This window comes from Glycine soja, chromosome 2 (assembly GCF_004193775.1).
Source record: "Glycine soja cultivar W05 chromosome 2, ASM419377v2, whole genome shotgun sequence".
NCBI lineage: Eukaryota > Viridiplantae > Streptophyta > Magnoliopsida > Fabales > Fabaceae > Glycine > Glycine soja.
In genome coordinates, this window is record NC_041003.1 from 15,026,225 (window position 1) to 15,134,867 (window position 108,643).

The 108,643-nt window shown below is 32.2% G+C and overlaps 9 protein-coding genes and 1 long non-coding RNA gene across 25 annotated transcripts; 6 read left to right on the forward strand and 4 right to left on the reverse strand.

Moving 5' to 3' along the window:
• The first annotated feature begins 13,606 nt into the window (after nt 1-13,606).
• Nucleotides 13,607-18,651, forward strand: LOC114389891 (type I inositol polyphosphate 5-phosphatase 4-like). Of its 3 annotated transcripts, none has more exons than XM_028350609.1 (13): nt 13,607-14,451; nt 14,558-14,645; nt 14,994-15,062; nt 15,187-15,274; nt 15,395-15,499; nt 15,598-16,216; nt 16,303-16,496; nt 16,632-16,740; nt 16,835-16,940; nt 17,168-17,476; nt 17,902-17,975; nt 18,075-18,155; nt 18,319-18,610. In XM_028350609.1, exons 1-10 carry the CDS (start codon nt 14,422-14,424, stop codon nt 17,302-17,304), a joined length of 1,545 nt encoding a protein of 514 aa, XP_028206410.1. In that variant the 5' UTR covers nt 13,607-14,421; the 3' UTR covers nt 17,305-17,476; nt 17,902-17,975; nt 18,075-18,155; nt 18,319-18,610. The 3 variants fall into 3 exon arrangements, with proteins under 3 accessions (XP_028206410.1, XP_028206404.1, XP_028206408.1); XM_028350603.1 differs by having other exon boundaries at nt 13,622-14,451; nt 16,835-16,983; XM_028350607.1 differs by lacking the exon at nt 18,075-18,155 and having other exon boundaries at nt 13,622-14,451; nt 16,835-16,983; nt 18,319-18,651.
• A 14,042-nt stretch (nt 18,652-32,693) lies between these two features.
• On the reverse strand, nt 32,694-36,577 carry LOC114389908 (sucrose-binding protein-like). The gene is made up of 6 exons (XM_028350615.1): nt 36,016-36,577; nt 35,522-35,697; nt 34,845-34,925; nt 34,466-34,735; nt 33,610-33,898; nt 32,694-33,080 (listed from the first exon to the last, which is right to left on the reverse strand). The coding sequence occupies exons 1-6, from the start codon at nt 36,560-36,562 to the stop codon at nt 32,923-32,925; spliced, it is 1,521 nt and encodes a 506-aa protein (XP_028206416.1). The 5' UTR covers nt 36,563-36,577; the 3' UTR covers nt 32,694-32,922.
• A 15-nt stretch (nt 36,578-36,592) lies between these two features.
• Nucleotides 36,593-41,725, reverse strand: LOC114389915 (50S ribosomal protein L24-like). 8 transcript variants are annotated; one of them, XM_028350625.1, is made up of 9 exons: nt 41,452-41,725; nt 41,325-41,353; nt 40,617-40,686; nt 40,041-40,118; nt 39,851-39,946; nt 39,555-39,658; nt 39,317-39,453; nt 38,146-38,253; nt 36,593-36,726 (listed from the first exon to the last, which is right to left on the reverse strand). In XM_028350625.1, the coding sequence occupies exons 1-8, from the start codon at nt 41,473-41,475 to the stop codon at nt 38,171-38,173; spliced, it is 621 nt and encodes a 206-aa protein (XP_028206426.1). In that variant the 5' UTR covers nt 41,476-41,725; the 3' UTR covers nt 36,593-36,726; nt 38,146-38,170. The 8 variants fall into 8 exon arrangements, with proteins under 8 accessions (XP_028206426.1, XP_028206422.1, XP_028206427.1 ...); XM_028350621.1 differs by lacking the exon at nt 36,593-36,726 and having other exon boundaries at nt 37,760-38,253; nt 41,452-41,717; XM_028350626.1 differs by lacking the exons at nt 36,593-36,726; nt 41,325-41,353 and having other exon boundaries at nt 37,760-38,253; nt 40,617-40,685; nt 41,452-41,711.
• A 1,747-nt stretch (nt 41,726-43,472) lies between these two features.
• Nucleotides 43,473-44,546, forward strand: LOC114371182. Its single transcript, XR_003658028.1, has 2 exons — nt 43,473-43,608; nt 44,278-44,546. It is a non-coding gene; the product is annotated as an uncharacterized LOC114371182 (long non-coding RNA).
• A 6,522-nt stretch (nt 44,547-51,068) lies between these two features.
• Nucleotides 51,069-55,015, forward strand: LOC114389952 (F-box/kelch-repeat protein SKIP30-like). 7 transcript variants are annotated; one of them, XM_028350675.1, is made up of 4 exons: nt 51,069-51,279; nt 51,409-51,485; nt 52,520-52,605; nt 53,671-55,015. In XM_028350675.1, exon 4 carries the CDS (start codon nt 53,733-53,735, stop codon nt 54,765-54,767), a length of 1,035 nt encoding a protein of 344 aa, XP_028206476.1. In that variant the 5' UTR covers nt 51,069-51,279; nt 51,409-51,485; nt 52,520-52,605; nt 53,671-53,732; the 3' UTR covers nt 54,768-55,015. The 7 variants fall into 7 exon arrangements, with proteins under 7 accessions (XP_028206476.1, XP_028206480.1, XP_028206461.1 ...); XM_028350656.1 differs by having other exon boundaries at nt 51,070-51,279; nt 52,520-52,629; XM_028350679.1 differs by lacking the exon at nt 52,520-52,605.
• Nucleotides 55,016-59,734: 4,719 nt separating this feature from the next.
• Nucleotides 59,735-61,538, forward strand: LOC114389995 (FCS-Like Zinc finger 8-like). Its single transcript, XM_028350690.1, has 3 exons — nt 59,735-60,113; nt 60,241-60,949; nt 61,053-61,538. The coding sequence occupies exons 2-3, from the start codon at nt 60,246-60,248 to the stop codon at nt 61,138-61,140; spliced, it is 792 nt and encodes a 263-aa protein (XP_028206491.1). The 5' UTR covers nt 59,735-60,113; nt 60,241-60,245; the 3' UTR covers nt 61,141-61,538.
• A 3,290-nt stretch (nt 61,539-64,828) lies between these two features.
• Nucleotides 64,829-67,375, reverse strand: LOC114390004. Its single transcript, XM_028350698.1, has 3 exons — nt 67,156-67,375; nt 65,247-67,011; nt 64,829-65,151 (listed from the first exon to the last, which is right to left on the reverse strand). Exon 2 carries the CDS (start codon nt 66,814-66,816, stop codon nt 66,220-66,222), a length of 597 nt encoding a protein of 198 aa, XP_028206499.1. The 5' UTR covers nt 66,817-67,011; nt 67,156-67,375; the 3' UTR covers nt 64,829-65,151; nt 65,247-66,219.
• An 11,135-nt stretch (nt 67,376-78,510) lies between these two features.
• LOC114373086 lies at nt 78,511-78,930 on the forward strand. The gene has a single exon (XM_028330632.1). The coding sequence runs from the start codon at nt 78,511-78,513 to the stop codon at nt 78,928-78,930; it is 420 nt and encodes a 139-aa protein (XP_028186433.1).
• Nucleotides 78,931-96,967: 18,037 nt separating this feature from the next.
• LOC114390012 (transcription repressor OFP16-like) lies at nt 96,968-97,794 on the forward strand. Its single transcript, XM_028350705.1, has one exon. The coding sequence runs from the start codon at nt 97,064-97,066 to the stop codon at nt 97,676-97,678; it is 615 nt and encodes a 204-aa protein (XP_028206506.1). The 5' UTR covers nt 96,968-97,063; the 3' UTR covers nt 97,679-97,794.
• Nucleotides 97,795-100,014: 2,220 nt separating this feature from the next.
• LOC114390018 lies at nt 100,015-108,340 on the reverse strand. Its single transcript, XM_028350709.1, has 10 exons — nt 108,143-108,340; nt 108,015-108,055; nt 106,114-107,917; nt 105,434-105,575; nt 105,228-105,310; nt 104,753-104,988; nt 102,785-102,871; nt 101,841-101,940; nt 101,480-101,693; nt 100,015-101,253 (listed from the first exon to the last, which is right to left on the reverse strand). The coding sequence occupies exons 3-10, from the start codon at nt 107,896-107,898 to the stop codon at nt 100,358-100,360; spliced, it is 3,543 nt and encodes a 1,180-aa protein (XP_028206510.1). The 5' UTR covers nt 107,899-107,917; nt 108,015-108,055; nt 108,143-108,340; the 3' UTR covers nt 100,015-100,357.
• Nucleotides 108,341-108,643: the final 303 nt, after the last annotated feature.

Genomic DNA, 108,643 nt, shown 5'->3' on the forward strand with positions numbered 1-108,643 from the left:
CATGAAGGTAGTGAGTAATTTGTAAAGGTAGTTACAGAAATAAAATAATAACTTATAAATATAATTATACGAAATGAGTTTAAAATGTGTTACCAAAATATCATATTTCTTTTACCTATGACTAAGGGACAGAGACACTTGGTGTTTCTCTAACTTTTAATCAATAAAGAAAACAATTAAAAGAAACAAAAGTTAAATACACTTAATAAAAGAAGTGATTGAATAAAAAAAAAAATAACAAGATAGAAGTAGTAGGAAGTTATGCTAGATTAAAAGAAAAATTTGAAAATTTAACAAATGATTTAAAGGTAAAATTGTTCAATAAAATGTAGATCAAATGAGAATATTTCCTTTGTTATTAGGATAGATAAATTATAGATTATTATTATTATTATTATTATTTTAAAAAAATTAAAATATAATCATCAAATTTATATAAAAATCACTTTTTTTTAATACACATGACTTTTTAAGGTTGTGATAGATATATTAAAAAATATAATTAATTTATTAAATTTTAAAGAAAACATCAATTAATTTCTTAAAATATTGTTTATCTCTCTGATTAATGACTCATTTATTATTCTACATATACTATTCTCACTAGGTATTAATTAGGAATAATCTTAAAAAAATATTTAATATAATATTAATTTTGTAAAATAATTTATATTTTTTTAAAAAATTCTCTCTAAAATATTATATAATCTAGAAAAGAGAAAGTAACAAAGAAGCACAATACTATGGCAACAAGCACGGGTGGGTTAGTGGGTACGGATAGAACTCACCAGCTACCCGCTCCGCCAGATAATGTGCGCCCCATGTCCACCCATTACCGAACAATCACCGGTTAAGTAGATCCACAAATATTTTAGATATCTGCAAGTATTCGTTAATATTTTAAAAAATAAAAAATACTTAAAAAATATTTTAAAAACACTTTCATTATAGTTTTTTATTCTAATATTTTATTTTTAAAAATTAATTTTAATGTTTACAACAAAAAAATACTCAAATATTCTGCAGAATTGAAAATATCTATGGATAATTCTTAAAATAAAAAATGAATAAATAAAAAAAATTATTTTGTGAGCTTCAAACAAATTTATCTAAAAATTAATCTCTAAATTATAAATTAAAATAAAACTACACGAAAATGTAAGTCCACATAAAATTATACTCTAAAATATAAGTACAAATTAAAAAAAAATATAAAAAATATTTAAGTATTTTAAATATTAACGAGTAATGTGTACATTTGAGTTTGGACACCATGATACATGTCCCTGTCCGTTAATAAACGAATAGTAAAAAATATTTGTACTCGTTATTCATAGGTACCTGCTAAAAACTCCATTTATTATTGGTTACAGATTTTATTCATAGATATTCATGAGTGTGAATTTTTTTGTCATTCCTATATAGAGTACAAGATAAAAATATTTGCGTTTAAGTTTGAAATAATGTTTTTTTATTCATGTTTTAAATAATTTTTAAGTAAAAAAATCATGTTGTCTCATGATAAAAATAAATTAATATTGGTTTAATTTAAATATAATATCAAATTCAATTCAATCTAATCAAATATAGTTTGAATTGAATTGCTTGATTCAATTCTATATTTTGATTTTTAAATATATAATTAGTATCAAATAAATCTATAATTATGCAATGATTATAATAAAGATAATTTAACTTTTAAATTTGTGGCCTAATTCATCGGAAATTATTAAATAATTTGAGACTATCACATAATTATGACCCGAACCAATTTTACATATACTTATATTTTTCTTTTATTTACGAAAACATTAATAACATTCAACCATGTGTTATGTAAAAATTACTCCTAACAATTTATCCTTATTCAAGGTGCTTGAACAACATCAAATATTTAGCAATGCAGTTGGTGTGTACTGTGTACATTTGCTTTTGATATCTCCTTACGGCCACTGTCCCTGTTATTTTTACCCAACTTATATAGTATATCATATGAAAAAGATCAGCACGTCTATTTTTGTGTAGGTCCTATACACGTTGGCTTCGTCTTCAACTCTACCACAAGACAAAGGCATTGATTTCCATGTTCTTTCAAAGAGCTCTTCTTTCAATGCATGTGGTAATTCAGCTAGTCCCTTTCTCCGCTTCCTTCATTTATATGCAACTGATTATGGAGGAAATCAAGAGAATCACTTCTCTTATAATTATCTAATAAGGAAAAAATAATTTTGTTCTAAAATAATTATTATTTTTATTTTTTAATTGAGCATTAATTATTTTTTCTATTTATATTTCTTATAATATTAATAATAAATAACAAAGTTTATAAATGAATTAATGATTATATAATTTTTTTTATAAATTTTTTTATTATCTATTTGTCTCTTTTTCATGATGTGTGAGAAATATTTACTTGTCCACTTCATTAGGATTTGTCTTTGAGTGATCTCCCATTCTCCATAGAGTCTAATCTATCTTTGTCACCTCTTTTACTCTCTCTTGAATCATATATAAACAAAAAAAAATAATGTTGTATGTTGAACTTAAATATAAATAAATTTAGCTAATTTTGTTTTATTTAATGTTATTATTTCTAAAATACTTTTATTTAATTGTAATTGTATTTTTAATATTTCTTTTTTATTTATGATAACAAATTCCAACTAAAAATATTGTAGAAATAACATTATTTTTCGCTTGAGATCAATAAAATTAAATAATACCAACTAATTTTTTTAATTAGAGTGAAATTAATTATTTTTACAGGGATGGAGGGATTGCATGTTATGGTTTGCTCTTGTATATGAGTAGAGGGAGGGATTGCATGTTATGGTTTGCCTTTTGTCTTTTTAATGCTTATTAGAACACAATTAAAGGAAGCAAAAAGCTACTGGAAATACTTATGAATTTTCACTTTCTCCCTCACGGTTGCTTTTGATATTACTTCCTTGTTTCTGGTTTGTCAGTCTTCATCAATGTTTCTGGATGAAGACTCGTACGGTACATGCCTATATGGCCCTATGGTCCCAAAGTTTGTTCATATGAAGGCCTAGATTTGAAGAAGTAAAATAGAATCTTCAGGTTGGTAAGATTGACATTCACAAAACAATTAAGTGGGATTCTAGATATTAGTTACTAAAATTATCAGGAAGCTGTAAATTTTTAGGCTAGAGATGAAAAAGAATAAATTAAGGTTTTAATGTTTAGGACTTAGAGGCATGGGTATAGGTTAAAGCTAAGAGAATGCTGAAGCCAGAGAGCACTTCTATTCTATGGATGTGAACAGAAATACCTGAGAAGATTTACTTCAACTGTTCTTGGGTCAAACTGAGAGAAGGGGAAAGGATAGAATGTAGGAGAAAACTTGCCTGCAACTTTCAAACACTGGAAATTCTCATTATTTCAATTTGAATTCTTATATGGTTGTATAGCCCGTCTCAATCTTGGATAGTAGGAGGGTTATGTAAGGCAAATGACAACTATGTAAAATTTTGTTGAATCTTTCGCAATATTAATCAATTGATATATGGGAAAAATGAACTCTATAAAATTGCCTTTGGTTTCTAAAGAGTCCAAAGAAGATAAGACAGTGAAACTTACCCTACATGCTCATACCATACCAGTTGAATCAAGCTGTCTAAGAGTATGATGAGCTACCAAAGACTATTATTATTCTATTGTGATATGCTTCCTACTTGATCAGACAAAAGTAATGAACAAGTGATCATTTGCTCGCATAGTACAATACCATAATCTCCCTCTACAGATGGATTGGATACTTGCTGCATACCACCGTCTTAAAGCAGTGGCCATCCACATTGAACAAGCTAGCTCAAAATATGAACCTGCCTCTACTTTGAAATTAAATGTTTAGGTGAGTGTTTACTAAGTTGATTTTGAAGTGAAGTGCTTTATATTTGGATGATTATGTTCTAAAAGCAAATTATTAGTGAAATTCAATCTAAATTTTTTATTTGATGCAAAAACTACTTAAAATTGCTTTAATTCAAAATAGTTGGACTTAGAATCAATTCCTCAATGTGGGACCAAACATGAAAACATTTACTTATAGTCTCGTTAACTGATATTTTAACACTATTTGGATGATTCAACTGAAATTCAAACTTATTTTTTCAATATATGGTACTATGTTGTTATATTTCCCATTTTCCCAACTTGTCGCAGTGTGACAAAGAGGACCATGGTTGGATGATTCTTACATGATTTTGTTTTCCTTACTGTAGTGAGAAGAGATATGTTGTAGTTAGTAGACAATGAATGTAATTTTTTTCTGAACATAATATCCTAAATGTTTAAGTTACACTTTCCATTTACACATAATATCCTGTGTTTTAGGCCAGGAAGGTGGGTTTCTATCATCCAGCCACATTGTATGCTCTAGGGAATTCATCTTGTTCTGCTTTGTAAAATTTAATCGGTTGCTTATAAGTACACCTTCCATTATATTCAGAGCCAGAGGAATTTTCTATCTTAAGTTTGTATTAAGAACGATTTACATAGAAGATTGTACTTTTGAGTCTTTCTATGCTTTATGAATATCCTTGGCCAGCCATCCAAGCATACTATATTTCTGATGATTATGATATTGCATTTTACATTCATAACATCTAGTTCATTTCTTCTTTCACTCACTTCAGACAATTTTTATTTGACAAATCAAACTGCTTTAGCCTTCCTTTTTGTACTAGTACCTAGTATTGATTTCTGATCGCATGTTTCTTTGGGACAATCGTGTTCCTTGTGCCAGTTATTTCTCACTGATTTTCGTCCCTCCAGTTTTTGTTCTTACAAGTCACACCCATGTGACTGCATGTGGATAATATTTCTAGAGAATGAAATTGGTCCTGCAATAAAAATACGTGATATTTGTCCCTCAACTAATGTTTGGTTAGCAATACTTTTGACAGGACCTGTTATACTCTAGCTCAAGCTCAAATACGTTCATTTACTCTTCATTTTGTAAGATTGTGAGGTTTCTTGAGTCCAGCCAAACATGACTGAGTATTGTTTTTACAAGTGTTAGTTATTGGCTGCTCTTTATTCTTATGATATTTTGTGCTGATGTTCATCAATACATGCATGCTGCAATTTATAGTATAGATGAATACAAAATATTATTTCTTCCCTCTGATGTAGAGAAGTGAACTAATGCATCTATGCATTGATGTTCCTACATATTGTTAGTTGGTATTTCCTATAATTTTGGTGGCTGTAAGTCGTTATTAAGATTATTCACAAAATTTCTTGAAATGTCCTGCAGCAGTTATGTTGTCCATCGTCCATGAAAGAGATGTGTAATTCAAAATAACATGTTGGTACATAATGCCTTTAATAACCAATCTGCCTCATAACTTTGATTGAGACAAGCAATATGTTGAGTTGTGGAAAAATTCTTGTCAATTCTGGACCAGTCATTATTGCGGTTATTTTCACATATTTAAGTTAGGAGTTCCACCGTATCAAATTGCTACCAAAATAAATTCTTAGTGAACAAATTGAATGTGTGTACTGTAATATCTCGAAAATGTAAAGATAGAATACCAATGAGTATTGTTGGGTCCAAAAACAGTGACAGCGGGGGTGGAAAGAGAAGGACACCCTGAAGCTGATTTTTTTCAAATTGAGTCTTTGTGAGGAACGAAAATTCTAATAACTCAATATCTTCAAGAGCATGACTTGTATGCAATAGAAACTGCTAGCTTTAATTTTTTTTTTTTTTAATTTATGTTGTTGACCGGAGAATGTTGCCAGATACCAAATTCTTATGTTCTGTATGGACAATTTGAGTGGCTGAGACAGATATTAAAAGCACGAAAGTAACTAAAAAGGAACTAAAAACAATACAAAGAATGTTGTAACGATTTAAATATAAATATTGATATTATTTAGATAACCATCAGTTTGAGAGAACAGTATGTTCCTGAGTAAAAAGTGTGCTTTCTTGTGTATATTGAGTGCCAGGATGAAGCCGAACAAAGACAAATGCACCTAGTTGTGACACTTCAACTTAACTTCTAAGCAATCTAAATTTAAAGATTTTTACAATTAGAAATTAACTAACTAACTAGAAGACTTACTACTGTGCAAAGGTACGAGAGAGAATCATATACACAATCTTACATTTGCCAGATTTGAATTTATAATCAATCGGTCACTAAGATTTGAATTTATTGTGTCAAGAGTCATCCTCAACAATATTATCACATATGACAACCTATGATTAGATGATCCTGTAAAAGAATCTTTTTATTTTAAGTGTATTTAAATTAAACTCATTTTTTATGGGGAATGGGAGGATTGAAGTACTTTTAGCTAGAGTTTCACTTGCCAAATCAGGCCGTAATTGACAAAAATCCCATACATGCCAGTTGTAGTCCCTGATTTCAGCAGATAATTTATACCTTAATTCTTGAAGGGTGGAGCCAGTTTTGTGAAATGTTAAGATATATGGGAAAACAATCATGTGATATAAACAATTGCCAGATTTTGCCTTTAAGAAGGGGCTGCTTCCGTTGTGGGTTTGAAGTGGCAAGAGGGTACAAAAGTTGAAATGGCCCATTGGCCTAATTAATGTTTAAAAAAAAAACGATGATAAATAAAAGCTCTGAAAATGATATATGAGAGACAGTGACAAGATCTTTTGCCTGGTTGCTAGTTGAATGAAATGAGTGAAGGGACTCAACTCTCAACCATAGCTATAGAGAAGTTTGCGTGAAAATCTTCTCATTTTTTTCTACCCCAACGTGAAAAGTTTCACATCAATATCAACCTATCCCTTTTGTTCCCCCACCAATAAATAGAGTCAAGTCAACTAAATTATTTGTTCCTTTCTGGACAATGTTTTCACACAAAACCGTAAGAAATTTCTGTAACTTGTGTAGGTAACAACCCCAATGATCCATCTGTTCTTAATTTTAGCTTAAAAAAGCAAATGATCATTTCATTGCTCCTATCTTGTACTGGTTTTCTTCTTGGCTTGCTTCACTGCTGCTATGTTTTGTCACTTGGATGGATGTTGGCCTCATGTCATATCCTTTCATTTTCAATATTTTCTTTCTGCTTCCAACACCATCAACTATCCTCTTTTTCCTCCGACAACAAATTTAAAATAGTGATTAAAAAAGTGAGTGTTTATTGGTGGTTGCGGATTTAGAAATTTCTTTTACTGGAAGCAAAAACAAATTCAAACTTTTAGATTATACATAATCATGATAAATAAATTCAAAACACCTATATTTTTAGAGATTATAATTATTCTTTATACATTTTCATATTTTTAAAATGTTGTATGATTTTTCATTATAACTACTATAAAAAAATTAGAAAGATACAATAATAAAATTAACATTCTCTCTCTTATCTCTTCTAATTTTTTATGATTATGAGAACAATATTAACTTTTTTTATGGGGGAAAAAATAAAAATTATTAAATATATTCATGTAAAAACAAAAATCTTGTATTCCCTTGAATGTAGATTCAGTTGCCTGTGTTTATTAATCATAATTTTCGGAAAAAATACTAACAACGGCCTTATAGACACTGATTAAAAATTAAAAGTAAAATATTTTTATTGAAAAATGTAACATTATAATTACCAATAAAACTTTAGCATAATTTTGATGAAATTTTTTATTTATTGATTTATTAACCAATCTTTTTGAATTAAAAATAGTACTAGCAAGGAGTTTGAAAAAGAAAAAACAAAGGTCCCACGTAAGATATGAATTAAGACTTAAGGCTTGGTTTTCTCTAGGTTTGTTCTCCACGGCATGCATGTATTACGTTCCCAAAAATTGACAAATGATGAGTGGGATCCTATGTGTGCTAAAATACAGTGTCCTATGATATGATTATAACTGAACATTTGTTGTCCTCTTTCTATTATTAACATATATCGACGAGGCTTGAGACACAAGGGAATTGTTTTGTGGTCGTTCAAGGGATGCCCTCCATGATTGACCATATTGTCCAATAAAAGAAAAAGTATGAGGGGGTGATGGCTTCTAAAACTTATATTGTACTTTCTTCTTTGTTTTCAAATAAATAAATATGCATTTAATTATCCTATGAATCCAAATCTTATGAGTAATTATTATTTGTATTCGTATTTTGAAGTGTAGAGAACTACGTATATAGATAAGTGCTGTTTGGAAATTTAAAGCCTGGATGTCTACATCAGTAAGTACACATGTACGATGGGCACAGAGGCGTATCATTCATTTGCCAGATTATGAAGAAAATGACAAGGGGATAAAAATTCCCATTTAAAATATTTCAACCAAATAAGAGAAAGAAAAACTAAAAAAACTAAAAACAAATGGCCAATGGACACCTTCAAATCAAACGGTTAGGAAGACAGTGTGGGAGATAAGGGAATGGTGGCTTAATAAGGGATGTTTCAAATCTGAAAAAGCAAAAGAAACAGAAAGAAACCCCATATTACACCCTAGAGTAGAAGATACTTTGGCCAAAGTACAATTAAAGATGCAATGCATCCTTTGACTGCCTCGTTAACCTATCTACCATTTTCTTGTCTAACTCGAGATAAAATTTGATGGAAAACACCCAAAAAGGTCACCGAGTTTCTGACTAGCTAATGACAATTTTATGAAATTCATGTTGAGTTCTTATTTTTACATTCATTTTATAGAGACAAAAGGATGATGTTGATAATTATTGTCTCACATTGCTATTTGTGGCACGCGTTAATGATCTGAAAGAATTAAACTTTTTTTCTTAATAAAATGTAAAAGTTGTTCAATAATTAAAAAGAAAATGTGACACTTATGAGAATGTAATGTCTCATAGAAGGAATGTCTGACAAACTAATACTAGTATACTATGAAAATATATAAATGATTTGGTGTTGATTCATTTTACCTAATTTTTATTTTAATGGATAACTTAATAGCTGTGTTGTGAGAACCACATGGCAATACATGCGGTTTGAGGACAGTCTAAATTGGTTGGAACATGTCTTTAAAAAACACTTAACTGGTTAAATTGGTTGGAACATTTATTTGTACAGCTATTACTATTGATTTGAAAATGGGTTCTTTCAACATTAGTTATAAACATTTATGGATGATTAAAAAAGAAGAATTAAATATTAAAGGATAAGATTTATTGACACCAAGTGCATGTAAGTCAAAACAAAAAGGCGTACACCAAATTAAAATCGTTAATATAGGCTTATCCTATAGTTTATATATATATATATATATATATATATATATATAATATTTTAAAATACTCATAAAATACATGAAAATATTTTTATTTAATATAATTAATTATATATGTTAAATTTTATTTATTTATTAGCCCCTTTTATGTTTTCTGCATCGTCCTTGTCTAGATTGTTGCGATGGAAATGGAATCTCTCATAAAGCCCATCAATAGTCTAATTAAGAAAATTGAATAAAAAGGGAGAAGGAAAAAGACCTAATTAGGAATCGTACAGTTTCTCAAAAAGAGAGAGAGAGAGAGAGAGAGAGAGAGAGAGAGAGAGAGAAGGAATCGTACAGATTTCATGGTTGAATCCAAGTATAGTCTCCCTGATGGATGGCAGATTCCATTTTTCTTTTTTACAATATTATCAACTCTTAAGGCAGCGACAAACTTTCACGGTTCATTTTAGAATATCCAAATTGATGTGTAAATGAGACCCCGTTTAGATTGGCATCTAGGAATGAGACCCCATTTGTCTTTAATTTTGATCTGCTGTTGGACTCTCTTGTGAGTGTATGAAGAGGGGGAAAACCAAATCATAGAAATCTTGCACCTTTCATATTCAATTTGTCGTTTTTGGTCAACAAGTGCAAATTATTAAGAGCTTTAAACCCAAATGAAACGTTTTCCCCTGCCTTGGAACATAGCATCTGGCGAATGATTCTTAATTAAACAACTGAATTAAGCAAACTCAAAATTGAGGGATTTGTATCACAGACTATTAATATATATTTTCTGGTTTGCTTTAAAAAATATATATATATATTTTCTGTTATGATAATTTAACAAGAGATAATATTGCTTGAGATAGATAGAAATTCATTTCAAAGACAAAAATTTTCTTCTAAATATTTAATAAAACTGTATGGGCAATACTTAAATTTGATAAATTTGATGCTACTAACTAAATTGTAGCAATCTCATTTCAATTAATTTAGGTTTGACTATTAATATTTGACACTATGAACACTCATCTAAATTTCCACGTTGCTTCTCATTCTCCCCTCTATTTTGTTCCCTATGCAGACCACTAAAACACAATACTATGGTTGGCTTGTTTTGCGACAGCCACTGGACAAGTCTTGATAACCTATGAATAATTGGAGGGCTAAGATTTAGGTTTATACGACAAATAGTGGAAGATTGACCTAAAATTTGCTGAGCTTTTTTTGCCGTAACCTCTGTTAGTTTAATAATTTGTTCCTTCCTACTTCTTGAAATATTAGTTTAACTAACAAAGATTATTATAATGACATTTTTTAGTAGATGAGGTACTCGTATAAAAAGGTAAGTTCTTGATCAAACTCATGAAATGTACGTAAATTGTGTAAACTAAACCATTGGAGCAGGCCAAGTAGTGGGGGTTTGAATATTTATGCATGAAATCCGAAGTTTGAAGTTTGAGATATTTAATATAAAACCTATAGAGAAATATTTGATCACTCCTTAGAATACCAAATCCGATAAGTTACCTGTTACCCCAGCAATTTGAACATAGTTGATTGCTAAAAGCATAGACCATTGAAAAATGAGAATCTTAAGCTGAAGAATTGGAGACACGATCTCCCATATGTGCCATTTTACTAAGATTAGACCATGAAGATAGCACTTAAGTTAAGTGCTTAATTCATTAAAGTATAGCTTCATTTCACAATACCCAATGAGATCGCGTGGGCTAAGAAGGGAGATGAAATAGGTTTAGGAACACCCCTAGTGGTCTAACGAGATCCTATATTTATGCGAAAGCGTCACACAAAGCAAACTTATAATACATTTCATCAACGCAATCCATGTGCAAATGAAAAGTACTCCTTGTTTTGGTAAAGATTTCTTTTTGTAAAGGCATGTTTGGTTTAAAACTTCATTTTGGTCCTCAGCCATTTGTTTAGTCGTGATCTATGTACCCTGAAGGCCTGAACACCGTAAGCATACGCAAGAGACAAGCAACGCTTTGATACTTTTGCCTCAATGTGGTTTGAGGGGACAAATTTATGTATCATACCGTTAATAAGTGTTTAAAGGATATTAATATATTTTATTAAATATTAAAACATTTAATAATTTATTTGTACTTTCTTAATTAATGTGCTTGCAGCATATACATTTGTCATAATTTATTATAGTTTGATAATATTTATTTATTTTATTTGTACAGTATAAGTAATTTTATTATATATTTATTCAAATGAAACTTGTTCACAAAATTATTAAATAAATATGTTTTAAAACATATTCTTTCTAAAAATATTTTTCTCTAACTATTAAATAACGCACCAAAATTGGCAAAACTCAAAATTCAGTAGCACACTGGAATTTATTATCCACTAGGATCGACTTACTAGAGGATTTTAAATAGTATAATAAGAACTTAAATTAATTTAATCCTTATTGTCGTCATTGTAAAAAAAATATTATTATTGTTAACATATCGCATGTAATCTAAAAACATATTCAAAGTAATATTGAAAGACTTAACAATTTTCTCCATTAACTAGTAATTGAAATTGAGTCAAATCTAACTTCATTTCAAATAGTTCTACTAAAAAGCAATTGCAACTAGATTATATATATGTTAATGTCTAAATTATTTGTTGGATCTCTTTTCATATAACAGTATTGTTTCTCTCTAGTGATGTAGGCCGTGAAGGTAAAAGTAAATATAAGCAAAAAGTCCTCTCTCCTGTGAAGTAAAGTGGTAGAACAAAAAAATATTTTCAATATTATTATATATGACACGAAAGACATGTTGAAGTTGCCAATAAAGACTTACTTAAAATCACAAACAATTTTATCCATTTAGAATTATTCAACCAATTAATTAACTCCTAAACATCATGAAATTTCCTTAAGGAGAAATATTCATCAAAAGAGATTTTAGTAACATCATGGGAATGAAACCCATATTCATAGCAAGAATAAAAATTAACTCTGAATCCTACTATATCACCTGTGTCAACGTAAAAAAAAAAAAACCCTAAAATTCGGAAGTTATGACTCTCGCATTTATAGAGCTATGATGTGAATTAACGAACTACAATTAAGTTATGCAAATTGATCTCCATGAACCTCTTTAATTGTGCCTGAAATGCAGACAAGAGAGCTAACATATTCTAGAATTTTGACATGATCAATGTAAAGGGAAGCAGGCGTTTGATTTTGGAAGTGTTCAAATCACAAACTAAGTGAACAGATTGGCTCATACGCTGAGATGAGAGTGAGCCCTTGAACCAATCTAGAATAGTTTCAAAAATAAAATAAAAAAATCTTGTAATAAATTTATCAAAGACATTGATTTGTATGTTGTACAACATCAAAAACCAAACTGCAAATTGGGACCTTGTAATCAGGAGTACTTCTCCTGTTTTCTTTCAATCACCAAACATTCCATCCAAGATTCCAACCTTGCAAGAATACGAAGGCTTATAATATATTTTAGGTAGAGAGAAACAATAGTAGTATTTTATTAAATAATAAATTTAAGTTTAAGAAAATGAAATTCACATAAAATTTATTTAATAATAAAAAGATATACTGTAGTATCAAATAGCATATCAATGACATTATCTATTATTTTATCCAAAGAGGTAGAGTAAGCCTTTCTTTTTCATATTGGGTGACCAGCTAAATCACACTCCTAGTAGGCTTTTTTAAGCTTAAAAAATTATAAACAACGTTAAGATTTCATATGCACGTAAAAACATGTATTATTGAAAAGATTTCAATCTTAAAATTTTAGATTAACTTATAGTGTGAATTTCACTTATATAATTTGTTTATGATTCATTAGTTAAATATCTTTAACATTTATTACTCTTATTTATAAGAAATTTGATTTCAGAGTTAATAATTTGACTAGTGATCGGCTCAAATGAGTAAAATAAAGACAGGAAATCTATAAATATTAAGATCTCTTGTATTGAAAATTTACCTCACAAGTGAGTTTGTCCATGAAAGCCCTATAACATGTCTTACATGTGTTGGAGCAATATAAGATATTGGAGCATTTTGGTGGCCATGATTAGGCGGACCTAGACAACCACTCTAAGGGTCAACAATATATTTGTCAAAATAGGAAAATTAAATCCAAAAGGATCTAACTTTCAAGTTCGACAATGACTAAGTATGCATAGACACAGTCACAGTCAAAAGGAATATTTGTGCAATGCAAATGATTCCAACAAACAATAAACAAAACAAGAGAAATTTAACAGAAAACAAAGCACCCCTCAACATATCCCCTCTTTAACTTTTCTCCCTTTAACCGCTTTTCTCTACTGGAAGACCAAATGTGAGGAAGTGATGTGATACTATTACTAGTAACACTGCCGGTGCTTGGCATAATAAGATCAAACCTAACTCTTTATTCACCCTGCATAGGGCTTTAAGTTAGTAGAGTGAATATGCACGTTTTTAGTTTATTTTAGATAGAGAATGTGTGTGTGTCCAATATAACCATTGCTTCTCTCTAGTGTCTCCAAGTTCCTAAGCTTGGGTTGGCCTTGGATTTGGGGTAAAAGGCCTTGAGAGAGAGCGAAGCTTGCTTCACTTTATTCCCCCTTCAAATTCGATACTTTGCTCTGTACCCATAACGAGGTTTGGTTTGGTTTTGCAAGAGAGAACCTCTCTCTTTCTCTCTCATTCCTCTCTCTTTCTTTCAAACCAGCACATTGTGTTCTCTCTCTCTCTCTCTCTCTCTTTTTTTTTTCTTTTTCTCTTGTGCTTCATAATCTCTTATAGTTCTTACAACGTATCAGGTGGTTGTCCCATCTGCGCTTTCTTTCTTTCCTTGGGTTTTCATCCTCTCCAAAACACGACCATGTGAGAGAGTGTTTTTTGATTTGTACCTCATTGCCTAAAATGGTGACAAACTGGGATTTCCTCTGTTCCCTCAACGTTACCTAAGAAACAGAGGAGTGCCCTGTGCCCCCGCTCACACACACACACTTTGTTGTGCTTTGAACTTTGATCAATCAACACGTTGTGTCTTTTTCTTCCCTTATAATAAACAGAACCAAAAATTAAACTGAAACCCATGTTCTTAGGGTCCTGAGCCTTTTCATCTTGGTTTATTATTATATTATACTTGAGCTTCTCTTCAACAAGGAAAGGCTATTATTGGATTGCTTTCTGTTGTTAACTCAGAAGGCTTTATGAAGTTGTCCCAACAATGGGAGATGAGAACTCGAAGAAAAGCAAGGTTTGAAAGAATGTTGCCACCTAGCTCTACTTCAGATTCATTTGCATCTGTGTTCTGCTTCTGCCATTGCTTACTCTGTCTCTGTTGTTGTTCTTTCTCTCTGAAGCTTTCATGGCCCAAAACGTTGGTCATGAAGTGGTTCAATATTAAGAGCAAAAATGAGGACTTTCAGGCAGATGATGTCCTCTACGCAGGTGATTGGTCAATTTTCTCATGATTTTAATGTAATTAAGTATGAGGATTGGTTTTGTTTGAATGAGATTTCTCTTGCCTCATAAATTTTCTGTGTTCTGAATAATAAACAAACTTCCATTCTTCTTCTGGAACTTGTGTTGTCTTCGTGTAACAGTTTCTGTTTGAACGAGTCTGCAACACAAAACCAAAGATCTGAACTCTTCAGCTCGTTTTCCTACTTCCCTGGTTTCCACCTTTTGTTATAATTTTTTTTTCTGGTTTTTGTGTGTTTGATTCATTCTGTGGTTTGATAAAATTAACAGTGCAAAGAGTGTGACTTTATTAACTCTATGGTTTTTCTTTTTCAGGTGTCAATGAAGAGTGGAGGAACAACTGTTCACAGAGGGATGAAGACGCTATCAAGAGAACCAAAACAGGTTCAGTACCCATACCATTCCTAAACCCCACCAACAATTTCAGAAATCTTCTTTTTACTTTTTTTCCACCTTGTTTTCATCTCCTACCATGTCTCTGGGAGAGATAATTTATACTTTAATGCAGAGAGAGCAAAGAAGAGACACTCAGATAGAATGCGGCGAGGTAAAATTGACCGTGATGCAGCTCAGGTTACAGATGTGCATAACTATAGGTATGCTTCATGTTACTGTACATTGTTGTGCTTAATTATTGGTGCCCCGTGTCCATATTATTTTAGTCACATTCAGAATAATTGTTATTCTATTGAGTTATTCTTTTCTCCTGCATACAGAATCTTTGCTGCCACTTGGAATGTAGCTGGAAAATCTCCTCCAAGTTATTTGAGTCTGGAAGATTGGCTTCACTCTTCTGCTCCTGCTGATATCTATGTTCTTGGGTAAATTTCTCAACTGTTTTTTGTTTTTTTATAGTGTATTCTCTCCTTTCACCATGTACAGTTCAAGTCTGAACTAGTTTGACTTTTCTTGCACTCAGGTTTCAAGAAATTGTACCTCTCAATGCGGGTAATATTTTGGGCACAGAAGACAATGGCCCTGCCAGAAAGTGGCTAGCTCTTATTAGGAAGACCCTGAATAGTCTTCCTGGAACAAGCGGGGAATGCCACACTACTTCACCGCTTCCTGACCCTATTGTAGAGTTAGATGCTGATTTTGAGGGATCAATGAGGCAGAAGACGACCTCTTTCTTACATCGCCGATCGTTCCAATCCTTGAGTCATAGTATGAGAATGGACAATGAGATGTCACTACCCCAAGCATGCCTTGATCGTCGTCTCAGTGTCTGTGATAGAATGATGTTTGGTCACAGGACAAGTGATTATGACCCCAGTTATAGATGGGCTTCCTCGGACGATGAAAACGGCCCTAGCGACTCCCCAGTCGTAACACATTATTCACCAATGACATATAGATGTTGTTTCTCTATGGAGGATAGAGATAGACAGACAGGGAAGTCAAGATACTGTTTGGTTGCTAGTAAGCAAATGGTTGGGATATTTCTAACAGTTTGGGTGAAAAGTGATATAAGAGATGATGTTCTCAATATGAAAGTGTCTTGTGTTGGCAGAGGATTAATGGGATATCTTGGAAACAAGGTAAGTTTGAATTTGATATGTTTTCTTTATGAGAAGAGTTTATTGTGAACCTGAAGACTGCATTCTCATTCTCTAGAGTTTTCCAGGGTTCAATATCAATTAGCATGTCTTTGCACCAAACAAGCTTTTGCTTCATCTGTAGTCATTTGACTTCTGGACAAAAGGAAGGTGATGAGCTAAGGAGAAATTCAGATGTAATGGAGATTCTCAGAAAGACAAGGTTTCCCCGGGTTCAAGGCATGGGTGATGAGAGTTCTCCTCAGACAATTCTGGATCATGAGTAAGCCCTTCATCTCTTTTCCTTGAATCTTTGCTATGCATCTGATGCTTAGAGATCGTGAAACTAAATAAAAGGCTGCCCCTAGTCTTAACTTTTACCCTGGCAATACCTAAACTTGTGGTTTAATTGGTGTAGTCGAATAATTTGGCTGGGGGATTTAAATTATCGGATAGCCCTTTCTTACCGTGCAGCAAAGGCTCTTGTTGAGATGCATAATTGGAAGGTTCTGTTGGAGAATGACCAGGCATGATACTTTCCTTACAACTTGTTAGAGTGTAGCTTCTTTTCTTAAATTATATATAATATCATCCTAACCATTTGATAGCTTCTTCTTTCAGCTACATATAGAGCGGAGACAAGGTCGGGTCTTTGAAGGATGGAATGAAGGGAAAATATATTTCCCTCCCACATACAAGTATTCAAACAATTCAGATAGATATGCAGGTGATGAGAGACAGTCAAAACAAAAGAGAAGAACTCCAGCATGGTATTCTTATTTTATGCTAATAATCACATGTGTCAATGAATACATATAGTGGCAAATGTAAATGGAAAAGAGAGGAGACAAATGACTAATGCCGTTATCAAAAGAAATGTCCTGCACTCCTGCATTATTTGGAAATACCATGTCATTGTTTATGTGAATCTAATCCAAATCTTTGTTCATGAAGGTGTGATCGTATCTTGTGGTATGGAAGAGGCCTCCGCCAATTATCATATGTTCGTGGGGAGTCAAGATTCTCGGATCATAGACCAGTTTATAGCATGTTTCTGGCAGAAGTTGAGTCTATTAGCCGTAACCGAATAAAGAAATGCTCTAGTTGCTCCAGTTCAAGGATTGAAGTAGAAGAGTTGTTGCCTCATTCACACGGTTACAGTTACACTGATCTGAGTTTCTTCTGATGAATGCTATGATACATATTCCGTCTGATCAACCTGACTAATTGAGGAAACTGAAGTAGCAAAGTATACCATACAAGGTAATTTCTGTCTTGCTTGAATGTCATTCAGATTTTACAAAAGAATCAAACTCTACTTTGCCACTAAGTATGCTATGCTTCCTACAATTTAAAAATTCAGTGAAGACATGCTACAATTTCTCCACATACTCCTCTTTAAATACAAAAACATTTTCCTAGAAGCATGTTTTATGTAATTGATATTACTGGCTAAAGCATTGGGGATCCATTTCATGGAAAAAGCACTTAGATTGTCTGTTCTTGGCTACATTCATTCCAAATTTTTTGGCACTCAGTTTGCATAAGTTCATGGAATATTTGGTTTCATAGAATTCTTGACAGCAATGCATTTGACCGTGCCTTTCTTCCTAATAAAGTTTTTGGTTGAGATCTCTTGAATGCCTTATTCTTATCCTTGGCTTGGTCCCCCACTATTGTTATTGTAGGTGGGCAATGCTCTGGGGAATTCTAGCCCCAATGGTGATGTAAACATTCTGTTACCCTCACAGTCCCAATTAAGGTTGTTCTTTTCCCTTCTCTACTTATCTCAGCTTCTCTGTAATTATTTTTATTTTATTTTATTTTTCCCTAAACCTACCCCATACCTCATCTGTTGCAGCTGCAGAGTTTGATTTTGCCTACAACCACAGAAACTGAATAATCTTTTTGGCAGACTAATTAATCACTCTCTGGTTCAAATGTAAATACCATCTCAATTCTGATTTTCAAATGACGAAAAGTAATTTTTATTTATAGTTTACTCGTGTTCCAACTCAGCTAGGCTGGGAATAACTAAAAGTGAATGTGTCACAACGTAGAAATAAGCCATGTAATTTTCTTATTCATTCTCTGGTGTGTTGCAGAAAACATAAAAAGAATTACCGCTGTGAAGGAGGGTACTCATTGCTTGTGTTAGAAAAAGATATGTGCAAGTTCTGACGTATATGAAGCTTCTTTTCTCGTGGCAGCTAATGATTTCACCGAGGACCATTAAAGCTAATGAGTAAATTTTTATTATGGCTTTGTTTTCAACATGTTGTAGTGTTTTCTTTTTCTGATTATTAAGATCAAAGTTGCAACCAAAAGGAAAGAAGGAAATGCGCACAACATACATTGCTTTATTGGCTTTTTATCAGAAAGTCATTATTTTTGTAACCAATTCCAAATTATGACCCTTTTATTTTTTTTTTCTTTTACTTTCATTCCGATTTGGGAATGATTCTTTGGGCAACATCAACACCTTTTTCGTCAATGTTTACTGTATAATAATGAATCGGTGAATTTGGCCCATGCTTAATCAGGATCGGCTTAAGTTCCAAGCAAGAGTTTTAGGTCCCAAAAAAAAGGTTCCAAATTTTTTTTAGTACTAATATACCTAAAAAAAAAATTATTGTAAAATTATATTTGAAAATAAATTTTAATTAAAATATTATAAGTAACTATTAATTTTTTTATTGATACCATAAATAACAATTAATGAATAATAATTCTTTACTAGTATCATAGTTTTGTTTAGAAAAAAAAATTTAATAGTTAATAACTAAAGAAATTCAAAAGATTTAATAGCTAATAGTTAACAATAATAATTTTAATAAATTATTTTATATATAAATAAAAAATATCATTTTTAAATTTATTTTATGCTTAATAAATCTTGTCATCGCACTCCTTTTTGACATTGCCATGTTGTAGAATATTTCATGTGAGTATTTTGAAAAGTAGTTCTAATAAAGAGTGACATAAACTGTTATAGCGATTCAATAGAAAGAAAAGGACGTGCCAAAGTGCTTTGCTCATCCACCTATGTTGATCCTTTCAGATAATTTATTTTCGGACCTATAATAATGGTTCTCATTTAAGTTTGTAAAATCTGTATGCACCATCAAGGATGCAACTTCTCCATTAATTAGAGGAACCCATCCATATCAAAATAAACTGTTAATTTATATTTTTATTTGTTTATTTTAAAATTAAAAATGTTAGTTACTTTATTAATTATGTTTTTATACTGTATTTTATCAAGAAATACATTAGAATAAGTAAAATCAAAGAGTAACTAACTAATGTGAGTTAATTCACAAGAAAAAAAAACTAATACTAGTACTATATTTTAAAAATACTTGTACATAATTAATAGTACTGTAGTATATTCTTATAAAGTTTTTTTTTTTTTTTATCAAACATCTGATATGACAAAGATAGATCGGGCAATTATATCAAATGCAGTCCAGATAGGGACTGCAAAGATACTGTGGTTATCATGGTTCTAACTTTCACTTTTTTACTACAACCTAAATGGAACAGAAAAACCAAAAAACAATGGAAGTGTTGAAGACTCGGAACTTGGAATTTGGAAAAGTAATAGGAAAGCAACAACTAAGAACAATTTGCTAACAAAAATGGAGTCTTAATGGTTTTAGTTACACACACACAAACTAGGTTTTCTGTGCCAACCCCACTTGGCTTTCAAAAATCTCTCTTCTAATCTACACGCTCTGTTGCCGAGAGTGAATCACAACTCCACTAACTATCCCACGTGTCATCCTCAGGATCAAAGCGTGGTGTAAACGGATTCCTGTCTTCCGTGGGATTTCTCACCACGAGTCGTACGGTCCAAACTAGAACCTGGTACTTATAAGAATTTTTTTGGTTGAGATACTAGTGGTACAGTAAAACAGCAATTTTTATTCATAAGAGCAACAATTAAATAAGTAAAATTAATAAAACTATTAAAAATCATAATGTATGATATTATCAAAGTATTTATACCCCAATTTTAATTATGATTTAATAATTTCTTTATATTTGTATTACCTCAATTATTTTTATTTATTTTAAAAGTATTATTTAATTTAAGAAATAAAACTAAAAACTTTATTTTTATATAAAAATTATTTCAAATTTTTTGACATAATTTTATTATTGTTTTTTTTTCAATTATAATATCTATTCATAATATTTTAAAACTAAAAAATAAATGTATAACAGATAAAAAGAAATAGAAGTATTTTAAAGTGAAATGATAATATACTTAAGTATATTATATTTTTTAAAATTAAGAAGAAGTAATCGATTTTTTTAACTTTGATATAAAGTTTTGAACAATAATTTTAAAAATAGAAAAAAAATACTAAATTAAGATTAAGAAATATATTGAAAAACAGTATGGGTTTTTAATGAAACACGTACGGAAATCTTTTTTTTTCTTTCTCATTTGACTTTGCCGCAGTTACAAAGTAATTTATTTCCATCGATTATCACATATATTAATTTCGATAATAGTCGGTTAAAAACTATCCATAACAGTTTTTTTCATAATTATAATAAGTCATTGATATCTTAGAATGTTATATTAATAAATAAGAGTTAATACTCATAGCTACTAAATAAATAAATAAAATTTATTTACAAATCTTTTTATAAAAATACTTTTGTAATGATAACAAATTAATCAATAGTAATTCAGGGTACACATTTTCTGCTAATGAAATCTAGATAAGAATTCTTTTAACTAAGGGAGACAAGAAAACTTTTAACCTGAAGACATTCTGGCAACGTGCCGCCTGGCACTTGTATATATTTGTTATGAAAAATGGCAATTTGATGAGATTCTTTGATGGTTTTTTCATATCATGTTCCCACTTTTTTTAGGCATCACATTATTTACCAGACTCTCCTCCGGATCGATAAGACGTGCTTCGTGGTTTGAACTTTGAACTATGCTTCTTATGTATTTGAATGTAAATCTAAATCATTTGCTTTTGGCACGTTAATTTTCCAATTGTATTAATGTTGATCACCTTTGGCTTGGCTACACTATTCGTTGCATTGCAAAAACTAGTTATGGACAGAACTGGATGACACGTTGTTTTGGTCATGCAAATTTAAAAAATTAGGCTGTCAAAGGCATCCATTAAATATGTGTTGAAAATTTTCATAAAATTATTTCCTCTATTAATGTAACTGAAGAGAAGACTAGCAAGTTAGGGTTTTGATTCTACCTAATGTAGCAACGGTTTGACTTAAAAAGATAATCTTTAGTAATTGTGATATATATATATAGTCATTGCCAAATACGTTAATAAAAGAAAATATAATGTTGATTGAATGTGTAAGACTTAAGAAGACAAAAAGGAAGAAAAGGTAAGGAATTTGATCTCTCTTACTAACTAAAAAAATTAGCACACTAATAAATAATATTTATGGAGAAAAAATATTCATTAATTTGGTAATCTTTTAAAAGTGAAATAATTTCACTTATTTTTAGACAAAAAATTAATAATGGGAAGAGTAATGGGGTAATAGGGGACACAGATTTCAAGTGGGGACAAGGGGTTGACAGTTGACACACTTGTGTTTCTATTTCGCGAAGCAAACAATATGCTTTTGACGGACAAAAAAAGAACGAGTCTATAGAATACAGATGCCAAAGAAGAGGCCTAAAGGGAAAGGGAACTAGTGCCGGGGCTCTCATTTCCAAAAACTTCAAAGCAAAACACTATCTGACCATTTTTATCTTGCTTTAATTACTTCCTTGTTTTAAGATACTAGTACTACTACTACACTACTATAATACTAGTATCTTTTACAACTATTTAGATTTAATTGCAATTTTACTTCTCCTACATTAATTTATGTGTAGTTATAATCTTTAAAGTCAAGTACTACTTACCGTTTACAGGCACAGCCACAGACAATGCACAAAAAAAGTATCAATTTAAATAGGGTTTACTATATAATTGAGAAATTTGAACCCAAACTAGAATTATAATTGATTATTTATTGTGATTGTGGTGTGTCTGTGAATGAATGAGTTTTGAATAAAAAAACCGATTCTAAAATCTAAATTCGTGGATTTTTTTTTGATACAGTAAATTCGTGGATTTAAACTACAACTTCAAATTATAACTTGTATAGATATAAATCCAAGTATATAGGAAGACAAAGAAGAAGATTCTTGTCCTATTTGTTTTTTAAAGTTGTTATAGGTATATATTTTTATTTGACTCAGATAAGATGGTCTAAAACGAAGAATATATATGGTTTTAACATAGTTTAGTGTAGCACCGAGTTAGTGAATCAAACGGTATAATTAAGATTATTTTAGTTTAATAAGTGATTTCTACCAAAAAAAAAAAAAAAGAATTCAATGTCACATCAATTAATAATAATATGGCTAAAATGCTTTTTAGAAGACAAATAATGCTCGCTTCCCCTTAAATTATTTTTTTTTGTATTATGTAAATCCATTTTTTTTAAAAAGTTTATTATATAAAATAAGGTAAATAAAAGAAAAAAATATTTTATTAGGATACATAAAATTATATTATTTGTAATTTTTTATATTTTTTTTTACTATCTTCACAATAAATATCTTTTTCTTTCAATTTTTTAATAATATTCTAAAAACATTAGCAAGACCTATGAAATAATCATAATGGGTTTTCAAGGATCAAAGATTCAAAGTTCGGTAGCTGTAAATCACGTGAATGGTGTCCTATATTTCTCCCACAATATCAATGTTGGTTCCCATGATGAAGATGGCTTGAAACATAATGCATACGGGCCAACCCGTAAGAGAGTTGCACTTTTCATGTAAGTAATTAAATTGTTCACCTACTTTATCAGCTTCCCCCTTCCTCTGGCCCTACCAAGGCTTGGCCACTATTGGAGAGCACAACCCCACTGGGCTAAATGGTCCTTGATTCTCATGTTGCCTTACTCATGCACCAACTTTTCATTTAATTTCTATAATACAACAAATTTTCAGTTGCTAAAAGTAACTACTATACTTTTTGGTGTTAAAAAGTAATTAATACTATCATATAAAACAGTACTAGTATGCTGGCACACCAGATCGGGGTAAAGAGACTATAGAGAGGATAGGAGTGGAGGAAAATGAGTTAGGACGACTTACGAGCGAGTTAATTATTGCTTATACTAACCATGATAAATTATAACTTATAAGTTGGTGTTAGTTATGCTTGACAATAACGGTTATATAAAGACGAATGCTAGCTATATAGTACAAAAATAATCATACCAACTCAACTACGAATTACGTCGCCTACATAAATTATATTAAAGCTGAACAATTGAAAAACATAAAGGAGTTTTTTCTTTTCTTTTAAATATCGTGAATTAAATCGTTGTCATAATGGATAAATATTGACAAAACACCATGAGTAACATGTCCATAATTAATGAAGTCATATGATATCGATCAGTTCCCAAGTTTCATTACTCAAACTTCATATAAAATAATTAAACAAAAGCGAGTTTATCAACAAATCCGTTTCGAACATTTATTAAAGAATCAAAAAGAAAAACTATAACTTAAAATGAAATACTTAGTACATTAAAAATTTATTTTTTAATCAAGTATCACACTTTTTATTCAATAATTTTTAGTGCTACAATTCATTAACCGCGTACTCTTTATAATTCCTAGCTTGTTAAGAAAATTGAAACATGAATGCTGTAATCAATTCCCTCAATAATTGGCTGGACAATGGATGACGAATCACTGGGATCCTGATCATCCCATCCCCATTCCCATGCTTGCTTGCTTACGCTGTCACTGTGTGTGCCTGAATCTCTGATCCCCAATGTCGTTGACAACCAAGTTTAGCATGTGACGTAATAGAAAATAATGGAATGAACTTATATATGCAGTGGAATTTAATAGTTAAAAGTAAAATACACAAATAAATGGTTCAATTGGCAATACCTGTTAACCTTTTAGAAATTAAGGACTTGTTTTCAATTCCAGCAAAATACATATTGAAAGACAAGGAACTCTATATGTAATTAAATGCACGGAACTATAATTTATGTTGATCAATTGCCAGAATAATGTTCTTATTATTTATCCATTAGTTTCAAGTTTAAATTTTATGACTCGTAATAATTTTATTCAACTTGAACATGTTTATTTTTAGAACACATGTCTATAAAAAGAATCTCAAGACAGAAGACTAATAATCTTAATAGTGTGGTTAAAAAGAAAAACAGAAAATGAAATCTAAGAAAGGCTTGAGTGGGACTGTACATGCAGCCCTTTTACATATGCTTTTCAATTTCAATGGTAAATGTTTAGAACTCACTTTTATTGGTTATACGTAATGCATGCGAGGTTAAGGGTTGTGTGCACTTAAACATGCATTAGTAGGAGTTTGGCCTTTTTGTAGTGGACCACTTAATCATAATTGCCAAATTGACAAGTGCTACCACAAAAGAGAAAGTCTTATCTGCAACTTTGAATTGCATTCGCATTGGACTTGATATTCGATATCGATAGTCGATACCCAATTACCCATATATAGGACAGTGGGGGCACTCATCATGAATCATGAAAGAGCTTATCTATCTTCAGAATCATGACTAAATGCCAAACGTTTGGCTTCCAGGATCATGATTCTATCATTATTTTTAACCATTATGCCACAATTTTCACTCATAATAATATGCTATTGATTTATATACATCATTCGAAATCATGTTCGAATATACATGTGCAAAAGATCTAGACTATATACGTAAAGTGAATAGATCGTCTCTCACGTAAATTATAATATAATGATAATGATAACAATCAGTGTTTTAAATTAATTAAATAACTTTAGAGCAATAATACCTAAATAATTTCTATATATTTAACATAGTATAGGTCCATAGAGTATATGTTTGGTTTTACATTACTTTATAAAAAAAATTTCGTTGAAATCTCAAGTAAATGGTCACATATTTAATCTCATGTTAAGGAATTAATATTAGGTCTAAAATTAACTCTCTTTTTTTTCCTTCTTAATCATAGGTATTTTTAGGGGAGACAATATTATTTAAGTTGAATAAGATCTTCATATATAAACAATAAAATTCTTTCCTCAAAGTATTTTAGTGACAAAATATCTAAAACTCGAATTTAAGATTTCTGATTAAGTTGATAATCTATACTAGTTGATTTAGACGCTTATTGATTGTCTAAAATTAACTTTGAGTTCAAAAAATTAAGTTCAGTTTGATCAGTTTTTAAGTTCTCGAGAAGGGAAATGAGATGCTGATCTCAAAAGTTCTCTGGGGTCTCAAGTGTAAACCTTGGTTAAGTGGTAAAAGATGATGTTTAAATTTTCGAATGTATGTTATGGGTTGGAAGTTTCATAGGGAGAGACAGACACATTTTGCAGAGAGAGAATTCTGATATCTGACAATATTGACGCACGCTTGAAAGTTGCACAAAGGGCTATGATAAAAGTTCATTGGCTTTGGTAGGCGTCAAAACAAAAGCTAGCTAGATCTGATCTGACCAGTACTACTCCACTCCTACCTCACGCCAATGCCATCATCCAATCCAATCCTTGCTCAAACAACCAACAAAAATTAAATTAAAAGCACCACACTCATATATATGCAAAAGAAAGAGAAAAGAAAGCTTCCTTCCTTCTTTTTTCGTCATTTCTCATTTTCTTTCTCATCATCTATTTGCAGATTCTTTCACTAGTTTTCAGCATCAACAATTAAGTTTTTAACACGGGCATTATAGTCTTTGCAAAGCAACGTGCAATGGAATTTCGTTCTTCTCGACCTGTGACTCCTTAATTTCTAGGATTGTACATGTTGTTCACTGGAGCTTAGTAAAAGTGTCTGTCCTGTAGAAGTAGCATCAAAACAGCAAAAATAAAAAACAGATAATAGGTATGAATATGTATATCATCAGCAAGAGAATGACCAAATAACGAGACAGGATACGCAAGCTAGCTAGGTCTAGCTAGCTAGGGATGGACCATAATAAGGCAATAAAATTGTATAGATGTACAGAATGTATTGATATTGGTCGTTACATTATGGTTAAATGTATATGCATGGTGATGTCACGGTTAGGCCCTCACTATATATATCATAATATAAAATATTAATAAATCTCTCTGATTGTTTTTGCTTGTTAAACAAGGTACCATATATAGTGGCAAGAATAAGAACTTAATTAATGGTGTTAAAACGTTCACAGGACAAGAAGCCACACGAGGATTGGGTTGACATATAATTAATTTGGGTAGAGTCAACAAGGAAATGTGAAATTAAATTTCAGTTATTAAACCCTATATGTATGGTCCTACATGAATTCACTTCACCAGTTATATATACTAGCAGTGTTGCAGTGCAGACTGGTAAGTGCAGAGACTGACTCAGTTGAATTGGGTACGTATATGTGTGTGTGTGTGTGTATAGGGAGTGATGATATCATGGTTGGCGTAGGATCACTGTTGATTTTGCCGCTTGCATGATCCATTATTTGCTGCAGCCACGTGCATGGAGCTGAACCTCTCGTGTTTTCCTCCGTGCAGGTTTTTTCTATTCTGAGTTACTGTGTTCAGTAAGTACTGTTACTATCATGGAGCAAAGTCCTTTATTTGCTTGCTTTTGTCCCTAGCTAGCTTCTCTTCTCTTCTTGTTACACACATTAATTCAAAATCACAATGCTTGCGTCAGTTGGATGCTCTGTGAGTTGATTAATTAAGAAATGTAACTCATCGATTATTTCAAATCCGTGAAGGCCGTGAAACTGGGTCTATGATCATTTTGGTTTGGTATTTATAGTTTAGGGATCCATTGATTCCTCCGAATCAACGTCCTTCCTGCCATGCATTCTATTCTACATTGGTTATGTGGATTTGGATTGAACCGTGTCTGTTTGTTACCTAAAATAATATAGTAATAAATTAAAAATATACTATACATAATGACAAACAATAGTATGTTCAATACATGCATTTATTATTTTTTTACAAATTGAAATTAAGTCATGATAGCTAATGTCCTTAGAGCATTAGTTAGTTAAAGAATTAAAAGAAAAAATATTTATTATATATATAAATCATAAGAGAGCATAAAAAAATTATAAACAATGTAATTTTCTATCTCTTATTAAAAATATTTCTAATTTAGTATTTTGAAAAATAAGAAATTATTAATATGTTGAAAACTCGTGTAATATATATGGTGCTAGTAGTAAAAGTGCATTAATTGTAGAGAAATTACTACTATAAGAGAGGGAAAATAAGAAATGAAAAATAAGAGAATGAAAAAAAGAAGACAAAAAGTGCATTTAATAGAAATTATTATAATGTTTTGAAAACTAATTAAGTGAAGGTATCATCATTAATTTAATGCTCAAGTAAAACTAAAAAATAAATAATCTAAATAATTATATCAATATAAATTACTGGTTATTTTTTTATTAAACCCCATATCTATTTATATTTTTAATTAATTAATCTATTTTACATGCATTATATATATAATATTGATGAAGTATATATTTTCGAAATTCTTTAACTAAGTGTCCTGATTGGTTAACCGTTAACAAGACCCAAAGAAAAATAGTCTAAGCGTGCGTAGGTAAGGTATAGGGAACTAGGGAGGGAATGGGTTATAAATTGGAAGTTAATGGTGCGGTGGTTGTGATGGCAAGTGACATTGGTGTGGTAATCTGTGCTTCACTCACGGCAGCGCTACAAAAAAGCATGCAATTGCTTCATGACATCATCATGTGTATAGGCCCTCATCCAAAAAATTCAAAGATTGTCGTAACTTGCCAATTTAAGCACCAAATTATTTTAAGAATGTAACTTAATAATTACCAATGTCGGAGTAATAATTACCTAGGCCGTAATCTAATCGAAGATTGTAGTGTAATTCATGGAATTCAAAATTATTTTAAGTACGTTAATTTTTTTATTTTTTTTTTAGCAATTACGATGGTTTTTGAAGTTTCGGAAGTATGCTCCTTAATTCTAAGTTAATTAAGAAAAAAAATTAATAAAATGAAACCAATCATATTGCCGAAATGAATTACTCATAATATATTACTCTCTGGTAATTAATTTTCTTTATTTGGTAAATTATTACTATTTTAATTAAAAATTAAATTAATAAAATAAGCATGCATGAACAAGCATTATTGTTTTAAGGGGGAAAATTAGTAGTACGGGAGGATTGAAAAAGAATTCTTAATTAACGTAGTATGCTTAAGTGATTGGTAGTGATCTGTCCCATGCCCATCAAAGAAGACAGTACACGATCCGAGCTACGAATGGGTAGGCCCAATAAGGCGAGAAGGGCCACCCAGTCCAATGAGGGAAGACAAACTAACACAAAATACCCATCTAATAAGGACCTATAAGTTTGTATTTTTTAAATGTATTTGAAAAATTCAAACAATTTTTAATTGTTAATTTTTTTTCCTAAAATTAAACAAACATATTTTTGTAGAAGCAAAGATATCATAATGTTTTGATGATGCTAAAGAAACACGCTTCTCAAGTTTGATCCAAAATAAAACTCTAAGAAATTCAAGATAAATGATAAAGTTAGTCTATAGAGTCTTAGAAAGAAGTTTCTAAATTGATGATGCATAAGTTATGACCAAAGGTTTTTTCTCAAAAGCTTTTAAAAGAGATATTTATTCTCTGATAATCAATTACTAGTGACAAAAATGTTTACTGGAATGCTTTAAAATGTTTTTAATATTTTGAAAGCTTGTAATCGATTACACAAGACTTGTAATCGATTACCAAAAGTTTTGAACATTTTAAGACAACCTTTAGAAATTTGAATTTAAATTTCAAAGTCTGTAATCGATTACCAGAATTAAAATTAAAATTTTAGATGTGAAGAGTCAAAAGTCTTCAGAAAACAATTGTGTAATCGATTACACCATTTTGGTAATCGATTACCACTGAGAAATTTTCTAAAATATCTCCGAACAGTTACATCTTTTCAAATGATTTTGAATGACCATTAAAGGCTTATATATAAGTGACTTGGGACATGAATTTTCAGAGAGTTTTTCTGAACTGAAATGTTTTATCCTCTCAAAAATGATTCCTTGGTCTAACACTTGCATATTTAATAAAGAATCTTGATTGATCTTCAATTGTAATATCCTTCTTTTAAAGAGAGAAACTTCTTCTTCTTCTTATTCAAAGGAAATTGTTTAAGAGACCGAGGATCTCTTAAATGGTAAGGATTCCTGAACACAATGGAAGGATTATCCTTGTGTGATTCAGACTTTGTAAAAGGGGTTTTTACAAAGAGAGTGGAAAATCTCAAGTGGGTTGCTTGAGTGAGGACTTGACGTAGGCATGAAAAATGGCTGAACCAGTATAAATTAAGTTTACATTTCTCTCTTCCCTTAACCTTCTTTTATTTATTGTTATTTATCTTTTATTTTAAAAAAGTTTATTTTGAATTGTCTTTTGAGTAATTCATATTAATGGTGCATTGTTAATTCAAAAAAAGAGTGGAATTTTAATTGAGAAATAGTTTTTGTATCTTAATTCAATCCCCTTTTCTTAAGATAACTGAGATCACTTGTCTAACAATTTTGTGTATAATTACATTCAATAATTTTTTTAGTTAATATCTTAAATATATAAATTCCAAACTCTTGAAATTAAAAAAATATGCATAATTTATTTAATAAATTTAAATTTTAGGAAAAAAAGTTAAGGGGTCATTAAATTTGATAAAAAGTTAAGAATATTATTGAATTTTATAATTTTTTTTATAGAAAATAGTGAAAACAATAAAAGTTTTTTTCTATTTCTTAACAACCCTTTCAATAAAAAAATGAAATGAAAATAATATGACATTTTTATAATTAAGAGTAATATAAAAATAAAATAAAATAATTTTAAACCAAAGGACTCATAAGCATGTTATTGCTCTACCACTCATAAAAATTTTTCTCCTATTATCTTTTTGATGATAAAATATTGTCATACTAGAAATAAAATATATTTTTTCTATATCCTCTATATGAGTCAATCTTATTTTAAGTACAATGTTACTGAAAGTCATTTTGCAATAAAAATCTTCCAAGATTTTTCCCAAACAATTGTTGTAATTTTAGTTCTTTAAAATATACATATAAAAATGCATTATTTGTATGGTATAATATAAATAATAGAAACAATATCAACATTTCTCATTGAGTATTGAGAAGCTAAAGTAAATTACTTGACTACATTGCCGTAGTGCGACGAATTAGATTGTAATATCTAAAATACTTAAGTAGTGTAGATAAGTCTATGAATGTTTTTCAGATTAATTGCACGATAATTTTTTTTAATTCTACTATAATTCCATATTTATTTGAAAAACTTCATGATAACATGCATCCTTTATTTATTACATTAACCTTCTTAAATATTTCAAATATCACGTTTCACTGCAAGAAAAGTTTTATAATCTTTAATAAGCTTCATACATGCTCGTACCTTCCCACAATAAGCCAATTTGGGTCTGCCAATGTCCTCACTCTTGAAAAAGGAAAATATAAACCTCAAAGTGATCATGTGATATGATAAAAATTTAAAAATATATAAATTCATAGAGAAAAAAAGGAATGAAAATGAATTGTAAGAAAGTGAAATGTATGAAAATCTGAACTCATTCAAAATCATATAAGAAAATAAACCGTGGAAGAAAACGAGCATCACATTCACATAACATGTTCTGCTCCAACACTAATTATTCTGCTACCGCAGATATAGCAACCAGAGTGGCCATTTTATTACATTTGTATCGATCCATGCATTTACGTACACTCCATCTAGCTAAACATCATATCACTACTAACATGACACAAAATAAGGAAAAAACTCAGAATGTCAGCTTGAAGTTTAATAGATTTCCTCCTTTAATAACATTTAAATATGATTTATTTTTATAATAAAAATATCTTTAAAAATATTTATTTAGTAGTTATTTTTAGCATAAATATTAGGAATTGATACTTTTCTTATTTATGACTTGCAGATATAAAAATGAAGAATTAAAAGTAAAGAAAATCCAAAAAATATCAAAAATATAAATAAGGAAGATTTTTTGGCGTCAGACCCAAGTTCATTCCAACAGCTGTAATTTTTTCAGATTAAAAAGGATGAATGATGAATGAAATTAAAAGTAAGAAAGGAATAAAGACACACCGAGTCTCGGAGCAATCTAATACACACCTAAAGCCTGAGAACTCTCCCTTAGGAAATTCCTTCTTCTCTTTCATCATTCTTTATTTCCTTTTTCCATCTCTTCTCTTCCATCAGTTCGTATATCCCTTTGCTAGTGTAAAACCCCTTATGGTTATGAGAGGCTAAACCCTTAGTTAGGGTTTGACAGGCTTAAAAAGTCAAAAGATGTATTATACACTTCATATTTATCAATGCAAACAGATGTTTTCTTTCCTATTATCCTTTCTTATTTCTAATTTCATGCATCATTCATCCTTGCATTATCTTTGGGGGTTAGGTGCTCGACAAAGGATAATCCCAAAGAAGGTTTTGCATGTATCTATTTCAGGAATTAGTCGCTCGACAGAGAGTAATTTCTAATAAAACTAAAAAGAAGAAATATCTTAATAAAATCATTGTTAGACATAAAATGATTGTATTATGCCCATGCATCAAAGCAAACATATAGAATTATAACTTCATGTATTTTATCTATTGGCTCTTTGCAAAAACATTTGGAAGATAGATAGGTAAAATAGGTGAGACATCAGGTATTTTAATAGATGTGAGTAAGATAAATTCACCTGATAGAGAAAATCATAAATAATATATCTTAGACAAATAAGACATGCTAGGTCCTAACATTTTCATCCCATTGAATTCACTATTTTTTCTTTTGTTATTTAGTAATAATTATTATTTTATACTCTGTTCTTTTAAAATTATCTTTTATACCTATCTTATATTTTTCTCTTATAAATTAAAAATTATCCAACACAAATACAAAACAAAGTTAAAATCGACACTCAAGACTTCCGAGTTTTTGATCAAAAAGCCTTTCTATCTTTCCTCTTGCGGTCTGCTCCATTTTAGAAGAAAAGGAACCAATTAATAAAATGGACAGCGCAATCAAATAAGTAAAAATTTACTTAATATAATGATGCATGATAGCTAGAAGGGTCTATATACTTGAAGCGCAGCTTGCAGCACATTCCAGGAGAATGCTGAGATGACCGATTTTGGGTATCGTCCTCTGGGCCCGAAAAATTCCTACACCACAATTTCCATACATGAATAGATGAGTATATAATTCAATTCAACTATACACCATGCTCCTTTCTGTTTTCTTGAACTACGTTAATCATCTTTTACTTTTTTCATATTTGAAGATTAATAGAAGCGTCCTTGAGAAGTTAAAGGAACTACTAACATTTTAAAAAAAACTCGAGTTAAACTGAATGAAACTCGGATTAGCTCGATTCAACCCTTTCTATTATGCTAGCGCAAGGGATAGCAATACAAGTGGCCATTTTATTCCGTTAGCATCCCTGCATTTACAAACACATAAACTCCATCTGGCCAATTTAAGGAACTACTAACATTACAACAAATACAGAAAATTTAAAGACTCTCAAAGCTAAATACATTCCCCGTTATCAGCCACCTCCACACTGCTTCTCACGCAACAGCGCGACGACCACGCTCCTCGCTCGGCAACTCGAAGGGGAAAAAGAGACTCTCCTTTCTTTCGAAGACTCCGTTCACCATCTCAGAAGGATAGTTAAAGGCCAGCTCCTTAGCTACGTTGTCCAGAGAGCTCACAATGTTGTCCTTCCCTGTTCCACACACAATATATATAATTAGCTTCAACTCGTTATGAACCAAATCAACATGCATGCATGACACATGACAAATAAGAGGGTTAAATTCAGTTCGTAAAATTAACATTTGTTTTTTTTAATCAATATTCTCAATTTTGAATTTTTATTGATTCAGACCTCTTAATTTGTTTAAGTTATAAATTAATTCATATATAAATAGATATAAATTAATTTAGATTGATATATTTTTCTCTCTTTCTTTCACCTTTTCATTTATCTGTATATTTTTATTTAGATATATATTAGAATTTTATATCATTATATATTTTTCTCTCTTTCTTTCACCTTTTCAATTATTTGCATATTTTTATTGCTTTAAAACTAAATAAGAATTTTGTTCTTTTATGCTTCACAATAGTTCAATTGTTATAATATATCTTTTTTAATTTAATTGGTTAAAAAGATACGTGAATTATTCTTTGATCCCTACACGTTAAAAAAAAATGTATGCATGGCATTATTAAGGATTTATGTGTACTCCTACCTGCAAACGTAAACTTCTTGTTGTCTCGAACGTTAACCTCGAAGCAAATTATGAGGAGATTCTCTTTATTGGAAGCTATAGTGACGAAGGGATGACCAGGAGGGACAACAAACACCATTCCAGGCTTCAAGTCCGCACTGATTCTATGGTATGAGGGGCTACTCTTATCATGCTTTGAGTGTGACCTTGATGACATGTGTGGACATGATATTTGAAGATGCCCTCTACCATCCATCACCAGTGCTATCTTCGTTGCATGTGAGTTGTAGTGAATAGTACTCATAGATCTCTATTTAATTAGGATAACATGTAACATCATTATTATTAGTTATCAATTAAGAATTGAGTTCAAATCTATGCAGTAAATTTTAAAGTCACAGATCATGTTATGATGTTTAGAATAAGTTAATTATTATTCAAAAAGACAACCATCTAAAACGATATCTTATTGTAATTATTCTATCTATCAGTCACAAATAATGTTATCATGTTATGAAAAAGTTAATTATTATAAAGTCAAAAAGACTATACCATCCATACAATAAGAAATATCTTATTGGTTGATAATGTAAATGCTACTTAATTACACTATACATGTACTGTTTTCTCTTGAAAAATTACAAAGAATTTAAGTTTTATGTACTAGATGACAACCAATATATAAACCAAACTGAACTGATAAAAAAATGACAACCAAGATAAATTTTCTTTGAAGTTAATAAACATTTTTTTAATCAGTAAATATTAGTTATTAAATTATTAGTATGTTATTAGCGGATGAAATCAAACTCACAATCTTTTCCTTATGACTATCAAGTAAAAAAAATTAAGATAAGCATGTTGGTAATATATATACCTGGGTGATGTTGGTAAAGGTAAGCATGAGATTGAGTCTTTGAAGCCAACTCTTTTCATCATCAGGACCAACTTCAGTTAAACGGCCATATCCGTTGGAGAAAGTGGGACGCTTGCTGAAAATATTGAATTGAGCCTTGGATTCGCCGCCGAATGGCCACCAAGAGCTTTTCTTGGTGGGGGCCAACGCACGCACCCGTTCTCTGCTTATTTTGAAAATACTTCCCTCGTTCTGTTGATTAAAAAGCCTTTCTAACTTTCCTTTTGGGGTCTGTAATTAATTTCCCAAAATAAAAAGAAATCAAATTGACAAAGCCAAATTAATTAGTAGCATTTAATGTTAATGATGCATGATAGCAAGAAATTAAGGGTCTATATACTTGGAGCGCAGCTTGCAGCACATTCCAGCTGAATGCTGAGAGGACCGATTCTGGGTCTCGTCCTCCAGGCCCGAAAAATTCCTACACCACAATTTTCTTCCATCAGTATAAATTTAAATATAATATTCAACTATATACTATCTTCTACTTTGTTTAATTAGTTAACATGTGTGAACTCAATCGTGAGTATTGATTTAGTCAATCTGAATTAAGTTTGTAAATTGTAAAGTTTATATATATATATATACACACATACATACATACATGTATATTCATAAATGTACTGAATTAAGTTTGTAAATTGTAAAGTTGATGTACATGTATGTATGTACAAGATTAACTAAGTCTTTAGTTTTTAAAGATTTTTTAAATTCATTTCTTAGTAAAAAAAAATTGATTGGTCTAGTTTTTTTAATTTTTTCCTATTAAGATTGTTCGTTCTTGAACAAAAGTTTAAGCAGTCTTAAACTTTTTTTTTTTAAATTCGATTTTCATCTAAAAAAATCTGTTAAACAAATGAAAATAAAAGGATTCAAACTTCTCTTCATAAATTAAAAATCAAATTTTTAAAAAATTGTAGACTGAAGTCAAAGTCAAACTTTTGTTCAGAAAAAAATCTTAACGGATAAAAATTTAAAAACTAAAAGCATAACTAGCACTTATGTATATATAATTACCTCAAATTTTCCAGGAGTAGAGACAGGTATATGGAGCATGGCAAGGAGGAGCTTCTCATTCTCATCTCTGTTAACGATGTACAGTGGTGTGCCTGCTGGTATGTGTATCATGTCTCCAGGTTCTAGGGTGATTTTTTCTGTTTCACTTTCCCTCACCAACCCAAGTACGGCTCTCCCTAGTAAATAAATAGTAATACAACTAATAATGAAAGGAGGAAATTTCACAAAATTGTACAGCATGAGCAGTAGATGTGTGAATAACCAACAAATTAATAATAAAAAAGGCATCAATAAATTAATTGATATATTGTCATCTAAGACAAAAACCTATCATAAAGTTTCATTAAAAAAAATAATTATTCTAAAAATCATATAAATATTAATGTATGATTGAATAATGATATAAAATTAGAGTGTAATCACTATTAAACTCGGGTACATAACTGAAACTAACAAAAAAAAATGTATTTTTTGTTTAATTCAAATATACGCACCCTTAATGTTGAACAAGACAACCTCGGAATCAAAGTGGCGTGGGGACACGAACGTGTGTGCTCTAGCTTCTAAGATGGCCAAACGGAAATTCTCAATGCCTTGAAGAAGCTTGGATTTCTCAGTGAACTTCTTGAGAACCCGAATGCTGCCACCTTCTGTTTCGACTCTGGTCGAAAAATCCTTATCTTCTTCAAAAACGTAGGGATTTTCGTCTTCCTCCTCCTCATGCTGCTCTTGATGTTCTTCTTCCTTCTCGCGAGTTTCCTCTTCGACTTGTTTCTCTCGCTCTTGCTTCATACTGTCACATTGTTGCAAGCATGTTCGCTTGTCACTCTCAGTGTATTGCCGTTGCTGTTGGCACTGGTGTTTGCATGTTACGAGCTCGGGATCTTCTTCGACCTCGGTTTCTTTAAGTTTGCCCAAGGCTAGGTTTGAAATCAAGGCTAAAAGAAAGAAAAGGAAGATAGCTAAAGAAAGCTTGGCTCTGGTCGCCATGGTGAGGTCAGTGAGGAACAACAAACTCACTCTTGGTTTGAGATGATCCATTGTGTTTGTTTATATATAAAGAAAAGGGTGGAGTGAGGAATGTGGTGGCAATTGCATGCACAAGGACAAGTGTTAATGTACGTGTCTCTTAAGTAGCAAGTAAAACGGGTAATTGCTGCTAAGTAGAGCTGGGTGTGCGTGCGTATACTCATGTCAATCTACACCTAGATAGAGAAAGTTATAAAAAATATAAATAAAAATATAATAGATGATAATGTGATATATTGTTAAAAAAATGTTTTCTTTAATTTGTAAGGAAAATAAATGGTTCCAATTGGGTCTATTCATTGTGAGTTTCGTATTCTTTATTGTATTAGTCGTCTTCTTTTATTTATTTATTTTTTTTAATATTTCTCTAACTGATTCACCTCATTAAATGTGGAAGAAAAAAAAATCAAATAAGTGCGTACAACCACCATCAGCGGAAGGCCAGCGTGAGGTGAAAGTGAACAATATTTATTTTCACTTTTGAGCGTCATAAAAAGATTGCCAAAGACACCAATCAACGTCATACGTTTTTGCATAAAGAGAAGAAAAAAAAGAAATATAATAGAAAGAGAAACAAATGAGTATAAAATATAAAATATAAAAAGAAATAAGTTTGCATCTCAATCAGAAGACTCAAATTTTAGGTCTGATCATTTTTAAAAGTCATTTAAAAGGTCAAATTATAATGATTGTATAAATTCATATGAAGCAAAATATTTAAAAAATAATGTCACATAATAAAAAAATATTCCTAACCTTGTCGTATTTCTTTAAGCTAAGAATTATCGGAACTATTAAAAAGTCTTAGAGAAATAGTATGCCAGTGGAAAAAAAAAAGGAGTTTTATTATACTAAGTATAAAAAAATTGATAAACCATTTTGCATTTAGGTCGAAATATCATAAGTGGGCCTACATTTTTTCCCCAAATGTGATAACCATTTTTACTTTGTAAGCATATAAGAGCAACAAACAGTGTTCTAGGTCCATCAAACACCAAAACCCACGTTACCCAACAAGTAAGACTTTTGGGTTACGTTATTTATTTACGTATAATATCCCCCTTAAAGAAAATTTGACTATTTTCATGCAACCTGACTTCGTACAGCAAGTTTGTTGGAACTGGATGAAAAGGGTACCAGCGCATGAATATGACATGTGAGAAGACTGATCTTTTGGGGGGGGGAAACTATTTAGCTCAAATCAACACTAATGGACAAACCCAATTAATAAAAATCACTAGAACCATAACAATCAAACGGGTTCCTTTTTCCCTTTTCACTCATTTTAACAATTGAAGTTTATGGAATGAAATGACCATCACTAACTGGAGATAACATCAACTTGAATAGGAAAAAGAATGCTAGTAGTAATGTCTAATTGGTAAAGTTACAAGTTATTCAACTCCTAGGCATGATAACATTAAACAAGGAATGTGTTTGTAACTGTGTGTAAACACTACCCAATCTAGATTTTGCGTCTAACCCATCATAAAGTGGTGTTAGAATGTGGTTCCAAACACGTCTTTAATTGAATCATGGCAAAGGGCAAGGAGATAAATTCACACCAAATTTTTGTTCATCACGATAGCAATTACCTAATCGGAACAAGGCAACGTCTCCTTAAAGTTCAGGCATGCCCCGTCCTGTTTTAGCATTGCAAGTCTTCTCTAGCACAAGATTCATAGGAGTATTTTTAGGACCAACTGCCAAAAATGAATAACAAACAGGATAAAATACTCAGCACGTTTCTGAAAAAAGTTTAAATGTATCTTTGAGAATTAACAAGGCTTGGGTTTCTCAATTCTGTAAAAAGTTTTAATGTATCTCTGTCAATTAAGAAAGCATGGGTTTCACTGAACTACATGGATCCCTACAAGTTTTGCACATCTGCAAGAACTGAAGTAGTTTCCCGCAACACTAAGATGGAAAAATAGCTGTATAGAAGCAAGAGAATGAATTCATGCGAATTACCTATTCCTTTGGACCTGGCTTCTGGCTCTCAATGGAATATTATAGAAGACTTAAATCCATTAATCCAAATAACTTTGATCGACAACTTACAATGTTATATATACACTTACTATACATTACAAATGATGTTTTTAATTTGAGTTTCTGCATATGGAGCGCAAGTCCAACATGCTTTAGTTGATACCAAGGGGGGGAAATCATGTAACAATACACATCCTAGTCCTAGAAGCAAGATTTTTAAGACAATGGAAAGCACTTAATAAATCTTAAACCTTTGATGATTAACATTATTCAACAATTAATCTACCCTCTAAAAAATCTTTCTTTTTAAGGTGTGGTGCTAAGTTGCTATCTCGAATTTTCAATAAGGTCAAGTCAGTTTAAAGAATGTCTCTAAAGTGCAAGGAGACTCTCCTTTCTCAACACCAAGTATAATAACAAGGTTATGGATAACAATGCATGTCAACAGACATGTAGCAAAGAAGATAAGCAGTACATCTTTGAATTAATTGCGAAAAATAAAGTCTCTATCACAATAGTTCGCTTTGTTTGATGAGTCATCTAATTAGGTAGATATACACATGTAATTAGTTAGTGATTCGTTACTCACTCTGGTCTATATCTATATATTATATATTATATAAGCCACATTATTGGCTTGTTTGTTTCACACACCTTTCTCATAATTCAAGTTCATTTTCCGTCTCACTTTTTCTCGATTCTCTATTGGCTCTGGCCATGTTTTGTCAACAACTCATACATGAAAAAGCATAATTAAGCTTGTTAGATACTTACGGACTGCAGGTCTTGGGGTAGTTCTTATCTTTAAAATCTCAGGACGAGGGACTATGGACCCTGAGGTTCCTATTCCTCTGGACACTCTGACTTTAGTACCATCTTCAAGATATTTAACTCCAACCTTGCAAGGCTTGCTGCACAAGTAAAAGTTGGTAACTCTTACTTTCATACATGTTAATGATGTTATCCCGTTTGGAGATGCAATCACCAGTTCAATATCTGAACAATGACATACCCTGTCACTGGGTCAAGAACTTGCACATTGGAGGCATGCAGTGGGGCTTCCACTGTAAAGATGCCCCCTTCATGACCTTGCCCTTGCTTTATATGCTTCTTTACCTATAAAGAGGATGACAAAAGGCATTGGAGTGAGAAACCTATCAGGAAAATTTACACAATCACATGCTCAATGTCACAATTGATTAATATTCTGATGCAAGACACATTGACAGTGGAATTGAAAACATAATCTAAGGAAGATAGGGCATTAGAAAAACAGAAGGACCAAATTGTGATGATAATATCTCTCACCAGGTTTTTACTCTCTACAATGACACGATTTTGAGAGCGAATGACACGCTTTATAATCCCGGTCTCACCCTTATCTTTGCCCCTTGTTATCATAACCTGTTAAAATGTGTGACTGTGAGACTAAAAATTATAAAATAAAGAAAAAAGTGAAATTAATAAAGATATGGTGGGTTTGAATTGGCTGACTCACATTATCTCCTCTGAGAATTTTCCAGTGCCTAATGAGTTTCTCAGCTGCTTTCCAACCCATACAGGATGTTCCTGCACTCTAAAATCACACAAGCTGCTGAATCAAGAACACCCGCAGAAAGCCATGAATATGGGTAATCGGTTTTAAAATAAATTGGAGGTACCAGTCTCTGAAGTTTAGAATTATTAAATTTATATTTTATTCTATGCAACAAACAGATGAATTTTCGACCTAGCCCCATACATCACTTAATTAAATGAAATGATACCGAAAGCACAAACCTAGATGATGACGAAAAAAATGCAGGGTTGAATTGAATAGAGATAGAGGATGAAAATGAGTTTGGTGAGAGCAGGACGTACCTTAGTGTAGCGTGATGGTGGCACGCTGTGAGTGTGAAGAAGCCAAGGAACCTTCAATCCAGGTGTGAAAACGGCCTTCTTACACTTATTAATTATAATTTTTATTATGTACCCAACAATGCAAGGCGTATTTTAATTTTATTTTCATTCGTTCAATACTTTTAAATTTCTTTCTAATTATTAATATTTAACAATTTTAAGTAAATTAAGCTACCTTGTGGGCTTCAAGGAGAAAAGGCAATAGGCGGAGGAGTTTGGTCATTTGATCCAAGTAGAGCTGGGCCTGCAAACAAAATTGTTTCAAAAAATTAAATGCATATCTAGTTTATTTATATAAAAAATATATACATCATTTTACTTATTTTTATAGGATTTAAAATTTTTATTATTTTAAAAAAATCCCAATCACGCACGAAAAACTTCATTAAGTGTTTAATTGTTTGTGGTATTCAACTTAAATTGAATAAAAATAAATAAAAAAATTATAAGGTTGATTTGTGTCAGCTTTCTAAGCTAACAAATTTTAAACTTTGTTCAACCTGACAAAACTTGAACTCTCATTTTCTTAAAACATTATTATCCGTTTTTTCTTAATTATTTTGTAGTGTTATTAACAATTGGTAAAGAGGTTAACCGGATAAATACGCATGTCGCCCAACCAATCTAATTTGATTTTGAGTGTCTATAAATAATTATTTGTAAAAAAAATAATAATACGGAATTTGATGCCTTTATTTAATTTTTTTTTTTTTTAACTCAGCAAACCTAAGACATGCTTTAGCAAATTAGTTTCCTTCACAATCAGGGTGTGTATTGGGTTAAGATTTGAAAAGATTTTTCATCAACTGGGAGAGAAGTAAAATGCTAGGATGATTACGACTACAAAATATGAAAGCAATATTGAAATAAATTAATCAATAGCAGGAGCAGCCGGTAAAGGAGAACCAGAGGCTGCAATTTACAAAAACTCTATTACATTAGATATCCAATTAACTTTTTTGTCAAATGAAATGTGAAAGGTCATCAAAATGGAACACAATTAATTGCACCTTTGCACATTGCAGGCATTTCATCCACGTTGCTTGCTTAGAACTCTGTTAACGAGTATTTGCAATGGAACATTAGCTGATACTAGAAGGCAGGCACAATCCACACTAGAGCTTATCAAAGACAGTAGTGAATCACAGCACGTGGCTGATGGAGTTAAACCATTGTTGATGCTTCCTGTGATGAAGTTGGCACAAGGGGTGATAGTATTGATTATAGAGGTCGTGCAGGGCGTGACCAAAAAATGTAGTGAAGTGAATATTGTAAGGGCTAATATTAATATCAGTGTTATTTTTGAATTAGAGCTGAGGTGTCCCATGAAGATTAATTGTAAGTATTGGCTGCAAGAAGAATGATGAGTTGTCTAATTAGGACGGGGTAGAGGGGTTGATTAGAGATAAGCAGGGAAATAGGTAGATTTGAACATGGGGGAGGAGTTCAACTACCTTAACTAACGCTTCTATTAGAAGAATCTTGTCAATTACCCGGGTTTTAGTTTGGTGTGGTTGGCTAGAACAGAGCTTTCCATATTTTGAAACCAATTTTTTTATGAGTAAAAAAAAAAAGGAAAATTGAGAGATTATCTCAGTAAAAAAGACAGAAACTTGAAAGATTTAGTTATGTGAATTTTTTTTTTTTTTTTTGTGTTGGTCACATTTTACAGATGTTGGATTGCATTTATATGTTAAAAAGAAAAAAAATTGCCCAATAAATACATTAACAGATACTAGCACTTTTACTAGGAAAAATGCCCTAACACTTTAGGAGCTTCTTAGTAGCCTCCTAGTTGATCTTCTGATCAGTTATCGGGAAAGGTTTATTTATAAAAGCAAACAAAATTCTATACTCTTAAGTATATATGCTCAATCCCTAATCATTATATATCTTAGATTAATACTGACTTAAGCGTTAAGTAACTTTCCTTCATCATTTAAGTTAGGAGTCAAGACACTGAAGCATTTCAGTTAGGGATAGTCAACTAGAAGATCAACTAGGTGGCTCATGAGAAGCACATAAAGTTTTAGGACTAATCATAAGAGGAGAATCCAACCCAAAATAGTAGTCTATCAAGTGAAAGAACCATAAGGCTTGAGTATCACATCAAGGATTTCATGTTGGAGGACTGGAAATAACTCTTTTAATAGTTTGAATCTCACTAAAAGCATCAATTTTTAAAATGCTATAACTACAGAGCTACGTGGAATAACAATTACATAAAGCTATAAGGACAAAATAACATGGTTATTGAAAAATATTTTTTTTATTAAATAACAATTAATGAAAACCATGTAAGTGTCATCACATGGCGTTTAGGGAATTAATAATAAAAACTAAACTCAGTCTATTTATAATAAATTAAGCCAATATAATCTTTTAACTACTTAATTTTTTCTCCTTTTAGTTTCAGGCCTCTCTAAGCTCAATCTATCTATCTTAAAGACTCTCTTGAACCATGTCAGAACAACACCCATCACTTTTAAAATAATTATTATAAAAACTAATAATTTCTAATTATACATTAATGCCCGACTAAGTGAAAATTATATTGTCAATTTATTTTAAATGAATTCGTATACTATTTTATCATATTTTGAAAAAGCTTGAAGGAAAAATACGTATTTGGGATTGCAAATGGCATGATGGAATGCAACCACAACATTTTGATTGCCGGACCATAAATTGCAATTCGCATATATCTGCACCAACCTGCTACGCAGTTGTGAATTTGCAACCATAATCACGAAATTAAAACGTAAGAAAATCTAGGCCATTCGATCTCAGTACTTATTAATGACTAAAGTTAAGGAGCTTCCTCTTGGTTCAAAATATTAAAGTTAATTAGGTCCTTACATCTCTTAAGGAGGTGGTACCGTGGTAGAGTCAAACATACTCTAGAATATTACGACACTTTAATTATATAATTATATTAAACAAAACAGCCCATTAGTTAATAATTATCGATAAACACTTCCTTTTTGGAAAAGTTAAGCTTTTACATGTCTTTAATTAGAAAGGGTAGGCAACCTACATGACTTGAATTTAAATAGCTGGCAATGGACCAACAACTCCTTCGACTGCTCCAGTTGGTTCTCCTTCTGGTTCATCAGCTGAATCACCTGAAGGCTCAATTATTCCTTCTGCTTCAGACTTTCCCTCAGGTATACATCACTTTGTACTTAAACTCACAAAAAAAGATGAAGGAGAGAGATTCTAATATAGACTTTGTACATAAGTTTCATGCACTAAACATTTTAAAGTGATTTAAGTCAGTTGGTTAAACATGACGCAATTTTCATCTTGACGAAAAATTATCTACATACTATGATAAAATATGTATCAAAAGCACAAGGGCTATAGCTCAGTTAGGTAGAGCACCTCGTTTACATGAGCGCCAATGTTTTTTTTGAGAGGAGTTCATCTTGTAATCAAAAGAGTTTATCTTATAGTAAAAAATCGATGTCTTATTCTATTTTACGGAACAAAACAAGAGAGCAATAGCCTGACAAAGGGTTTAGCCATAAAATCGAATTCATCATTGATTTGAGATATTGATAAGGTGAATACTCATTTCTCGTCAATGTTATGTATGAGTTGTTGTAAATCCATTGATATCTGTTTTTTTGATTCCATCGGATAAACAAACATTTTAAAGTAATAATATGATCTTTATTGATTCACTTAATTCTAATAGTTGTCTACACAAAATAATCTCTCATCAAATGCATGCCTGATACTAGTCATTGAGACGGTTAGTATATGAATTGCGCGCATAAATATTGCAGAAAATGTTTTAATTAAGTCATTTAACTCGTTTTGGTTAATTGCAGGTGCAGGATCTAAAACTGTGCCATCAATAGACGGTGGTTCATCTGATGGAAACGCTATTAAAGTCCCCTCCCACTTGGTGCTCTATCTTCTTGCCCTTGTGTCTTGTGTCTTAACCTTCACCAAGTTCTGATTATTTTGAGCCAACAGAGATTTGAGTGCTGAATTTTTATGTTTAGTGTTCCTTGCCATAGAAGATATATATTTGACCTCGAATAAATAAAGGAATATTTAATACATGAATTTGATAAGAAGTACTTGTTGGTGCTGATGGACTGCTATTTTGTTAATATGAATGGGCTTAGCTACTTTGTTGTTAACTGTTACTTCCCCATGCAAATAAACTAAACAAGGATCTATACAAAAAAAAAAAAACTAAACAAAGGACATGATTATTAGTTAAATAGGCTAATTAACTATTTATTCTATAAGTTTTTATCAAATAAAGATTTATTCATAGAATTATTTATAAAGTTTATTCAGTTAAATTTTAAAAAATATTTGAATAAATTTTACGAAATTTATTGAAATAGTTTTTTAGAAATTATTAAAAGGTCATAAATTATTTATAATCTCAAACTCTTTTAAACATTCTCAGAATGTATCATGATCGATGAAGGATCTAGGACCAGTCAGAGTAATTTATTTTTAAGAAATAAAAATTAATAATAATTATCATACATGTTAAAATAAATTAAACATGAGATATAGAATGAAACTTAAGGTAAATAAAAACGTAAAAATACCAAAGAGAATCTTCAATAAAAAAAATCAAAACTTTTCATCTTAATTAACTTTTTGATGGATCTCACATATTTATTCCAATAAAAGATCAAATTTTGTGATCTTAAATTATTTTTTATAAGTCTAACAATAGATTAACTTCTAATATTTATTTATACTTTTTGTGAAGAGATATTAAAATATTTTTTTGAAAACATGTACAAATCTTACTTGTTACGGTAGAAGAACAGATTTTCAAAGTGAAAACCAATCCACTTACTTCAATAATAAATTTTAACAAGATTAAATCTTATATAAAAGATCAGATTATAAGAACACTTCTTAGAGATGCTCTAATGAATTGAAAAGAGAAATAAATATATGAAAAAAATAAGTAAATAAATTAAAAGATTAAATTTATTTTTTTTCAAAGTCAATAAATTTTTTATTTATAACTCTAAATGCGATGCAGGTCCAACAATGATCAATAATTAACAATTCATAAAACAAATAATTAAACTAGGTACTAGTGTTTTTGCACAAATTACGATAATATTCAATTATGATAATTTTACTTATTTGTTAGCAAAAATAACAAGAAATTTAAACAACACAATCTAGTAAAAATATATATTAGTAATTGGATAAAAATAATGAAATTCAACCACACCACACTACAACTATCAGTTAAATCATTTCACCAATCCAATTTATTATTTTTCTAAGTGAATGGATTAGATTGAATTTAAATGTAAATGAATTAGATTTTTTTTTTTAATAATGACAGTGCTTTATTAAGAAGAAGGGTCAATAGGCCTAACTGCCTAACATCATCCGATACAATACTAAGCAGTTGGGGGGAGGGGGGATTTCCTCAACCCAATATCTCTCTTTAACAAAAAAAGCTAATTTGGCTAAATTATCAGCAGCCTTATTTGGCAATCTATTTACAAAATTGAAAGAATGCAGATTTATATAATTTATCAACAGAGAACAGTCTTGGAGAACACCTAAAAAGTTGCTTTTATAATGAAAGTGACCGTCGTTCCAACCATCAACAAGTCTCTTGCAATCTGACTCGAACTGGATCCTTCCAAATCCATCTGAATGCAATTGCTTCTGCCACGTGAGGTTTATAAACAGCAAGGAATAAACAAAGAAGCACAAGCTAGAACCTCTCCAGATTGGTCCCCATATATAACACCAAGCCCCGAACCTGTGTTCCTTCTTACTGCAACATCCAAATTAGCCTTGATGCATTCATTGGGTGGTTTAGTCCATTTTGACATACGATTCCTCTCAACTGTAGCAAATCAGAATCAACATCATCCAAGCAAAGGCTTTGAAATTTTGAAATACCAAAGGGTCCAAAGAAACCCACATATCCTAGCCACAAACTCCAAGTCACCCAGGCCCAAGCACTTATCAAACCAGACAACAAATTTAGTATCCTCATCAACATCCATTCTCCCCCGCCCCCCCCCCCAAGCATGGGAGGCAAACCATGCTCTTTTGGACTCTTCACATAGCAGTAAAGAGTGCACCACAGTTTCTGCACATTGCCCACATCTAGGACAGATGGGATCAACATCTAAACCTCTCTTCACCAAGTTTGATTTGATAGGGAGGATATCTTGGCAGCATCTCCAAGCTAAATTTAAGCATTTTGGGATAGTAGGAACTGTCCACAATTTCTTCCAAAGGTTTCCGGGACAAGGAGCTGGATGATGCTTAGGAAGCTTGATTTCTCCTAAGAGCATGAAAATAGCCAGATTTCACAGTATGTTGGCCATCACTGGTGAATTTCCATATCAGACAATTTGTATTACATCTCCTTCTGAGTGGAATAGAAGAAAGAATTTTTTCAGCATTAACTCTGGTACTCAGAACATTTTGGCTGAAAGAGACCTCTGTCTTGTTGAGGTTGATTGATTGTTCGGAAGCAGTCTCAGATTTTTAAGAGACAAGATAAATGGGTAGCTTCTTCAGAAGTAGCCCTAGCAAACATAATGCTATCATCAGCAAAGAATAAGTGAGATATGTACGGGGCCTTTGGACACACTTTAATCCCTTGCAATGCTTGTTGCTCCACTGATTTGGTAATAAGAGCAGAAAAAGCCTCAGGGCAGAGAATATCTCAATCCCCTCAAAAGATGAATATTCACTTCCAAGGGCGCCATTAATCAGCACTAAGGACTCAATAGAAATACATCTCCAAATCAGATTGCACCACCTAGGGAGAAATCCCATAAAAAATAATACTCCCCCCAAGAAATTCCATTACACCCTGTCAAGCTTCAACACCATATAACTTCTCATTCATTCCTGTCTTCTTTGTATTCAAATAGTAAAAAGTCTCAAAAGCCACTAGTACACTATCAGTAATAAGTCTACCAGGAACGAGTACACTTTGATTTATACTCACTATAGAAGGAAGAATTACCTTGAGTCTGTTTGCAATTGTTTTGGTGATGAGCTTGAAGATAACATTGTCTAAATTGGCTTGAGTGAGTAGGCTTCTTTACCTTAGGGACTAGTGCAATGAAAGTCTTATTCAAGGTAGGAGGTGTCCCAAACCCCATTCAGCTAAGTTCTCACTAGTCCTCTTCTAATTATCCATCACTGCATCTCCTGGGACCCAAGAATGTGTAACAATTTCCTTGTAATCCTCTTCTTTTTCCAACCACAACTGTTCAAATCTATAAAGGCAGGGTCTAGATCTTATTCTCCCTACATCTCCCGTGGAAGAGCTGCAATCCACCATAATTGGGTTATGATCAGAAAAAATGCCTAGACATTACACTTTTGTTTTCTGGTCTAATAATTATTATGTCACCCTTTATAGTTCAAAAGCAACTACAGGTTTAAGAGCTCAAAATGTTTTTAATTTACATTTTATTTTAGTGTTTAATGTATAAAAATATTTCTTTATAGTGAGTATTTTTCTGCAATTAAAAGTTTAACTGCAGGAAATTCAGTTTTCCCTAAAAAGAGTGTAATGACTAGTAATAGCAATCACCTGAGCTAGTAATTAATACTAAAATCGATTATTGTCACGCTAGGTTCCAATTCAGGAGAATAGATAATCACGTTCATAAACAGAGCGAGATAATATAATTTTCGCTAGTTCAAGCTTTATAATTGAAATTTGTCGTTAGTATAAAATAAAATACAAAAACTAGGTGCAGAACATTGTTCACATAGTGACAATTTTTACAATGACCTATCAACAATATGATATTATATTTCTATTTTAATTCTTTGCTTATCCTTTTAGCGAAGGAAGTGGACAAATAGAGTGTCTCTTCTGCTTAATGATTGAGTAAGCCTTTTACCGCCGCAATAGAAAATTATACATGTTAAAATTATCACTCTAGAAGACTATAACCAGAATCAGAAGACTATAGGACTCTCTGTATAATACTCGTTTAAAAGTAATAATAGCCTAACGAGTGATAACCTAATAATATGAATAAAATGTTGGTGCTGGTACATGTAGTTTACGCACATTGGTTTCAGCTTCCCGACCAAGATTACAATTGAAAACCTTGAACATCACTGCTACAGTATCAGATTGTTTTCCTACATCAAATTTACTTTTGTCTTGTGTCCAGTGCTAAATTGACACAAGCTATTGCTATGGAAAGTCCAAAATTTGATTTACTTGATCGCCCAGTCAAATAGGCCGAGGCCGACCGAACATATATAAGAAGATTGAATTTTGATCTTGAGTCTAATTGCATTCAATAAATAAGGGTGATATCAAATGTTTTTTTTTTCGTTGTTGAGTTTGAGTTATGGAAGTAATATATGATTTTTTTTTTAAAAAAAATTATCTTATTTAAAAAACTTCATTTGAATTTTTAAAAATAAGTTATTTTCAATTTGTTTTAATAGAATGCCCACGTACAATTTAATTTATTAACACTCTAGCCCTAGTTTAACGAAAATTTATTAAACAAGTATTTGATTATACTATTTCTAAAAAATGTCCTAAGTTTTATCGTTGCAAATAGACTTTTGTAGTAAAGTAAGATCTGCAAAAGTATTAAGATTTTTCCTTTTTGTAAAACGGAATTTGTAAACCATTAAATTTACCTTAAAATTCATATACCATATTTTAAAAGGACATCCAAACATGCTTAGTAATCTCCTCAACACTTGCATATTTATTTTGAATTGAACTTCAATGACCTACATATTTCCTTGAGTCAATATATTCCTGGATCCTCTATCATTTACAAATCTTCAAATCTCGTCAATGTAAGGGTTTTTCAATTCCCATATTAAAGCAGATGGGGTCTAATTCTGGTACTAGTGACCATGTTCTGTCTCCATACCGTTTCTCAATCAAGTTGCACGCCACACTCTGGTTTATCTCTTTGTCTATGTCACACAAAACTCCAAAACCCACATCCTCTTGCTGCCGACACCAGTTAATTTTAATAATTTCTTCAGCAAATCTTTTCTTCCATTACTTGCTTACTTAAACGCCTCCACCCCTCCTTTATTGTGATTGCACCTCCCCAATTGATGTTTGAGCTGACAACATACCCCATTTCCTTCAACAACCAAAACTCATTAACCATATCCTCACTCAAAAAAAAAGGAGTATTCAATTTGCTCCATGTTTCTGTCAATTCATGTATCATCATATAATGATATAGAGCACTAGTTAAAAAAAAAAAGATATAAACGTTTCAATTTTGTCTTAAAACTCAATTTGAAATGAAAGAAAGATGGCATTATTTTCAAAACTTGATTTGCAATATAAAATATATTAAAACCTGAATTTGATCAACTTCTTTTTCTTTAGTATTTGCGACGACTTTGACTTTTACCTTCATCTCACAGCCTAGACTTTTTCGCCTTGTCCTATATTTTACTCTATTGTTATGCATATTTTTTTCAACACCACAATTTCATTCGAGTTGAACCGTGCATTACGAAAGTGTTATTATGGTTTATTTTGGCACTTTGCTTTATCATTTTGAACAATTATTATAAATTTTAATCTGCTACTAATAATGATCAATAGTTTTGATATTTTTTTACTGTTTCAAGACTATTAACCTAATCTTTCCTAAAAAAGAAAAACTATTTACCTAATACATAAATTTGAAACAATGGACACAAAAGCTATACATCTCCGATGCCTCTTCATTAAATTAATTATCTGATAACATCTATTTTTCAATATCCCCATAATTGATTTTTTTAAGTTGGAATATCGCCATAACTGATTGAAACTACATATTGTCTAGAAATTGTTTTTCTGTTTAACTGTTTAAATATGTTGAAAATGCTTCATATTTGCGTTACATGTTACAGCTTAAGAACGACTTCTTCTAGACACTTGATACGAATCTTGAAACTTTTCTTTTCCTCACAAATATTCTTCAAAACAAAATTTCATTATATCAGTAATTAAATTGATTCACCTTGTCCTCTAAATATTTAAGTATCAGTACCCAACAAGCATATATATAGCCAGCTAAGCTTGAATGAACCAGCATTATATAATACTTTTGATTTAATTTTGTCATGGTTTTATTATTCTTTTCTTGTCATCTCCTTTTCCACGTGCCGTTTTCATGCATCAACTAACTTGGATTTTCCTTGAAGTATTGCACAATAATCTCTCAAGCATGGGCAAGGGGAAAACAATATTTATGAGAGAAAAGAAAAGAAAGATTCCATGTTCTAGAGATCAACCAAGAAGGTTTGGGGAAGAAAATGAAAAGAACTAATAATATTCCTAGAAAAAGACCACGCAACTGTACTAAGCGGAAGGGAAGAAGATTAATTGAACCTGAACGCAACATAAGGTTGTCATTACCCTTAAAAAAAATATCAAACAATAAATTTACACCATCGAAAAAAATATATATACAAAATTGATTTGCATAAAAAAAAAACTTAAAAGTGAAACGTTAAAGATGTTTTTATATTATTTTTTTAATTAATAGTATTAACATATCACTATGTACAATAAAAATAACGCGTTCAATTTTTTACTTTTGAGGAACAAATTGAATTTTAATTAAAAGTAGGAAAAATAGTGGGTGTTTTTTTCATGAGCGAAGGTGTAAGTGAGACAGAACAATAACGACAACGTTAACATTGGCTTCTGTTGCAAGTTGTAAGTGGTAACTCTTTCAACTCAGCCGTGCAAGTTTTGTTGGCAGCGCACGAAGGAACCATCTTCTCTTCGTTTTCCTTTTTTTCTCAATCACACCCAAATCCCTTCCTTCCTTCTTCGCTATTGTCTTCTCTTTCAGGTAAACCTCTCTGTCTCTCTTTTAACCAATCTTAGAATAATAATAATAATAAAAGAGAAACAAAATTCTCTGACTCGAATAGTTGCTACTGGATGATGCCTAATTTACACAGTTTTTCGTTTTGCGCAGAGTTGATCGAAATCCATTTTCTTCGGTTATGTTGAATTTCAACAGAGTTTTGATTTAGGACTCGAGAAAATTCTTCGGTTATTTTCCTTTTTTTTTCTCCTTTTTCTTTTTTGTTAAATTGTTTTCCTTGTGCTGAAATGTTAGGGTTGGAATATCAATATAGATTGGAATACGACGGTAGAAGTTAATAGCGAGGTTTTTCATCTTTATTGTCCAAATTCTTCGTAGAATGTGTCTAGCTTTTCCTTTTGTTGCTGTTTTTTAGTGATGACGTTTTCGGGAAATTTCAGTTTTGGATCATAGATTGAAGCTTTCAACTGATGTTCTTCTTCAATCAATTTTCCTTTCTTTTTCCTTAGTGGAATCGTGTCAATTGTTTTTTTTTTTTTTTAGAATTCATGCACAGCAATAGAATTTTCTATTGAGTAATGCTCTATCCTGCTACAAATCCTCCTAATACTTTATAAGAACGTATTTGATAAATAAAAAAGTAAATGTTTTTAATATATGCTGAGTCTCAATGTAGTGATTCATTCTATTCTAGAAAGGCAAAGTATCACATTCTTGTTTGGACTTGATGAGGAAAGCTATGCTGGCTTGATCCATTTACAACTGCAGTGACTTAGATGTCTCTGACGTTGGTATTTCCTTTCATGTTCACTTTCTGTTGTTTCTGTTTGTTGATTTGCAGTTGGAGTTGGATATTTAGTGTTGGAAGTTTTTTGATATATGCTGCTTCCTTGATCTTTTAGAGTCTTTTTATGTAATTTAGAATCATGAAGTTGACCTGTAGGAACTAAGACAAAACTTCAGAAGGTCTTTGTAACTGTTACTAACTGGCCTGGGCATGGGAATGCAACTGGTCTTTAGTTTTGGCTCATCCCAGATCTCAGATATATCAACTGGAAATATCATTCCTTCTGTACTGAAAGGAAAGTTAAAAAAAAAACATAGCATAACATAACATTCCTTGGCTGTTTTATGCATGTTCTGGGAAATAGGTCCTGCAGATTAGCTAAACACATGTATCACTGTCATAAATTCTTTGAAAACTGGAGATAAAACATGATTTTATTGTGTGATAAAGTGTTCTGGGAATTATGTCCTGCAGGTGAGCTAAACACTAGCATAGTAGCATGCATCATCGTCATAAACTCGTTGAAACTGAAGTCAAAACTTGATCTTGTGTGCGATAAGGTGATGGACCTCTTTATTTACAAGGTTGATCTCTTTCATCCTTCTATATAGGTACTCAACATAATATGATGCTGGGTTGCATTATGTGTTTAAGAGAGAGCAAAATGATGTGGTTTTGTCGTTGCAGTGGCAGTTTCCATTCTTAAGTTTTATGTCTTTAATTTATTTGTATGTGAGTGAGCCTGCAAAAAAATTTAGCACTGGGCTGGTTGTTTTGAGTATTTGTAATTTTTGTGAGGAACAATCAAGCTATAAATTTAATTGTTTTCTTAACTTTTCTGAGGGGGGTAAGTTAGAAACAGTGTTCTGTAAGTAGTAGTCTCAATTCTTAGATTGGATGGTGTATGTAGGTAGGTAGATAAAATTCAGACTAATGATTGAAGACTAAGAGCACACCAGACAGTAGACAGTTGCTTAGGGTAAAGGAGTGAAAATGGTATGCTTTAGAGTTCATTTTTTTTTAATAAAAATATTAACTAATAGGCTTCTCTATGGGGGATTTTGAGGGCATAAATGCTCGTGTGTTAGAGTATCTATACTGTCCCCATGACTTTCACATTGAGTTGGATAGATGGACTTCTGACCTGAGATCCTTTGGGTCGGTATGTGGCACTAATTGAGATCTAATGGAGTCCAGTGAAGCGTCAAACCTACTGTGTGGATCTATGGTGTTGCCTTGCATCTGAAACAATTGAATATAATTTTTGCATTTAATTCAATATTTTCTTACTTGCAGTTAGCTCTACAATTTTTGTATCTTTTATCTAGCTTTTAAATACTGAAGTTTCAATGACAAATGGCTATCATGAAGTGAGAAAAGAACATGATAAAACATATTCTCATTTTAGTTTCATTTCATTTGTTTTGGATGACCTCTTTGTGAACTCCCCGTTCATTCAAATATAAAATAAATTGCTTATATTTTGGAAACAACCATTTCTCAGTGAAAACATATCTGTACGTGATGATGGCTTTCAAATTAGTAATGCTTTTCTTATATTGCATTTGTATTTCTCAAGTATTACATTATTAATGTGCATAACTGGGTATATATTGTGACCGCAGGTGCACCTTCCAGTAAAGCAGGAGTAGGATAATTGTTGAACATAGATGAAAAGGTGATTGTTATGTCTGGACTGATTGAAGGACTTCCTGATGCTGTTGCAATCAGGTGCCTTGCATGGGTTCCCTTCTACCTCCATCCAAAGTTAGAGCTTGTCTCTCGTGCTTGGCGAGCAGTTGTCCGTGGCCCTGAACTATTTAAAGCTCGACAGGAGCTTGGTTCGTCAGAGGATTTGTTATGTGTCTGTGCTTTTGAACCAGAGAACTTATGGCAGTTGTATGACCCTCTGCGAGATCTCTGGATTACTCTTCCTGTTCTACCCTCAAGAATCAGGCACCTTTCACATTTTGGTGCTGTCTCCACTGCTGGAAAGTTGTTTGTAATTGGTGGTGGAAGTGATGCTGTTGATCCTTTGACGGGTGACCAAGATGGTTGTTTTGCAACAAATGAAGTCTGGTCGTATGACCCTGTAGTACGGCAATGGTCCCCCCGTGCAGCAATGCTCGTTCCCCGTTCTATGTTTGCATGCTGTGTTATGAATGGAAAAATAGTTGTGGCTGGGGGCTTCACTAGCTGCAGAAAGTCAATATCTCAAGCAGAAATGTATGACCCTGAGAAAGATGTTTGGATTCCAATGCCTGATCTTCATCGCACCCATAATTCAGCCTGTTCAGGAGTGGTGATTGGAGGAAAGGTGCATGTACTGCACAAGGATATGTCAACGGTGCAAGTTTTAGACAATGCAGGTCAGTGGACGGTTGAGGAATATGGGTGGCTCCATGGTCAAATGGCAGTTATCAGGGATGCCCTTTATGTAATAAGCTATGGATTAATCATCAAGCAAGACAAAAAAATGAGGAAGGTTGTAGGTTCAGCTTCCGAGTTTCGAAGGAGAATTGGATTTGCAATGATAGGTTTAGGTGATGAATTATATGTGATTGGAGGTGTCATTGGCCCTGACAGGTGGAATTGGGACATCAAGCCACTGTCTGATGTTGATGTTCTTACACTTGCGAGCGACAGACCGACGTGGCGCCAAGCAGCTCCAATGACACGGTGTGGTGGTACCATTCTTGGTTGTACACTGCTGAGAATTTAGGCTTTCACTTTCATGGCTTATGTGATATGTGTGCTCCTACTAAGGAATGTGAATTCCTTCAACAGGAGACAAAGAATTAGGTTGTTCAATGGCTTCTTTGAGTTGTATGTAAGCCATAATATTTGTCCTTGTTGTTTTGTTGACTATTATGTGGTAATATGATCAGGTAATATTTTCAAGCAAAACAATGAAGTTCATGCACTACTCTAAATAATATTAGTGGATATTACTTTCACTCATTTATATTCTTTACTTGATTCGCGAAGATGTTTAAGTATGCAATACTCTAAACTTATTAAGGGTACAACCTTACCTTAATAGATTTGAGTTGGAAGTGTTGGTTTTTGAAGGAAGAGAATCCATAGCAGTAACTGTCAATCATCCTTGTTGAATAGGGTTATGATGGGTGGGGCGCGAGGAGAGTTGAAAAAGATGCATTAAAGTCCCACGTTGAAGAAATACAAGGTTGGAAAAGGTAGCATCTACAATAAAAGAGAAAATAGGTTGCTGAGTAAGATGGTGACGTCCACGAGATCAATGGCTAATCAACATGGCCAGCGATGTGGATTTACTCTTGGAGTAAAACTCCCATTGTTTCTGAAAGTGTAATGCATCATCATAACAGTTAGTTCTTGGAATTAATAAATAAATTTCTGAAATTGAATTATAAGAACAAAATGTATTTTAAGTGATTAATTACAAATTTACACTTGATATCTATTTATGAATTGAGATTGTATGTACAAATTAAACACAAAATCTATTTTCCTTTTTCAAATAGTACTGTTTGTGTTTAGTTTTAATTTGTATTTCGAACGGTGTGAAAAAATTTTATAGTCTAATAGTATTACATTTAGGATGTCTTTTTTTGGTAATGGAAAAATATTTATTTGAGAGAACTTGTGAAAAGTTTATTTTAATTTATAAAATAACATAAATATTAAAGCTCTTTTATACTTAAATAAAAAAATTATTTATTTTAGTAAGTTAAGATATATAAACATCTCTATGTATCAAAACTTTTATCAGCACTTATTATTTTCACTTTTTTTTGTCGGATCATATTATATATCATAGTAATAATAATAAAAATAATAGTACATGTTACACTTACATTTCTCTCTTTTATCATTCTTTTCTCTCTAGGTATTTAATAAATTTTGGTGTCCACCAAATTTCTCTCAAGATGTAGAACATAAACCCACTTTTATATCTCAAAGATTTCTAATTAGTTTATAAATAATATATAAGTATTTGCATTTATAGTGTATCAAAAATAAATTCTAAGAAATTGATAATAAATAGTATTTAATTAAATTATTTATCCACTTACATTTACAATTTATTTAAATTATACCCAAATAGTATAAAATATTTTATTAAATAAAATTATTTAATGCTAACATAATACAACTACTCCTTTCATATCTATTATTTTGAATACACACTTTTGAGATGGGTATTTTTTTATTTTTTTTTTCTATTTTAAGCTTGAGATGATAGAAGCGTAGAAGAGTCGAAATACGTTACGTCCCATCTCACGACGACGATGAATGAGTGTACGTATTTGGCGCTGGGCTGGACCGGAGCATGAAAGTTGCTGCTAGAGCCACACCCTTCAGATTGGGCCCCACCATTTTCCTCAATTCTCAAATCTCTCTTCTTTTATTTCCATTTATGCCCCACATGTTTTGATTGAGTAGATGGACCACCCACCCCAAAAACACTTTAACCCACTACGTTATGTTTTGTATATGAGTGAGTGTTGTACTAATAAACCAACCTTGGCTTTGATAGAAATCATGACCCTCAAGGAAAGAGGGAAAACTAATGTGCGATTTGTAGCACAATTTTATGAGACATTGTACACGGATGAGTTCTCTTAAACATGTCATGTATTTTGGCATAAAATAAATATTACGGTCAAGAAATCAGATTTATGGTCCCTTCTTTATATAGAAAAGCTAATTAAGTAACTTTCACCACGAACATGATATGATGTGATCATCTCATAAAAAAAATTATTCGGTGGTTTATATGTCAATATTACAATGGTTCCTAATATATATATATATATTCATAGATATTCTATGTGCAAGGCTCACGTATTAAATTATGAAAATGAAATTAAGCAGCTCAAATGGTTCAATATGCTCCATAAAGTGAAGCCTTAACTTCAAATTAAAAGGATTCAATTTCAACTTTCTATGCCAAAAAAGGCTAAACTATGAGCTATAAAAAATGGTGGTAAATCCAGAGCTATGGATTTTAATTTTACTTACCACAACAATTTTAAAATATAATGCTTACACTCAGATATACATTGTGTATTTGATGTACATTTGCTATTAAACTCCAATGCTTGACTTCGGTTTAGTTGTGCTTAAAAACTGTCAAAAATGGGATTAAATTTTGTAGTCGAGAATATTTCACGTGGGATGTTGCACAAATTACGTTATAGAATAAACATGTGAAAATAATTTATTCGACCAAGCCCAGGACCATAGTTTAATAATTGATAGAATACCTCAACTTACAAGTTACAAACTTGCACAAAAGGTGCCTGCATATCGAAGTTAAGCCATAACCACAAATAAAGTGATTTATATATGTACAAAAGGCATAAAAATAAGTTATTTACACAAGTGTACACACCATAGCCATCGTAGTGTACAATGAGAGATAACTACTATTAATTGAAAATCATATTAAGAATATAAAAGTATAAAAAAAAAGTCATACTTTTGATTTATTTTTTTTACATCTTTCTAAAGAGACTAATCATTATGATACACAAAAAAAATATCCTTTTTGCCATTAAAAAATTTGGTTAAATAGCATCTTAGTTCTTTAAAGCGTAGAGTGTTGTCATATTAATTTTTGAAAATAAACCCTTAGAATGTAAAACAAATATTTAAATTTAATTACTTACCGTCACTTATTATTTTAATAGTATATTTACTTAAGTGGGAATTTTTTGAATTTTGAACTAAAATAATTTATATGTTACACTATGTTTTATATTTATAATGAAGAATATAAAATGTAATATAAGATTATTTTTAATCATTGGTAATTTCTTTTAAATACTATTGAAATTTAATTTAAAAATAGAGATGAAGGATAATAGTTTGGAAGAAATAGACAAAACGTATAAAATATATAAGTAAAGATAAAAGAAGGGTATTGCAAATACTCAGACATAAATATTTATTATTTACAGTGATCTTGTGTGACTCAAGTAAAATTAACTCACATGAAAGGGATTGAGGTTATCAGATGGGGTTCATGTTTTTAATAGTCCTTCTGCTTGGATTTAATTAGTTATGTTGGCAGATGTGTCTTTTGTTTCTTTTTTCTGTAGGTTTTAGTTTGGACTTTTAATCCCTTGTATTTAAAAAAAAAAAACATATTTGTCACGTTGTAACACTCTCCTGCACCCCTACAAGGAATTTCATGTTTTTACATAAAATTAGGAAGTAAAAAACATGTTAGTACTTTGATTAAGGTAGGGAAAAATTCCGGTATGTGTGGGTTCTGTAAAATTTGAAAAAATATTAATTTCGCTTTCATATAATTTTTTTTGTATTAATTTGATTTCTGTAAAAATAAAACATATTTTTATTAGTCCTTAGCGTTAACTCTGTTAAACGATTTCTTGGTATGATTAATAGATTTTATTACTTTTTTTCTACTTTCTCAACCTCACTTGGAGACACATAAGAACCCATTGATGTTCCATCTTTCATCTTAATCTCATTAAAAAGTGTGAGAAAATCAATTAGAAAATGACAAAAAATTATAATTTTTTAGATATTATCTGTTAACAATTATTCAAATTATTTTGTGGGGTTTTAAGCACAACAACTTATTTAATTCCCTTATAATCAAATTATACATGTAAGTTTATTAAGTTATATTAGATTATTGTTTAACGGACTTACAATAAAAAAATAATAAAAATAAATTTTATTTTTATAGGACTCAAATTAATAAATTTCAAAATCTGATCTAATTTATCGTAGTCAATTAGTTAATTAGTTAGCACATTGGTTAACTATATTCTTGAACACGAAAAAAAAAATCATTCATTTATCAAATTATCTATTAATGTATGAAAAAAAATTCAAAAAAAAAAGGACAGAAACAAATTCACTTTTATACATGGAGCAATTGATATAGTAGCAAAAGCAAGATGCCTAAGTGGATTACAAAAAAAATTTTGAGGACGTATTTTTTAAATTTTACATGATCTCAAACATATATAAAAAAAAAAAAAAAATCGGAGTGTTATCTACAAGTACTAAAAAGCCCTTAAAAAACGGAGTAAGGATTACATTTTTTTCTTAATTCTTACATTCGAATATCAAAAAGTACGGAGATTTGTGGAAACAACAACAAATAAAGTTACAGTAAAAAATAAAAAACAAATAATCAAATTGTATAGTTCTAACTGATGTCCATTTGTGTAAGTAATCATGACTTTACTTTTTTCTTTAAAAAAATCTCAAAATGCAAATTAATCAAGGTTTTTTAACTTAAAATAATAAGACTCCTAAACTAAAAATTGTATAGTTCTATTTATATATAATAATTATTTTACATTAGTGTAAAATCATCGCCATCTATAATTTTTAGGTGAAAAAAACCATTTGTTTTATAACGAATTTAGAATTATCCGATATTCTTCTTTAGTTTACTATCCGTTTCCTTGTTCGAAACCACACCAGAGTGAGGACAAAACACCTTGGGTCAGTCATCAGTGAATAAAGGATAAGAAAAGACAAAATAAATAATAAAAAAAATTACGATCAGTCCTTTGGTTTAATGGCACAGTTTGCATTTATAGGGAGAGAAAAAAATAGTATCGTATTATTAAAAAGAAAATTTGAAAATGAAAGCAAAACTTTGAAGTAATAAAGTTTGATTTTCATGTACACAACCTCTTTTGCTTTTTCTTCCTTTAAAAGCCACATTCGAGCATCTATCCTTCTCTCTCTTCCAACAAGTCGAAAGCTTCCCTCTTTTTTCTTCTCTTTCTGTTTGTTCTCTCCATAAAATTCCAGAATTTAAACTCTCACACAAAAAATCATAAACACCCCAAAGTAGCAGTACGTGTTGCACTAGTAACATCTTTTTTATGGGAATATATGCTTTTTTTTCCTGTTGAATAAAATTAAACAAGAAGAGGGAGCAGATGCAATTCAGTTACCCTGACAGTTTTCAGATCACCACTTCTTTTTTTGGCTTTGTGTCTCAAATTCTTCACAAACATTCCCAGAACACTAGGATTCTTTTTTTTTTTTTTCTAAAAAGAACCCTGAACTGAACCTCAAGTGCAACAAGGTACATATATTGTGTGTGTGTATATATATATATATATGTTGTTTTTTTGGATATTATAGTCTTCATCAATCAAAGTGGCTTTCTTAGTAACATCAATTTAAATACTTGTTTGTTTTTGTTGGTTAAGGACTTATGCTGCTGAGAAACAGATCAAGAGCTGTGACGAAGCCAAGTTTGATGGGAGATCAGAGTTGCAAAAGAACAATCATCCCTTCTCTATTTTCACCAAAATTCCGAGACTTCACTGTGAAGTGTCTCTCAGCAGGAGCTGAGGCTTTGAGAAGCCCCACATCGATTCTTGAGACCAGAGCCTTATCATCCCCATTTGGGAGTCCTTTGTCACATGACAAGAAGATAGAAGCAGCTATTACCTCCCCAAGAATGCCCTCAGAAAACACACCCTTTTCCTCAAAACGCATTGGCCTTGCTCTTGTTGGTGCACTCAAAGATGAAACTTTTCCTCATAATTCAACTAAACCAAGCAGTGGAACTGTTCTTTTTGGAACTAAGCATAGAGTGAAAATTCCACCTTTGCCACTGCCACCACCTTCATTTGAATCCAAAACATGTGCTTCTGATTGTGCTGCCAAAACCAATGATTCGCAAAATTTTGCAACAGGTCTTATGACTTTGAGTGAGATGGAGCTTTCCGAGGAGTACACGTGTGTGATAGCACATGGACCTAATCCTAGAACAACACACATATTCGAAAATTGTATTGTGGAAAGTTACTGTTCCCTGCCCAATACCCCCAACTCTCCTTCACTCAATTTCCTTAGCTTCTGTCACACTTGCAAGAAGCACCTTGAGCAGACTAAGGACATTTTTATTTACAGGTATAAGCTAGCTCCATTTCCAAAAGTGATAGGTTTAAATGATTCATCAAGTATGATTTTTTATTTTTTTATTATTCTAATTCATTTGGGTTGTGTTTTGTAGAGGAGAGAAAGCTTTCTGCAGCAAAGAATGTCGCCACCAAGAGATGGTGCAAGATGGAGCAAGAAATTCAGAATTTGACAGATACTAATGAGAATTTTTAACTTTCACCACGGCCTCAAAAGTGTTGCATTCTGATGAGGATAACCAGCTAGTCACAATTTTCCATTCTTGGTTAGGATTTTCTATATAATATTTTGTCGTGACTAGCATATTATATTTTACCCTTTTGAAGTTTTGTTTTTTTGGCCTCTCCCGTGGAAATAGAGATAAGAGAGGATGAGGATGTAGAGTTCGTTTCAAGAAATGAGTAGTTTTTAGATTGCTTATGGTTTTCTCCCTTTGTTTTCGGCTGAAGCAGATGATGATATATGACTGAAAACAGTGCCTCTTTTTATTTTCTTATCTGAGTAGATGATGATGATGCATATAATTGTAAATGGGGACCAATTCATTATTTTTCTCGAGAAGATTCCTCTCTTGCAAGAATTCTATTATTTTTATTATTATGATGCTGTTCACGCCCCTCGATTGAGAAAATTCCAGCAAATCATTCAATAGTTTATAAAAAAAAATGGCATTGATAGAGAAATATACATTTGTTAAAAGTCCTTATCCTTACCTATTATTACTTCGTTTTCCTTATCAAAATGTTGAATATTAGGCTTCCATTAGAAAATTTGATACGTATAATAGGGGTATCCTGAAATATCAAACTTTTGGATAAAAGCAATTCTGTATTTCCGTCTCATTTTATAAGTTATTTTGTGTATTTTAACTTATCTCAAAATATGTTACTTCTAGAAACATAAGAAAATATTAACTATTTAATAATATCACGATATATAACTATTTCACTCAAAAACTTAAATAATTCGTAATTATTATTTTTTAAATATTTACTTTTATATTATAAGTTAAAGTATACAACTCAAGAGAGAAAAGCTCTCTCCAGTCTCAATTAGACTTTCTCAATCTTCTGTCCTTTCTTTTCTTTTCTTTGGATATACTTACTATATTTTACATGTTACTTTTGCAACTAATCAAAAATAAATTATCTAAATTTCCTAAAACTATTTTTATTTTATCAATATTTTTATATTTAATCTTCTTAATCATCTATTATTTTTAATTTTTTTTATATATCTCCATTTCTAAATTAAAATTTAATCGTCTTTTTAAAATAAATTTTAAATAACTAAATTTTTTTTATTACAATTTAAATTGTTCATTATGAATCTGAAATAAAATTATATATTTAAATGTACTTATTTATTTTAAATTATAATATAATTTACATATTTAAAATTATTTATTGGCTAAAATATTAGTTTAAAGGAATATTTTATCATAAATTTAAGTAGTTAATATTGTTTTTAGAAGTGTGTATTACACAAAAGATCTTACTAATGTGTAGTTAAAGGCATTTGTTAAAAATGATAACATTTTTTACAACAAACTATTATAAGAATGTATTAATAATATTAAATATTATACTTTTTATAAAAAAAAATAATTTTAAAATTTTAATTAGTATTTTAATATTTTTTTAGAAATAAATAATACTAAGGGGAAGGGATGAATATTAAATTACTAGCAAAATTCATGTCCCACCTCCCCAACACCATTATCACAATTTCCTTAACAGGCCCAACTATCAATGTGTCTTGATCAGGCATAGACAACAAAAGGGTCTAAAATAAAATGGGGTCATCATTAAAGCAACAATACGTACCGCAAAGATAAATTCATAAAACTTCCAAAGACGCGCGTGGTAATGGCGTAAATTATTAGCTTTAAACAATACCGGTCACTATATAGCTTTGCTATGAGTTAAGAAATCCCCACTTCAAAGCAAATCGTTATTCTTATTCACAAAGGGGAAATTGGTGGTACTTTGGTTTCCTTCTTTATGCAACACAGGTACTTTTCTCCGTTTTTGGGCTATAGATTGGGATTGAGACTCTTAACCTTTTAATTAACCATTATTCCGACTTCAAATTTAAATGTATAGTTAGGGTTTCTTGTATCTTATATATTATTTGTTTAAGTGTTAAGTAAAAGATGTCTCAATGGATTAAAAGAAGACGGTGTGACCCTTAACCTTGACTCATAAGTACTTTGTGACTACCAAAACACCTATTAGTTGAAATATTGTGTACCCTAAATATGAAAATGAAATTAAATGCCAAACAGGACTTACAAGTGCGCATGAAAATCACCTGCAACCTTGACTAACTAGTCTTGTACCCAGAGAATCATTAATTAAAGAAATTGACGTTGGGGAAGGCTCAGTTCAGCTTATAAGGTGAAAACAAGAACACAATGGAATTGGGACCCAAGGTACTGTAAAGTGAGCACGCTAAAATGCTGAGATGCTCAATTAATTGTGACAAGGAACAAACCAAAGTAACCCAAAAGTGGCGACTCTTTTAACGTCTGCTAGAATTATTAGTTATTAAGGATGAGAAATTAACATCATTCAGACATCTTCATATATCACCAAATAGTTGAAATGTTTCCCTTGAATAGTTAGTTCGGTAAGATAAAGCAATTAAGTCACAAAATAATCAAACCTTGCAATTATATTCGTAGCTAAAATTTTCATTCAAATTACACACATCTTTTCAAACAGTTCATATAATGTACACTCTTCAAAGTTCAAACAGCGATCACGAGTGTACAATATGAACTGTTTAAGAAAAAACGTAATATGAATGTCTGACACTGGGTATGATAAGTGTGAACAGTGTAAATCAGTCAAAAAAGAAAAAACAAAAAAATTGAATGGAATCCAGATGAGTGAAAAATACTGCACCGTAAGGGTGAATAATGCAGATTGAAAATATCACTGGTACTTGTGACAGTAAAACAGCCTTGCATGTCACACTGAAATATAGGAAGAATGGATAGTTCAAATAAGACTCTTCAAAATTTGACAACCAAAAATTTTAAACACTCAATCAACAACTTTTTTTTTCCTCTTTATTTCTATTCCTATTAGAAAGAAAGAAAAAATAAAGAGAAAAAATAGTTATTAATTGGATATTTAAAATTTTTTTTTGTTAAAATATAATCATTCTTTGAATAATTCCAATTTCCAAACAAGATATTAAACGGAATTCCATTGAGATAGTAGACAAGTGAAGTGAGAATTCGGTTCAATGTAGATAAGCTTCTTAATAAACACTTATTAGAGAAAAATGAAATAAAACCAATTAAAAATTCCTGAATGGTAAAATCAAGTTATGCACTTTGAATATTTTTATATAAGTTAATTGAGAGAACTTTACAAAAGTCAGGGTGCTTAAGTTGATTTAACTTAAAAAATAACATTGATTTATTGTACATCTTTATTCTGTTCTCCTGTAATGCTCAGACACATTGATAATATCACTACTAAGTTGCAACCATATTCACCTTACTAAATTGAAAGCATAGGTTTAGAATTAGGTCAGCCAACATACAAACTTTAGCCAATGCGAAGAAAATTGAGAAGTGGATCCGTTGAGATCATATGGATTGAACTGAACAAAGTGAAGTACCCTGACATACTAAAATATTTTGATTTATGAGGAATGTAGTATATGAGTATATCACTCCACGTTCCCGCGTGTAAATTGGTTTATATGAAGGGAACCAAACTTGCAGTTGCCATCGCAGGAAAATAGATCTTTCTGAATTTGGAATTGTTTAAACATGATACCAAATCTTCGATGCGTGAGAATCAGTACTCTCAATATTTCATAGTCCAAGTTCTATCAATATTAGGAAACCAATTCATTTAAAGATCAAACAACGACAACAGATACAAAAGTTCATAGAAATGCAGATAATCATGCCATAGGTCATAGCTCCCGAAGAACAGCTATATAAATTAACAAGGCGAATAAGTACTAAATTCAGATACAAAATATTATATAGATAATAGTCACTAGCATTATATTCCAGCAGACCAAACAAAATCCATAAGTAACTGCGGCAGAAAGAAAGAAACACAGACAAATTTATGATCCACAAGGTACATTATGGAGAAAAACTGAGTTGCAACTGACCACATCTCACGAGTCAGGATCGAAACAAACTTCATAAAGTTAGCCACCTGATAACACAATGAATAGTTCTTAGCAACTGCAATGTAATTGCATGAAAAGAATTTAGCAGAAGCACTTAAATAATCAACAAGTGAGATCATACCTTAAAATTTGGCATAGCATGGTCAACACACTCCATGATAACGGAAGATAAGCCAGGAGAGAACTAGGCCTAGGACTAAGGAAATAAGCATTATTCGGAATGAAACATATCAGGGGTTTACTAGTAGGTGGAGTGACATGGAATAATCCTAAAAACTGAAGCAGATACTGCAAAAGACTACTACCAATCCCTTCTTACTTTTCTTTGAAAAAAAACAGAAAAGATGATGAAGGGGTAAACTACACCCTCACTGAGGGTTAGCTAAATACAAAGTTAACAAAGAGAAACAAAGATGACTAGGGGAAAAGAAAGACTGGTGAGGAAGGTAGTAACTAGCAAACAGCATTACCATCTAGCAGACTGATATGACAGTGATGCACACCATAAAATCATGTCAGGCAAAGAAGGAAAGTAAAACAATTTAGAATAGAAGTTTGAATGGTTAAGGATTGTAGAAAGAAGAAACAGATAGAGAGAGAGAGAAGGGGCAGGGAGGGGAGTGGATGATTTTACAGTATATACATAATATCTAAAGCAAGAGGCCTAAATCCTATGTAAGAATGAGGGAAAGTTAACCATTCTGTGAGGAGATGATGCTGAGAACTATATATCATAAATACAGGATTCTTCAGGTCCAATAGATTAAATCAATGTCAACCCAAGTCTATTCCAAGCCACTTCTACCCATTACCACCATTCTACATACCAAACATTTTCCCGAAGCTTCCATCAAGTTGCACTATCCATAGCAAAGCCTGCTTTCGATAGATTCCTCTATTATACACCCAGTTACCGTCTCCACAGCAAAGCTTGATCCAAATTCCAAAATCTGGAGATTGTTGACCCACCACCACAGCCAAGATTGTCAAGGGCAACAACACAACCGAAGGCTACATAAACCAACTAAGACTACAAACTTTATTTGGTATCTATACACATCTAACACTAACAGGAGCCTATTGCTCCTTGCACTTCAGTCATCATTGATGTTAAGATTAAGAATGCGACACAGGGTCTTAGTAGCAGAATCAGCATTATCATCAAAGAGATCCCTTGTAAAAGGCAGATCCAAACGCTCCCTGCTAGGGGAAGAGGGCGCAGACTTAGCCACCAGGCGCATTTCAATCCCAGGGGAGGAGGAACCAGGAAGATCAAGAGACACGGTCCTCTTCGGCCGGACGGAAAACTTGGGAATTGGTAAGGAACTGGGAGGTGGTGAGTTTGAGTAGGTAGGTCCAGCCCACAATTCAGAAAGCAAAACGCCCCCACCATTAGGGACATCTTCACTCTCCTCTTTTCTACAAGCTTTACCATTGATGGGAATTGGGGTGCTCTTGGGAGTAACTTTTACTTTCCCAACCATTTTGTTATCAGAGTTAGGTGGTGTTTTAGGTGAACCATGAGATTTCAAAGGAGTTGGCAATATACCAGTCCTCCCAGACTCAAAAGTCCTGCAATTGATATCCCTAAAGCCCATTGAAGGAGAACCCCCAAATCGAGCATGGCCCTGTGACTTGGACCTGCTGCAGTATTGGTTCTTATGCTGCTCAACAACAAAAAGGGTCTCCATAACCACAATCACTGAGTCAGATAGCGAGTTACAGAGGCTCAATCCACTAGATCCAAGTGCTACAACTCAGTACAAGCTATCAGAAACAAGCACAAAACCAAAACTTTGCCGTCCTAAACATGTAACAGAAAATTTCTCCCACCACCAATACACCACACAACCGATTCAAATCAACCACAGAAACTTTCTCAGACACTGAAACAAAAAAATAATAATAATAAAGCGAAAAATACAGAAATTAATAAATCACCGCTACAAAAAAAAAAAAAAAATTGAAAACTCTCTCTTAGGCATAAAAAAATCCACATTTTCAGAAGAAAGAGGGAGCACGAAAATTACCGGTCAGTGCATGAGAAAAAGAATTGAAAAGGGAAGACGAGAAGGGTATGATAGTAGTGTTGCTTTTCCTGATTTCATGGTTTTGGTTAACTTATAGTATTGATTTGTTTGATTTAGTTTGGAAGCAATGAAAGTGGCATGGTTGAGAATGAACAGCAGCGGATCTGAAAATGAAATGAAGGCCAACACTCAACACAACAATTGCATATGTATCTGCACATCTGTATTAATTAATATAAGCTAGGACTGGTTGGTCTGGTCAATATCGACCAGTTATGTTTTCATTTATTATAGATTTTTCTTTATTACTACCGATAGGTTAATAGGTTATGTTATTATCAAGAAAAAAATAATAATGTTATTGATAATAGTACTACTTTCCAGACGAATTTTTTTTTAATATATGTTATTTAATAAAATTGATGTTAAATTAAATATTTTCTAAGATTATTTTTAATAAATAGTCAGTGAGAATAGTATATAAGATGAGTAAATAAACTACTAATTAGATATATAAAACATATATTAGGAAGTTATTTAATATTTTTTTGAAATTTAAAAAATTAATTATATTTTTTAATATCTATGTAAAAAATTTAAATATCATATATTATGAAATTGAGGGAGTATAAAAAATAATATTTAATTACAAATTTTTTATTTTTTTATAATAATTTTTCCTTTTGTCTCGTAATAATTATTGTATAAAAAAATTATTTAAAAGTAATTATTATTTTTGTTTTTTTATGTAATACTAATTGTATTTTATACTATTAATGATATGAGAAAAAATTAAAAATAAATTAAGTTTTATTGATAATAAGATTAATTTTATAAAATTATTATTACTTTTTATTTATTTATTGATTTTTATAATTTGTCTAAAATAATTTAAGAGATAATTATAATGGAAGGAAATAACCAAAAAGTCATTAATAATATTTTTTATTATTTAGCACCGTAAAAGTAGTATATAATTATTAAATAATTTAAATTTTATCTGTGCTTTGCTTGGCAGGGGGAACTATAAAGTGATTCATTAAAGCAGTCTTGCCAAAAAAAAAAAAAAAAAGAAGAAGAAAGAAAGAAAAGTATTCTTATGCTTTATTGTGCCCGCCGAAAGGTATGCCAAGCACCTACGTTTCCCAATGAAAAGGAAAATTGTAACATTCACAAACAGAATTAATTGAAAATAGGAACGTAATTATCTCATTTTAATTTAAATATAAGAAAAAACATACTCGAGTTTAGTATAATAACGAGTTTTGACTAATTCAACTTATTATTTCCTCTCAAAATAAATTATTATTTCAAAAATATCTTTAAGTTTACATTTAAGCACTATCTCCAATAAAAGTAATTTAAGATATATAATTATTTTTTATGAAATTAAAAAAATTAAATGAAATTAACTAACTGAGAAAAAAGAAAGATAGAAGGAGGAGAAATTGAAGATTGAATATCTCTGTTTTTTTTTTAAATAAAACTAATCTCTCTCTTAAATCAATTTCGCTCTAATTAACATAATATTGATTATATAAGATAAGATTTTCATTAAACCCACATAATTAAGTTTTTGACTCTTCAATGAGACTTTAAGTTATTTTTACAACGTTAATGTTGACTATTGGATTAGTCTATCGTGTAGGATTAATAGCACTTAAAGGTTAAAGTTTATTGATATTTTCTAATGACTTTTTTTAATGAGAATTGAATTCATTTTTTTTCAACAAATTAAATTATATGTAAATTCCCTTACGTTCATCTTATATTATATGTGTTATTAATTAAATTACACTCATCTTATATTATATGTAAATCCTCTTACGTTTCCGTCTGAGACAAAGCTTCCATCTTAAACCGCCATTTATTTGTATCATCGACGTTTTCTCCATTATAATTATCTCATTTAATACTTTCATCTAATTTCCCTCGTATAATGGCAATTTATGTGCACGATAAATTTTCTTCCTCTGTTTTTCCAATGTTTTATCTTCTGCTTTTTTAATGTGCCTCATCGTTTTATTAGATAATAATATATTATAGAGATGATACTTTTAATAATAATGAAGAAAATGTAAAAATATATATTTTTAATTGATGTATTGATATATACCACACATGCAAAAATAGTTATTATATAAATACATTTAAAAGATATCACAGCCTAATTTATTTAAAATAAAAATAGTTTAAATTTTTCATCGAAACAATGAACGTTTAAAGTATTATATTTGAACGTACCAAAAAAAAAAACATTCTCTTTTAAATAGTAGTCTAATTTAGTATATCATTTATGCATCGTAATCTTTGTCTCTCCGATTTACAATAATACGGTGTTTTAGTTTTCACATATGGATAAGTGTTGTTCATAACATGTTACATTGTTGTCGCAGTAGTTTTTTATTACCTGCAATTATTATCGCATTCTTTTATATTTTTTAAAAACAAAAGTTCAACTCTTATTATAATTTTTTTATTTTAAATTTTGTAAAATAAAATAAAAAAATCACCCGAGCCCGGATCTATTTGGTAATGTATCTATTGCTTTTTAATATATGGAAGTAGAGTAGTCGAGAATTGTCACAAAGGATAACGTGAAAAGGTCAATTATTGTCATCTAACGGGAACAAAAATAGTGGTAAATATCTACCAAAAGCCTCATTTGGGAATTAAATATACATTGGGGGCTTATTTAGCAAATAATCAATTTACATACAGCAATTAATGTAATGAATGAATGTACAAATGGTGACTAATCTTCATAAAGAACTTTCCAACATCAGAGTAGCAAGATCATGGGCTTATACTCCACCGACCCTTGTTTGCGTATCATTACCCATTTAAGATCTTAACCATTTTAAAGTGATGTTAAAGAAATGCATGATATTCATTGACCATTTTAAGATGATCTCATATATTCACCGACCATTTTCAAGTGATATTGGGTACGTAACAGTACATTATGCACTCATCATGGATAATTTGTAGTTATTCATTAGGAACCTTAGTGTGTAAATCGCCTTAACCACGAAAATGAAAATAAGAGAGATAAAAGAGAAAATGCAATGATATGTGTTAAAAACAGTTGTAATTTATAAAAATCTGAGTATTTTAGAATTTTTTGTCATAAGATTACATATTTTGTAAAAACTTATAATACTTATTTTTATAAAAATATTTTGAACTATTTTTTTCTCCACTAAACAAATTTTGTGGATTTATCACTATAGCTACTCCAAGTCTTACAAACAATGATATGATTAATATCAATCTTATTAGAATTTATTTTATTTTAGAATTTCATTAAAAGATCCCAGTTTCACTAATACCAATTTTTAACTTGTCAATAGTAGGCTTTACTATTAATCCTCTTAACAAGAAGTTAAAATTCAATAATTATACTCGATATCAACTCTAATACAAAGACTAACTAACGTGCACATGACAGTATAAACAACATACATTCAGGAAAATCAATTTATTCTTAATAAATCAAAACCGCATTATAGAATTTAAATCAAGTCATAGATAAATTATAACCATATCATCTCATCCCACCTTATTTTCACTCATCCTTTCGAAGAATTCAGATTCAGAAATTTATTGTTTTTATTAATTTTTATGATAAATATTCCGTATTGTTAATAAATTTTAAATCACGATCTCCTTTAAATTTTAGGAAGAAATTTCCCTTACACTCAATTTCACTTTCTTTATTTTATTAAATAATTAGAATTATATTTATCATTATTAATTGTTAAAAGTTATTATTATTATTATAATATATCATCTTACTGGCTATTAGTATAAGATGTCTACCATTTTTTAATGTTTATTATTGTTACTTTGGGGTTTTATTATACTGTACGTATCTATAGGTCTATATATTTTGTTACTACAGGTGCATGGTTTATCAACTAATTGGTCCAATTAAAATAGATAGATCCACAAGAGCTCCTCCTAGTCTTCACGTGTATATATTGGTTTTTTTTTTAACGTGTACTAGTATATTATTATTAATGATACTAGGGAAAACAAGGCATTTTCGGTCTAACTGATTTTCATATTTTTTAAATAAATAAATAAAATTTAATGGATGGTCAATTTGTAAATATAATTACAAAAATAAAATGATTATAAAAATGTGTACTGCTGTCATTACATTCTCTACTCTCTAGCATTTCCTTATTCAACTTCACCTCCAATTTACAGCACCAAGGCGAAACAAAATTTGAAGAGAAGTGCTTCAAGGTAAAGAATGTAGAGTGATTTCCATAAAACCATTAAAGTCCAAAATTTTAAAAAAGGTATAAATGCATAAAACAAATAAGGCTAAATCATTTGTTACACTTGGTTACAGTGGTGTGTGGGATTCGTGAGGCATACTATATTATATTGAAACCTGTCTTAAACGAATTGTTATGAATAACTAATTTATTGTAATATATTTAGAAACCGATATCCATGATAAAAAGAAGAAAAATAAGCCGATATCCATATGTGGTACAAATAATTTTTTATTAACATGTAATAAAAAAGACAATACTATATATATATATATATATATATATATATTAAATACCAATGGTAATAGTTAACATAATAATTAGCATGAAATTAATTTTTACAAACTCCTATTTCATATTATCGTGTAATAAGCAATAAAATCTATAGAAGAAAAAAAATATATAAGACCACATCAGATAAAATAAAATGGAATCAAATATTTAGAAATGTGCATACTTTAAATTGTCATACTAATTTCATTGTTTAAGATCCATTTCTTTTTTTAAATTTAAATAATGGAAAAAAAATCTAAATTGATATAAATAAGGGCTCTTTCAAACTCTTATTTGATTAAATTCAAATTTCAAAAAAATTGCAACTACCAATAATACTAATAAAGTAATAATTATCAAAATAATAATATTATATATAAATGGTACATATTTATTTATAATTTTATATCTATTTATAAATATTTTATGTAATATTGTAATATTATAATAAATATTATATATATATGTGTATAACTATATAAAATTTAATATTTATTTAATATAGGGCAACTTACACTAGCACTTTTATAGCTTTTTTCAAATTACACATAATACTACTTTTTTTCTATTCCTATTCCCACACTAATTCCTTTTATGTTTGAAAATATTACACTAGACACTCCTTATGTATTAGATTTAAAATCCCCTATAAGGAAGGTAAGGTTATAGTAATGGTAAAATTTCACCCTTAGATTTTGTTTAATTAATATTACATATAATCTCACCCTTATTTATTTTCCTACACTACTAACTCCCTTTAAGTTTGAAAACATTACAATAATACATTTCTTACATGTTTGAAAATATTACGTTGACATCTCCTCAAATCTTACACTAACATCTCCTATAGGAGAGAGAAAAGTAATGATTAAAAAAACAAAAAATACTTATGTAATTACACAAAACCTCATGGGATATTACTATAATATGTACACTCACACCTATTTTTTTAGGGGAGATGCATTAGTGATTTATTCCATAGATTTAAGACAAAAAAACCTAATTATCTCTTTTGTTTTGATTAATTCGTTTTATGGACATTATAGTAATTAACTCTATTTTATTAAAAAATATATCTCCCGTCTTTAGTTTCCTTTCTTTCTATTACATCTCTTTTGTAATAAAAAACATTTGTTTCTCTCTCATCTTTAATTCCCTCTCTCTCTACCCCCCTCCCCCCACCACACACACACACGTTTTCCATAATGTTAATTGTGATGTGTTAGTATGTGATAAGATCGCTAGACTAGAAAACCAAAGAAGTAACCCGAGTTTAGTTAAGTTTTTAGTTCGACTTGGAAAAGCTCTTATGTCGCATTTTCAATCTATTTAGTTGGAAAATACAAAAAGCAAGGAAGAAACATGAAAAAGAAGTCCACTCTCTCTCTGAAGTTGATAAAAGAAATTCTCCTACGATTGCTGGTGAGATCTGTTTTGCGTTTGAAGTGTGTTTGTAAATCATGGCTTTCTCTTATCTCCAGTTCCCAATTTGGTATTTCCCATCATGACCTAGCTAGCTAACACACCCTCCCGTCGACTTCTTCTTGGATTAAATTAATGATTTTTATGTTGAAGCCAATGATATTGAGGCACTTCTTAAACAATATTTTGACATAGTGCACTTCCATATCCCCCCTCCATTACCCCTGCGCCATGGCATATATGAGTTTTATGTTGATTTTCATCAAAAACATGAGATTTTGGGTTCATGCAAAGGGCTTATACTTTTGCCCTGCAAGAGTAGGCATGATCTTGTTATATGGAATCCATCAATAGGTGTTTGCCAAAGATTACCATAATTTGAATACACAATAACTTCTCAATTTTTATATGGTTTTTGGTATGGCACATCAACAAATGATTACTTGCTAATTCTTATTGGATTGCACGAGTCTAAGAAAAATGAATGCAAAGGTAAATTCCAAATTTTCTCTTTTAATACTCATTTGTGGGGCATAGAAGATATTCATGTTTCATATGCAAATCCCGAAGATAAATTCAGAGTTGGGTCACTCTTGAATGAGTCTCTCCATTGGGTGGTTTTCTCCCGAGATAAAAAGGTTTCTGTTATTCTTGCCTTTGATATGATACAAAGGAGTTTCTCAGAGATTCCTTTATTGGATCATTTTACTATGGGCAGATATGAAGTGTATAGTTTAAGGGTGATAAAAGGATGTCTCAGTGTGTGTTTCTTGGTTCAAGACATTGCAATTACTGAAATTTGGGTGATGAAAGAATGTAAAGTGCAGTCATCTTGGACTAAGTCCATTGTTATCTCTACTCATGGAATTCGCACAATTGTTTTTCTCCCATATGCATCCCCAAAGATGGTGAGATTTTTGGATCAAATGTAAAAGGAACATTGGAGAAATTTAATGACAAAGGAAAGCTAATTGAGCATCTCATATATGGTCGAGGTCAAAAGTTATACGAAGCCAATCTACAGGTTGCTCTATATACAAAGAGTCTACTGCCACTCCCCAGTGTATTAAGGCAAACAAGTGAAGATGACCAGACCAATAGTAACACTCAGGAAAAATCAAGGTATGTTCTACTCTTACTCTGGGAAAAATGTTATTCACGTGTAGTAGATAAAAGTGACAAATTAAACAAAATATAAATAATGCAATAGATACCTTAGAATTTAAGGTGCAGTAAAAAAAATGGCATTGATACGATGTAAGTAAATATAGGAATGGATGAATAATTAATTTGATTTGATGTTACTCAACTAAACTAATATATATATATATATATATTTTGAAATGTTACAAAAAATATATTTTGAAATGTTACAAAAAATATAGGAATGGATGAATAATTAATTTGATTTGATGTTACTCAACTAAACTAATATATATATATATATATTTTGAAATGTTACAAAAAATATATTTTGAAATGTTACAAAAAATATAGGAATGGATGAATAATTAATTTGATTTGATGTTACAAAAACTAGTTTCAGTACTATAAAAATTTACATTATAAATTTTGAAATGTATTAAAATATAATTAAATTATAAAAACTAATTTTCATGAAAAGATCTTTTTTAAAAAATTTAAATAAAAAAATTAAACCAGCACCCTACCTAACTAGATTGTTTGGTATTCTATATATCAGAATATTGTATAGTAGAGTTTGCCACTAAAATTAAACCAGCCACTCTAATTGGTTGCATGCAATTTTTAAATATGAAATTTAAATGTCAAATGTCTGAAACTTATATGACAACAAAAAGAAGTCTTTGCTCAAATTAAAGTTAGAGATTTCGCAACAGAGCACAAATAGAGACTATACTTCTCACATTGAATCCCAGGCATGGAATGACTTTGACCTCAAGGTATATATAGACAACAATGCAGGAGGATCACAGATCATGCCAAACATGCTCTAAGCTGCACAGTTGTTCAAGCCTAACATATTGTCAACTCCAACTTTACAAAACTGAAAGCTAATTATTGTATAAGCTATGCAAACAAAAGCATCTTATCTAGCGGCCTCAAAAAATTATTAGACATTAGTCCATCCTCTAAAATAACTTCAAAATTATTCTAAAGCGCCACCAATAGCCATCTTATAGTATTTTTGTTATCATCCACGTAATATCATGCTACATCTTATCTTTTGAAGCCTATGTTATTAAAGAATACTTCCCGGTTCCTACAAAGTAAATATCACACATTTTTACAATTTGTCAGCTGTTTATAAAACCTTCAGGTTGTCAAATAAGATAAAAACAACAGCCCAAGCATTTCTCCTCTCCAGGATAGTTGTACGTCCAAATATATTTACCCATTACACAATACTCAAATATGAGTCACAAGTGTGATATCATACTATACATAAAAACGAAACATAAGAAGGTTAATATAAAGCTAAGCCGTACTACTCAACTCAATTAAGTTCATGTTTGGTTCAATTCATTTTAGTCAAATAATTGCTTATTTTTCAGCTCCCTGAGAGAGCTTTTAAAAAATACATGACTATTTCTCTAAATTTAAGTAGAACCAAACATGCTAAGGTTAAGGCCAAGTAACGAAATAAATTCAAATGTCAATTGCTAATATGGCCTCACTAAAATGTTGAGTAACAAAAGATATAATAAGAGAAAAGAAAGAAAAATCTATTACCCAAATGCATACTACTCAACAAGACAATGAAAATATGAATAGTTTATATAAGAAAAACAAATTGCCTGTCCATGCCAAAACATAAAATGTGTAAGAGAAAAGCAGACATGAAAAAAGGGTGAGATAACGGCATAAATAACTCGATAAAAGAAAGAAAACGAATGATGCTTCAGAAGCCACAAGAAATATGGCATTTCCATCACACAAAAATGAAATAGCAGAACAACTGTGACAGTGTTTCACAGCTTCACGATGTGGGTACTTGATTAAAAATCTGGCAGAGAATGTGAGCCAAAAATGGAAAACAAAGCTGGCGTGGACACGGCGGGGTGGGCGACGGCGGTGAGGAATTGATGGCAGCAGCGCGACGACGTGGGTTACATGATGGCTTCACGAAATGCGATGACAACGACCACGTGACGGCAACTTCAGCGTGACATGGGAGGATGGCCATGGCGGAGACCTGGGCATCTCGTGCAACGGCAGCGTGACGGTGGTGGAGCTCATGAGACGAAGACTTGACAGTGGGTGCGAAACCTTCAAAAAGCACAAAATGGCAAGTGACTAAATCGCGTTAGGGTTGGATTCTTAATTATGGGTATAATTTGAATTTTCAACGGAAAGTCTTTCCCTTGGAAAAATTGATCAGTAATATTTCATTCTTAAATTCAGTGGGTAAAATTTCGTCAGCAATTAGTAATTTCTGACAGAAAATTTGTCCGTAAGTAAATTTCATTAAAAATTCAAATATTTTCTCACAGAATTGATTCCGTAAATAATTCTGATATTTTTTACAGAATACATCCTGTGTGAAATATTCTATCGGTAATAATGATTTTTCAGGTAGTGAAATGAATAAGATATGATTATACATAAAAGGATATTAAACTTTAGTTTTGCTAAATGAAATAAATCTCTAACTAATTATCATATATAATGATGCTATTCACATAAGAGTAGTTACAATTAATCATCAGCAAAGTAAATCTACACAAAAGTGAATTTACACATCTTAATCTTGCACAATATAAGTTTACACATTGTAGAAATCATGTTCCAAAGATATTCTAATTTCTACTAAAATTATCACGTAAACTAACATGAATATAATTGAAATCTTAATTAATCACATGAATTAAATTTTCTTGTAATTAATTTCAACATCAATTTTATTTCCATAGATCATACAAACACAACTTTCTATAAGGTGAGTTGTAATTTTAGCACACACTAACCTTCATTCAAAGGGGAATCTTGGAGATACTTTAACTTAAGTCGCATAATTTAAGTAAATGTAACAGGTTTCTCATTTTGAAGAGAGAATTCGAATAGGTGAAAATAAAAAATAGAAAATTTATCAAATTGTTTTGGCAGAATAATAAATGTTGTGAATTAAATGAAGCTTCTTGGTGAGACAATATTTACAAATCGAGATATATATTGTAAAAAAACAAAATCAAGACTTCGGTGTCTGATAAATTTGAAGTCAAAATCTTTGCGATTGAAAGTCTTATGATTTGCAAACTCTCACAAACTCGCATCCATTTAATAGGGTAATTGTCCTCTCCATTTTGTAAACATACACCTAATTCGGATCCGATAATCGTTCTTAGTTTGTCTCTGAAAAAATAAACTTTCCAATGTTGTTGATTAGGTTCCTTGTAGGATCCGTTGATTATCTATTCATCATTGTAAAAGAGCATGCCCATTCGTTAAAACTTAAAAGTTGTCTATTATTCTGTCTAACAGAAAACCAAAAGGAAAAAATATAGAGAAGACTGCAATCATTTGATGGTAGATGCTTGGACCTAAATTAAATAGCATAAAGAAAAATGTCAAACTCTTATGCAGAATACACAACTTGAATATCAATGCATATAAAAGTGTGGTTAGGCTTGGGTATAGATTTGAATGGCCAAGAGCCACACTCAGTGGAGTCTGACTATTCGATTTCAATGGGTATCTTTTTATCTTGTGCCAAAGAATAATAAAAGTATCCTATTTTGCTAGCTTGCACATACTAGTGCATTTAGACGAACCACTTATGATCAAACAATATTATAAGAGGTAGTATATTATTCTTGGAATATATTTATATTTAAATTAGTTTTTAGTATTTTAATTTATTATTTAAATTTAATTTAATTTTTTAGTTATTTTTATTCAATTTAATCTTTTAATTTTTTTAATTAACTGAATTTGATTCTTAAATTTTTAAAATTAATTCATTTTTAGAAAAAATATATTTGTCAGATTTTCTCCTTGGTTCTATAAATGTACAATTAGTGATGTCGTAATAAGGATGATAAAGATAAACAGTACGATTAGGAATGTTATGTAGGATTTGAATTCCCGAAGACAAAATTAAGACGGATTCTATTCCTTTCCTTTGGCCTAAAAAGCCTTTTCACGATTCCTGCGGGCAAAGAAAGCAAAAGCAGTTTAATAAAAACCCTTCCTCGTTCATAGACCATCCTCTTCAAGGGTAGTTTCGTCAAACCAAATTCACGTCAAGCCCCTATATATATTCCCATCGAGTAACAACCAATAAATAAATCCACAAATTACAACAATATCACATTTCCCTCTCTAACCATATTTACAACATCCAAACAGGGACTTAAAATTACTAGAATTGGAGTTATTAAGCTATCACAGCATGTTCGCGAAGAAACGCTCCCAGCACGGCGGCGTCGTTTCATCGATGCCGAGCTCGAACGCGAAGAAGCTATTGAGACTGCCGCACGTGTTCGCGAAAATACTAGAGCTTCCTTTTCCCTCAGACGACGACGTTTTGGTGGAGGAAACGCCGCAGTTTTTTCGCTTCGTGGCGTCGTGCAACGCCGGTGGTGTGCGAGCTCTGGCCATCGAGATTCTTCCGGGGATAACAAAAATCGTCATCAAGAGAATGGACGGTGGTGACGTGGCGGTGGCGGGTCGGCATCAGCAGGTTCCTTCAGGATTTGGTCTGTGGCGGTTCCGCCTTCCGCCGGGGACGCAGCCGGAGATGGTCACCGCCGTGAGCATCGGCGGGAAGCTGGTGGTGACGGTGCCCAAGATCAAGAGCAGAGCAAACTGATTCCATCTCCAACTCCAACCATACGTGGAATATAAGAGAGGCGTGTGCTTTGGAAAGTAGCGTTTGTAGATAAACAATGTATTGCATATCGCATATGTGATATGTGGCCTCTTTAGATGTTCGCTTTTTTCTCCAATAAAACCACGATTACATCCCACGTGCCCTGTTTATTTGGCTATGGTGGGTCAATTATCAACTTATTTCCTGTTTCTTTTTTAATTTTACTGCTGAGCTTTGCAGTTTAATTATGGTAAATAATTAAATATTATTTTCTTTCTTTCTAATCATAAGATTATTTTTTAATTTTTAAATATTTTTTTTACATCTTCTTACTTAATTATTCTCTTTTTAAATATTAATGAAAAATAATTAAGTGAATATATAAAGATAAAAAAAGATAATTCTAAAATGATAATATAAATAATTTTTATATTTAATATGATTAATTAAATTAATTATTTTTCTAAAAAAAGATTATAATTAAATAGGTAGGGATTAGTAAATATTTTCTTGATTAATTGGTAAATTGATTGTGATCTTTGGCTGCCGTTGTTGTATGCAGAAGCTTGCACTTTGCGGAATGAATGCATTTGAAGATCAAATAATGCGGCTATTGTTTGTGATGAGTGCTAGTCTTTTTTCTTTTTCCAAGAGGTGTCACATTGCATATCTAAATCGTCAGATGCTCTTACCAGTAGTATATAGTACCGTGCATGATAAACAGTAATTAAGAAAATCGTTGATTCATGCATTAAGTTTATTTGCAACAGAGAATAATGATATTTCAACATTTATTATCAATATTTTTTTTTCTCTATTTTTTTATCATAATATATTATTTGTTATACATATATATTTTTTCTTTATCTCTCTAAATGTTAATTAGCATTTAGGATGCTCAAATATATTTTTCCTTTGCAATAAACCTAGTGCTGATCAGCTTTATTGCTTTGCTGCCAGGTTAATTAATTGGTTGGTATCGTGTGCGTGGTGCAAAATAGTGTGTAGAGAACCAGATTTTTTTTTTTTTTTGACTTCAAAATACTTATATCATTTCATTAATCAAAGAATAAAGACTATGATAAAATGGAGCTGCCCTAAGAAGCTCATGAGTTACTCCATTAGTCTGTGTTCTTATAAAAACACCTGTAAAAGTTAGATTCTGGCTTAAAATCATTCTGCAACTTTGAAGGATGGTCCCAAACTCGGACCTGTCTGCAACAATCTTGTTATCAGTATCCATAATGCAACATTTTGCACTCCCAGTGAGTCCAGAAGCTGCAATGCCGAGAAGAGGATGTAGAGAACGAGAATGTTCACTTCGTTTTCATAATCACCCAAGTGGGCCTAGTCAGACATGGATAGTCAATTATATTTGGATATTATTTCTGGTGTACAATTCTAATTCCAATCACTTTTTTCTCGGAATCAGTCAAGTACGGTCAAGTAAGAGAATATAGTTAGATGAAAATCAAGAATGGCGAGTACCTATTTTTGGGAGAAAAATGTTATTTATATATCGTTTTCCATGCATTCTTTAGACTATTGTATCTAGTAGTGAGGTTGCGTCCTAACGGAACCCACTGATCTCTCAAAGTGACCAATCAATGTTAGAATAACAGCTGAAAGATATGGTTAATTTCATTTAGGACTCGTTATTTTATTTTTTAAACATTTATTGATATGAAGTATTTATTAATTTAGTTGATAATTAATTTTTATCGAGAATTTTGACAGATCATTTTTAATATTTTTTTTTCTAATCATTTTTTCATGTATCAAACTTGAATTCAAAACTTTATTTAAGAAGATTGGATCAGTGTTACTTAGAATCAACATTTTTTTGGTATTTAGAACTCATTAGGTGTGAGTAAAATAATTTTTTATGGAGAAAACTATTTTATATAAAAAAATTAAAAAAAATCTCTGAAACATATTTTCTTGTCTTTTCTCATGACATTACTTATTTCATTTGTTATTCTCTCTAAATTTTTTTCTTCTTATATATCTCTATTTTTTCCCCTCAGTATATTTCACAATGGAGTATATGTTTACATTTTTTTTTTCGTATTTATTTATGAGACGTTGGTCACTACGTACATTTCTTTTTCTGTTGAGCTAATCGATTCCCATAAGCATAGTCTATATTATATTATTATTTGTCACATTATTTCTTTTTGGCACATGTGGAATCGAACCTCAATTATATTCTAAATATATTTCGTAACAATGATATATATGGCTAGAGGTATGAAAGAAATGGCTTCAACGTGGGCGCATACTAAAAGTTATGTGGGCGGTGCGATCCCCCACCTGTGCCTAAAATTGAAATTGAACACTTCTGACTTCATTTTATGGAGTATATTGGAAACTGAAACTATTCATAGTGATGAAGCTACGTTTCCCTCTTTTCTTCTTTTACAGAACGACATTCCATTGTGGAACCACTTAGTTATATAATATAGAGTACAAACTACAAAGATAAAATCTCCAAAATGCTATAACGTCAAATCCATTTTATTTTTATTCGTCGGGTTATCAATTATGTTTATAATTTCCTAGTGCTTGTAATACTAAAGTTTTTTTTATTCGTGATATGACTTATTAAAAATTAGAGTCTAATCTCTTATAAAGTTGAAATTCACTTACCAACGCGCTTTCCGGTAAAAAAGACTAAAAATAAATGGACATGTTATTTATCAATTATATTACAAAGTGCTTGTTTCTTATAAAAAGACTAGAGATAAACGAACATGCTATTTTTTAACTGTATCATAACATGCTGATTTGTCAATAAAAATAGTACTCGATCATTTTCTAACTAAATAAAAAGGCATATAAATGAACAATATAAAAGATATGAGCCTGTTGTATATTAATCTCGTCAAGCTTTAGCACTGTAAGCATTCTGCATACCTTGTAACCTCTTGTATAAATTAAAGATATATAAGTATATTGTTATAAACTCACTTTTTTATTGTTGCCTTATTGTTTAGATTGTTAAGTGAGTGAATGAATGAAAGAAAAGGACTAGTGACAGAAATCGTGGGAAGAAATTCCTATTAGCTAGTAGTTTTCCCGTAAAAGTTTTCGTACCATCCAGTATCTATTATTGTGAATAATTTCTTTTTAACTTATATGAAGAAAATATTAATCTGTTAAGTTAAAATAGAATTCTGATTTTCTTCTAATTTTTTATTTCAATCAGATAGTTTATGTTTCAAAAAAATTTACTTTGACTTTTTAAAAGTGTATATCTCTTATATTAAATAGATTCTTAGTATTTGCTCTAATGAATTGATCTCTTAGAGACTCAAATTTTATTTTAGCATATATTTATATCTTAAAAAGTAAAATGTATCTGTCAAAATTTCCGTGCTATGCTCAGGAAAAGTTTAAGGTGGAATTAATACCCACACCTGGAAAAGAAAGAAACAATGTTAATGTTATGGTATATTCACAATTTATTACCTGCTGCGAAGGCAAAGGGGTGGAATACCCACTTGTATTGGTTATATACAGCAGTACTTTACATTTTCTTCCTTGTAACATAACTCACCAATCGGTGCCGGTGAAGGTGCAGTGAAAAAGAAAAATGATAAGTGCAATGTATATGCGTAGCTCTAGAACTAGCCAGTTCCATAAATTTCATGTTCTTCATACATTCTTAGACATATACATGTGTCATGCTCATGCTCATGCTCATGCTCATGCACCTAGGTGTTCTTAAACGACACCTGTAACACAAAGCACCGAATGCCGACAACAGTAAATTCCCCTCTCTCATTTCTTCTGTACTCTGCTACCCGACCATCTACAATTGTATATAAATTCCAAGTCGCAAATCCAATGCCAAAAAAACACACATCAATTAAACACCATGAGCCAGGAAAAGCCAGAGAGACCTCAAGCGGAGAAAGACCCCATCAAATACGGCGACGAGAGAAGATGCAGAAGGAGTGATTGGAGCTGAGCTTAGGAACAACTTGGACATGAGAACAACCCCTGGTGGGGTCGCTGCATCCATCAAACAGCTATGTTTCTTAATATATTAAATAATACTACCTCTTATTTTTATTGCTATCTTATAATATAATCAAGTTTTCGTTATCTTCCTTTGATCTCTTTTGCTTATTTCAACGAAAACAATGCAAATCCTGCTGGAGTTTTAATCATTGTACATATTAAGTGGTAAGTTTTCATGTGATAGCTAAGTAAAGTCTATGGCTTTGTGCATGCAATACGTGCAGGAAAAGGGGGTGATGCATGAAGATCTCAAGTTTCCATCCAGTATAGTTAAGTAGTACCACACCCTGTGCTGAGGCATCCATGGCGATAGTGTTTATATATATGTATGTTGCAGCTTTTAAATGTTTAAACAAATAAATCAAGCCACTGAGTTTGACTTGTAAAACTACTATAGTCTTGGTGCATGCCACTTTCGTTTTGTGTGTCAATTTTCTGTTTTTGTACTTTGTTTTATTAATGTGGTTATATTATTATGTTTTCTTTCTATGTACTTGGATCATCGATCGCACTTAATATTGTTGCTTTTAATGGCTACTTCATATCGGATCTGCATGGAGCATAGTCGGGAATCAGAAAGGATGAATGGGGCCATTGACCAGAGTCATGTTAACGTGAGCCCTATATCATATCGTGGGCGCCGGAATAAAACGAAGTACTCAATTCTTGAATTGTGTACAAATCTCGGCACGAAAATAGGTTCCAAGATTGAATCGGATGAAATTATTTCCGAAGTACAAAACCGAAGCCTAACTCGTACAATTTTTTTACAGTAATTTATTTTTATAAATCTTTATTGGGAAATTTATAAACAAGTCAGAATATTATCTGACACTTTATATGAGTTGAAGTTGATCTTTATTGGGAAATTTATAAACAAGTCAGAAATTTACTTTAAAGAGTAATTTAATTTTTTTTTAAAAATAAAAAATTATCAAAAAAGATATTGCTTCCTTTTTAAAAGAGAAGTAACAGAAAGCAAGGGAATTAAAGATCAGAGAAATATTTTTTTTAAAACATGTCCCTAAAATGAATTTGATAAAACGAAAACCAAAGTTGGTTTTTTTTCCTCATAATTTTTGTGTAGATTACTAACCTACTTCAACTAAAAGTAGGTGCAAATATATTAGAGTTTTTTGTATTTAGATATATCAATTACATATAAATATAATCAGATTAAGTATTAGAATGGCTCTAAATGAACATTAGAAGAGAAATGAAGATTAAAAAAAGAGTACATTTAGACATTTACATCATAATTCAATAAAAAGTAAACATAAAAATATCAATAGACAATCACCATCATGAATTTTACAAAGTCTAGAGATATATCTATAGCTTCTCCAAGAGACGCACAACAATTATGATCAGAAGTGATGTTGAAATCTTGGATCATTATGGATTGACTATGATTCTCTTTGTGGTTGTGTTGATTATCATAATTGTGATGAATGTTGATGAAGTATAGAATCTTGAGATCTTCGTAAAATCATGCAATCTCTAAGTCTTGGATTGATATGGTCGTCCTTAAACTTGGTACTGATCTAAATCTGACTATGAGAGAGGTTAAGATCTAGATAAATTTTTTCCGTCAGTGACTGTCATATCTCAGGAAATACAATCGTTGTAATTTTCGACTTCAGCAATAACATAATGTTGTTGCCTCTAGTGATGCTTATGATGTGCGTGACAGACGTTTGAAGTCAGATAGAGATATGGTGGTTTCGCGAATCGGTATAGCTAGCTTTTTGTGAAAAAATAAATTAGCATTTGAGTATGCCAATTTGTACTAGTTCATCAGCATATACACTTTGTGATGAAATAAATAGCCTATGCATCCAATTAGCAAAAATAGAAAGAAAATATATATATTATCTGGTAAATGCATGACAGGCAGAGAGACAGATGATCAGCCCAAGACATCGCAAGCTATTCTTATCTAACTTACTTCATATATATGATCTGACACTGACATACCCACGTTGAGTATGGTCTAAGTGGGACACCGTGAATATAAACATAGAAACTCAAGTGAAATCAAAGTAATATTAATTTTGCTAATCTAATAGTTAGGCTGAGAATTTGCGGAAGAAACGAAATTAAACAAAGTCAACGTGACTAGCTACTGCCTAATTAATCTATATGCAAAGACACCCTGTGTCCTCCATATTTTCGTTCTTGGAAATGTTATATATCTTCCGGTATCTTGATAATCAAATTAATTTTCAAAATCCTAGTGTTAATTTATAATTTTGGTCTTAAAGCCAGACAACAGAGGCAGAGAGATGCTAGCTAGCTAGCACGGAGCAAGTACATATATATGCATGCTTGATCACGTTTTTACACAACTAAATGATTCTTTTCCACCAGTTTGGAGCATGCGCAATAGAGCACTATTGGTGCAGGACTAGTTGCCCAGTGTGGACAAATTAAATTAAGTTCGCATGCAATATATACTATATGTTACAAGTTTACAGCTCATTCTTTAGTGTGTGTACATATATATATATATAATATGTCATGTGATCAATCTTAACATATATGTATGTGAATGAGTAACACTGGCCAAGACTCTTATCACCCCAACTCCTCAACAAAATAATATAATTTTAGTGCTAAAAGAGGAGTTAGATATTAATTTAGTATGATATCATCTATTTTTTTTTAGTATATTCGTTAGTACATTTATCATTATTCAATGAATTTGCTATATGTCACACTAAAAGCTTGATTTTTTTTTCTTAAATATGTTTTTGGTTTCGGTAAGTTAATTTTTTTTTTTTTTTGGTTTCTATAAGTTTATTTTTTTTTAAAATTTTAATCCATGTAAATTTGTGTTTTCTTTAAATTTTAGTCTTAATAAAAATATTTTGCTCAATTTTAATTTCTGTAAAATTGAAAAAATGTTAACTTACATAGACTAAAATTAAATAATAAAATTACAAGATCAAAAATAAAAAAACGTTAACGTACAAAAAACAAAATATATTTAAATCTTTTTTATTTAGGGAATTTTAATTTATAAATTCATGATATAATAAAGAATGTATTGCTGCATGAATTTATATATATAATGAACTGTTTGACCTAAGAAAACTCTTCTCAGAACCCTCAAGCACCTAGCAGAGAGAAGAACTAAATGAATAATGTTAGCGGTTACGGTGGTTAGAAGGAGGGATACGAGATGAACGTGAACCAGAACACGAGGGAATGTCCCCTTATTCGAGAAAAGGGAAGAAACTCCTGAACCTAACGGAATAAGCTTTTTTTCATATATCCTTCTTATTACACGATGAAAGGTATTTATAGCCAATTATTGGCATCGTACTGCAACTGCTCAACAGAATGAGCTTAACCGTCTAACAGAAAAGGAGGCATGTGCACTATTCCTAACTCCCACGAAGATTGCTACACGTGGGTTAACAAACTCTACACGTGACTAGTGGGATAATCCTTCCACGTGGTAATCCCGCAAGTGTGCAGGTCTAACCCTAGCTCGTGTTGGTCGCGCTGAACCTGACGGAGTGGAACTCGACTCATCTTCCTTGTGAGTTTCCTCAGCTTCCTCTTGGGTTTCTTCATGTATGATGCTAACAATACCCTCCGCTCCGAAAGCCACCTTGTCCTCAAGGTGATAGGTTTCACGGAGCTCCGGCCATGATTCCCATGAAGTATTTTCAGGGGGTTCACCAGCCCATTGTGTAAGGACCAATGGAAAGCCGGTGGAAGGGTCGAGTTTGTGATCAAGAAAACACAGTGGTTTACGTAGAGGGCGCTAGTTTTGGAATAGGAGAGGGAAAGGATCGTGATCAACTGGAGGTGGACCATGATGAGGGCGGAGAAGTGAGCAGTGGAAGACCGGGTGAATGCGTGACTCCGATGGAAGTTGTAGGCGGTACACGACAGCTCCGATGCGGTCCAGAATCCGAAAAGGTCCGAAAAAACGCTTGGATAGTTTCGGATGGGGTTGACCTGCGACGGAGCTCTGACGACCTGGGCGGAGCTTCACGTATACCCATTGCCCTACCTCAAAGGATACATCGGTCCGTTTAGCGTCAGCGTGGGACTTCATTATCTCCTGGGCTTTTAATAGTCGTCGTTGCAACTGGGTGTGCATTTCCTGGCGTGTGGCAAGCAAGGAATCTGCAGCTTCATTGTTTGTCATCCCTGGAACGTAGTCGAGCACCGTCGGAGGAGGTTTCCCGTACGTAATTTCGAACGGGGTTAGGCCAGAGCTGGAGTGCAACGAGGTATTGTAGCTCCATTCTGCTAAAGCCAGATAACGAACCCAGGCCGCAGGTTGGGAGTGGACGAAGCAACGAAGGTATTGTTCAAGCACACGATTCATCACCTCGGTCTGTCCATCGGACTGAGGGTGATAAGCTGTGCTTAATCTTAGTCGCGTTCCGCTAAGTCGAAATAACTCCTTCCAAAAAGAGCTTAAGAATATGGGATCACGGTCGGACACAATACTCCTCAGAAACCCATGCAATTTGCAGACGAGCTCCAGGAATAAGGTGGCCACTCGAAACGCGGTGAAACCGGAGGCCAAGGCTCCCAAGTGCACCCCCTTAGAATAGCGATCAACGACGACGAGAATGACGGTAAACCCATTGGAAGGAGGCAAATGTGTGATGAAGTCCATTGAAAGGTCTTCCCACACCCCCGTTGGTGGTGGCAGTGGCTGTAGCAAACCGGAGGGACGCCGTGTGATGCTCTTAACTTGCTGACAAGTTGAGCATTCCTTGACAAACCGTTTAACTTCTTGTTTGAGAGTGACCCAGAAGAAGTTGGATGCAACGCGATGAGTGGTCTTTGCTATGCCCAGGTGACCCCCTAATGGAGTCGCGTGATACTCCATCAACAAGCTTGGGATGCAAGGATTATCGTTATTCAGCCATATACGTCCCTTATATAGTATCAAGCCATTGCGGAGGGAATGATCAGGGTATTGAGAAGGGTCTGTCTGAATGGAAGCGACCAGTGTCTTGAAGTCAGGGGAGGCCTCCAAGGACTGACGGACTTCAATCATGAAGTCTAGACGGGGTGCCGAGAGGATCATTAGTTGTCCTACCGGAGGAGGTAGCCTGGAAAGTGTATCAACGACAATGTTGGAAGCACCTGGCTTGTACTGGATTGTATATTCGTACCCTAGCAACTTGGCAAGATAATAATGTTGCTCCGGGGTCTGGATGGTTTGCGTCATCAGTTCCCGGAGGCTTTTGTGATCGGTGAGTATAATAAATGGTCGTCCCAATAGATACTGCCTCCACTTGCGAACGGCAGCGACAATAGCGTGAAGCTCTCGGATATAGGTGGAAGAATGCATGAGTTTAGGGCCAAGGCATTTGCTAAAATAGGCTAAGGGATGGCCCTTTTGTTGCAACACGGCCCCGATAGCAATACCGGAGGCATCAGTCTCGAGAATGAAGGGTGCCAAGAAATCGGGTAGGGCGAGTACCGGAGCCGAGACCAGTGCTGACTTGAGTGTATCGAAAGCGGTCTGGGCCTCGGGGGACCATGAAAAGGCGTCTTTGCACAGCAAGCTCGTTAGGGGGGCAGCAATGGATGCATAACCCTTAACAAATTTCCGGTAAAAACCGGTGAGGCCTAAAAAGGATCGTAATGCCCTTACTGATGTTGGAGGTGGTCAATTGGTGATGGCCTGGATTTTAGATGGCTCCGGTGCAACTCCCTTGCCGGAAACTATATGGCCGAGGTAGTCAATGCTCTCCTGCGCGAACAGACATTTGGAATGCTTGAGGTAGAACTGACCTTGTAGTAGTGTATTGAAGATGAGCTCCAAGTGTTCGAGGTGTGTTTGCAGAGAGTCGTTGTACACAAGAATATCATCAAAAAACACGGTGGCAAAACGGCGCAAGTAAGGTTGCAAGAGTTGGTTCATGGCAGATTGGAACGTGGATGGAGCGTTGCATAGCCCGAAGGGCATCACCAGATATTCAAAGTGACCATGATGAGTCCGAAATGCGGTTTTCTGGACGTCCTCGTCATGCATAAGAATTTGATGGAACCCCTGCCGGAGGTCCAATTTGGAAAACCACGAGGCATGGCCCAGCTCATCTAACAGTTCTTCAATGGTTGGGATGGGAAAACGGTCACGAATCGTGACTGAATTAAGCGCGCGGAAGTCGACGCATAGACGCCAAGTCCCATCCTTCTTCTTGACAAGGAGTACCGGAGAAGAATAGGGACTGGTACTAGGGCGAATTAGACCAGCTGAAAGGAGGTCTGATACCTGTTTCTCTATCTCATTTTTCTGGAAATGAGGATAGCGGTAGGGTCGGACATTGATAGGCGCGGAGGAAGGGTTCAAGGGAATACGATGGACTACGGAGTGTGGTGGTGGGAGTTGTGATGGAGGTTGGAAGAGGTGATGATATCGTAGAAGCAGGGATGCAACGGAAGGGATGGAGTGTTGGGCTGGGGGCGGGTCGGTTTTGTTATCGGGTATCAAGCTTAAGTGGAAAAATGCTAAGGCTAAACCCGTCTGGATCAGGCGTCTAAGTTGGGCCGCAGAAGCTGGCTCTGGCCCAAGGGTAACGTCCGCCTTAAGTGAAATGTCGTGGCCCAAATGGTGAAAATTCATAATGAAGGTGGTGTAGTCAGTAGTCACGGGCCCAAGCTTCTTTAACCAGTCAATGCCCAAAACGGCGTCGGCACCACTGATCTCAAGAAGATGGAAGTTGGCGATGAAGGAGTGTCCCTGGATAGTTACCGGAACGTCAGGACAGGTTTGATCACAAGTCAAGGTTGAGCCATTTCCGACTAGGACGTGAAGAGGATGAGTGGCCTAAGTCGGGAGTCGAAGAAATTGTGCGATTCGGGGTTGGAGGAAATTGTGGGTGCTCCCACTATCGATGAGAAGGGTCAGTCGTGCGTTCTTGATCACGCCAAAGATCCGAAAGGTTTCCGAGGGTGGTAGCCCGGAGAGCGCGTGTAAGCTAATATGAGAGGAGGCGTTATTTGATGAGAGTTCCGGTGGATCAGGAACAGTAGTGACTGGTTCTTCCTCGAATCCAAGCTCAATAGACGTCGGCGCTGGTGGTTCATCAGCTATAAGGCCATTTTTCGTCACAATTATAACATAGCCCCTTCTCCCGGCGAAACGCCATCTCTTCCTGCGTACGACGCACGTAGGGAGGTTTCGATTTGCTAACGGGGTCGGCACTGTGATTTGTGGATGATAATGACGGGGTGTAATTGCGATGTGGTGGAGCGCGCTTCTCGCGGAGCTTCTCTTCTTGTAGCTTAGCTAAAGCTGTGGCCTGCAAGAGAGAGATAGGTTGTAGTGCAAGGACTTCGCGTCGGATATCAGGATTTAAACCTGAGATGAAACAACTCAGGAGGAATGGAGGAGGGAGGCCTATTACGCGATTCGCTAATCGTTCGAATTCGGTCAGATATTCATTTACCGTGCCGCGTTTCATCAATTTGAACAGTGCACCTTTTGGATCATCGTAAAACGTAGGCGCAAATCGAGATTCTAGGGCTTCGAGGAAGGTGTTCCAAGACGTGATGAGGCCGTTACTATGCATCCATTGGTACCAACTTAAGGTGGCGCCGTCGAGGTACAGAGAGGCCACAGTGATTCTGTCCTCTTCCGGAGTGTTTTGATATTGGAAGAGTTGAGTGATCTTAAAGATCCACCCGAGCGGATCGCGGCCATCAAAGCGAGGTATATCAAGCTTAACGTTGTTACGCTGATGGTGCTGGTTAGCTGCAGAAGTAGTGGTGTGTTGGCCGGAGTCATGAAGACGGAGGTGTTCGAGGATGGAATCGACCTTAGTGGAGAGGTCGACGTAGCGTTCATTGATGGAAGCTTGGCTATTCGTAAGACGTGCGATGGCGTCTTCAAGACGGTCGGTGGTCATCTTCCTGGTTCCGTGCTCAGCCATGGCAATGGCGGCGCCGGCAGGTCGGACCAATTGTTAGCGGTTACGGTGGTTAGAAGGAGGGATACGAGATGAACGTGAACCCGAACGCGAGGGAATGTCCCCTTATTTGAGAAAAGGGAAGAAACTCCTGAACCTAACGGAATAAGCTTTTTTTCATATATCCTTCTTATTACACGATGAAAGGTATTTATAGCCAATTATTGGCATCGTACTACAACTGCTCAACAGAATGAGCTTAACCGTCTAACAGAAAAGGAGGCATGTGCACTATTCCTAACTCCCACAAAGATTGCTACACGTGGGTTAACAAACTCTACACGTGACTAGTGGGATAATCCTTCCACGTGGTAATCCCGCAAGTGTGCAGGTCTAACCCTAGCTCGTGTTGGTCGCGCTGAACCTGACGGAGTGGAACTCGACTCATCTTCCTTGTGAGTTTCCTCAGCTTCCTCTTGGGTTTCTTCATGTATGATGCTAACAAATAAGGTAACTTTTTGTGAGAGAATAGCATCGTGCTTAATTATAAGCCTAGAAATAAATAAATAAAATTAAGACAAAGGATAAGCAATTGACATATAACTTTTTTCGGTTGTTGGCGGTGCATGTGTTAAGGGAGCCAATAAGTCTAATTAATTAAGAGTGCGTTTTGATAAAGAATTTTACTTAAGGAAAGTAATTTATCAAACAATTTGAATTTATGTAATTTAGAATTTATTGTTTAGATGTTTTTTATAAAGAATTTAAAATTTTGGAATTTTAAAATAGAATTTTAAACAATTAAAAATCTGGAATTTCGATTTCCTTCTAAGTGAGAAATTTAAATTCTCTTTTTACCATTTTGAGAAAGAGCTTCTAAAATATCGATCGAGTATCAGCATAGAGGAACACGTATAACTAACACACCAATCATATTTTCTCTTCTTTTCATTCATTTCTTTCATCCTCATAATTTTATTTTATTTTTATCTAAACACAAATTTTTGAAAATAAAAAAATTTCAATTGAAATATTTAAAATTCTTAAAATTTAAAATTTCTTAATAATTTTAAATTTCTCCATCCAAACACACTCTAAATGAAATATGAGACGTTATATAAGAATTTTTTATAATGTAATATGTACTGGGAAAAAAGCATGGGAAACTCATAATAATTTGAAGGACAGATTTGCGCAAAACTAAATATTCGAATTCAAACATATGCCGTTTATCTACCGATCGATCAGCTGGTGGCTAGTGTTATAACACTCATAAATGGAAGATTTGGATTCTTCTTTTTTCTATATCTCTCCGCTCACATGAAACTCCCTTTTATCAATGTTTTTTTTTTTAATGGCTAGCTTTATTTGTGGTTAATTAAGTAATGATCAAGTTTTAAGTTATAAGCTAGCTAAAAACTTATAAACTAAAGTTAAAAAATTAAAAATTAACTGAAAATTTATAAATTAATTGATTTAATTAAAAGTGTTTGATAATATCAATTAATAAATATACGTAAAAGAATAAATTTAATATTTTTGCATATGAATTTATTTGGTAAGAATAATTTGAATGTATATGTCTCTTACTTACATGATATAAAACTAATCATATATATTTAAAATTTTGTTTAAATTAGATCATATGATTAAAAAAACATAAAAATAATTTAATAATTAATTTTAAAGTTGATAAATTCAAATTTTTAATTTTAAGGAACAGTATAATGATGACAATTGACGAATTAATTATTGTATATATATAAGAATGATAAATTAGATAAGAGAAGTTTTCCAAATATAAAAAGTTAAGAAAATTTTTAAATTAAATAAAATGATAAAATAAAATTTCAAATAAAATAATAATGATAAAATTCAAAACAAAAAAACTAATAACTTTTAAGCTGACTTATTTTTTATATGAAACTTCAAATAACTTATCAAAAATAAGTTCATTGAAATAACTTATAAAAAATAAACTTTTGTATCAAACAAACTGATAAACTAGTCATATGAGTTTATAAATTCCTCAAGACCCTTACCAACCATAGTCTAACTTTTAAGTTAATATATTTTCCATAAATTATTTTAAGTTTATCAAAATCAAAATAAGCTAGTAAAATAAAATTGTATAATCTCCTCAACACCCTTACCAAATATAATGATTCGAGATTCTCTTATAAAAATTCTTACTCATCCGCTCGAATGATATTGTCAAGTTAAGTAACTTCACTTAGTTTTAAGAATCAAAATAAGCTAGCAACTGCGTAATATCTTGAAAACATTGCACCAATAATTTCTATTTTACAAGATAAATAATTTGTGAACTTTGATAATGAAATTAAATAAAAATAAATAAATTGAGATGAAAATTTTAAATTAAAATAAAATATAAAAGTATAGGTGTGGCATCATTTTACTATTTTTTTTTTTTTCTGCAAACGAAGGGAGTGATAAGCTATTTACGGGACATAGCATTCCAGCTGTGTAACAACTAGAATGAAAATGGCATTAGGTTCTGGACTGAAACTGAAGCAAGATATTTCGTCTATTAACTGAATTCTAAGCTAAATACTAGCAGTTAAACCTAACCCCCATGTGCTTCATGGAAGCTTGTGATTGTAAGGTTGGTTGGACCATCCTTGTTTATAGCTTCCACACCACATCATATATAGAGTCTACACATAAAGGCTAAAGCCTGGAAGTGAGAGAAAATTTAGGTTCAAAGTTATATATATTTATCTCTATTCAGGATTTCAGGTTTTCTTTTTGTGAATATATTTTTTACATATTCAATTTTTGATACGTACAATGAAGAGCGCATTGTTGGTGTGTGGTGTCTGTTAGAAGCAAATATGCCAAGTTGAAGAGCGTTTTGTTGGTTGAATTGTTGACTGATGAGACCATACATATGCATCATCCTCTAAAAGGAACAAGACGTTAATTTGGTGTTAGAAGTTTGCTCCTTGGCCTTTTGCTTTTCCTTGTTATTGAGCAGGACGCACGTTTTGATTCAGTGGCTTCTGAGAAGCTCTGCTGCTACATCCAGTCCAGTAAACACAGTGTCACGTACGTGAATTATATGGAATTATTAAAGTAGGGACCACTCTTATCTTATCTGACACCAAATTCACACCATTGTCATTCCAACATGACAAATTAAATCATAATTAACGGATTTGCTACCATGCAATGTTAAGTTATGTGTTTTCTTTTCCGTTAAAATATGTTTTTTTATTTCTAATAAATATTTAAATTTTTTATTTATTTTTTAATAATTTCTTTTTTCATTGAGTTCTTATTGAAATAATAATTTTCATTTTGTTTCTTCACATTTTTTTTTTAATTTCTGATCAATTTATGTTTATTTTTTGATAAATGTTTCCTTTATTATTATTAATTTATTTCAAAAGGACTAATAATGAATAAATAATTTATCAGAAAATAAATATAAAATTTGCTAGTTTAGATGAACTAAAAAAAGTGTCAAAAGATCAAAAATCTTTTTTTATCAAGGAGTAAAAATGAAAATAAAAATTATTAAAAAATAAATATATAATTCAAATATTTATTAGGATCACAAACATATTTTAATCTTATTATTATTTTAAAAATGATTTTTATATTGTGAAAAGTTTCATGAATCCATAAAAGGAATTTAAAACCACATGAGTGATCAATCATAAAAGCATGAATAGTAGAGTTAAGCAATCAATAATAAGAACACTTGAAGTGAAAATGAAAACCAATGATTACAGCAAGTTCAACTATTAATTATTTAGGTTCCTTGATCCCCTAACTACAATTCTCATAATTTAAGAACAAGAAAACAAAAGAGAAGATATCACCATATTTGTTGCCATGGTAATGAATTAGTAGTGCACTAAAAATTGGTTCCACGATCATATATTACAACTGAGAGAGAATCTCCTCGGGAAAAGTGTGAATATGTCTCGTCATCTAGTTAAGAAATACAAACTTTTTATAGTTGCTGCATTGCTATGGGGGTCTTTTGATGTCCAAATACTAACTTTTGAGTGTTCAAACCTGGATTCTTATGTAAATTTGTAAATAAAATGTAGGTTAAATTAGTATTTTGATTGTGTAATTTATTATTTAGGTTTAATTTGATTTTTAATTTTTTTTAGTTCAATTTAATTTTTTAATTTTTTTTAAAGTCATTTAATTTAATCTTTTCATCTAATTTATAAGAAATTACATTGTCACAGTTTAAAATCGTCAAAAAATATATTTTTTTTTAAAAAAAATTAATTTTAAAAATTAGAAAACTAAATTAAAAAAAAACTAAAAATCAAATTAAATTAGTTTTAAAAATTAAAAGATGAAATTAAACTCAAAAAAATTAGAAAATTAAATTCAACCTAAATAATAAATTAAAGTAACAAAATACTAATTTAACCTAAAATATAATGCTTCTTGGTTGTCTTTTAAACGTTGAGTTATAGATGTTCAAACGCACACTTGACAAGAAGAGGAATTCTAACTTTTCTGGCTAATGTTCAAACATTTGGTACTTAGAGATTCAAAATTTGCACTATTCAGAAAATAAGATCACCTTAGCCAAGCTAATTAACATTCAAACATTGAGGCTTAATTGTCTAGATAACTCCTTTCTCCACTTTGAGGCCAGCATTCTAACCGCTAACTTCCTCTGTTTTAATGCTTTCTTTTGTTTTATACTTTCTTGAGTCAATCCTATGCACATAATATCTTAACATGAATTAACCTATAAATCTACAAAGACTATCAGCATGTTTGGATTTTTATCCACACAATTCAAGCGTGGAACACAAAAATAATTTCTAGTTGCTTTTGGTGCATCTTAATATAAAAATTTGATCAAACATAGATCATGGATGTTAATCCAAACACACATTATCCAATTCATTACAAAGGTCCACAAATTCTAAATTATTTTTAAAAATGCAATTAAACATATTTACAAAGTATTTCTATACTTTTCGGGTGTATGACTATGTATTCTTTTTTTTTATCAGCTAAAGAAATTTATATATGGATGATGACATGTTCTCCTAAAATGGGTTTTTACTAGCCTAAACCGTCTACCCACATAATAAATCAAGCTATTTGTCTCAAATTATTTGTTACTTGAGACACGTTGGGATGAGAGTGGGACCGAATGTGAGACAAGCCTTTATTGTAGTATCTTGCATGAATAATGAAGTGATAGCCATCCGATACATCACTTTCCTGTGTGGTGATTTTATAGAAGATCTGTGCATGAAATGGACCAACCCATGAGTAATATTGTCTTATACTATTTGGAATCCTTCTTTTTTTTAATGATTTTATCTCGGCACTGGTATTCACGATCCCGTTTGTATCCGTTAAACAATTAAATACCACTCTCAGGCTTATTATTGGTTTGTGCCTTGCTTTTGTTTGATACCTCTTTAGTCCTTATCGTTTCCCATGTGCACCTTGCTTTCATCTCAAACCAAGCTATACACTGAAAACCCGGATGATTTCTGCGTTTGGCTATACTAGTCTTTTTAATTTACACGCTCCTGTCAACTCATTCTAATTTTTTCATGTATTAATATCTTGTTTCACCTTTTATATATATATAGGGATTTGTAATATACTCATCTTTATTATTTTAGTATAAATACATTATAAAGTTACTCAATGATGTATTTTAAGATATTTTCTTATTATAAATTGCTAAGGTAAGCATCCATACTTTTTAATATGATAATTATATTAACAAACTACACAAGGATAAATTTTAAGATAATCTCTAATTATAACTTGCAAAAACATTCTTATTAAAAATTAAGAAGTATGAATGCTATCAAATCATATATATATTATGAGAATGGATCAAATTATATTAATATAACTTTAATAATTATTATACTATTTTTATAATTTGATATAAAATATAATTTTTATTCATCCAATCATTGAATTATATTTATATATTATCAAGATTATAATCAATAATTTTAGATTAATATAAAATTTTATCTTTTATGTAAAATAAGGAATAATTCTTAAAAAAATATTCTTGGAGTAAGCAGATTCTTAATCTTCTTAATATATATATTCTCTTGGATCTTGGTAACACACAACTACTCCTATATAATAATAGATATGTATAGTAATCATACCGCAAAAAGAGCTTCTTGGCATCTTCACTATTTTCCTTGACTTGTGGCTTTTTCATTAATATGCCAAGCACAAGAAATCTGAAGCACCTGAACATGTGTTGTTCAAATTCAGCTACTCCTGAATATGAATCTCCTCCATTGAGCCCCATAACTATTTCCTCAAATCACAATATCACTACTCCTTCTTCAATTATGATAAAGAACTTCAACTCTATCTATGACCACTCTTTCAGTTCCACGACCACCTTCTTTGAACCCGAACCCGAACCCGAACCCGCTGATTTCGCCACCGCCTTCGCCTCCCAACGCTTCTTCTTCTCCTCCCCCGGTCTCTCCAATTCCCTAGTTGAATACAACAATACCAACAAAAGTACTACTCAACACTTACCACCATTGTTGAGAGAAGATAGTGGTGATGTTGATGAGAAGAAGAAGAAGAAGGTGTTGTTCAAGGGGAGCGTGGCGGTGGCGACGTACTCGCCGGACCCTTACGTGGATTTCCGGCGGTCGATGCAGGAGATGGTGGAGGCGCGGCCGGAGCTGATGGACGTGAAGTCCAATTGGAACGTCCTTCACGAGCTTCTTCTATGCTATCTTGCGCTGAATCCAAAGAGCACTCACAAGTTCATTCTTGGAGCCTTCGCTGATCTCCTCGTTAGCCTCATGTCATTCTAGTAGTGTTGGATCTTCTTCAATTTTGAGATGTAAATTCAAAATAATGAAACATGTGATGCTAGTGCCAGATAACCATTGTTTCATATTAATTAATCTCCCACTTTGTTACTCACTCATTTTTGGTTTCTTTGCTTTCAGAGTGGGGAACCTCTCTATACTCATACTTGGTCCCCTCCATGCATTCATTCGCTCTCCTCCTTAATTAATCTTTATCCATCAACTTTCCATTTTCTTGTATTATATAATATCATCAACTTAATTTCCATGCTAATGAAAAAAGTTATACTATCAATTAATTAAAAATCATGATTAAATGTTTTTCACCTTTAACCACCAATTAAAATTTATGTATGATTGTCGTTATCTTAAAAATCAATCAACTTATCGACAAGTTATATACATTATTTTCTCCATCATAATATACAATAAATACTTGTTTTATGTTTTGGACAAAGAGATTTTGAGGGTCTTGGGTCACCCTTAATCATGGGGAACATCAATTCGTATATCACTGAGCTTATGCCCTCTGACCATCTTATTAACATGGCCGTTTGAAAATACATCAATGTATGAATGAGTAAGTTTGGGGTGTTCCATACTGCATTCGCATTTTAATTAATCATCCAAAGGAAAGAGCAAAAACTAGTCTCCCCTGCATGTTGCAGAGGAGCAGAAGACTAGTTTTTGAGCTGTGGCATGAGACTGGGTCATTGAACCTATCAATGAATGCTTTATTAGCCTTTTATTTTATGTCAAATATATATCCCAATCCCAGTTAAGCTTAACCAAGGTTATATATTATATGCAGGACAGTGGAAAATTCAGATGGATCATAAAAGATTCTGACATTCTGTGCATACCTATGACTATGATCTCTTCTTCTTAGTTCTTATCATATAGTTTAACTCCTCGTAGTCTTTGTTAAAACGAAATTAACTTGTCAAAGTTGGCTACTAAATACCATGTGCGCGCGCGCGTGTTACATTGATTATTTAATTGATAATTATAATATTGATTGAGTTTTATACATTAATTACTTACTGTTGTTGGGCAGTGACAAGTTCATAGTATCTATAAACAATTACAACTCGTTATTTAATCCTTGTTTGATTGAGCAGAATCGATGCATCCAGACAATGAGTGACTCAGAAAGGGCCAAATGCAAAATCAGTAAAATAAGAATTGGCAAACAGACAGAATCAAGGAATCACAAATTTGTGGCCCCTTTTCATTTTTTTTAATTTATGGATTCTTTTGTTTTATAATGGGATGACTGGGGAATGGGGATAAGCCACGCTGAAGATTCACTCAGTGAAATTTTTTGTTTTTGTTTTTTGGTATTATCCTTTTCTCTTTATATTAAGATATAGTTCATGAACTGAACTGAGTGCGAAAAAATCACTATAGATGCTGAATTTCCTGTGAAGCCAGGGGCAGAGAATAAGAAATAATAAAAGTAATATTTTATTTTATTTTGGTCTAGGAGACTGAGACCAACGATATTTAAAAAGTGGTCATTTTTTGTCTGTAATTTCCGTATTTAAATGCTACAGTACACATTTGATTTATTCCGATTGAACTCAGATTCCTTGATTAAGTTCTCTTACTAATTAAGTTACAGACTATGCAATTAAAAAAAAAGTGATACTTTGTCTCAATGACTTTTGTGATTTTGATTTCAATTCAAATTTTAGGAAACACACGATAGTATTTATTGGTATGTTTAAAAATTTATTGAGAATACACAAGCTTTTTAGAAGGTGTTATTATTTGTTATATACTGTATACCTTGTGTGTTTTCAATTTGTGTATTTTCTTTTTAAAAGGCATACAATATATAACAAATTCTGCCAATCCCAGTTACTGGCTATTTCGCACTCTGCTTTTACATTAATGGCAACAAACTCAAATAATAATAGAGTAATGAGTTTATTTCTTTAAGCAAGAAAAAAAAAATCTAACCCCCAACAATTTACATTATATTGTGTCAATCTAACCCAAAAACAAGTTAAACAAAAGGCAATTTAGCTCCATTATATATGAACTGCACCGCCTAAAAGAGGAAAAGAAAAAAGGCAAGAATTATAACAAAGCCTTGGGGGAGCAATAAAATACCTGATCCTCATGTGTTCTTCCCCTCTGCCTAACAATAAATGGAGCTTAACTGCAGACTGTCTTCAGAGGAAGGTTGGTATATAAAATCTTTATTTTTATTCTTGAGAATTATGTTTCCTTGTAATTATGTCTATCTTTCTAGTGGATTATAATTTTATAAAAACGTTACAAATACGTTCAAAGGTTTCTTAGAAATGAGATCATAAATCTAACACCTCACCTTCACAGGAATCTCAAATTCTCACTCCTCCCATGAGAATGTTTTGTTGAGAGGAAAGAGAATCATTAGAAATGATAGTTTCCTAAAATTGTCTTTCAAAAAATTAATACCAAATAAGGAAATCTAGCATTCCCAATTTAAGTTTTTGGGATACTTACAAGAATTCCTCGATCAAATACCCTGAAGGAAAGATCACCCTATTCTAACAACCACCAATTTTCAAAATACACAATCTCATCCATCCTAAGTACAAAGACCAAGGGCTTCCAGATTGCATAGCTAGATTCCCTTTGTTAGTGAACACCCTCAAAATATAACCTACTTAACTACAAATGGAGCACAAATCAACTTGCTTGGTTTGACAAAACTATCCCCTCAGTACTACCACGTGAAGCACTGCCAGCAGATGCCCAGTGAAGAGCTGCACCAGAAGCAGTGTTTGGGCTCCACAAGGAGGGAGCACTGTTCCGTGCAGTTTGATCAACCTGTAAATCAGGATCAGCTAGCTCTGATGTGCCGTTCATCCAAGGCTTATTATCGGTGATCTTCTGTGATCTAAGGTGTATTAAGACGTTGGTTGCAGAAGCAGCTTCACAAGAAGCACAATCACCCTTGGGTCTAGAATGAAAACCAGAAACACGAACAGGTTCAGCATGTACTTCTTTTGTTCCTATAAAGTTCGGTTCACCACAATCAGTCTTGCTTCTCAGTTCACAACTGTCAGAAATCTTATATGAATCCTGGTGAATAGAGTCACCAGAATCTTTTGAATCCCTTGTATCAAATGCAATTTGTGAGTCAAGAGGAATTCTTTCTGCACCACAGGATGCAGAATTTTCAGCACTGCTATTTGAAATAGCTTCATTTGCTACTTTGACCTGATTGAGAAAGTTTTCAGTAACCTCCAACGAAACACTAACACAATTTCCTTCGGTGGCCTCAGATCTAATACAAGACGTGAGGCACTGTCTCTCCTCACAAGGAACCCAGCAACTGTTCAACTGGCTATCTCCAGCTCGGCAACAAGTACCAGTCACATAATCACGGGCATTTTCAATACTATTGTTGTCTTCCATCACCAAAATTTCGGGAGCTGCCTGACATACAACTTGACATGTGTCATCTGTTGAAGATTTCCTATGATCTTTAGCATTGCTAGCAATGTCAGGTACCTTGTTCAATGAACCATCAGGAAGATGACAACCAGATTCAATAGATATGGTTTCATCATTTATCTGGCCTGCATTAGAGGGAGGAATCTCAGTATAATTGATCAAATCCGATCCGGATGAGCCCGGTCCATCACAATTTTTTGCTATTTGATTCCTTTTAAGATTGAAAGCTAAAATAAATGCATTGTGGAAAAATCAAGTTCAAAATTTAAAATAAAACAGATAGCAAGGATATCTGTCTCCAGGCATGCAAAACCATATAAAGGAACATTACAAGTGTCAAGGAAAAAGTACCTTCCGAAGGATTCAGATTTTGACCAGCCAATTTATGTTTTGATATCTTCTTCTGTAACATATCTACATGAGGAAATACCAACAGATTCTTATTATGTAATATTTGCTTGCTTGTAGATTCAAGTGACTCAAACCCAAAAACAGAAGTCCAAGTTTCTCTGAGTTCTGAGATAGCTGGTATGACCAATAACTCAACATTTAAAGAGCCGAGTCCCTGGTAATAGTAGGAGAAATAGAACTTTTAAACTCAGCAAAATGAAAGATCCAAAGAAAAAGAAATTGTAGGCTAACAGAACATGGATTTCTAAAAAAGAAAACCAACAAAGTTTTGGAAACTAAAACTGAGACAAAATAAATTTACCCATTCAACAGCATTTAGAAGCCGGCGGCACATTCCTTGTCGCCTGTACATATATCGGGTACCAATAAATGGCATCTCTGCTAGCTGGTTCCCACGGATCCTATTTGATGAATTAAAGAAATGTCATCAGAATTTTTCACCAGGGAGGAAGGGAGGGAGGAGTAAAGCTATGCAAGTGAAATTGTTAAACTATAGGGCAGAAAATAAAGGACCGAAGAACAAGGCAGCCTCACAACAAATCATGTCAAAAATTCCAAACACGTTAAACATGTCAACAGGATGTAATGCCACATTATGAAGGTTCTGCATTAGTAGATCCAAATAGTAAATTGGCAGCTAAGTTGCATGGATATGGGCATGCAGTATGACAATTTTTCTAAAACCTGGGGTATGAGTATGGCAGGATATATTATATATTTTTTTCATTATATACAGAAATATAAAGCAAAAACAATAAAGTGATTAAATAATACTATAAGTATTTTAATCAAGTCCTAACTTAATATCTAAAGAAGGTACAGAAGTTGTGTAGCAATTATTTTCATTTATTAGCAAACTAAATCACTTACTAGTAACAAAAGTTAAACGTTTTATATCAACTAACTCATACTTGAGTGATAAGTGACTATTGAGTATGTAGCCAGTATCATATACGTATAGCATGGGTACCTTAGGAGTAGCTGTGCATTATTAAAAAAATGATCAATTTTGATTACATCATGGTGAGAATTACCTGTCACATTTTTTTGATGAAAATAATATGATTGAAATTCAAAACAAGTACCAAAAACATTAAACTCATCCATTTGCAGTCAAATACCAATAGAGTGTTTTGGCCACACAAAATGTAGAATTCCATATGCAGTCTTCAGTTTGCATATATGCTCTTTATTGACTGCTCCAGAAAAAATGTATGCAAGTACAAAATTAAAGTAGACATTCACCTGATAGATGCAGCAGAGATTATCTCATCACCTCTCTCTAGAATTGCAGTAACAAATCCACTATAATTCAGACGATTGAAATTTGACCTGACAAAGATGATAAGCATATGTTATTACTTGCATATATAGTCCAACTGTCCAAGAATAATACCAATTCATCCTAATACAATTCAATAATTAATGTTCTTGATAACTTGGAGACCATTGTTTATTTGCTTAAATGTAAATGTAATAACAGTGAAAAGTGTTTTAAAAAGAAAAAACTTATTTTCTGAGAGTTCATGATAAGCATATGTCATTGCTTGCTGTGTGCATGAGAAATTTTCATATATTATAAAACAGACATATAATTATTAAAAATTGAGCCATTGAATAGGTCATGGGTTCCAAAGAAATAATGTAGGAATAGTTTCAATTTCAGAACATGAATCTAGAGATTTTTTTTAATGCAATTTCTTAGTGAAATGGGTCTACCACTTGCAGTCACTGGTCAATGACACTAGTTTGCAGAACATTTTTAAAACTAGCTTTTGTTTTCAGTATAGAACATAGTATCACCATTGCACATTTGAAGTTGTCAATTTAATCTGCAAAGATATCTGAATGCCCCCAAAAGGACTACACCTTCGTGGTTCTAAGTTATAACTATTAACTTATAAGATCACTCTTTCAAGAGGACCCCAATGTGTAGGCAGCTAAACCACAAAGAGGGAGGGGGGTCTTAGTGCTCAGAAGCCCACAATCCCACATTTTACAAGCAGAAACTGCTCCTACAGATGGCCATTCTGCCAGCACACTAGAGGTTAAAACTACAACATACATAAATTTGCCAGTTGATCTCGGCCACTCAAGGAATCTTAGCAGGGTCAAATGCAGTATCTGTATAATTTCTAACTGATAATGAACTTCCAGAAAGGGGAATGCTCGATCGATCCCCAATTCTGCAATTTTCCATTTGCCATGCTTGAGGAATTATATATTTAAATTACATCAATACTAAAATCTAAGGTTATAATATTTGCTGAATTTCTAAATATGAATGCAGCCACTGCAAATTTTGTATCCAGTAGTTATTATTCCTAAATAAACAAGCATTTCCCTCTGATGTTATCCTCATTTTAAAGCTTTAATGCTTTTAAGCCTTCCTCCTAAGCCTTCCTCCAGTCCCCTTAAAGGAGCTAGTCTGTACTCTACATTCTCTTGTTTGAGAACCCTCAATGAGAATAATAAAAACTAGAAGCACCTCTCCATTTTCTTTAAGACAACAAGCTCAGATGGCTGTAATATAACTTAGAAGCCTGCACATTTGTCTTTATCTTTGAAGTAAAACAAGCACACAAAAGAATATAGTCTAACATCAGGTTTCCATTTGATTATTTCATCATGAATCCATATGTTTGAATCAGCTTCAATTATTATTTCATTTTCTTTAGAAACACATGGTAAAGTATATTATCCTATCTACAGAATAAACCCTAGAACAAAATTTATAGAATCCTTAAAATGAATTATTTTTACCACTCCTATCATTGTCAGTAACCTTTTCTGCTTCCTTCTTAAATAGAAGGGAAATACAAGCACATTAATTAAACCACGAGTATTTTGAAACCACATATTAATTGTCATATTTCACTTCCACATCCACATTGATAGTTAGTAATAAAAGGGAGCAGGGCCTAGCCAAAAAGCTCCAAAATTAATATCCTCTTATATTTCAATTATTATGCATTTCCCTCCAAGAACCCCCACTAATTTAGTTTCACCAGAGTAGTCCAGAACTTCCATTCACAAATCATGACAGTTTCTTAATTCTCATATTGAAAAACTTTCAGAGCTGACATAACACAGTATTTTAACCAATTACACATGCACACACATATAAAAGAAGTCATTGGCATAATCAACCACGTGTTACATGCAAGAAAAGTGGCTAAAAGATCGTGAATAGAAGAGGCAATGTGACCTTACCCACGATTATACAGAATACTGTGGATCAGATTGATCCCACTTCTATGATCAATATATGGCATGAAGCACTCATCCATTATTGATACTGCAACAGCCAACTTAGAATTACATTCAACCATCTGAGGTTTTATCTGAGAAGCATCAAAGCCGACATCCGACCGTCGTATAAAAGTCCAAGAATATCCATCTTCCATTTCATGTTTAACACCTAGGAGCATTTCAAGTCTCTCAGATAACTGAAGGACAAAATAACAAAATAAATTAGTTTGATTACAATGACGAGAAAATGTTTAGAAGATTTAGCGATAAATATCATGAACCAGGAAGCAAGAAATCATTAAAACAATAAATAGCCACTATAGCAACACAAAAGCTTAGCACAATTCAATTTACTATACCAAATAATCAAGCATCAACCAATTACAAGCAGCAATCAAGATTCAGGAACATGAAAAATAGATCATCATCACCATACCTCTTGACATCTGTTTCCACAAAAGAAGACATCCCTGGAATCATCAGTATTGGCATCATTTGCCTCAATACAGGATCTGTGATCTACAAAAGATTAAAAAAAAAAAAAAAAATTGTATTCATATCAATCAGGGAAAAGCTACTGCTACTCCACTTGCGAAATGAGTGTCTACTTAACAAAAGAATATATATGTGTAAAGGACATACATTTTTCCTCACATAATTGGCATGTGAGTAATTTTGAGACAATAAGTTCATCATTGTCATCCCTTTGGTTTGAACTTCCACTAACTGATCCACAAAATTTGCAACAGCAATAAATGCAGTGCCAGTCGCCAGATGGAAACTTCTGGAAGCAGAAAACAAAAAAGATCCTTTACAATTTTCCATATGCAGATATATCATGGATACATCAGAAAACTAAAGATATAGAAATAACAATAAGATTTTCCCATTACTCACAAAATGTTACAGGCATATCCATCTCAAGTTTTCTAATAATGAATTTCTCATAACCAGTAGATGATAATTACGTTTTTTAGGTATTGAACCATCTAGGCCACAAATAAGCAATGTTGGATTATAAGTGATGGATGGGCAAGCACATGTCATGCCCTGTACATCTGTCAAAACAAGCTGATTCCAGACAACTTTCGTGTTTAAGAAAGGAAGATAGAGACATGAGTATTCAGAAATGCTATAAAATTTGCACCAAGTTGGCAGAAATTCAAGCCCTTTATCTGTCATGACTCATGATGAGGGACAACTAGATAATTCATAAGACTATGAGCTATCTATCCAAAAAAGAGATTCACAATGAAACAGTTCTATTAAGATCAATTATATGAAAAATCAATTTAAAATGTCCCTGACATCAAGATACATACTTTTATATCCAAGCATCCTTGATGGAATGTTGATGGGCAACCATCACAACATATCAGGTCTCCACCATCTCCACAGACCCCACATGTATCATCATTTGGATCTTCACCCGCAACATCAACAAAATGAAAACCTTTACGTTCAGATTCATCTTGTTTATTCCATGAATCTAGCAAGCATTGTAAAAGGGAAGTTCCTTCCCCAACATATATATTTTTAAGTGGATCAGCAAGTTTGCTTCCTGCATGAAGTTCAAAGTCTGAAATTGTAAAGATTTTATCGCAGCACCCACAATGAATGCCATTTCCTGTAATCTCACCATCCAGTACCGCACTTTTGCTTTTGTGTGGCATATAATGAACCTTCCCATTTTGAAGGACTGTGCCCGAATCAATCATCCAGGCAAGCAAAGTTCGTTTTCCGCAGTACAGTACATATCCCTCAGTTTCTGAATCTATCTCCTCGGCATTGCGTGCCAACGGAGCACATCGCTTCTTGTTTTGTGTTTTCTGTCGCTTATGATCCCTCACAACTGGCATCCTGTTAGGTGATGTTTTCCTTTTCATTTTCCTCTTCATTGACTTACCCATGCCTGCACCATAACCTGACTTTTCTTTGTTCTTTTTACCATTGACTCCATCAACTTTCTTTCCACCCTTTCCCCCTTTTTTTCTTTGCTTGTTCATTACCTTAGTTAGCATTTTGAAATCCTCTTCTGCTATTGGTGTAAATTTGAAGCCTGGCTTATATGCCTTACCTTCACCATTACCAGCTTCATAATACTCTTTTAGCCTTTTGTAGGCCAAGGTGATTGACCAGTGTGTATGTCCGTCCAGACTAACATACACTGCATCATGGTACTCTCTGCCATTCCTGGGCCTAAAGTCAACTGTCCACCCTGCAGCTGAGAGCTGTTCCTTTATTTGATCCCTCACTAATTGCTTTACTGCATTCCTCTTGACAAGAGAATCCTCCTTCTTTTCTAACTCACCCCCAGTAGAATTCCTTGAATTTGTATCGCCAATTGCATTCACCTTAGCACCATCGCTCTTAGTTAAACCTTTTTTACCTTTTCGAAGGGTCGCCTTTCCTTTTCTATTATGTGTCACCACAGTCACGAGATGGTTTTGTCGGCCAGCCAGGGGGGGTCTTCCACGCTTACGTGGCAACTGATCACCTGGTTCATCTTCCCCTTTCAAATCTATCTTGGGAGGCCTCCCACGCTTCCGTTTCAATTTCCTCCTGCCATCCCCTTCCTTCTTTGGCTTAATTATTTCCTTTTCACAGCTGTCGGCCAAAAAATCATCAGCTTCTTCATGTTCCTTCTTAACTTTCACCCTCTCACACCCACTATGCTCTCCATTATCCCCAGAAACAACATCATCATTCTCTCCATAATACAGTCTTTTACAATCCCCACTCTTTGACCTAGGGCGCAACACTCGACCACCAACCAATACTCCATCGTTTGAGTCGTGTTTCTTCTTTGCCTTCCTATCTTCCTCAGCTACTAGAATGCTACCCCCACCATTTAAACAACTCTTACCGCTCCCATCCTCAGCTAAGTCAACATCTGCACTCGGACTCACATTCAAATCAAAGCCACATTCTTGTTTCACACCGCATTCAACTTCACCCTTCTTCTCAATCGTTGACTTCTGTACCTCCAAACCCTCATCACCCAAATCAACAGCCTCACTCTTCACAGCAACCGTTTTCTTGTGATCAACTCCTTCACCACCAGAAGCCGTCCCCAATCGGGTCCGCGATCTCAGCCCCTCTCTCATTTTTCACGGAACCCTAATTCTACAAAAAAAAACGTATAGTTAGGGCAAACCGAAAGAAAAAACCAAACGCATAAAACACCGAGTCCATTCTAACCAAACAAAAAAAAAAAACTTACAGGTACAGTGCAGTCGAAGCAAAACACATTCAAACCAAAGCCTTCGTCACAAAAAGCAGGTCGTTAAAGAGAAATCAAAGAGAAGGATCAGATCAACATGAAACGCTGGGAAAGGCTTGGAAGCTTACCAATGTGCGCAATATTGCAGAAAAATCTACGAAACCTAGACCACCACGCAATGGATCATTCGGTTCCGTAGAAGTACAAAGGGCATGGCGTTCCAAGATTGCTTCCTAATTCAAGGTTTTAGAGTGAGAAAGAGACAAATAGAGAGAGAGAGAGAGAGAGAGAGAGAAGGGTTTAGGGGAGTGAGAGAGAAGACGCACACAATAGACAATACAAAAATATATATCCGGAGAGCGCGTGTTCAGACTTCCCTTCTGAGTTTCTTTTTTCTTTCTTTTCTTTTTCTTTTTGGTAAACCTTATTATTAATCAGATCCGGCCAAAAAGTAATCATTTTATTTTATTTTATTTTATTTTCGTATATTTTAATATAAGATTTTTATACAATTATTATTAATTTCTTTCTGGCATTTTTCTTTGTTAAAAATAACCTATAGAATAAAGTGAGGCGTTCAATTTTAGAAAAATATTAAGTTGCCTCGTTAAAAGATTGTATTGCATAAA

Coding starts and splice junctions, on each gene's coding strand:
- LOC114389891 (XM_028350607.1), top strand. CDS start 14,422: ATGGGAGATGAGAACTCGAAGAAAAGCAAG. Junction 14,452..14,557: donor AGAACTCGAAGAAAAGCAAG/GTTTGAAAGAAT, acceptor TTCTCTCTGAAG/CTTTCATGGCCCAAAACGTT. Junction 16,984..17,167: donor AAGAGAAGAACTCCAGCATG/GTATTCTTATTT, acceptor TTGTTCATGAAG/GTGTGATCGTATCTTGTGGT.
- LOC114389908 (XM_028350615.1), bottom strand. CDS start 36,562: ATGGATCATCTCAAACCAAGAGTGAGTTTGTTGTTCCTCACTGACCTC. Junction 35,698..36,015: donor TGTCTTGTTCAACATTAAGG/GTGCGTATATTT, acceptor TTTATTTACTAG/GGAGAGCCGTACTTGGGTTG. Junction 34,926..35,521: donor CTACTCCTGGAAAATTTGAG/GTAATTATATAT, acceptor ATTGTGGTGTAG/GAATTTTTCGGGCCTGGAGG.
- LOC114389915 (XM_028350625.1), bottom strand. CDS start 41,475: ATGAAATGCCTGCAATGTGCAAAG. Junction 41,354..41,451: donor AATGCCTGCAATGTGCAAAG/GTGCAATTAATT, acceptor TGTAAATTGCAG/CCTCTGGTTCTCCTTTACCG. Junction 39,659..39,850: donor TTGTAGAGAGTAAAAACCTG/GTGAGAGATATT, acceptor TCCTCTTTATAG/GTAAAGAAGCATATAAAGCA.
- LOC114389952 (XM_028350675.1), top strand. CDS start 53,733: ATGTCTGGACTGATTGAAGGACTTCCTGATGCTGTTGCAATCAGGTGC.
- LOC114389995 (XM_028350690.1), top strand. CDS start 60,246: ATGCTGCTGAGAAACAGATCAAGAGCTGTGACGAAGCCAAGTTTGATG. Junction 60,950..61,052: donor AAGGACATTTTTATTTACAG/GTATAAGCTAGC, acceptor TGTGTTTTGTAG/AGGAGAGAAAGCTTTCTGCA.
- LOC114390004 (XM_028350698.1), bottom strand. CDS start 66,816: ATGGAGACCCTTTTTGTTGTTGAGCAGCATAAGAACCAATACTGCAGC.
- LOC114373086 (XM_028330632.1), top strand. CDS start 78,511: ATGTTCGCGAAGAAACGCTCCCAGCACGGCGGCGTCGTTTCATCGATG.
- LOC114390012 (XM_028350705.1), top strand. CDS start 97,064: ATGCCAAGCACAAGAAATCTGAAGCACCTGAACATGTGTTGTTCAAAT.
- LOC114390018 (XM_028350709.1), bottom strand. CDS start 107,898: ATGAGAGAGGGGCTGAGATCGCGGACCCGATTGGGGACGGCTTCTGGT. Junction 105,576..106,113: donor AAGGATGCTTGGATATAAAA/GTATGTATCTTG, acceptor TTCTGCTTCCAG/AAGTTTCCATCTGGCGACTG. Junction 101,694..101,840: donor TTCTAAATGCTGTTGAATGG/GTAAATTTATTT, acceptor TACTATTACCAG/GGACTCGGCTCTTTAAATGT.